Source organism: Lipophrys pholis (assembly GCF_963383615.2).
Source record: "Lipophrys pholis genome assembly, chromosome: 7".
Lineage (NCBI taxonomy): Eukaryota > Metazoa > Chordata > Actinopteri > Blenniiformes > Blenniidae > Lipophrys > Lipophrys pholis.
Genome location: NC_137638.1, coordinates 1021633 through 1163918, shown reverse-complemented (window position 1 = coordinate 1163918; position 142286 = coordinate 1021633). Strand labels below are relative to the sequence as shown.

Genomic DNA, 142286 nt, shown 5'->3' with positions numbered 1-142286 from the left:
CGGCGCTCCACCGAGGCCCGTTCTAGTACCAAGTGAAAGAGGAAAACCTCCACTGCATTCTGGGCAGGGTTAGTTAATACTTTTTAAAAAGACGAGTACAAACCTGCAGCTACTTCCCAATACTGAGTACTGATATGACCATCAAATACTAAGAAGTATCTACACGCAACCAATACATGAAGGCTCTGCTGTACTGTGAACCTGAGAACCTTAGAGCCTGCGTCAATACTGCAATACTGCAATCCTCCAAGAGCCTTCCAGCCTCTAGAATACTGCAGAGCGATACACATGGCTTTTATTATTTTATCTATTTAATCTTAGGCTTTGGGGATTTATTTTATTTCTTTACTTTTCAACCATGAAACACTTTGAGCTGAATTACAAGTGTCGTACAAATGTATTTTTAATATATTCAGTATTAATATGGTCAAACGCATTGTCTGGATGTTTGAATTAATAGTTACGCAATTCTTAAAATTCCTTTACACAGTACAGAGACCCACACTGGGCTGTGTTGGGGCCCGTTTCCACGGCAACGATTTCAAGTGAAAATGCAAAACTTTTGAAGCGTTTCAGTCGCTCCGTTTACACGACAACCGTAAACAGAGCGACTGAAAAGGGACGGACGTTTTGGAAAACGCTCGGGCTCCGTCTCCATGGAGACGGCTGGTGCACATGCTCAGTAGTGTCATGACTCCCTGTCCATATTCTCCTGGGACTTGTACTTTTATTTTGACAGTCACCGTAATAACAATCCAACTTGGTACTTTTATTTTGACAGTCACCGTGATAACAATCTAACTTGGTACTTTTATTTTGACAGTCACCATAGTAACGAACCAGAATGTCCGTGTTCCACATCGTTTTCAGTGTTTCCACTGTTTCCATGGAAACGGACATTGCTTTCAGGATGGAGCTGTGTAAAGGCGCAACTTCTGTGAGACGAAAAGGCAAAAAACGTTTTCATTTAAGACGTTGTCGTGTGAACACTGTCGGGAATAATAATGATAATATATCGCCTGGACATGATTCCATTTGTTTGGACTTCATTTCCTTTCCTCACGGCCGCCATCTATCATGTCAGAATCCACCACGTCTCCTCTCCAGTGAACGATTCTTCACTTTCAGCGGTGGTAGAGCAGAAACTCTCGCCAGTGTAAGAGTCAACGAGGAGCGACTTCCTTTGTGGAGCCGTCAGCAGCTACGCAGCATTAAAAGAACAAGCTTCCACACTGAGTCATCGCCTGCCTCCCCGATTCAAATCAAACACAAGCACTCGCTCCAAAATAAACATCGTTTCCAGCTGTGGATTCATATCTGAGCTGCGGCCTGTTAACTCTGGCAGCTCTGCTCCGGATCGGCGGAGAGGAGGACGGTATGCTGGCGGCGCCGTCGCCAGAAGAGCTACGGAAGCTCCGACGTTTGTTCTGCTCAACAGCATCGGAACCTTCACACTAGAAACCTGCTCAACATATTGACGACAAACATCTGGCTGCCGTCTGCAGAAATCGCTGGACCGGCTCTTCAAGGAGGAAACCAGCCGCCGCGTCTCCGCGGGCGACGAGCCTGTCAAAGTCAGGATTCCAGATAATTCATGAGCTTTAAACGCTGGCCTGTTTGCCTCCTCTTTACTACGCGAGGCCGATGTTTGGAGCGCTCCGCCGCCCCGGCTGCTCAGGCGCTGGATTTAATCTCACAAGAGGTTAATTACACGTCATTATGGAGTGAAATTAAAATCAACACAATTAAACAATGCAGGGTGGAAGTGGCGCAGAGCAGCGGCGGAATGTGTGAGATACAGCGAGAGCTGTGGAGGCGTCGGGCGCCAGCTGGAACACAGAGAGAGAGACGATGGTGGAACAGAGGCTTGGAGGAAGTTCAGCAGGAGTAGAGAGGAAGAGGCAGTGAGGAAGACTCATTGATATCTGGTCTGAAGACTAAATACCACGGTTGTTTGAGGCTACCCATTAGCCACGAGCTAACTAGCCTAGCCACCACGGGCCAAAGCGGCGGGACTTCCTCTTTCAGTCCGGACCAATCAATGAGCCGCGTTTCTTCTTTACTTCCTCTCTGGTCAGTGTTTGTTTCAGGCGACAGCGCCACCTAACCAGCAGCTGGTGTAACTGCAGGACGTTTTAAAGGAGGGTTGATCCGGTTTCTAAAGTGCTGCTTGAACGGCACTGGACCAAATGAAGGGGAGTGACGACACAGATGAGTGCGTCCTCATAGTCCCTCCTATTTCCTAACAGTCCCTCCTATCTCCTAACAGTCCCTCCTATCTCCTAACAGTCCATCCTATCTCCTAACAGTCCCTCCTGTCTCCTAACAGTCCCTCCTATCTCCTAACAGTCCCTCCTATCTCCTAACAGTCCCTCCTATCTCCTAACAGTCCATCCTATCTCCTAACAGTCCCTCCTATCTCCTAACAGTCCCTCCTGTCTCCTAACAGTCCCTCCAATCTGCTAACAGTCCCTCCAATCTGCTAACAGTCCCTCCTGTCTCCTAACAGTCCCTCCTATCTCCTAACAGTCCCTCCTGTCTCCTAACAGTCCCTCCTATCTCCTAACAGTCCATCCTAACAGTCCCTCCTATCTCTAACAGTCCCTCCTGTCTCCTAACAGTCCCTCCTGTCTCCTAACAGTCCCCCCTATCTCCTAACAGTCCATCCTAACACTCCCTCCTGTCTCCTAACAGTCCCTCCTGTCTCCTAACAGTCCCTCCTATCTCCTAACAGTCCCTCCTGTCTCCTAACAGTCCCTCCTATCTCCTAACAGTCCCTCCGAACAGTCCCTCCTATCTCCTAACAGTCCCTCCTGCCCTGTCCTATCCTATCCACTTTTCAACTGCTGGTGGAAAGGGACCCAAAGTTATCGTCTTCTTTTTCATCCCATCAGTGGGACTCGACCGTCTTTCGGGCCGGTCTGTGTCCTGCAGGACGTATGTTTGACGTCTCTGCTTTACATGTAAAGATTCACACAACATCGGAAAAATAACAAAAACTCTTTCCTTCAAAATTGGCGATTCAATTTGTTCAGTTTAAGGACTCCTCTCAGAGATTAATATAACATCAAAACTCTGAGCTGAAAAGATGAGTTTCCATTCATCGCCATGGCAACCTGCTCTTCAATATGGCGCTGGCGAGGAGCCGCGGCCTCATTATCCGCTCACGCGCTCCGCCGAAGGCCCCGACGGGCTTCCTGCTCGTTACGACTTCCTCCAAATTCCTGAACAGCACATTCATTACTGGACCTGTCGGCTGCACTCAGGTGTTTCAATGTCGGGGGGCGCCTGGAATGCAAACCTGCCCCACAACGGTGTCCAGAGCCCCACGTGGACAAACGGGATTTCAACCGACTCCCAATCACAGGCAGGAATCAGAAAGAAGTGACTGCTGGGATTCAACAATGCATATTTGAAAGAAAGAAGCTTCATATGGAGTCAGGATGGTTGTTGGGAAAGTTACTAAAATAGAAACTTTCCATTTGTGTTCAATGAGTTCTAAAGTCAGAATATCCACCTGACGCTCTTTTTTCATTTTATTGTTTTTTATTTTGCATTCTGTTTTTATACAGCGACGCCCCGTGGTCACAGATGGAATGTGGGTGTGTTGAGACTTTCTGCAGGTGTGTTGAGACTTTGTGTGGGTGTGTTGAGACTTTGTGCAGGTGTATTGAGACTTTGTGTGGGTGTGTTGAGACTTTGTGCAGGTGTGTTGAGACTTTGTGCGGGTGTGTTGAGACTTTGTGTGGGTGTGTTGAGACTTTGTGCAGGTGTATTGAGACTTTGTGTGGGTGTGTTGAGACTTTGTGCAGGTGTATTGAGACTTTGTGTGGGTGTGTTGAGACTTTGTGCAGGTGTATTGAGACTTTGTGTGGGTGTGTTGAGACTTTGTGCAGGTGTATTGAGACTTTGTGTGGGTGTGTTGAGACTTTGTGTGAGTGTGTTGAGACTTTGTGTGAGTGTGTTGAGACTTTGTGTGGGTGTGTTGTGACTTTGTGTGGGTGTGTTGAGACTTTGTGTGGGTGTGTTGAGACTTTGTGTGGGTGTGTTGAGACTTTGTGTGGGTGTGTTGAGACTTTGTGTGAGTGTGTTGAGACTTTGTGTGAGTGTGTTGAGACTTTGTGTGGGTGTGTTGAGACTTTGTGTGGGTGTGTTGAGACTTTGTGTGGGTGTGTTGAGACTTTGTGTGAGTGTGTTGAGACTTTGTGTGAGTGTGTTGAGACTTTGTGTGGGTGTGTTGAGACTTTGTGTGGGTGTGTTGAGACTTTGTGTGGGTGTGTTGAGACTTTGTGTGGGTGTGTTGAGACTTTGTGTGGGTGTGTTGAGACTTTGTGTGGGTGTGTTGAGACTTTCTGTGGGTGTATTGAGACTTTGTGTGGGTGTGTTGAGACTTTGTGTGGGTGTGTTGAGACTTTCTGCAGGTGTGTTGTGTCGTTGGCCCTCCTGGGCCACCGTAGACGACGCCTGTGGGACCAGGACTTTAAGAGAAACTCACAGCTCCAGGATGAGGATGACGTCGGCCTTGTTCTCGAACACCTCGTGCAGCGTGATGATGTTGGGATGCTGGATCTCCTTCAGGATGTTCACCTCGCGCTCGATGTCCTCCCTCGTCACGCCTCGCCGGCTCGACTTGCTGCGTCGCTTCTTGATGAACTTGGCAGCGTACTCCACGGCCGTACTCCTGTGCCGACATCTTCTGACCACCGCGAACTGCCCGCTGTCGACAGGACGGGAAGAGGACGTCCAATTAAACATCAACAGCGAACCAGAACTGGAACCGTCAACCTGTCAGAAACATCCGGTCCTGCTAGAAATAACCTCCTGACAGATACAACTAGAACTACGCTCGGTAGAGCGCAGACCTTCCCCAACGCCACATTTGTTGGCATGGAAACCAAGGGAGATCAAGGTTATTGATCCATCACTGCTTCAATCATTCGTCCTGGTCGTTTGAATCGCTTCATGTTTTCACTCTTTGACACTGATGTACACACATTTGACTATTTCTGTGTAACCCCCCCCCCACCCCCGACCTTTGACCCTGACCCGCTCACCAGGGTAATGACGTCACTGCATCATGAGGCATGTCAGAGGATAAGGGATTGACACCTGAACATTGTGGGGTTGGTGTGACATCAATCAGATTAAATGACAAAACTATATTTTTGACCATTTCGTGACCTCGACCTTTGACCTTTGACCCAATCGCTCTCAAAAACGTTACTCAGAAACTCTTGTGTAATTCGGGTGAACAGTTTTTGCGAAAGGTTGGTCAAATAAATAAATAATAAATACACAATAATAATAAATAAGTAAATAAATAAATAAAGAAATCAGCTCAAATCTTCAACGAGAAGCGGAGCAGGTAAGGAATGTAGGAGTGAAGGGAGTTCTGCCAGCATTTAGTGAGATTCTTCTTTTTTTTATTCCCAAATCAGAGGAAAAGGCAGAAAGCGTCTCTGCCGCCTGTTTTAGCAGCTGGAGGGGAAACATGTGGCGCCGAGGACTAGAGGTGCTGTTTTTACTGCATCGGAGAACAAACCAGGTTAAATATGATGAATAAAGCCGAGCGTTCGGCCGAGAGCTCATATCGAATCTAAACCGAGCCTGCCTGACATTTCAGAGGCGGTGCCGTCATGGAAACTCCCGCCTGCCCGGCGACACCACCTGAGAGGATAAAGCGCTGACTCGGCGGTGACTCGGCCCAAACGCCACCGGCAGCAGCAGCCGGGTCACACATGGCTGAGGACTGCAGTCATCGAGTACTCGGTGTACCAAGCACCCATGGGGGGGGGGGGGGTGGGGGGGGGGGGGGGTGGGGTGGGGGTGGGGGGGGGCACTGAAGACCGATCTGGCAAACGTCTCCTCGGCCTGGTGCCGCCGTCTGTTGGCCAGCCGTGTCGCCGTGTCGCCGTGCAGCATCCAGACGCCGACACGGCGAGCGGCAGAGGAAACCAGAAGGAAAGAAACGTCCTGACGATCTGAGACAGAAGACGAATCTGTGTCACGTCCACTTTATCATCTACCACCGATTTTTACTGCAACTAGATCAGCAGGTTTAGGTATTCTAGGCTCTTTTTCCCACCCTGATATACATACATACACATATAGATAGATAGATATAGATAAATCCAGATATATATATATAGCGTCTATCTGGGATGAAACCACAGTCGTGTTTATGATTTACTCGGCGCCGACATGCGCTGCTCTTCCTTTTTGCATCACAGACGGACTGAACACCATCAACTCTCCAGTAAAACTAAAAAAGATCTCATCTTTAGCAACTGGGATTAAAGACTCAGTCTGATAGATTAGGGTTCCGTTTACACAACATCGTTTGTGCATCCTGCACTCGTGTTCAAGAGAAACACAGAAAGACGACACTTCTTATTTCATCTCCGGGTCGCAGAGTTAAAAGAGTCTGCGAGTCTTTAAAATGGAGTTCAGGTGGAGGATCCGTCTGCTGGGGACGATAAACCACCTCTGGTTACTTGCGAGCAGGGAAATCCCCGTTATCCTCCAGGGACGAGCAGGAGCAGCTCAGACCGCTGCCATGGTGCTGAATCAGCACAGAGACGGAGTGGAAGTACACAGCAGGAGGAAACCCGGGTTTCTTTCCTCTGCAGGATCCAGTCGCCGAGCTCAGCAGAGGAGAACCACAGGAACAGGAAACACACCGAATCACGCAGTCCTGCTTCGTGTAAACTCATCACGCTTTTCCACTCAGTTTTGCGTTTCCACCTGAAGTTGTTTCCGTGTAAACAGGCCGCCGCCTCCACCTCCGTCACCGCCTCCGTCACCACTCTGACAAACTGAATCCTGTGACCGGGCGGCCAAACGGCACAAATATCATCCTGATTTTCTTTGTAATAAAATCGTGATTTTTTATTACAATCACATTAATTACATTGATTTTTGAGTTGTATGTTTCTGAACTGTGCAACGAAACCATTTCTGATATAAAACAAAGCCCGAACAGAATCACGTTTAAAAAATAGACAATTTAGGCCAAATAACCTTCTGAACATATTATTATTTATGGAATTTGTACAATTTTGCAAATATAGTAAATATACTATGAGGTAAATGTAAACCCTCTCCTCTACTCTTCTTATGTATTGGTATTTTGACACGAGCAGGAAATCTAATATTTACCTTTTAAATTCAAGGCTGCTGCTGGCGAGACGTTTAGATGAAACTTCACATGAGTCTAACTTTTGTTTTCATCCATCTAAACTGAACCACCAGCAGCTCCACACACACACACACACACACACAACCGAGGCAGACTGAGGTATCCCACAATCGCTAGTTCATCTACCGCCATGGAATCGTCTCTCCTTAATTAAAAGTGCCTCTTTTTTCAGTGTATAAAAGTGGAAGCGGGGTTGTGTTGCGGAGGAAGCTTCCTGGGTGAGAACGAGGTGAGAACGAGCTCCGTCTGAAGTTCAAGTCATCGACGCAGGGTGTCTGGCACAGGCTGGGCTGACAGCAGCTGAACATGACACACACACACACACACACACACACACACACACACACACACACACACACACACACACACACACACACACACACACACACACACACACACACACACACACACACACACACACACACACACACACACACACACACACACACACACACACACACACACACACTAAGTGGGAGTACAATGAGTGTGATCTCACCTCCAGTTCTTTGTGTAACAAACCGGCTTTTTAAAGGTTTTTTATGTTTTTACTTGCATGTTGTTCATTCCCAGTCAGGAGTGCGTCGAGCCGCGGGCCAAACAAAACACACATCATGTGACGTGCAGCTACTCTTGGAAGGCCGTTTAAACCTGATATTCTGGTTTTGTGTGGTTTTTTTTTCAGGTTTTTTTTGGCGCCTCGGGGGCAGAAACAAGCCGAGAAGACAACGGTGACACACGAGACGACAAACGAGTCGGAGAAGGAAGTGGAAGCAGTTTGGTTCAAACGGTATCAACATTTCAAAGTCTGAGACGGAGGTGGAGAGGGTGGCAGGATTTACCTGTCTTATTGGAATAGGACGGAAGGAGGGAGGAAAGGTAAGGGTAGGAGGAGAGAAGAAAGGAAGGAGGGAGGGACGGAGGGAAAGAGGGAAGGAGGGAAGGTGGAAAGGAAGGGAGGGAGGGAGGGTGGAAAAGGACAGAGGGAAGGAAGAAGGAAGGAAAGGGAAGGAAGGAAAGAGAAGGAAGGGAGGGGAAGGAAGAAGGAAGGAAAGGGAAGGAAGGAAGGAAAGAGGGAGGGAGGGAGGGTGGGAGGAAAAGAAGGGAGGGAGGGAGGGAGCAAAGGAAAGGGAAGGAAGGGAGGAAAGGGAAGGGTAGGAGGAGAGAAGAATGGAAGGAGGGAGGGAGGGACGGAAGGAAAGAGGGAAGGTGGAAAGGAAGGGAGGAAGGGAGGGAGGGAGGGTGGAAAAGGACAGAGGGAAGGAAAAAGGAAGGAAGGAAAGAGGGAGGGAGGGTGGGAGGAAAAGAACGGAGGGAGGGAGGGAGCAAAGGAAAGGGAAGGAAGGGAGGAATGGGACAGAGGGAAGGAAGAAGGAAGGCAGGAAAGGGAGGAAGGGAGGAAGGAAGGAAGGAAAAGAGGGAGGGAGGGAGGGTGGAAAAGGACAGAGGGAAGGAAGAAGGAAGGAAAGAGGGAGGGAGGGAGGGTGGGAGGAAAAGAAGGGAGGGAGGGAGGGAGCAAAATAAAGGGAAGGAAGGGAGGAAAAGGACAGAGGGAAGGAAGAAGGAAGGCAGGAAGGAAGGAAGGAAGGAAAAGAGGGAGGGAAGAAATGAAGGAAAGGAAATAGGAGCGAGGGAGGGAGGAAATGAAAGAGGGAGGGAGTAAAAGGACAAAAGGAAAATAAATGTGGTTTCATCACAAAAACAAACAGCAGCACCAACTAGTGGACCAACATGCTATTTCGTCTGTTTGTGCCGTTGCCATGGTAACGGACATCATTTTCAGAACGTTGCTGTGTAGAAGACGACGGTGTGAACGAGGCCTGACAGGAAGACAGAAGTGAGACATGGAGGTGTAACGTCTGATGATCTAATAGTCGTACTTCACCCACAGATTAGACGTTTATGTTTAATTTAACCACAGGAAGTGAAAAACAGCCGTACTGCAGTTTAATTATTCACTTTAGTTACCAGAGTGCCAGCCGGACCAGTAACTCCACCACTCTGTTCCTACGCCTCCCGTCAAAACTCAAGCCCGACCAGCTGAGCGATGGCGCCGTTAACTTTAACGATCCAATGATAAATATTTCATGGGGATTTCAAACGTTCAAAAGAAAACAAAACACCGCCTCGCTGGCAAACGGCACTTAAGAGAGTGAGAAGTGAAGATGAAGAGAAGGAATGTGAAGGTGAGTCAACGAGCCGCCCTCCAGAGAGCCTCGCTCCGGCAGGTTTCCATCAGCAGTGAGAGAGACCCGAGCCCTTTCTCTGTGACTGTCCCTTTAAGGCTGCGACTCTAGCCCCGCCCCTCTGCTCCGTTCCTCCAGGGTTCCTCTCCCAGCGGCAGAACCCGTCAGAACCACCAGCGACAGCTTCACGTTTGTCACCAACAGAGCCTCCAGTTCACTTGGTGACAAATTAAATTCACCCGCAGCTTCAAAACACCTTTCAAATTAAAGGTAACAAACACCACCAGGTTGTATAAATAGAAGTTTGGACCAAAATGTGTGTGTATTGCGTCTCATGTTTAGAATATTTGGTATTTTATTACATTTTTAGCTGTTTGTAATTATTTGGTGCCACTTTTAACAATTCTGGTCATTTTAGTCTTTCAACTATTCTTTAGCCATTTTTCAGATTAAGAGGTTTTAACCATTTCAATCACGTTGGCTTGATTACTTTCTTTTTTCTTTACCTTTTTCTAGTATTTTAATGTGTTTTCTTTAGTTTTAGCCATTTGAGCTAATTTAGCCACTTTAGCTAAAAATGCTATAATAATTTCAGGCCTTATGGAACCAAACGAGCCATTTTAACTTTTCTACCACTTTATTTATCACTTGTTTTTGTTTTCACCCACGTTTAGTTTAATATCTATATTCATATTTTAGGTATTTTGTTTAAGTTTTATCCTTTTCAGACCCCCCCCCCCCCCCACACACACACACACACACTATAAGATATCTTTATAGAATTTAACTTTTTTTTAATTAAAAACGTTTCCGCAGGAATGAAACCAAAAAGATCTTTCTTTTTCAGAAAGCTGCTATATAATTTTCAGGATTCTAAAGATGTGCAGTCGTGTTGTGAACGTGCTCTTCTCAGTAGGAAATTACAAAAATAGTGTTCAAATTTTACTTTTGAAGAATAACTGAAATATGTGAAATGGAAATGTCAGCAAATTTTTCAGATATTCAAAATGCAGTTTTAGCAGGATCAGCAGTTTTGACCTGAAGGCTGAATGATTCACACTACAAGCCGAGGGCCCGTTTCACGTGAAAACACAGAACCTTGGTGGTGTTTTGGGCGTCAGTTTTTCACAGTCACTGAAAATGAAACTTTTTGGAAGCGGCTCCCAAGGTGGAGCTTTTTGAAAACGCTCCGACGCCTCCATAGTGTGAATAGAAGAAAAGGAACATTTGTGGAATCGCCCGGTGCCGTCCCGAGTCGATGACCTGAAGCGCTGCGACCACGGCCGGAGTGGCGCCGGGGGTGTCGTGACTCCCAGGACATAACCTCCTGGGACTTGGTACTTTTATTTTGACAGTCTCCATAATAACAATCCAACTTGGTGGCCTGTCCACTAGGAGGTCCGTGTTCCATAACCGAGCCCGTTTGACCGGACTAATGTGTTTCTTAACTGAACCAATGGAACCATCGTATTCACGCCACAGCAGCTGGAAGAAACCATCAAACCCTGGAAGGACGCGGCGACGTTAGCTTCATGTCACACATCAACCCTCGTATCTGTACATCCTGATCAGACTCCCTGTTCACACCCACCCAGGATTATCCTCCACACTCTTCCTCCCTCTGCTCAGTCTCTGAGTCAGGTTGCCATGGTTACCTCTCTGCTGTACACAATGACACGGCGGTTGCGTAATGTTTTTTTTTTTTTTTATTCCCTTCTCCATGCCGGGTGCAGTTTGTGGCCCACAGCAGCGCTGAGTGGGCTCCGAGTCCCTCCCACACACAGCTTCATGCTAATGACCAGCTTTCACACCGTCCGACCGCCGGAGGAACCTGCAGGGGAACCTGGAGAGGAACCTGGAGAGGAACCTGCAGGGAACCTGCAGAGGAACCTGCAGAGGAACCTGCAGAGGAACCTCAGCACAACAGCACCCACCCACAGCCTGGGAACGCATGGTCTCTGTTTCAGGAAGGTTCTGCGTCGACACAGCAACATCCTGAAAATAATGTCGTTTCCATGTTGGGCAACTAGTTGGCGCTGTTGCTAGTGTGAATACCACACACACACACACACACACACACACACACACACAGCAGAGAACAATGAGCTCTAAACATGAACACTGGGAGAACGTTCTAGTGGACAGACCAAGTTGGATTGTTATTACGGTGACTGTCAAAATAAAAGTACCAAGTTGGATTGTTGTTACGGTGACTGTCAAAATAAAAGTACCAAGTTGAATTGTTATTACGGTGACTGTCAAAATAAAAGTACCGAGTTGGATTGTTGTTACGGTGACTATCAAAATAAAAGTACCAAGTTGGATTGTTATTACGGTCACTGTCAAAATAAAAGTACCAAGTTGGATTGTTATTACGGTCACTGTCAAAATAAAAGTACCAAGTCCAGGAGAACATGCACTGGGAGTCACGACACAATGGAGGAAGCATTATTCTGACTGGCTCTACTGAGCATGTGCAGAACCAGTAGATACCACTGCCATGGAGACCGGGAGCAGCGCTCCGTCAACTCAGGACGGAGCGCAGGCGTTTTCATAAAGTTCCATGTTGGGAGCAGTTTTCAAAAATTTGCGTTGTGTGAACCGACGCCCAAACCCCGATGAAGGTTATCGCCGTGTAAACTGGACCTTAATCCAGCGAGACGCTCCGGCTGAACCCGACGACCCTCGTCGAGTGTTCTCCAGGTGTCAGGACTTCTATCCAGGCAGATGTGCGCCGGGGGGGCGGGGCCTGCTGCAGATCCAGTTGCAGTGTCCACAGCGAGAGGCCATTCAGCGTGTCAGAGGAATGTCCTTCACCTCCCCCACCTCCTGGCTTTTAAAGGCGCCACTAACAAGGCACGCTTTGTGCTTAAAGGTACGGCGAGGTGAACGGGTTCTTTCTCCGCCGCCGTTACCATCCACCGCCACTGCCAGCGCCCAAACAGTCTCACCGTCACGACCAAACACACACCGGCCCGGGGATTATTGATCCGTGATTGGTCCAAACGAGGAGGTCATGACCTTACAGCGCCACCAGCAGGTCACCCGTGAATGTGGAGAACCCTGATGATTTGCGATGTTTCGTCTTGCCGTGTACCACACTGCTGGTAGTATTTCATGCTGCATCATATAACAACATTAAATATATCCTCATATATTAGAGGCGGGTGATGTTGATCCGAGATCACGATACGCACTGGAGAGGGCGTCCAAATCAAATGTCGTGGACTTTCAACGTCATTCGAGTCTAAAGAAAAAGTAAGAGTATCAGTACTCGGTATCGGCAAGCAGCTGAAGGCTATACTCGGATCGGTACTCGGTATCGGCCAGTAGCTAAAGGTTATACTGGTATCGGTACTCGGTATCAGCAACCAGCTGAAGGCTATACTCGTAGAAGTACTCGGTATCGGCAAGTAGCTAAAGGTTATGCTGGTATCGGTACTCGGTATCGGCAAGTAGCTAATGGTTATAGTCGTATCGGTACTCGGTATCGGCAAGTAGCTGAAGGCTATACTCGTAGAAGTACTCGGTATCGGCAAGTAGCTAAAGGTTAGTACTTGTAGTTGTACCTGTTCTTACAAAAGTAGTATCGGTGCATCCCTGGTCTGTAATTTGATGAAAAACAAAAAGAGAAACACAGAAGCTAAACTGGTGTCAGGCTGCACATACGAATGAAGACGGTTGTTTTGACAACCGAGACTGAGGAGGATGAGGAAGAGGAGGAGGAGGAGGAGGAGGATGAAGAGAGGGAGGAGGAGGAGGAGAAGAGTTCTGGTGCTTCAGCTGATCTGTGACATTTCTTCTCTCTACGTCTGTTGAAACTGACCTTCAGCAGGTTTCCAGGGATTCAAATCTCCTGTCACTCAGGAGAAAGTGGGCGTGGCCTCAGCTGGCCCCCCCCCCCCCCGACCCAACTACACCTTAACACACCAACATCCAGTGGATCCGCTCGGTCTTCATCCAGAACGTTCAGTTTGAGCCCAGACGCTGAGGTCCCGACACTATACAGACTAAACGGTCAACCTTTCTTCTTTCTGGTTGTTTCTGAATTTTATCAGGATCATAAATACTTGCTGAGTTATGAGTTTTTAAATTAAATGTGAGTGACAGGCTGGGATTAACAGCTTCACTAGAATATATATGTTCATGTTTGAGGTTCTGATTTCTGAAGTGTTGAGCTGAGCTCCTTAACGTCGAGGTAGTCACACAATAATTATATTAAAATACAAAAATAATCATATTAATAATGATAATGATGATATATTATAAATAAGTATTATTATTATTATTAGTATTATTAGTAGTAGTATTATTAACACACTTTAAAACAAAGTGCTACAGGAAGTTTAAAAGGTAAGTAAAAAGAATTGTATGTATTATATATAAAGGAACACGTACAAGACAATTAAGAGGTTTTTTCTTGTTTTTTTTTTAAAAGGTAAGTTTTTAGTTTTGGTTTAAAATCATTTGTAGTTCACTGTGTTCATCTGCCAGAATATTAGAGCATATTACTCTTTGTACTTTTACATTATTTATGGGCTTCGGACCGGGAGTGACAGCTCCATCCAGCTCCATCCAGCTCCATCCAGCTCCATCCCGTCTCCACGGAGCAGAACCAGAAACAACCACCACCTTGAAAGACGAACTCTGGGTCAAACTGAACTTTCCTCTGAGTCGGAACCAAACAACCGAGTGTTTTTAAAGGAGGAATACTGGTGAGCAGTAGAACCTCACCAGACCAGCTCCTCTAGTTGCAGCTTTTTGCATGTTCTTTACATATTATTCACCCTGACAGCGGCTTTACGCTCATTAATTCAGTCACTACTTTTCACTGCTGATCTCTCAGCTCGGGTCCGAGTGTTGTGCCGAGTCAGCTACAACAATAAAATCCCTCATTTCTCTCCAGTCACTTTCAGTCTTAACAACGTCCTCCTGAAGGCCGGATTAGACACTCCTGCTTGAAAGTAGCAACACATTCTAATCTGGTTTTATTCCCATTTCTCACGACGTACTAGCTTTATTTGAAACTGAACTCCTTCAGGAGCTGTGGTGGTTTATTGTGAAGGGACACAGTCAGTGTTGTCATTTCATCCACGGAAGAACTTCTAAAGCTGCAGCCAAGATTCCATTCCAAGTGAAAAGCAAAACTTTCACAGCATTTTGGGGGCGTCGGTTTACTCTTTCAAAACACTACGACTCCGTTGTACCCAGGCGAATAAAGACTTTCTGGAAACATTCAGGCTTCGATCCTTTGTTGACGGCAGTCACCATAATAACAATCTAACTTGGTACTTTTATTTTGACAGTCGCCATAATAACAATCTAACTTGGTACTTTTATTTTGACAGTCACCATAATAACAATCTAACTTGGTACTTTTATTTTGACAGTCACCATAATAACAATCTAACTTGGTACTTTTATTTTGACAGTCACCATAATAACAATCTAACTTGGTACTTTTATTTTGACAGTCACCATAATAACAATCTAACTTGGTACTTTTATTTTGTCAGTCACCATAATAACAACAATCTAACTTGGTACTTTTATTTTGACAGTCACCATAATAACAATCTAACTTGGTACTTTTATTTTGTCAGTCACCATAATAACAACAATCTAACTTGGTACTTTTATTTTGACAGTCACCATAATAACAATCTAACTTGGTACTTTTATTTTGACAGTCGCCATAATAACAATCTAACTTGGTACTTTTATTTTGACAGTCACCATAATAACAATCTAACTTGGTACTTTTATTTTGACAGTCACCATAATAACAATCTAACTTGGTACTTTTATTTTGACAGTCACCATAATAACAATCTAACTTGGTACTTTTATTTTGACAGTCACCATAATAACAATCTAACTTGGTACTTTTATTTTGTCAGTCACCATAATAACAACAATCTAACTTGGTACTTTTATTTTGACAGTCACCATAATAACAATCTAACTTGGTACTTTTATTTTGTCAGTCACCATAATAACAACAATCTAACTTGGTACTTTTATTTTGACAGTCACCATAATAACAATCTAACTTGGTACTTTTATTTTGACAGTCACCATAATAACAATCTAACTTGGTACTTTTATTTTGACAGTCACCATAATAACAATCTAACTTGGTACTTTTATTTTGACAGTCACCATAATAACAATCCAACTTGGTACTTTTATTTTGACAGTCACCGTAACAACAATCCAACTTGGTGGTTTTATTTTGACAGTCACTGTCACGACAATCCAACCCGGTGGTTTTATTTTGACAGTCACTGTAATAACTAATAACACATTTTTTTTATATTGTATTTTTATCTGCTTTTTTAGTTTCTGCTGTGTGCTTCTTTCTCTTACTATCCTGTTGTACCACTGCACATTTCTCCACATGAGATAAATAAAGGACATCTTATCTTATCTTAACAATCCATTGTTCATGTTTAGAGCTCGTTGTTGCACCTTTCAGCCAGAAACAGTCTAATTGTTTTATGTTCCTGTTTTTATAGATTTATACAAGATTTGTTTCATACTTTTTTTATACAACTTTTATCTTCTTTCTATTGATCTGCGGCTTGTTAAAGTCTGATTGCACCAACAAAGTTTCAATGTTTTATTATAATGACTGAAGTTTTCTGATTTCCAATTCCTCTACTGCATGTGTGTGTGTGTGTGTGTGCTTTCATTCATAAAACTAGAGCTACACTCGGTAGAGCGCAGATCTTCACCGACGCCACATTTGTTTATGTAACGGAGTTAGCGTCACAAGCATGATAGCCGTTAGCTCATGTTGATGCTAACTAGCCTGTCAGGAAGCTACGTCACTGTGAAACACTGAGCAGGGAGCGTCTCCACGGCAACAGACTATGATCTCCTTTGATCTCTGCTAGCTGCTAGCTGCTATCTGCGGGACATCTTTTCACAGTTTATTGGGATCTATTCAGAAACGTTTAGCCGTTAACGTCCCAACATCTAATGAACTGGTCCCTGGATTATAAATCATCCCTGAAGATTTCACACAATACAGGTGGCTGGTTGGTTACCTGGCAACCAATGTATAAATACAGGCAGACAAAAGCATGACCTTCTCGCCCAACATTCGGTGGTGAAGGCAACAACAGCACCTACTAGTGGCCTGACATGCCACGTACATCCATCTTAGTGTTTATTTATTTATTTATCTCTCTATGTGCAAAATAAAAAGAAAGAACAAATACGAGAAACAAACAGAATGAATAAAAACAAAAAAACGAGACACTCGTCCAAATGACTGATCAAGAGATCCCTCGACACACTCCGGTTTGACAATATGTACTGTTCCATGTTTTCCAGAAGGTTGTCGTGTAAACCTGAAACTTTTCCAAAACAAAACGATGCGTTTTTCACTTCAGGCGCCGCGCGGACCCACCGGGCCTCAGTCCGAACTGCTGCGGCCAATCAGGCGGGAGGTTTCCCTCCACACGCCCACGCCCACAGCAGTCATACTCCAGGCAGAACATTTCGACACTGAAATTTAATCCCCGCTGCAACGATGAGCTCTCACTCAGCGGCTCAACCGCTGTTGAGCAAACCTACGCAGGGAGGGAAGAGAACATCGCTCTGAAGTGTCGGGGATGAAAAGACACTTCTGACAGAGACGCGGCCTCGTGTGTCAAAACTGACGTCCTCTGGGTCCAAACTGCTCGGAGGATTTTAGTTCTATTTGTCCTGAATCACATCAGAAGGCAAAGAAAACTGAAGGTTTGAATTCAGAGCTCATTACGTTCTGAAATTTAGTGTCCAACCTTTATGTCCCCCCCCCCACTGGGCTCGGTCAGTAGAGCCTCTGAATCAGAAGGTTGCAAGTTCCATTCCCCATGTCCCCCATGTCCCCCTGTGGAAGTGTCCTTGAGCAAGGCACTGAACCCAGAATTGCTCCTAATGGATGGACTGAGGACCTTGCATTGCAGCCGCCTCCATGATTCGTGCTTGTTTGTTAGTTTTCGTACTGAAAGCTCACACACACACATTTAAAAATAAAATAGCGATAGACTATAAATGGTTCTAAAGTATTCTGGACTATAAATACTACATTGAGACATGTAGAATTTGGCTTCTTAACAGTAATATATTTACTTTTCTCCATCACATTCTTGTGAAAAGTGGATTTTTTTTTCTTTTCATTGGTGATGGTTTTCACTTGTCCCTGTCCCTGTCCCTGTCTCTGTCTCTGTCCCTGTCTCTGTCCCTGTCTCCCCTCACTCCAAGCTTCACTACATGTCCTTGTTTATTCCCCCTGTAGTTTCACGTTGCTTGTCTCTGCAGCCTAACCTGAGCAGCTGGAGACTCTGAACTGTGACGTAGTTTCTCTTCTCTCATTAGTTTTTAACAGAACATTAGATCTTATTGGTTCTCTGCAGTTCTCCTATAGCTCCGTCCAACACTTTAGAACGTCACAGTCACACTGAATTAAACTGGAGAGGGAACCAGCATGATCGTCAAGACTTACATCAAAATCAACATTTTATTCTTCAGTGAAAGCATGAATGATGTTCAGTTCTTCAAACATGTGTCAACATCTTGGAAATTAAAAATCAGATCATAGATCTATAGAATTAGTTGCGCCTGTGTGGATTCTGCAGATAGAATTCCTCTAAATTCCTGCATCTGAACACATCAGCATGAGTCAGAGAATTATGAACCAATCAGAAGCCTCCTTTCAAAACGTAGAAACCACATGGTATCAACTGACCAATCACGTTGCTCGTTCCTGGGCGGAATACAAACAGGAAGTCAGTCGTGAGTTGAGTACACCAGCTGATCATTCGCGATATTTAGGCAAAATTAGACGGTGACAAGTGGTGATGGACGTTCTAACATATCTTAGAGGCTTTAATCAACACGTCTGTTATTTTATCGTCCATCTCTTCTGAAACTGGAGCGTCTAAATGACGGCCGGACGGCTCGCTGCCTAAAACCACGGTGTCCGTAGACCCGCATGAACCCGCCGGCAGGAGGATCTGATTATTCTGCAATCCACTTCCATAACATACACCCACATGGACGGTGTGATGCATGCACACAAAGAGCCGCCTGCAGCACAACTCTCCTCGACAGAACACCGTGTTCAGTCTCCCGCTCACCTCAACGACCCCATGCAGCTTCAAGAGAGACGATCGCCAAAGCACCCGGGAGTATGAGAACCACGGAGACTCAGCCTGAACACCGCAGATACCGACCCGGGGGAACGTGTGTGTGTGTGTGTGTGTGTGTGTGTGTGTGTGTGTGTGTGTGTGTGTGTGTGTGTGTGTGTGTGTGTGTGTGTGTGTGTGTGTGTGTGTGTGTGTGTGTGTGTGTGTGTGTGTGTGTGTGTGTGTGTGTGTGTGTGTGTGTGTGTGTGTGAGATGAGAGAATAGATAGAAAAATACAAACACCCCAGAAGAAGTGTTGCATAACAAAACCAGCACTTTTAATTTGAAAACAGGAGTTTTCATTTAGTACAAAGACCTTCATTACAAAATGGGAGTCCCTGTGTAAAACAATGACTTTTATTTTGTAGCACTGATCCGACTAACTTGAAATACAGACTTTAAATTCAAAGAAAATACAGTTAATTTGGACAGCAGTTTTTCCATTTCGCAGCATAAGCTGCACGCATTGAAGAACATTAGGCTGTAACTTAGAGAACCTGGAGGAGGAACGTCACTCGTTGAGAAGGAACTCATTTTGTAATGAAGGTCTCACAAACGTCGTCTTCCTTCCAGGTTTTCACTGAACAAACACAAACGTTAAAGCCTTACTTCATGTTCATGTGGGAGGCTGTTGGAGCGTTTGGCTCAGCCTGAGCTGCACTCAACATTTCCCCAGAGCTTCTATCTGGACCAGAGGGACCAAACTGAGCCCCGTGGTGCCGGAGAACCCCGCAACACAACAGGAAACACCAAGCTGGGCCTTTCTGGACATTTATAGCTGCTACACGTCACGGCCTGTGGATCTCTTCTAATTGAGCACCCGAGCTCCCCCTCAAACACACACACACACACACACACACACACACACACACACACACACACACACACACACACACACACACACACACACACACACACACACACACACACACACACACACACACACACACACACACACACACACACACACACACACACACACACACACACACTCCGATTCAACCGCTGACACACTTGGCACCGATCCAATCATCGCGCTTTGACTGCAGAGATTAATTGACAGAAGGACAGAAACCTGTTTTCGTGGTGGGGGACATTCCCCATTAATCAGATTCCAACTTTGTCTCGTCTTCCGACCAGTTTACCGAGTCTGACCGGGGAACGGTTGTCCAGCCGGACTCGTCCAAACCACCAAAACACAAAAGAGACATTCTGACTTTTCACCTGGACTCGGAGGAAATCCTGCCCAGTGAGGCGAACACGGCTCCCACTCTTCTCGTCTTTCCTCTTTCCTACACATTTCATCTCTGCGATGATCTCAAGGTCACAGAAATCTTCTCATGTCTGTCTGACTCATAAACTCCTTTCTACTGCGAGATAACATTGGCAAGAGGCTGCAGCTCAGCCTGTTTCCTCACTGGCCTGTAGATCCAGCGTGTCGGCTAAATGGCTAAATGTTGACCAGGAAGGTGGACGGAGCGACATTGTCCTGTGATGTAATCCCACCACCAGGACACAGTTTTCTGTCTGACCTCTTGACCCCGGCCACAAAGGCCTTTGTTCAGTTCCTAGGCTACAGGCCCTCTGGTAATAACGCTGCAAACGGACTCAAACTGCACTGACTTTCTTTCCCTGCGTATCGCCCAGCTTTAGGTCTTTTCCTGTAGGGGGCCTTTCACATTGGGATAATCCAGGATTCAGTTCACCTGGAAGGGGGCGGAGCCCAGATCTTTCACCCCTTCAATTGGTTCAGTGGCGTTCACTTTGGAAACCAGATGAAACCTTGCCAGCAACTTATTTTCCAACTTTTTCTTTCTGCGTCTGCTTCTTCTGATTCGTGCGTTTATCTTTGTTTGTTTACTACCCAGAATGCATTGCGCTCTACGTCATGTCCTCTCACCCCGCCCACTAGAAAGATCGTGAGACTGGGGTTTTCAAGTGGACCTGAAGAGAACTTTGGTCCGGATCAAATGGGGAATGTGAACAAGCCCTAAAAGAAACACTGACGGGTCCAATTTGGTAAAGTAGCATCCTGCAGTACAAAATAAGTTCCCTGGGGGACCAAGTTCACCTGCAGGGAGATCGTCCTTTATTCTTTTTTTCTTCCTGCACTGACCGAATACAGCGGTGCAGCCACAGTATGGTGCTCCAGAAGCTGATAGGGGTCAAGGGTCTTGCTCAGGGGTTCGAACCTACGATCTCTCAATCCAGAGTCTGCTTCTCTAACCCCGACCAAGAGACGTGGCTGACATGCAACGCCCTCCAGCCATTCATGAGCAGTTTGGGGCTCAGTGTCTCGCTAAAGAAAACGTTGACATGTGGACAGCGGGAGACGGGGACTCAAACCCTCAACCTTCCTTGAGAAACAGCGGTTCTGAGGTATGCATATCTAGGAGAATCACAGTACAACTGAGAAGCAGTTAAAGGCTCATATGATACAAACTTCCCTTCCTGAAGGTTCTCCAGCAGTACTACTCGTCCCCATACCTGGACTGACTTCCCAGAAGTGAAGACAGTCTGTCCTCTCTGTCCCTGGCTTGTTTCAGGTTTTAAAAAGTGTGTTGCTCCAAGCAGCCAATCAGAAATCAAACCCTATATAGTGTCATCGGGGGTTTAGCCAATCCCAATCAAGGTAGGCCCTCCCTTTGACTCCTCCCACAATGAGGCAGCTCTGCTCTGGCACATGGCACCACGAGAGGAAGTACTTCCTCCTCTTCCCAAGATGGGCATGTGTGGGCGGAGCCAGTCCAGCTCACACAGACACAGCAGATTCTGAATGTAGCTCCTATGATCCAATATTCAAATGGAGGAAAATCAAGGAGGAGCTAGAACCTTAGAATACTGAAGGTTTCTGGACCGACCAGACCAGGAGGAGGAGGAGAACAGGAGGAGGAGGAGGTGAACAGGAGGAGGAGGAGGTGAACAGGAGGAGGAGGAGGTGAACAGGAGGAGGAGGAGAACAGGAGGAGGAGGAGGAGGAGAACAGGAGGAGGAGGAGGAGGAGAACAGGAGGAGGAGGAGAACAGGAGGAGGAGGAGGAGAACAGGAGGAGGAGGAGGTGAACAGGAGGAGGAGGAGGTGAACAGGAGGAGGAGGAGGAGGAGGAGGAGGAGGTGAACAGGAGGAGGTGAACAAGAGGAGGAGGAGGAGGTGAACAGGAGGAGGAGGAGGAGGTGAACAGGACGAGGAGGAGGAGGAGGAGGAGGAGGTGAACAGGAGGAGGTGAACAGGAGGAGGAGGAGAACAGGAGGAGGAGGAGGAGGTGAACAGGAGGAGGTGAACAGGAGGAGGTGAACAGGAGGAGGTGAACAGGAGGAGGAGGAGAACAGGAGGAGGAGGAGAACAGGAGGAACAGGAGGAGAAGTTTATGGTACTTTGCCCATGGGATTTAGCGCCCGTTTCCACAGCAACAACCTCAAGTGAAATATTGAAAATTTCGTTGCATTTTGGGTCTCCGTCTCCAGGACAGCGGAAACAAAACCCGTTTTGTAAATGGCTCCACAGGTGAAACTTTTCAACAACCCTCAGCAGAAGATCTGGAGGACGTTGTCGGGTGTCGGGGATGTCCGGGTTTCCTTTCTCACCGTCACAGAGTCCCGGTGGATCAAGATGTGAAGACGGTAGACGGTCGTGTTTCTACCAAACGTGTAGCTATGAAGTACAAGTCAATAATGTTCCTTTGTGTGTTGGCTTATGTGTTCTGCAGTTCTCTGTTGATAATGGGGGGGCTGATTTGTTTGTTGTTTTCTGTTGTGATGTTAATGCTTCCAACTTCACAATGGGAATTTCCCGAAGCAGCAACTTTGAGCTGCTTGAACAAAAGCAGATTCGTGAGAGAAGCTTTCATTAAACGTCCGCCAGTGAAAATCACTACTGCGCTCAATCAGCGGCGGCAAGCGAAGCCTCGATCGCAGATTTCAAAACAGGAAGTGATTTGCCACATTTCATACTGTGCCAACTCAGCATTTCCTCCTTTTGTCAACATTCACAGAGAGCTTAAATCAGAGTGGCGACACCTCAACGGCAGGATTTTATCACTGCAAAAAGGCTCAAAGGAGGAGCGTTAATATCAGGGCTGGGCTGGGGGGGGTCGAGGAGGAGGAGGAGGATGGGGGGGGTGCTTGAGTGACAGGGCTCATCAAGGCCAGACTGCCCCTCCACCCAATAATGTCACCCAGGGTGGTGGTGGTGAATGTAGGTCAGTCGCTGGGGCAGTGTCTGCACGGAGGCAAGGAGAGGCTGGGAAAAAACAAAGCGTGTCACACTTTGCTGAAGCGGATATTCTGAAGATGTATATTTAATGTCCGTTATGAAGGATTGTGGAGGAAGAGGGCCGTTCTAAATTGAGTCGCTGTTTAATTCAGGGAGCCGGGCGGATGCTGTTGCACATAATCCTATTTTGTATTCACCCAAACTTGTCTTTGGGGTTGTTGGGTTTTCTTCCTGCAGAGGAATAACCCAAATGCAGTCTCAGCTTACTGCTTTTTCAAACTCATTTGCATTGCACAATCTTTTCACAAACACACCCGCCCCCTCCTCCCACGCCACAAATGGCAGCCACACACACACACATCGCACAAAACAGAAAGGGAGGGCTGACTGGTGGGGAGCCACACCGCCGTCAGATTAATGCAGACTAAATGACAGAGGCAGAGCCCTGTGAAAATATGCAAAACGTGTTTAAAAAAATACACCCCAATGCTGTGGTCCAGATTAAAGAATTCACCACATGCCATTTCTCCCTCCGTCCTCACAAATCAGCAAGTAAGTGGCTGAGTCAGTGGCCCTCCAAACAAATGACAACATGGAAACAGCAGATTAGAGAAGAAAGAAGAAGAAGAAGAAAGAAAAGCCACATGACCCGACAGTAACTTCTGCTTCTCTGGTTTCCTCTCGCAGGCCTGGACGCTGCGCTTCACCCCTGCCGAGGTAATCCTGCATGAGAGCATGTCGCAGTCAGTCCGCCGCATGAAGAGCGTAGAGGATACTCCAAGCCGCACGCCGCCGGGCGAAAGACGAGACGCCAACCAGTCGGTGTGGTTTTCCACCGACGTGCCGGGGGGGGGTTCTCCGGTCGACGGTGAGGGAGAACGCTCCAGTTAGACCTGCTAGAACCCTTGAGCTGGACGCTGTGGACCGTTCAGGCTCCGTCTGCTGGGGTCAGTTCATCCCCCCCCCCACCCCCCCCCCCCCCCGAGTCACACGGAGTCACGGTGGATGGATTCTAACGTGATCAAGAGGTTGTTCCACATGCGACTCCAACCACACCAACGCTGCAAACGCTTCCGCCCACAGCCTTTAGAGTGAAAATTCATCGTTTTTATCTTTTCGTTGGAGAAAAGTTTCGCCTTTCCACTGCAGAGTTTGGAAAACGATGTCCGTTTCCATGGCAACGGCCAAGAAACACAGAAAACTATGTAGTGAGCATGCCGCGCCATGAGTTGGCGCTGTCGGTTGTTTTTGTAATGAAACCGCACACAGCAGAGAACCAGCAGCTCTAAAGCAGGGGTCTGCAACCCGTGGCTCCTCAGCTCCTGGGCAGTGGCTCCCTGAAGCTTTCAATACAAATCTAATGGAAATGAACATTTCTTCTCCTTCGTATTTTATTTGCAAACCGATTTTCAAAAATGGCCTAATGTCCAGGCTAAAAGCTGCTGAGTCAGCAAAGGTTTGAGGAAAAGAGGAAAAGAAGAGAAAAAAAAATAGAAAAAAGAAGAAAAGATAGGAAAAAAAGGAAAAGAAAGAAAAGGAAAAGAAATAAAGAACAAATAAGACAAAAAGAAAAACAGCTAGTATAGCTAAACCGTCCTGGAACGAAGAACAAAGCCCGACCGGTTTGAGCCGCAACCAACGATTCTACCAACGATTCTACCAACGATTCTACCACAGATTCTACCAACGATTCTACCAACGATTCTACCAACGATTCTACATACGATTCTACCAATGAAAATTCTACCAACGATTCTACCAATGATTCTACCAACAATTCTACATACGATTCTACATACGATTCTACCAACGAAAATTCTACCAACGATTCTACCAACGATTCTACCAACGATTCTACCAACGATTCTACCAACGATTCTCCAAAGATCCAATCTCTCGTCTCAGACGGCCGAAAATCTAAAGTCACCAACAGTTTATTTAATCCCAGTTTTCCTCCAGCGATGAAGACGAATTACAAACTGATGAAACGATAAACATCCAGTCAGATATTGAAAGAAGTCGATGTTTATTAGAGCTTCGCAATATATTGCAAATGTATTACTATATCAATATGTACAAGATAAATATCACAGGTTTGACTGAACGAATTATGTTTCTGAGCAAGGGAGAAGTTTTAAAAAACAGGGCGCAGTCACAGCTGGTGTCATTTAGGGGGCAAGAGAAAGAGCACTGATGTTGGAGCAACAAATATTTCAGTGTTTGTCTTTATTTTGCCGACGCTTCCATCTTGACATTTCACACATTCTGATTCTTTCTTTGGAGCGAGTGTTGCTCAGTAGTACTTGTTCAGATGTTCCAGTCGACCAGGAGACGTCTGAAATGTCTTTTTTCTCAAAGTGAATTATCCGCTTCATTCTAGAACATAGAAACGGTCTGCGGGAGAACCCTGCTGCTTCCTGAGGCCTCGTGCTCGTCCCCACCGTGCAACAGCAGCACACCTCATCACTATTAAACGGTTCCGCTCCGCTCGCCGCTGTCAGCGGACAGCCGAGGTGCCACTCGCTGGAATTCCCCGCTGATCGCGGGCGAAGAGCGAGGATTAACCGGTCGTCATGTGACCAGGAAGAGGGGAGGTCACAGATCTCCAGCCTTCCTATCAACAACCAGGACAGATCCGGAGGATCCAGTACCCAGGGAGACGCTGATCAAAAACCTTGTTTCCACTGAGCAGGATGTGCCGGTACGGTACGTTACAGTACGGTACGGTACGGTACAGTACATTACAGTACAGAGCGCTCCGGTACAGAACAGAATGGTACGGCACAGTACGATACAGGATGGTATGGTAGGGTAAAGTACTATATGGTACGGTACAATGCGATACAGTACAATACAATACAGTACGGTACAGTACAATACGGTATGGTATAGGATGGCATGGTACAGTAAAGTACCGTATGGTACGGTATAATATGATACAGTACAATACGGTACGGTATAGGATGGCATGGTACAGTAAAGTACCGTATGGTACGGTATAATATGATACAGTACAATACGGTACGGTATAGGATGGCATGGTACAGTAAAGTACCGTATGGTAGGGTATAATATGATACAGTACAATACGGTACGGTATAGGATGGCATGGTACAGTAAAGTACCGTATGGTACGGTATAATATGATACAGTACAGGATGGTATGGTAGGGTACTTGTTTTCGTGCGTTTCCACTCACAAAAGTTGCGGATGGGACTGAAAACACCGTACCCACCAACCGTCACCATCTTTGGGGTACCCGGTACTACAGAACGGTTCTGATGAAGAACAGCAAAGCTCATGGATTGGTCATGGATCCACGTCGCTCTCAACAAGCAGCAATATTTAAATATCTATATATACCCGGTCCGTATGAATCCTCTGTTGTTGTTTTCTATCTCCATGTTTTGGTCTTGTTTGTTCCTGCGTCGGTCCCGAGAGGGCCCAGACTACCGTTACTGCGTCATGACGTCACACAGCCCCGCCCACTTTTTAACGGGGCTCTGTGCGGTGGGGCGGAGCAGCGGGTCTGGTTCTGCTCTGCTTCCCCGTCCCGTCACATCCTGTTGGGTGGAAAGGAGGCCGAGCGGAGCGAGATCCAAACAGAAACAAGTCCAGGAACACATTCTGGTTCTTCCAGTTTCCTCCTCGTCTCTGTGCTGCTGGCTGAAGCTGAAGTCCCTGTGTGGGAGGTCTGGGTGGTTAACGTACAACAGGCCAGACGCTCACCAGCCTCCAGCGCCGACTAATGGGGAACTAATGATTAACTAATGATTAACTAATGATTAACTAATGATTAACTAATGATTAACTCCACCGCGGCGTGTTGGGATGCGACACAATCGGCTCCGTTTTGGTGGAGAGGAGATCCTCCACTGCCTCCAGGCTCTGGAGCGTCCAGCTCCTTCTTCAAATCTTTTAGCTGAACTCAGTGCAGAGGCTGCTTCATCCTCCTGCTTCATCCTCAGGCTGCTTCATCCTCCCGCCGCTTCATCCTCCCGCCGCTTCATCCTCCCGCCGCTTCATCCTCACGCCGCTTCATCCTCACGCCGCTTCATCCTCACGCCGCTTCATCCTCCCGCCGCTTCATCCTCCCGCCGCTTCATCCTCACGCCGCTTCATCCTCACGCCGCTTCATCCTCCTGCTTCATCCTCAGGCTGCTTCATCCTCCTGCTTCATCCTCCCGCTGCTTCATCCTCCCGCCGCTTCATCCTCCCGCCGCTTCATCCTCCCGCCGCTTCATCCTCACGCCGCTTCATCCTCCCGCCGCTTCATCCTCCCGCCGCTTCATCCTCACGCCGCTTCATCCTCACGCCGCTTCATCCTCCCGCCGCTTCATCCTCCCGCCGCTTCATCCTCCCGCCGCTTCATCCTCCCGCCGCTTCATCCTCCCGCCGCTTCATCCTCACGCCGCTTCATCCTCACGCCGCTTCATCCTCACGCCGCTTCATCCTCCCGCCGCTTCATCCTCCCGCCGCTTCATCCTCACGCCGCTTCATCCTCACGCCGCTTCATCCTCACGCTGCTTCATCCTCACGCTGCTTCATCCTCCCGCTTCATCCTCCCAGCCTGGATCCTTCTCCGTGCAGGTCAAGATAAAAGATTGACTGGATCTGAGCATCCAGCTCCCCCCGTCTCACAGAAAAGAGAAGCTTCATCCTCCCGCTTCACTCGGGCTGTACGGATAATCTGCTGAGGAGCCGTCTGAGAAGGTTAACCGCACTTTATAACACATGTGGCTCTTCAGCCAATCTGCAGTGGCTCCATGAAACCTTCAGAAGTCCAGTGTAAACAAACCTTGTGTTTGTTTCATTTCTATTTTATGTGTATGCCTCACTGTTTCTCAAAAACGGGGTAATATTCAGGCTTAAAACGGCTAAAATGATCGGAATTGCCAATGACGGATAAAATAGTTAAAACTGTCAAGAAAACCAAATTCAAAATAAAATAATTTAAATTAAATTCAAATGCTAATATGGGATAAAATTGTTACTATGAAAAGCGACAGAACTGTTAGAAACAGTTAAATCGATATTTAAAAAGACAAACCATCATGAAATGAACCTACAGAACAGACACGACACTTCATGAAGCCTTTTTCATTTTTTATATAATTAACATGTTTTTCAGAACCAAACCAATTGTATTTGTTCTGTTTGGGTCATTCAGAGTTGCACTCCTGTTCTGACGCTTATTTAGATTCTGTCTCTCCTGATGGAGCCGAAGCAGAACCGTCACACTCCCGTCTCTCTACCTGCAGATGGAAACTCAATCCATCACACAAGACGGCGCCGGACGTGTCCGTTACCGCGGCCTCAGGCGAAGCCCGACCGGACCGGGGAGCAGGAAGCACCCCGAGGGCCAGAAAACCCCACAGACCCGTTTCCTCTGGATCTCCAGCTTCAGCGTAACAAAACACCACCCTTCATCTGGTGGGAGAACGGACGCGTGTTTCGACACGGCGGTTTCATGTTAAAGAGGACGGAGTGATAAACGGTCACGTGACCGTCTGCTCCAACAACCGACCTCCACACGGATTAATAACTCAAACATCGGCGGGCAGACGGAGCAGGTCCAGGCGAGCTGGCCAGCTTCTTCAGCTACGTCACCACACGAACGTTTCTCCCTGTGAACGTGGACCCGAGGACCAGCTGGACTCTAGAGACACCGTCTGAAAGGTTTACGGCCAAAACACCAGCTCACGCAGCTTTCCACAAGACATGATGAAGCTCGAGGAAGAGGAGAAGACAGCTGCTTCATGGTTCTACAGAGTAGAAATACACAAGTTACACGTCTCAAGTATTTCTGACGTTTGATTACTGTCGAATAGAACGGAAGACAGTTTATTACATTTTCAGACAATTTTGGTCGTTTGAAGTGTCGGCCTTTTATCTTTTTACTTCATTTGCTATTTTTTGATGTTTTAGACAGATTTAACCATTTCACCCTGTCAATTATGTAATAACTGCAATATGTAATAATGTACGCCATTTCAACTAATTATGTAATAACTGCAATATGTAATAATGTACGCCATTTTCAACTAGTTATGTAATAACTGCAATATGTAATAATGTACGCCATTTTCAACTAGTTATGCAATAACTGCAATATGTAATAATGTACGCCATTTTCAACTAATTATGTAATAACTGCAATATGTAATAATGTAAGGCACTTTCAACTAATTATGCAATAACTGCAATATGTAATAATGTACGCCATTTTCAACTAATTATGCAATAACTGCAATATGTAATGTACGCCATTTTCAACTAATTATGTAATAACTGCAATATGTAATAATGTACGCCATTTTCAACTAATTAGTAATAACTGCAATATGTAATGTACGCCATTTTCAACTAATTATGTAAAAACTGCAATATGTAATAATGTACGCCATTTTCAACTAATTATGTAATAACTGCAATATGTAATAATGTACGCCATTTTCAACTAGTTATGCAATAACCGCAATATGTAATAATGTACGCTATTTTCAACTAATTATGTAATAACTGCAATATGTAATAATGTAAGGCACTTTCAACTAATTATGCAATAACTGCAATATGTAATAATGTACGCCATTTTCAACTAATTATGTAATAACTGCAATATGTAATAATGTAAGGCACTTTCAACTAATTATGTAATAACTGCATTTTGTAATAATCTACCACATTTTCAACTAATTATGTAATAACTGCAATATGTAATAATGTACGCCATTTTCAACTAATTATGCAGTAACTCCAATATGTAATAATGTAAGGCACTTTCAACTAATTATGTAATAACTGCAATATGTAATAATGTACGCCATTTTCAACTAATTACGCAATAACTGCAATATGTAATAATGTACGCCATTTTCAACTAATTATGCAATAACTGCAATATGTAATAATGTACGCCATTTTCAACTAATTATGCAATAACTGCAATATGTAATAATGTAAGGCACTTTCAACTAATTATGTAATAACTGCAATATGTAATAATGTACGCCATTTTCAACTAATTATGTAATAACTGCAATATGTAATAATGTAAGGCACTTTCAACTAATTAGGTAATAACTGCAATATGAAATAATGTACGCCATTTTCAACTAATTATGTAATAACAGCATTTTGTAATAATCTACCGCATTTTTTTTATGAACGTTGCATTTTATATGTTACATATTTCAACTGTATTTTTTTAAATTCTTTAGGAAAATGTAATAATTTGGTGCATTATGTAATAAATCATCAAAATGTTTGCCTTAATGAGAAAAGCCATGATACCATCAGAATAACATTAAGTTTTCCAGGTTAATTAGGATTTATTAAAAAATGTTGTTTAAAAATGGAGAATTTGTTCACAAGCTAGAAACTAAAGCTTCACTATTAATTATTAGTGACACCAGCGTTATGTTCACCTTATCAAAACCATTTTTAAACCAACTTTATCTATTTAAAGTTTATTAGTGTTTCTAACTTTCGCTCACCGTCTCTTGTGTTTTTACCTTTTAGGAGCAAATACCGTAAATCAAACATTCGCCATATTAATCGTTTAAAGTCTCGACTGTTTATCTTTTTACCTCATTTGCACTTTTAGCCGTTTTCAATAGAATTAGCCAATTTTCACCGTTTCACCTGTTTTAATGGGTTTTTATTATTTTAGCTGCTCGGACACGCGTGTTTCCTCCATCGCCGACACGCTGGAGCTCCGCTGTGAGCCGTCCGCCCTGCTAGCACACTACTAACTCCGCCCCCTTCTCCTCTCTCAGCCAATCACAGGCCAACTCACTCAAGCAACACAAAAGGACAAGAACCAACAGAACATTTAACCCGAACGTTGCAACGACAGGAAGCAGTTCAAACGACCACGTGGAGGATCAAATGACCTTGTAATCTACTGGTTTCCATGGTGACAAATGTGGCGTTGGCGAAGGTGTGCGCTCCACCGAGGCCCGTTCTAGTTGAAAACTAGTCTGATCTGTGAATAAAATGTAAATGTGGGTCCAGAGGCTGCTGGCCAGTCCCTGTGACATCCAATCAGAGCAGCAGTTTCCTGTTGTCAGAACCACAAAGGAGACTTAAAAAAAAAAAAATGCTTTCCATATTTTTCAAACTAAAAGCTGAGGTGATTCACAGCGGCGTGTTTTTTTGTCCAAAAGGCCGTCATGACGATGACGAGCCGGGAGCGGCGGATCGCTGGCGAGCCTCAGTGGATTGGCGGCTCAGCCTCTCTGGGTAAAGTCACTGTGATTTCAAGTCTGCACACAATCTGGCTCTGTTCATTTCGCCAGTTGGCTTTTTAGTTTCTTGTTGCCAAGATCCACTTGTACTGCGATCTTTAGTGGTCCATCCATCAGCGTGACGGCCTGCTGCTTCCTCCGCACAAAGAACACACAGGCAGGTTTTTTAGGCTTTTAAGACAGAACGATCAGCGGCGGCGGCGGCGCCAAGGATCCAGGAGGAAAAAGAAAAACACTCAAATGTCCAGAAACATCCATCAAACGGTGTCATCGTCACCTCCCTCACTCACACGGCCGAGCGACGGCATGGAAATCCTCGCTGCCGGTAGAACGACGCACGGCGACGTCGTCGACCAGCCGATAAATCTCCATGTAGAGACGGAATCCACACACACACACACACACACACACACACACACACACACACACACACACACACACACACACACACACACACACACACACACACACACACACACACACACACACACACACACACACACACACACACACACACACACACACACACACACACACACACACACCTCTTCATCATCCACAGCACTGCATTATCGGCTGCATTAATCAGAGCTCATCACACACACTCACGGTGTGTGTGTGTGTGTGTGTGTGTGTGTGTGTGTGTGTGTGTGTGTCCCTGCAGGTTTCTGAGTGCCGTGTGCCCGGAAAGATTTCAATAATAGATGGTTAACATGTTCCACGTGAAATAAATATTAACGACATAAATACTAAAGTAAGGGCTCGTTGCCAAGGCAACGATTTCAAGTGAAAACACACACACACACACACACACACACACACACACACACACACACACACACACACACACACACACACACACACACACACACACACACACACACACACACACACACACACCGTGGCGTCGTTGGGCGTCCGTTTACACGACAAGTGGCGCTCGGAGCCGACGACAATGCAACTTGTTTTGGGGAAAACGATTCCCAAGGTGCAACTTTTTTGAAAACACTAACAACCCTCCGTCACCATGGAGACGGGCGAGAACGCGCCATCCCGGAGACGCTTGGTTGCTACTGCATATGCTCAGTAACTCGTGGTTCTGCACATGCTCAGTAGATGGACATCAACAACAACGGCGGCCTCCAGAGTGTCATGGCTCCTGTCCAGCTTCTACTTTCATCGTCCATACTGGGAGTTTCAGCGTTGAGACGAACTCGTAATAACGTCAAATTCCTCATCCGTCCATACGAGTGTCGTGTACTCCGATACCGAGTGTTCACAGCGTGTAGACAGGAGTCGGTATGTGGCTCTTTAGCCCTCCTGTAGCGGCTCCCTGAAGCTTTCAGGAAATTATACGTGAAAGTATTTTATCTTATTCACTCTAAAACCAACTTAAAAGGGGAAAAAAATGCTAAAACAGGTTTTTAAAAAAACCAAAAAGACTAGAATGACTGAAATGCAGCTTAGAAATGAAGGAAAAATGACAAAAATGCCTCGAATGTAAAAAATGCCCACCAGAAAAAGCAAAAACTAAAATTTATAAAACTGTAATGAAATGCTTCAGATCCTAAATCCTCACTGAAAATGTCTGAACGCAGTTTTTTCTACGTATTTCAAAACTATACGTGAAACTTTTTACGCCTCATATCAAAGGCGAGCTGGTTCTGTGGCTCCACTTTAATCTAACTTGTTGAAAAATGACTTTGTGGTCCAGAAGGTTGGCGACACCTGGCACAGCGCCAACTGGTGGCCCGGCATGGTAACTACAACACGTTCAGCGTTTCAGACGTCGCCACGCAAACACAAAACCTCTCTGGAAGGAAAACACACCTCAGGCATGGTCATGGAAACAGGTCCCAAAACCAGAGGGTTGTTTTTTTTAAAACAGGAGTTCTTGTACCTGTGGGGGGGATTGTTTTAACCAATACATCCGTACAGTGTAATCACATTACTTTTGACTGCAATAGTAAGTGTCTCGTCAGTGTTCATGTTTGATCTGCAGCCGCCGAGTGGCTGAAAGAACAGCAGAGTTAAATAAAAAGCCACAGCGGCTCCAGAGGGACGTGAAAACTCTGCTCACCATCAAGTGTTCCCTCACCACAGTGTTTGTTCCCTAACATTAACGGTTCCTCTGCGACGCCGCTGCTTTGTGGTCATGCTACTTTTACATTCTTCCATAATATTTTTTTAGTTCCCTTTTTCATGATGCTTTATGATTCCTCAGATAAATTGTCTTGTTGACCTTTGCAGCCACTTTTAATGTTATGCTTCACTCGTTTTTTGGTTCCCTTACATTCACTCTTTAAGTTCCCTTGAACCTGGTGTTGCTGTCCCTCCTATGCTTTTTTTTTTTTGGGGGGGGGGGGGTTCCCCTACATTAATTTTTTTACATTTCTTTCTCAAACCTTTCACTGTTCCCTCACACTAGATCATTTAATCAGCCTTTATGTTCCCTCACATCTGCTCATGCTTTCCCTTCATTAAAAGTTTCAATGTTCCTGTTCCCTTAAATTATTGAGGTTACCTCACTAGAAGTTTTATACTCACTTGCAACACCTGAAGCCCAGGCAGAACCTGATCAATACTGACGGAAAACATCTTAGAGGATCTGGAGCAGAGTTTATTCCAGAGGGAACTCACCTCCCCAGCTCGTCTCCGATCAAGTACGAGTCCTCAACATTCTCCGGGTTGAACACGGTCATGTTGTCCAGGCCTTTCCTCCGCTCCGCGGTTCTTCCTCCTCCTCAGGCTCAGCTGACCATCCCCTCACCAGGCGCCGGTCTGGGCAGCACGGCGGCCGTCGAGCCTCCTCCACATGCCGCGGGATTCCGAACCGGGCCGGGCGGGCCGTCTACTAGGATTAGTGGAGGGAAAAATACTGACGTTAGTAGAGATACAGTCAAGACCACCTAACCTAGTCTGAATCAAGACCAGAGAATCCCAAAACCAAAACTTTAAAGGAGCCAAATCTTCCTCCTGTTCTCCTCCTCCTCCTGTTCCTCCTGTTCACCTCCTCCTCCTGTTCTCCTCCTCCTCCTGTTCTCCTCCTCCTCCTGTTCCTCCTGTTCACCTCCTCCTCCTGTTCTCCTCCTCCTCCTGGTCTCCTCCTCCTCCTGTTCTCCTCCTCCTCCTGTTCCTCCTGTTCACCTCCTCCTCCTGTTCTCCTCCTCCTCCTGGTCTCCTCCTCCTCCTGGTCTGGTCGGTCCAGAAACCTTCAGTATTCTAAGTTTCTAGCTCCTCCTTTATTTTCCTCATTTGAATATTGGATCATAGGAGCTACATTCAGAATCTGCTGTGTCTGTGTGAGCTGGACTGGCTCCGCCCACACATGCCCATCTTGGGAAGAGGAGGAAGTACTTCCTCTCGTGGTGCCATGTGCCAGAGCAGAGCTGCCTAATTGTGGGAGGAGTCAAAGGGAGGGCCTACCTTGATTGGGATTGGCTGAACCCCCGATGACACTATATAGGGTTTGATCTCTGATTGGTTGGTTGGAGCAACACACTTTTTAAAACCTGAAACAAGCCAGGGACAGAGAGGACAGACTGTCTTCACTTCTGGGACGTCAGTCCAGGTATGGGGACGATTAGTACTGCTGGAGAACCTTTAGGAAGTCAATTTTACATCAAATGAACCCTTTAAGAGCCGAGACCAAGACTTTAATGGACCAAGACCAGAGCATCCTACGGCCAAGATAAGCACAAGCTAAGACTATAAGACGTAAAGACCGAGCCAGGACCAAGACCAGAGCATCCCAAAGCCACCAGACCAGACCAGACCAGACCAGAACTTTAAGGGGCCAAAACTGAGTCAAAACCAACAAAATGTGGCCTCGAGCCCAGAACCAGTCTGGAGTCAGCCCAGACATTAGAAGCTCTTTCCCCCGGAGAGAAGCTCCCCCTCTCCGGTGTTTCCCCCGGTTCTGCTCGGTGCCGGTGAGGAATGCAAATAGAACCGAGGAGGAGCTCGGTGTATCCCCGGGAGACTCGCTCTCCTCCCCCCGGAGCCTCCCTCCCTCCCTCCCCGCCTCAGAATGACCCGGGCGGACCCGGACAGGTGTCTCACCCGGTCCTCACTGTGGAGGACCCGTCCCCCACCCCCCGCAGACTTTCACCCCGTCAGAAAGCCCGGTTGCTCCGGGTCCGGGACCCACCTTCCTCTCCGGTCGCGGGTCTTCCTCCGCAGGCGGACAGAATCCAACATGAGCCGGAGGAGCGCTCGCTGTCTCCGCCGCCTCCTCCCCCTCCGCTCCCTCCCGAAACTGACTGAAAAACGGATTGCGGAGGAAAGCGGTGTGTGTTGGGGGGGGTCCCCGCGGCCCCGGTGCTGCCCGGCGGGGGGTGCAGGCGGTCGGTGCGGGAGCCAGGTGACCCGGGCTCGGCTCGGCGGAGGCAGAAAGGCTCGCTGCTCCGACGGACGAAACCTCCGGTAACAATGTGAGGCAGTCTGGCTCCTGGCGCTGCGTTCACGGCGCGCCAAGAAAATCAGAGAATCGACTCTCGCGAGGGCGGAGGGCGGTGCGCAGTGTTTCTTTGACACGTATTTAACCCCTCAGAATGTAAACAAAACAACACCCCAGTAGAGGCAATTCATCACAATCAAATCACTCACACAGCTCCACCGCGTTTCTACCAGTAATGTAAACAGAATTTCATTTTCCGATGGCAAAGTGGTAATTACCGGGCTTTGGCGTGCCGTGAACGCAGCGTCGCTCCTTGTACTGGAGGAGCGGCTGCTGTCACACGAGGGCAGCAAACATTTACAACCTTTCACTTTTATCTGATTAAAATCTCTCTGATTGGCCTCTTTTATTATTATTATTATTTTATTTCTTTAAATAGGGACAGTACATATTAATGAACATATAACATATGTAAATATGTCAGATTATAGCCATAGGCTAAACATACTGTCACTTTTATTAATGTGTTTGTTCTAACATGGAAAGCGTCATATCAGCAAAACAAATCAATGGATATCAAAGCCTTCAATTACATTTTGTGAAGCATTGATCTCTCCATCGCTCAGTTAGACGCTTCTTCTTTAAGATATTTGCCAAGGCTTTATGTATAGTCTGCAAATGTCACAACAGTTTTATGGTTTTGGACTGAACTTCAGAACCTTCTTTATGTTGCCTTCCGTTTCTTCATTCTTGTTGCACTTTTTGTTTTTGAGCCGACGCATACGAAGCAGCACCTCCCGGATGAGTGTTAAAAATTCTCACTCAGGAAGGAAGGAAGGAAGGAAGGAAACCCTTTTCTGGATCCTTTCAGTCTCTACGGTCTTAGTGAGGTGGGGAGTGGGTGGATTGGATTGGTGGATGGGGGGTGTGGATGGGGGCTTCCCAGCATGCACTGGTGAAGACGACAGGTTGATCTACTGCGAAACAAACTTTACAAATTAGGGCAGGAGGCCCCGTTGACCTTTGTGCTCTCTGGGACCCGTCACCACTTTGATTTGTATTGTGGGGGCTCGGTGATGGTGAAGTGTTGATCTACAGCACCACCCCCCGCCCCAGACCCCCCAACACTGTAATGACATGAGCTTATTGACCCAGCCGTCACTTATGTCTGTGCTCGGGGGGAATTCCTCCTCCAGTGCCGGGAAAAGGTGGGAGAGCCGTGAAGAATAGTTCTGATGGATCTCAGCACGCTGCCTCACAAAATAATACAAGATTTGTGTTTATTATACCAGATGAAGCAACTGAACTTTGGTTAAGCCCCGCCCACAAACGCAAACGAACCAAAATTCACACAAAATTTAAATTAAAATATGTGGTTTGAGTAGGAGAAACATGAGGTTGAAACTACGAGACAGACGATCATAATGGTGGGAAGATCTACCTGTGGCTCGGACAAACGGGATTCTCTGGGATCGTACGAATAGTCAAAATAAAAAATGGGAAAAAGACATAACTGCCTTGTTTTTATGAATTTTCAAGAAAATACTTTGAGACCGGTTTACTAAGATTCTGCATAAAGTGTGTTAACTGTTTACTCTTCCACTTCCTGTGACCTGGTCTACATACAGACAACCTGTGCCTAACTACTGCCACCAAGTGTCCAAGTCATGCAACAACATTAACATATTTAAATAAACTAAATAAGTTGTCAACAATAAGTATAATTGACTCCTACATCTTCCATGTTTTCTATTTATGAAAGCAAAGAAGCATCACAAATAAAATGATCTTTCAGGCTCATTTACAAGTTTTGTTGACTTTATAGTCGGACTGATGCGTTGGTTCACATTAGATATTAAAGTGGTCAATGAGTTTTTAGATATAAATGACTAAATCCTCCAAGCCGAGGACCTGAAACTGGCCAACCTTTTCTTGTTTGGTAAATTATTAGCTTATCGGAACTGTTGCTCCGTAGCATTTCAGGAGGGGAGGTCATGATAAAGGTCCTGAACTGAGATAACTTCTACCTCCAACACACACTGGGCTCTCCAGCAGGCCGCCTCACACGGAGCACCGGCTACTCGCTATGATTGAAGAAGCTGAATTACATAATTTTACGTTCAGCAGAGGAAAGTGACAACTTGGCAGATCGCAGCTGAAGTGGAGGCAAATGAAGGGACTCTTTTTTATCACGTTTCACAGCCAGATGGGTTTTTGGTTGTTGTTTTTTGGATTTTTTTTTAATTTGTATAAATGTAGAGACCATCCAAAACCAGCTAAAAACAACAGTTGAAATGAAAAAGAAAAAGTGTGTTCACACTTTCTTTCTGTTTGGAAGATCTTCTTGTGAAATTTAATTTAAAAAAAAAACACCTGCAGACGAACAGGAAGTCGTTCAAATGCAGTTAAAATCACTACTTCTATGTACATCTGACCATAAGATATATTACAGGAGTGCATTCAGATTTCCTAGCAATTTCACAATTCTTATCCTTTATAATCGATCAGTTAAAGTACTACTTTATAGAAATTCCTTCTCCCGACGGTGTGAGTTTGGAGTGATGTGAGTTCAGGAGAGGCTCTGGTCTGCTTCTCTCTGACTGATCAGGGTTGAAGAGCAGCGGCGCTCTGAAGGAGGATTCCTCCATCTGCTGGTGATGAGCAGCACACACCTGCTTTTATTTCCCTGTTCTTGTTGTGCTTCTTGCAACCAGCAGAGTTTTGCAATCTTCAGACTCGATGTTGCCCAATTTTGATGTGACTGCTTGTTGTTTTGCACATTTAGTGTCGAGAGATTCACTTCCTGCAGACTGAGATCAGACCAGTTGGAGCAGCTCACTGTGTTTGCCTTATTGTTATATATATATTTTTTTTTTTATTTAATTTTTTCTTCCTTCCCTGAAAAGTGGAAGTAGAAATTGTACAGTAATGCACTTTCCATTTTCAAATCAGTGCCTCCATGATTGGAGGCACTGATGTGAACAAGGAGCAGGAAGAAGACAATATTTCTTATATTTACTTTTCCCTTAATTGAAAATGACAACAACAAAACAACAGATGGTCTTATATCACCTACGGTTGACTTCCAGTAGCCTGCACAATCAACATAATGATTATACAAACAAAACAAGGTGCTAGAGCTACACTCGGTAGAGCGCAGACCTTCACCAACGCCACATTTGTTTGTGGACCGTAGTTAGCATCGTTAGCATGTTAGCCATTAGCTCATATCAATGCTAACTAGCCTGTCAGGTAGCTACATCTCTGTGAAACACTCAGTAGGGCGCGTCTCCGTGGCAACAGACGCTGATCTCCTTTGATCTCCTCCATCAGGAGCCTTTCATCCACTTTGTATGGGAAAGTCTTTCACAGTTTTTGGGGATTTATTCAGAAAAAATTAGTCGTTAACGTCCCAAAATCTACTGGAGTGGTCCCTGGGTGATGACAAATTATCCTTGAAGATTTCATGCAATTTGGGTGAGTAATTTTTGCGAAAAGATGGTTAAAGACATACATACAAACCAAAAAATGAATAAATAATTAAATAAATAACTAAATTCACGCAGACGAAAACAAAACCTTCTCAGCCAACTTTCGTTGGCGAAGGTAAAAATACATGCAGTACAAATTTACCAGCTCAAAAACAATTGTTAAGGTTAAGTTTAATTTCCTTTTAAATCCTGCAGTTTGGAATTCTTTATTTTAACACCAACAACTGAAAAACACATTTGTTTCAAATGATTCATCTCCTGAAGTAAAAAACAAAAGAGTGAATGAAACATCCAGCAGAAGCGTTTTAGCGACAGTGTGGAGGCAGCAGAGCAAAGCAAAGTGAAACGTAAGGTACTGTTACTGTGAGGGAACGCAGCAGTACACATGAGATCAGGGAACAGGAAGAGTTACGTACACACTCATTCATGAAAGTATTATCATTAAACAATACAAAACAATATGATGTGAATAACGACAGGCAGAGGACAAACCTTTTAACCTCCAGGACCCGGCAGTGATCACCGATCACCAGCGCTCAACATGTCACAGGCTTATGATGTGGTTGGTCCCAAACTGTGGAATGAGCTTCCTCTGTTCATTAGACAGGCTGACTCCCTTCATGTTTTTAAATCACATCTTAAAACACGCATGTTCTCTTTGGCTTTTAACCAGTGTTGAAGTTGACTTTTACTGCTCAAAGTGTATTCTGTGCTGCCACTGTATTGTTGTATTTATAATTGTATTTTTATATTGTTGTACAGCACTTTGGTCAACTGAGTTGTTTTTAATAGTGCTTTATAAATACATTGGATTGGATTGGATGATCAGAGAATTATGAAAAACAATGTGAGAAAGACAAAATATTCAATTTCTAAAACTCCAATAATCAGTCAGAAACAAAGACACAGACTCTGAGTTTTACTTTAATGCGGTAAAAACTTTGCAAGGTACAAAACAATACAAAAGAAAAGTGCGATAAAATCACTCTTTGTTTTTCTGACAGCTTCAGTCTTCATGGCAGGACGTGTCCTGAAGTCACATGCAGAGAAATACTGAACCGCAGATTGTTCAGGAATGTACCAGAGACACACGTTGGAATCCAGAGTGGAGTTAAAGCTCAGAGTCACAACATTGATCTGCAGCGCAGCAGGAGAAACACATCAGGCTGCGGCGCGGCAGGAGAAACACATCAGGCTGCGGCGCAGCAGGAGAAGCACATCAGGCTGCGGCGCAGCAGGAGAAACACATCAGGCTGCAGCGCAGCAGGAGAAACACATCAGGCTGCAGCGCAGGAGGAGAAACACATCAGGCTGCAGCGCAGCAGGAGGAGAAACACATCAGGCTGCGGCGCATCAGGAGGAGAAACACATCAGGCTGCGGCGCAGCAGGAGAAACACATCAGGCTGCAGCGCAGCAGGAGAAACACATCAGGCTGCGGCGCAGCAGGAGAAACACATCAGGCTGCGCCGCAGCAGGAGAAACACATCAGGCTGCGCCGCAGCAGGAGAAACACATCAGGCTGCGGCGCAGCAGGAGAAACACATCAGGCTGCAGCGCAGGAGGAGAAACACATCAGGCTGCGGCGCAGCAGGAGGAGAAACACATCAGGCTGCACCGCAGGAGGAGAAACACATCAGGCTGCGGCGCAGCAGGAGAAACACATCAGGCTGCGGCGCATCAGGAGGAGAAACACATCAGGCTGCGGCGCAGCAGGAGAAACACATCAGGCTGCAGCGCAGCAGGAGAAACACATCAGGCTGCGGCGCAGCAGGAGAAACACATCAGGCTGCGGCGCAGGAGGAGAAACACATCAGGCTGCGCCGCAGCAGGAGAAACACATCAGGCTGCGCCGCAGCAGGAGAAACACATCAGGCTGCGCCGCAGCAGGAGAAACACATCAGGCTGCGGCGCAGCAGGAGAAACACATCAGGCTGCGGCGCAGCAGGAGAAACACATCAGGCTGCAGCGCAGGAGGAGAAACACATCAGGCTGCAGCGCAGGAGGAGAAACACATCAGGCTGCACCGCAGGAGGAGAAACACATCAGGCTGCAGCGCAGGAGGAGAAACACATCAGGCTGCACCGCAGGAGGAGAAACACATCAGGCTGCGGCGCAGCAGGAGAAACACATCAGGCTGCGCCGCAGCAGGAGAAACACATCAGGCTGCGCCGCAGGAGGAGAAACACATCAGGCTGCGGCGCAGCAGGAGAAACACATCAGGCTGCGGCGCAGCAGGAGAAACACATCAGGCTGCGCCGCAGCAGGAGAAACACATCAGGCTGCGCCGCAGCAGGAGCAGCAATCACCGGACACAAAGTGAAAATCCTCGGTGAAGGAAACTCTGAGATCAGAGCTGTTAGTGGGATGAACCGTCTCCACAGGTCTCGTTTCCTCCATTTACTAGAAACTAAAAAACTTTCTCAAAAATTATTATTTTTAAAAAAGTCTGAAAGTTTTTTATTCAAAATTCTGATATTCTGATGTTTTTTTTTCTTTTTAGAATTTTCACTTTAACATGCGGAAGAGTTCTAACCTGAACTCAGAACTTTAAGAGCCGGTTTACACGGAATGGAATCAGAATGTGTTTATTTCACTTTAAAATCTGAATTATTTTTTAGAAAAATCAAAAGTTTGACTCCAAATAAAATGAAAATGAGAAGTCAGATTTTTTTCCACTCTAAGAACTTTATCTGACTCTTTCTCTCAGTTTTCAGTTTTTCTCTCAAAATTCTGACTTTAAAACCAGAACTCAGATTTTAAAATACAAACGCTGACTTTTCCTTTGAATTCTACCTTTTATCTCAAAACTCAGTTTTTTCCTCAGAATTTGACTATAAAATCTGAATTCTAACTTTAATCTCAGAATTTTCATTGTGAAATCAGAATATTGACTCTAAAATCTTTTTTTTCAGAATTCAGATTGAAAATCAAAATTCTGACATTAAACTAATAAATACTTAAATACTCCCACGTTTAGAGTATTGTTCTCTGTTGGATGCGTGTGTGTGTGGTTTCATTGCAAAAACAAGCAAGAGCACCAACTAGTGGACCAACATGTTTTCTACATACTTTTCAGTGTTTCTGCTGTTTCCATGGAAACGGACATCATTTTCAGAAGGTTGCCCTGGAAACGTGAAACTTTCCTGAATTGAAAACATAAAAACTACGTGTTTCATCAGAGACGTTGTCGTGGAAACGAGTCCTTAATTTGTCAGTGGTTGAAAATAATCGGAAAAGTATGAAAACCTTTGCTGCGTGTATTAATGTAAAAGTACACAGAAAACGTATTTATAGGATTAACGAGGCCAAACAGGCTGATTGTCTAAAAGCTCGCAGCTGAAATAAATACATGACGACGAACGAACGGAGCAAAACCTGCGGCGACACGTCAAAGTTTGAGGTATAAATGATTGAACTTAAAGCAGAACTTGGAACGCTCTGGTCCTTCCTGCCGCTGTAACGAGCAGAACGAAAGATAATCTAACAAAAAAACACAAAAAACACGTTTCTGTAGGATTCTGCTTCTTAAACAAGATGTTTTGATCTGAATCACCACTTTTAGCAATTTACACCTTTTAAGTTGTTTCTGCTGTTTTAGCCGTTTCTTTCTTTATTCACTTTGAGCCATTTGAGCTTTTTGCAGATGCTTTCTCAGTTTCAGCACTTTTAGCTATTTTACCTGATTCATTTGGGAAAAGAATCAAGAAACTCCTCAAACTGCAGAAGCGTGGAGCGATGAACAAAACCCCAACCCAACAGAATCTGACTGACGTCTAAACCTGCAGCCTGAGATCCAGAAATCCAAAGAACAGACACGAAACTGAGAAACTGAGGCAGCAGAACATGTTGTCGTTTCAACACAAGGGGGCACCAACGAGTTTCAACTGCAGTTTGGTTTCTTTGATATGCTATGATAAATGTATCCAGTATTTAAAGGTCCCATATTATATAGTTTTTCAACAATCAGTCATTTGTTTTCAAAGTGATTTTTTCCCCCAAATCAGCCTTGGTCCTGAATTTCAGTGTAAAAGTCTGTCTTGAGAAGATCAGTGTTGCCAGGTTGGGCGGGCTCCCGCCAAACTAAACTTCTTGTTCCTCCTTTGTTCTGGTTTTCTGCTTTTGAACATGAGTTTGTCCAGAGGTTGAGATCTGGGCTGGTTCTCATTGAGGTGGGAGGTTTCACGTTGTGTTTGTGCTGGAACGGCCAGTCAGATCTGGCAACCCTGGAGTGAGTTTCACTACCAGAGGGAGGGGCTATTCCCCCTTGTGATGTCATCAAAGGAATCTCCTGTTTGAGTCCACATCCACCACAAAGTGGAGCAGGTGAGGGAGGTGACAGACACAGAATACTACTGAACCAGGAGAAAAAACTACTTTTCATAAAATGGGAACTTTAAATATCGTGGACAGAATCTAAAGTTGTGTTCTTGTTTGGATCCCAGCGTGTGACGGAGATGGTTGTTGATCCGGAGCTGCAGAAGGAGCAGGAAAGCCAAAGCTTCAGCTGAGGGTCTGGTTGTTCCCGCTGCTGCGGGTCTGGACTCCTCAGACCCGCGAGTCTGTAAACATGGCGACACTTTTCCAAACTGGAATGTGTTTCCGGCGCCTGAATGTTTCCCTTGGACACTCGCCGTGCCGAAGTTCACCACGATCTCGCTCGGAGAAAAGAAGTCTCTACCACGCCTCGTCCAATCAGATTGGAAGGATTTGAGGAAAAGCCCGAGCGTCTTCCTCCTGGTGACGAATGCTAGCGTGCTAGCATGTTAGCACGTGTGCAGGCGTTGATCAGAGGGCGGGGTCGGTGACCGTCCTGTACATCTGCAGCGAGGTCACCTGTACGTCCGGGACCTTGGCGTTCTGCGGGCGCCCCGTCGGGCTGTACCCGGCCGACCGGCCCATCGGGCTGAACCCGGTGGTGGCGCGGCCGGCGTGGGCGAGGCCCGACGACCGCGACACGGCCGGGCGCCGCAGGAAGCGGCCCGACGTCACCAGGTCGCCGTAGCCCTGCGCGTGCGAGAAGGCGTAGCCCGAGCGGCGGGAGCTGGTGCGACGCATGCGGGCTCGTCGAGTGGGAGGAGGGGGCGTGGCCTTGGCCTGTCGCACCTTCAGCATCACCTGCAGTGTTGGGAAAGTCATTTTTTAGTTAATTATTTTTTACAAATCTAATAAAAAATACATTTTACCTTTATTTAATTAAGTATTTTTCAACTTTCAAAATCACTGAAATTAAAATAAATGACTGGAATTTTAGACTAAAAGAAAATATTTTATACTGTATTTAATATTTGCAGTAAGAAAAGACATTAATCAATACTTTTGATCGTTAACGAGACTCTTGATTGTTCACGAGCCGGAACGAGACCTAGAATAGAAGCTAGATAGAACCCTTTTTAAGAACCTGAAAACCAACAAACATCCAGACGGTTCCTTGGAAAGTGTGAAGCCTGAACGAGCAGCTGTGCAGCAGCTGTTTGCTAAATTGACGTGCAGAAGAACCCTGCAGTGGAACCCTGCAGTGGAACCCTGCAGAAGAGCTCTGCAGAAGAACCCTGCAGTGGAACCCTGCAGTGGAACCCTGCAGAAGAGCTCTGCAGAAGAACCCTGCAGTGGAACCCTGCAGAAGAACCCTGCAGTGGAACCCTGCAGAAGAGCTCTGCAGAAGAACCCTGCAGTGGAACCCTGCAGAGGAACCCTGCAGAAGAGCTCTGCAGTGGAACCCTGCAGAGGAACCCTGCAGTGGAACCCTGCAGAAGAGCTCTGAAGTGGAACCCTGCAGAGGAACCCTGCAGAGGAACCCTGCAGTGGAACCCTGCAGAAGAGCTCTGCAGTGGAACCCTGCAGAGGAACCCTGCAGTGGAACCCTGCAGAAGAACCCTGCAGTGGAACCCTGCAGAAGAGCTCTGCAGTGGAACCCTGCAGAAGAGCTCTGAAGTGGAACCCTGCAGAGGAACCCTGCAGTGGAACCCTGCAGAAGAGCTCTGAAGTGGAACCCTGCAGAGGAACCCTGCAGAGGAACCCTGCAGTGGAACCCTGCAGAAGAACCCTGCAGTGGAACCCTGCAGAGGAACCCTGCAGTGGAAGCAGCTCCACCCTACCTTGTCGTTGATGGTGGGGCAGAGCTGCATGGACAGGAAGCGGTGGGTCACCACAGGAAGGAGACACAGGATGGAGGTGAGGAGGATCGTCAGCCACACGCTGGGCTGGTTCAGACAGTTTCGGCCTGTTCCTGGAGAGACACACACACACACACACACACACACACACACACACACACACACACACACACACACACACACACACACACACACACACACACACACACACACACACGAGGGATCTTTACTGTCGCCGGTTTACTCGGTGATGATTTCAAGTGAACAGACTAAACCTTGGTTGAGAGTTGTGTGTCTGTTTCCATGACGACGGTGCTCAGAGTCACTGAGAGGGAAACTTTTTTAAAACAGCTCTCAAGGTGGAACTCTTAGGAAACACTGGAGCTCCGTCGCTCGGTCCGGTGTGTGTGTGTGTGTGTGTGTGTGTGTGTGTGTGTGTGTGTGTGTGTGTGTGTGTGTGTGTGTGTGTGTGTGTGTGTGTGTGTGTGTGTGTGTGTGGCGAGCGGACTGACCTACGAAGGGGAAAGCGGAGGGCAGCGTGAGGAACAGCCCGTCGCTGTACATGGTGAAGGTGACGGCGAAGTACATGGCCAGACTGCCCACAACGAAGAACGTGTTCACCGCCGTCCAGAACGCCATCTCGAACCCCAGCTGCTCGCGCACACACACACACACACACACACACACACACACACACACACACACACACACACACACACACACATTGAGCTAGTGTTTCCAACATGGAGTCCGTGACGTCCATCAGATCAACAGAAAGGTCCAAATGACAAAGTCGGTTCTTCTAGCGTCAAACTAAATCCTGTTCAAAGACGTTGTGGACGAGACGCTTCAGGCACCTGGATGGTGACGGCGAACAGCAGGCACGTCTGCGTGAGCAGGGCGAAGGACTGGTAGTCGGCGGTGTCCTTCCCGTCGTGCCTGGCCGAGTCGTGCAAGGCGGCGTACGGCACGAAGAAGAGCACCAGCGAGCTGTAGCAGCTGTGCAGCGCGCACTTGAAGAAGGCCTTCTTACTGAAGTACAGGTTGAGCTGGCCGGGCGCGTAGAGCTGGGGGTGCTGGAAGCTCCACACGTCGTTCACATCCTGGCCAGCAGGGGGAGACATGGCACACACTCATTTACTATATACATACATACACATATACACATATATATATATAGATATATAGATAAACACACACACACACACACACACACACACACACACACACACACACACACACACACACACACACACACACACACACAGATATATATACATATATATATATTCCTCACCTGGTCAAACAGACTCATCCCCAGTACAGGCAGCGCCGTGTACACCAGGTTGTACAGTGTGATGAACCACTCGTCATAAACCGTCTGAAACAAACAGGAAACACTTATTCTCATGATCTCATGCAGAAACTAAACGGAGGTGTTGGATGTGGGGTTTTCCTGGAGGACCACAACAACATTCAGTGGACAAAAGTGACATTGGTTTTCCCTCCGCGAAGCTTTCACAATATGTGATGTGGGAAAAATAAAGGTCAAATCGAGGCTAAAACCAGCTAAATAGAGTTAAAGGGATAAGTCCAAAATAGATTTGAGGAAACTGAAAAGGAAAAATAGAAAAAGGAGATAAAAGAAAATGGAAAAATGCGAAATAATTTAAAGGAAAGAAAAATAAATATAAGGAAAAAAATATGAAAAAAATATGAAAAAAATATGAAAATTGCTTTAATTAAACGTACAGCAGCTGTAAGCAGCTAAATAACAAACCTTATTTAGTTTGGATACAAAGTTTTTTTTCTTTATTTCAGATAATCTACAGGTTTTGTGGCTCAAAACTATTTCATTGGGTGTGAAATGTTGAAAAAAACTCTTTTGGTTGGAGAGAAACGCTGTGAGATCAACAATCTCTATTCTGAACCTTTGATTAAACCGTGAGATCAATCAGCCCGATCGATCCATCGCTGCTCTGCCTCACCTGTGCCGAGAAGCCGCAGAAGAAGGCGAACCAGAAGTGGACGAAGGTGAAGGTGAAGTTCTTGTAGAAGAAGTAGCGCAGAAACTTGCACATGCGCAGGTACGACCAGCGGCCGTGGACCAGCAGGAGGCGCTGCAGGAAACGGAACTGGGCGAAGGAGAAGTCGCTGGACAACACGGCCTGCATCCCCTCCTGACCCGAGATCCCCACCCCGATGTGAGCCGCTGGGGGGGGGGGGGGGGGGGGGGGGGGGGGAGAGGAGGAGGAAGAAGAGGAGGAGGAAGAAGAGGAGGAGGAAGAAGAAGAGGACATGTTTGATGGTTTCAGTTACAGATTATTTTTTGGCCACTCGGGGCTCGATTACATGACGACGATGTTTCATTACTAAAGCAACCAACAGCGCCACCCTGTGGCCCAACATGCACAATACATCATTTGCAGTGTTTCTGCCTGAAGGGTTTGCTTTTCCACTTGTCGTCATGTAACCGAGGCCTTTTCCGCTGCAGTAACTAGTAACTAGTAACTAGTAACTGTTTGGAGGAGTACTGGGCTGGGTCTGGACCTCACCTTTGATCATGCTCACGTCGTTGGCTCCGTCCCCGATGGCCAGCGTCACCGCACGCTTGTACTTCTTCACCAGCTCCACCACCTGAGCCTTCTGCAGCGGCGTCACCCGGCAGCAGATCACCGCCTTGCACATGCACGCCGTGCGCAGGAAGTCCCGCTCCACGCCGCGCTCCAGGGCGTACGCCTGCAGGAAGAGCAGGACGTCACTGAGCCGGGCGGCGGCGCTACCTGCTGCAGGCCGGCGAGGGGCGGACCTCCTAACTGACCTTCACACACCCACGTCCTTCATCCCCACAGTTTGGTTGTTTCAGAAACGTTCACGTTTACACATTCTGGCTTGTTGGGCCACAAGTTGGCGCTGTTGTTTGTTTTTGTAATAAAACTACTCAGAAAGTGAAACGCTGTAACCATGGCAACGAGAGCAAATTGTCGTTTTCACTCGAAGGCAACGTTTCTGCCCGTTTCCACGGTAACGGAACCTGAGCATTTACAGAAACTGTGGTTTTTGCCCGTTTCCACAGAAACAGAACCTGAGTGTATCTGGAAAGTGTCGTTTCCCCCCGTTTCCATGGCGACAAAGCCAGAGTGTCTTTGGGAAGTCTCGATTTCGCCTGTTTCCAAGGTGACGGATGCCGAGCATTTTCAAAAAGTTCTACCATGAAATAGGTTTCCATGAAGTTGTGCTTTCAGTGTCTCCGAGCTCCGTTGTCGTGGAAACGGACCCAAAGTTTGGGGTTTTCTCTTGAACCCGTTTCCCAGGAGAACCTGAGGTTTGAGCGAGTCAGACGTACCAGACTGTGTCCGTTGATCACCAGGCCGTACTCTCCATCCACCGCCTCGTCTGTCATCACCTTCACGCTTTTACCCAGAATGCTCTCTGGCATGAGCGAGTCGACGGCGGCGGCGTCCGGCTTCATGGCGGTCCGTGCGTCTCTGCTCGGCCAGAGAACACAAACACTCAAACACTCGACATTCAGCAGCGCATGAAGGAATGGAGCGGTTTGTGAACCGACCTCAGCTCCTGGCGCACCTCCTCCAGAGAGTTCCCCGACACCACGAACACCTCCGCCATCTCCTCGCGCAGCAAGTTACACGAGTACCCGATGTTCTCCGCCGTTTCTGCAACCAGCACATCGAAAAAAGACCGAACAGTTGGCAGCACAATGACAAAGCTTAACGCCAGTAGTATTATTCAACTCAAAGCTCGCAGGGGTGAGACTTTACTTTCTCTGTATTTTAACACAAACATACTAAACTGGTTGTTCCATTGGTCTCTATCTATCTATTTATCTTTCTCTATCTATAAAACTCTGTTGTTACTCGAGAAGTTTGGATTTCATTTGCCGTCAAAGCTCACAGTGCTGAATCCTGCCGCCTGCCTCCTCTCGTTCAAATACATTGGAAAACCAAACACCACGGCCAGTAGGATTGTCGTAGGGAGATCAAACCAAAACTCACTTGTTCGTCTCATCAAGACCTAAAGATCACGCTCCGACACCCCTGACCTAAATCCAACAGGAAGTACACAATTTGCCTGACAACTCTTAGAAAAACTGTCCCATACAAAGTGGATGAGAGGCACCTCATGGAGGAGATCAAAGGAGATCAGCATCTGTTGCCATGGTGACGCTCCCTGCTCAGTGCTTCACAGTGATGGAGCTACCTGACAGGCTAGTTAGCATCGACATGAGCTAACGGCTAACATGCTAGTGATGCTAACATGGTTCAGCAAGCAAATGTGGTGTTGGTGAAGGTCTGCGCTCTACCGAGTGTAGCTCTAGTTAATTTTGTACTGAAACACACACACACACACACACACACACACACACACACACACACACACACACACACACACACAGCAGAGAACAATCCGCTCTAAACATTCATTAGAGACGCTACAATCAGTTCCACCTCCAAACCAAACTTTTTAACTTGACCACAAAGCTCACAGCCAATCAAAGGCGTTTCACTGCTGCACCTCCAGGTGAACCAGGACCTGATCCAGGTGAACCAGGACCTGATCCAGGTGAGTTTTCTTCTGTTTACAAACCTTGTTTATCACCAGTCAACACCCACATCTTGATGTCGGCTTTGGACAGCTGCTCGATCGTCTGGGGAACTCCGTCCTGTAACTTGTCTTCTATGGCTGTGGCTCCCAGCAGCTGGACACACACACACACACACACACACACACACACACACACACACACCGTCAGTCTGTACGTTTCACCCAAACTAAAACCCAGTGACGTTCCTCGTACCAGCAGGTCCTTCTCGATCTCCTCGTACAGCCGGTCCAGTCTGTTCTCCCGGTCGTCCAGGGCCGTGCTGGCCTCATGGTGGCGCTCTCTCCACTGGCTGAAGTACTCCTCGTCTAGATTCTTGTAGGCCAGGGCCAGAGTTCGCAGGCCCTCCCCAGCAAATTCCTGCACATCGTCACAGGCAGACTTAATGCAGACGAGCTCTACGGTTCAGGACCGAACAGAAAACACCTCCTGGAGTCACCAACATCCTGCGTCGCCAGAGCATGAGAACCGCGGCTCGCAGAGGTGAACCAAGAGGAACAAAAAGGCAAAACGGGAAGAGATTCGGACGAGATAAATGCAGACAGAAGGACAGAACTGTGACCAACGTTGAGGTGCTCCGTGGTGACGTCCATCATCTTGCTGCTGGACTGATGCAGCCTCTCGTAGACGATGGTGTCGGCTCCTTTACAGTAAAGACACAGTTTCCCCTCTGGACTCCGCACTGGAAACACACATTAACATTGAAGGCTCATATTAATAAAACTCCACTTCCTGAAGGTTCTCCAGCAGTACTACCCGTCCCCATTCCTGGACTGACGTCCCAGAAGTGAAGACAGTCTGTCCTCTCTGTCCCTGGCTTGTTTCAGGTTTTAAAAAGTGTGTTGCTCCAAGCAGCCAATCAGAAATCAAACCCTATATAGTGTCATCGGGGGTTTAGCCAATCCCAATCAAGGTAGGCCCTCCCTTTGACTCCTCCCACAATTAGGCAGCTCTGCTCTGGCACATGGCACCACGAGAGGAAGTACTTCCTCCTCTTCCCAAGATGGGCATGTGTGGGCGGAGCCAGTCCAGCTCACACAGACACAGCAGATTCTGAATGTAGCTCCTATGATCCAATATTCAAATGAGGAAAATCAAGGAGGAGCTAGAAACTTAGAATACTGAAGGTTTCTGGACCGACCAGACCAGGAGGAGAAGGAGAACAGGAGGAGGAGGAGAAGGAGGAGGAGGAGGAGAACAGGAGGAGGAGGAGGAGGAGGAGGAGAACAGGAGGAGGAGAACAGGAGGAGGAGGAGAACAGGAGGAGGAGGAGGAGGAGGTAAACAGGAGGAGGAGGAGAACAGGAGGAGGAGGTGAACAGGAGGAGGAGGTGAACAGGAGGAGAACGAGGAGGAGGAGGAGGAGAACAGGAGGAGGAGGAGGTGAACAGGAGGAGGAGGTGAACAGGAGGAGGAGGAGGAGAACAGGAGGAGGAGGTGAACAGGAGGAGGAGGAGGAGGAGGAGAACAGGAGGAGAACAGGAGGAGGAGGTGAACAGGAGGAGGAGGAGGAGGAGGAGAACAGGAGGAGGAGGAGGAGGAGGTGAACAGGAGGAGGAGGAGGAGGAGGAGAACAGGAGGAGGAGGAGGAGGAGGAGGAGGAGAACAGGAGGAGGAGGAGGTGAACAGGAGGAGGAGGAGAACAGGAGGAGGAGAACAGGAGGAGGAGGAGGAGGTGAACAGGAGGAGGAGGAGAACAGGAGGAGGAGAACAGGAGGAGGAGGAGGAGGAGGTGAACAGGAGGAGGAGGTAAACAGGAGGAACAGAAGGAGGAGGAGGAGAACAGGAGGAGGAGGAGGAGGAGAACAGGAGGAGGAGGAGAACAGGAGGAGGAGATGATATCTGGAGGATATGACCACTTTTATTATACCATAATTTCTGGACTATTTTTTTCACAAGCTTTGAACTGCGGCTGCAAAAATGATGCGGCTAATTTATGGATCTTTACAGATTAACGAGCTTCATGCCACCAATACATGGGTGATGCGTTCAGGTGCATCACGTAACTCCAACCTGCTGCCCTCCATGGCGGCACGTAACATTTCATATATTTGTTTTATTTGGTGGGTGCGGCTTATATTCAGGTGAGCTCAATAGTCCAGAACTTAGGATGAGTAAAGAATAGCAGTTCATGAAAGCAAGTCAGCGTACCGATGACCGACATCCTCTTGCGGACGTTGTTGAAGTCGAGGATGGCTAGGAGCTCGTAGCTGCGCTGCTTTCCCATTTCCACGATGGAAATGCTGTCCGGCGTGCGGGAGCGAAAAACAAACCCGAAGTTCCTGGCGGCCGTGACGAGAGCGCCCTCGTCTGGAGACTGGGCCTGGTAGAAGAGCTCACCTGAAAGACAAAGCGGCTCCTCGGTCAGGAAAGGTGAACAGTTTTACTTTGGCGAGTCGACAGAAGAAGATAAAGACTTGGTGACTTATACCTTCTTTTAACTTAGTCGGGATGAATGGATGCTCACCAACAGCAGAATATATCGGTCTATGACTCTTTAAAGCTCCCGCATTCTGCCAAATTGACTTTCTAATGGTTCTCGAACAGGAAGGTGTTCCCTGCAGCCGGTACGAGGGCCCTGAAGTGAAGAACGTCTGTCACCTCCGTCACCTGCTCCACTTTTTAGTGAACGTGTGCTCAAACAGGAGAATCTGAGATTTTCCCTTCAAGACATCACGAAGGGAATTAACCCCTTCCTCTGGCACTGGAGCTCTGCCTCACTGATATTCTGATAAAATCAGTATCATATGAAAAAACGTCACAGTTAGCAGGAGCTAGCTTTAGCTACTTGCTAGTAACGGTAACATAACGTTCGACCAAACTAAGTAAAATATTCAGACTCAATATCTTTTCTCCTTCTGGCTCAGATTCTACTTCAAACTGGTGGAACGACGGCGTTTATACGAGTTATAGAGATAAATCCACCGTAAACATTAGTGCATTGTACCGGTGTTTCGGATTAACTGGTTTCCCTGATGAATGGTGACAGAATTCCTTTAGCGTCCATCGTTGCTGCTGGTAACAGCAGAGATTAAAATAAGACTCACAAAACGTAACGAAACTTCACTGTAAATGTTTTTAAACGGCGTTTGTCAGGAACGACTACGGATTTCTGTCAGGTTTTATTAACGTCTGTTATCAGCAGCAACAAGGGACGCTAAATGCTCACCAGTTAACAGGGAAACCACTTAATCTATAACACTGGGAAGTTTTTCTCCCTTGAAAGGACCTGGAGTCACAAACAGCCTGTTCTCAGTAGAGCCACCAGAGGGACTTTTACACTGAAACTCTCATCCTGGGCTGATTTGGGGGAAAACATTTCGAATATGATGTTGTTGAACCTCTGACGCTGATTTCCTTCGCCATGGACGGTTGGGCAACCAATGAAAGTTGAGCAACTAACAAAACTTAGCAGAGAAGGTTATGTTTTCATCTGTGTATTTATTTATTTATTGGTTTGTATGTATGTATTTTAGCAACTTTTCGCAAATACTACTCACTCAAATTGTATGAAATCTTCAGGGATGATTTGTCATCAGCCAAGGACCAACTCATTCGATTTTGGGACGTTCGCGGCTAAACATTTCTGAATAAATCCCCCAAAACTGTGACAAAATGTTCCATACAAAGTGGATGAGAGAGGCACCTCGTGGAGGAGATCAATTGTTCCATTGGTCTCTATCTATCTATTTATCTTTCTCTATCTATAAAACTCTGTTGTTACTCGAGAAGTTTGGATTTCATTTGCCGTCAAAGCTCACAGTGCTGAATCCTGCCGCCTGCCTCCTCTCGTTCAAATACATTGGAAAACCAAACACCACGGCCAGTAGGATTGTCGTAGGGAGATCAAACCAAAACTCACTTGTTCGTGTCATCAAGACCTAAAGATCACGCTCTGACACCCCTGACCTAAATCCAACAGGAAGTACACAATTTGCCTAACAACTCTTAGAAAAACTGTCCCATACAAAGTGGATGAGAGGCACCTCATGGAGGAGATCAAAGGAGATCAGCATCTGTTGCCATGGTGACGCTCCCTGCTCAGTGTTTCACAGTGATGGAGCTACCTGACAGGCTAGTTAGCATCGATAGAGCTAACGGCTAACATGCTAGTGATGCTAACTCGGTTCCGCAAACAAATGTGGTGTTGGTGAAGGTCTGCGCTCTACCGAGTGTAGCTCTAGTTGTGAAAATTGTCGAAAAATTGCTATTGTACGGGACTTTGAAGTAATCTGCTAAAATGCACGGCTCCCCTCTCAGGTGAAGAGATTCTTCCGTCACGTCTGCGTCTCCTCACCTTCTCTCTTCTCCTCGGCCATGACGGTGTGGCAGAGCGCCAGCAGCCTGAAGAAAGAGTGGACCTCCGGGTTCTCCTGCTTCACCGCCTCCACCAGGGCGTGGTCGTGGAACAGGAAGCGTGGGTCGGCCAGTGGGTTGTAGGAGAAGTCCACCGTCTCCGTGTGCTGGAGTGTGTGTGTGTGTGTGTGTGTGGGGGGGTGGGGGTGGGGGGTTGGGGGCGAGGGACAGGAAGTGTCAAGGACCGAGGACACGGTGGCAGATCAAGTTCAACTCAAAACAAACTCTATTTCAGTCCAAATCTGTTGTAATTTGACATCAGCCTCATTTAGTTTAATATATGGTCCACATTGACACACGCCTCACTGACACAGACAGTGGGTGTAATTTCACACCAGCCTCATGAGCTTCAACATATTTTCTGAGTTGACACTAGTGTCATTGAGATATACCAAAGTTGTAATTTCACTCCAGCCTCATGGATATTTTCTTTCTTTGCGTGCTGTACTTTTGTTTCTCAGATTTATCAGATGTTGTAATTTGACACCAGCCTCATAGACGTTAGCTACATTAGCATCTTACCACAGCAGTTAAGCTGTCAGCTCGTGGTGAGTACTGAGGGCAGGAGGGGAAGTATTTGTTTCTGTGTGACTGACAGCCCAGCTGAACTTCTATCACTCACCTCTGTAATGTCCAGTCTTTGTCCCGTGTAGTCGTAGACGTCTCCTACGAAGAGATGATCAGACTCTCATACACAAAAACATCATTTACTTTAAAATAACAGTTTAAAAACCCTTCGAATGAGAAAACTGTGCGTATTCTAACTTAGGACACAACAACACCTTTTTATTAAAGTACCAGTACTAACCTTTAGCTACTTGCTGATACCGAGTACTGAAACGAGTACTTATTAAAGGCCATTAGGCCCAATTCATACTCCATATGCAAACGATAGACATACTGCAATACTCACGGAGTACGAGTACTCTGTGTCTGTGCAGTACCTAACCCGAGAGCAATACTGGGTATCGGTATTGATACTGGTATCGGTATCGATGCATCCCTAATTCTAACAGTGAGTTTAGCAGCTTTAGCAGCTTTAGCTGCATTACATTGATTGTAATTACCTTCGCCAATGAAGTTGGCTGAGAAGGTTATTTTTTTGTCTGCGTGTATTTATTTATTTTTTGATTATGTAGTTGACCAACTTTTCGCAAAAACTATTGACTCGAAATGCATGAAATCTTCAGTGATGATTTGTCATCATCAAGGACCGATCCATTAGATTTTGGGACGTTAACGGCTAATTGTTTCTGAATAAATCCTAAAAAACTGCAAAAAATGTCCCAGAGGAAGTGGATGAGAGAGGCACCTCATGGAGTAAATCAAAGGAGATCAGCCTCTGTTGCCATGGAGACGCTCCCCGCTCAGTGTTTCACAGTGACGTAGCTACCTGACAAGCTGGTTAGCATTAGTATGAGCAAAGTCATGCTAGTGATGCTAACTCAGTTCCATGGCGTTGGCGAAAATCTGCGCTCTACCGAGTGTAGCTCTAGGTGTAAACTGGGTTCATACTTTGTACACGAGGTGGACCAGGTATTCCGATACTGGCTGAAAGTTCCCAGACTGCGTACCGGCGGACTCTTACCGTAGGATTTGCCGTTGATGGAGCACTTGTTGAAGGTCATGATATTCTGGGTGAGCGTTCCGGTTTTGTCGCTGAAGACGTACTTGATCTGGCCCAGCTCCTCGTTCAGGGTGGTGGTTCGGGCCTCGGCGGGGGTGTCGTTACGACTGTAGTACATCTTCCGGTCCCAGTCGATGTAAAAACTGTTGCCCAGCCGAATGATCTCCACGCTGCCACGAGACGGAGTTTTGGTTACGGTCCTCGATGATTTGAATGTACTGACCACCGAGAGTCTTGATTGACTCACTACACCACCTTGTGGTATAAAGTGGGATTACATAACCTGAGGGGACTAAGCTCAGTTTGCTGGATAATGTCGACAGGGACGGAAACAGGAAGGAAGGATTGCAGCTGAAAGCTCTGGGACTCTTTGGAAGGTTTGAAGCTGAAGCTTTTTAAGCAACTTCACCCCATTTTGGAATGAATCTAACGTATTTACTGAAGTTCTACAGGCTTTCTGATATCTGCTGGACGGTCGCACTATGAAGGTTTAAAATAAGTCACTAACTTTCTTCATTAAGTCAGAACTTTCCCAATTCAACCTTCACCGTGACTTTCCACAGAAAATATCGCTCACAATCTTTAATCTGACAAGTCTATGTCAGACTAAGACTGAAATGAAACGGGCCAATCTGTTTTCTAGTTCTTTGTATAAGACACCGTTCATTTCCTGTTGTTAGCAAAACAAAAGAAGAACATTTGGCTCTGATATCTGAAATGTTCCACAAAGCGCCACATGTCTGACAGGTTACCTGACATAGAGCGAGATGGGCACCACCGTGTTGAGGATGATGACGTAGGACCAGAACGTGAGGAAGGCAGAGAAGCCGGCCTGGTTGCCGTTGAGCCTCGGCAGGAAGACGGTGAACTCCGACCCCTGGTTCAGCTCCCAGAAGAAGTTCCCGATGGCCAGGATGGTGCACATGAAGGCCAGGAAACCGAAAATCTGAAGAGGTCAAAGCCCCGTGTCAGAGTCACGAAGGTCAAAGGGGATCTTGAGGTCAAAACAACAGCGTCTTCAGGCACTGTAATTTGACATCAGCTTCACTGACATTTCTGTGTGTTGTGACGAGACACCAGCCTCATTCGCTTTTATTTTGCAGAAAGTTGTGATTTAAAACTAGTTTCATTGCTTTTTTTGAGTGGTGTAATTTGACACCAGCCTCACAGTCAGGAGATGGAAACTATTTTTCGGATACAGTATTTTAACACAGGCTTTTAATCTGAAATCACTGTCATTGATCTTCTTGTTTGCTGTAATTTGACCCCAGCTTCATCGGCTCTGCTATCGGCTGGGATTTGTTTACGGGTCATTTTTACATCGTAAACACAAACATCCACCATCGTACGGCCGATCAGAGATAATCCTTCCCTTCAAAACAAAAGAAGCAGATAATTAGCAGAACCTTAAAATTCGTAGATATTGTGTACTTATAAACATTGGAAATACTATTTAGAGTAAAAAATAAAAGTCCTCCCACAGGTATTCTTTTTTTTTTTTTTTTTTAATTAAGAGAAAATAATTATAATTTCAGGAGGACTGTGTGTATTTGAAAGAGGTAGAGCGAGTACCAAAGTTACTGTAGATACAGACGTGTTTCCTTTCTGGGACTCATATTATGGGATGGACTCGGTGACCACTTAAAATTGTGTAAATCTCTGTTGTGTTTCAAAAAACAACATTGAAAGTTAAAATCATTCATGGTTACGATGAAAAATGACTTCTGCTCTGTTTACTTTAGTTTTTCCTCTCGTATCACCGGCGTTCAGAGTAACTGAACTCAGCCGAGACCGTTTGGAAAAGAAAACAAAAGAACATGCGGGAACTTTTAAGAACCGTAAACTGAATGCACACAATTCTGCTTTTGCACTGAAACTGTAACCAAAATAAACCAAAATTCCTTCATTCATTCATTCATTCATTCACTCATTGATTCGTTCTGATTTGAATGTGGACGACTCACACAGAGGACGAGGACGTTCATCAGACGGTCGATACTCGTCCTCTTGAACGTGCTTTTCCCACAGTTCTGCATCAGCTTGGTCTCGGGTCCTGGAGGACAAGAGGAGGCCAGGTTAACCCGGGTCAGCGGGTCTCACTGAGACACTGGTCCATGAGGATGATGAGGATGAAGAGGATGAAGGGCGTGGCCGACCTGCGAACAGCACCAGACCGAAGCACCACTCGGTGTTCCTCAGGGTACAGCCCCGCAGCAGGATCTTCTCGTTGTCCAGCGAATACTTCTGCCCGCCGCAGCCCAGCGTTCCGGTGAAGCGGTCCAGCCGGTTGTTGGGCGGTTCGCAGCGCACCTCACCTCCACGGCGAACACACACGGCACAGTGTCAGTCCAGAGGCGCTTTACACTGGAGTCACTGAAGATGCAACTTTTTGAAAACGGCTCTGCGAGTGTTTCCCTTCGCCAGCCAGAGTCCGGCGAGGAGGTTCCGTGTTCGTCTGCATGTATGTATTTATGTGTTCAGGGATGATTTGTCGTCATCAAGGACCACGCCATTCGATTTAAGAACGTTAACGCTTCCAAATAAATCCCATAAAACTTTTAAAAAACCTCCCGTACATAGTGGATGAGAAGAGGCACCCCATGGAGGAGATCGAAGGAGATCAGCGTCTGTTGCCATGGAGACGCTCCCTGCTCAGTGTTTCACAGTAGTGTAGCTACCTGACAGGCTAGTTAGCATCGATATGAGCTAACGGCTATTATGCAAGCGATGCTAACTCGGTTCCGGCGTCAGAAGAACATGAAGCTCCAGGAACCAGGAGGAAGTTGGACCTCAGACCTCGGACCTCAGACCTCAGACCTCAGACCTCAGACTCACCATTAAAGTCCGCCAGCTTTTCAACGTCGTCGCCCAGATCTCCGGTTACGTTCAGCGCCTGTCGCACCTTCAGGTTCGTTTCCCTTGAAGTAACGTGATAAAACATAAATAAGGAGTGATGCATGTATAAATGTGTGTTTCTTGAATATAAACTACATTGTGCGGTTTTTGTGCGGTCAGCAGTTCAGACTAACCCGTCCAGCTCGGCCGTCTCGATGTAGACCAGGTTGAGAGGTTCACTGCTGGAGAGCAACAGGAGGTCAGCCTGAAATCACAAAGACTCTGTTACATGACTCCTCCCACTAGTTACATGACTCCTCCCACGAGTCACATGACTCCTCCTACTAGTTACAGGACTCCTCCCATGAGTCACATGACTCCTCCCACTAGTTACATGACTCATCCCATGAGTTACATGACCCCTCCCATGAGTTACATGACTCCTCCCACTAGTTACATGACTCCTCTAGAGTCACATGACTCCTCCCATGAGTCACGTGACTCCTCCCATGAGTTACATGACTCCTCCCACTAGTTACATGACCCCTCCCATGAGTTACATGACTCCTCCCACTAGTTACATGACCCCTCCCATGAGTTACATGACCCCTCCCATGAGTTACATGACTCCTCCCACTAGTTACATGATCCCTCCCTTGAGTTACATGACTCCTCCCACTAGTTACATGACCCCTCCCATGAGTTACATGACTCCTCCCACTAGTTACATGACTCCTCCCATGAGTTACATGACCCCTCCCATGAGTTACATGACCCCTCCCATGAGTTACATGATCCCTCCCTTGAGTTACATGACTCCTCCCACTAGTTACATGACCCCTCCCATGAGTTACATGACCCCTCCCATGAGTTACATGACTCCTCCCACTAGTTACATGACCCCTCCCATGAGTTACATGACTCCTCCCACTAGTTACATGACTCCTCCCATGAGTTACATGACCCCTCCCATGAGTTACATGACTCCTCCCATGAGTTACATGACCCCTCCCATGAGTTACATGACCCCTCCCACGACCAAACACCGAAGAAGGAACAACCCACTTGTGACCAAAGACACGGATTCAGTGACTTCCAGCAATCGGTGTATCGGTGCTAAATGCTACATGCTACATGCTAAAGAGTTTCAGGCTCACAGACCAGCAATGCTACATGCTACATGCTTAAAGTGACTCATCCCCAGCAGCTCGGTCTACAGTCTACATTAGCATAGCGCAGAGCGGAGAGAGACGCTATGCTCTGCGCTATGCTAATGTGGACTGAAGCTGGTGGAGGTGAAAAACTCAAAACACCACAAAATTGTTCTTTTTTGTCGTGTTTTGTGGATTTTTTTAATGTATTTTTCTCTTGTTTTAGCTACTGCGAATTCACTTTGTACACAAATTTAAAAAAAAAAAAGATTTAAATCTCTATAAAGATTAGTTGTAAAAATGAAGCTGAAACAACTGAAGGAATCAACTCTGACAAGTACAAAGACGGAGCTGATGACAGTATAATATCACTTCAGACTGCCGAGGAAAAGAAGAGGAAACGGTGGAATGAGTGTAAACAGTTCTGCGTTGACTCACGGTGACGAACTGGTTGTTCTCCAGCTTGATGATGTCTCCCACCTGGACGTCCATCCACTTCTCGCTGCGCAGCCTGAACACAGGAAACAGCTGGTGAGGGCCTGTTTGTGCAGCCCGCCCGGCAGGAGCTCTGAGAGACCAGGACCGACCCCGGGACCGACCCCGGGACCGACCCCGGGACCGAGCCCAGGACCGAGCCCAGGACCGACCCCAGGACCGACCCCAGAGGTCGTCCTCATACTGGCCACTTTCCCCACGGCGCCTTCCTGCCAGTTCCCTGGATTCCTTCCCCGGACAGCAGAGACCTGCAGCCTCCAGGACGGCGCAGGAACAGACGTAGTTCATCTTCTCCACCGTTCACATCTACATTCTGTGTAAACGGGCCTGTATCCTATCAGACAGTATGGTCTGGTACCTGTACTGCACCGTGGGGTCTCGTATCATACGTCGTACTATCGTAGTGTGTCTGATCGGTTCCCTCCAGCTGATCTAGAGAACAAACTGTCCTCCTGTCAGAACTCTCGCATAACAAACTGAAATCCTCCTAAATTCAAAGACAAAACTGAATCAGTGAAAATCCCACTTCTATAGACTCGCTTCTAATTGAAGCTTAGTTTTTGTTTTAACTTCTTTTTATAGTCCATTGATTGATTTTTACTCAAATTACTGCCACATTTATTTTATATATGTTTTCTCTTTTCCTACGCCTTTGGGGTTTGGTTGTTTGCTTTTCGTCTTTAATTTTCTACTGTAATCTTTGTCTATGATTGCACGTCTCCTCTGTGTCCCGACTATTTTGTAATGTTTGTGTTTTTACTGAAATTGCACTTTGTGAATCAAATGTTGTTAAAAAGTGCTATATAGATAAAGTTAGTATTATTATTATAATTATTATAATTATTATAATTATTATTATTATTATTATTATTAATTATTATTAATAATAATAATAAAAATAATAACAACAACAACAACAATCCCTACCTTAATATACGTCTACAGTCTTCCCTCTTAATAAAGAACATTTGAAAGATGTTTTAAAACATGAAAGTAAATTACTGAAGTATTATTGATCAGGTTTCTGTGACACATTAAAAAGCCAGCCCAGGAAAACACAGTTATTTTTTCAAATTCCTTCATTATTACCAAAAGGTTTCAGCAGATTTTTGAAGTATTAAACAACAGTATATTGACTACAAACACGTACTCTCGTGATAAATACACACAATATGGACTTTGCATTTAAATTCCAACTTTTCCACTGAGATAAATTCCCTGACGTTGGAAAGTAAAAGTTTGGATTCTCCCTCTGGAGATGCTTACATTTCTAAGGAAAGCATCACAAACAGGAAGTGAAGGTCTTCCTTCATCCAGTCAGGACTGGCCAGGAGCCAGAAGAACCAGCGGGAGGGGAGGCCCACAGACGTCCAAACATTTGGATCCAGTCCGTCTCTACACACCAGCGTCTCTGATCGTCAGGTGGAACAAGAGCGCAGCTGAGGCCCAGCATTCTGACCTCACTTCCTGTCAGTGTTATTCTGGGTTTCGAGGATATGGGGAGGGATTTGGATTCTATTTATGGGGTGTTTTCAAATACTCATTCACATATTTTTGGATTCAGGGCCAATGATTTCAAGAACAAACACAAAAACTTAAAATTGGGCAGAAATGACACTTTGTGAAACCGCTCAGGGTCTGTCTGCATGGAACTCAGGGAAAACGACACTTTCTGGTTTTAGGAATCAACTTACTGGGTAGTTACCCGAGTGATAAAGATTAACAGTTAGGACAGATACTTATTGATCATATTAGATATTAGGATCTGATATGCATCAGATGACCTCGGGGCACCACCCATAAAAGGGAAAACGAGATACAGATTAATTACTTTTGTACAACATTAGAGACACAGTATGTATATTTTCAACATTTCTGAAACGAAAACACAGAAACTATGGCTTTTTACTTGAAACGAGTCTCAGTCTGCCGGAGTTTTGCTTCAGGGTGAAATCTTCCAAATAAATTTAAAGAAACAGGTTTAGTGTACCATTAAATATTTTATACTGTATAATCATCTCACATAATTATTCTATTATTCTCTTTGTTGACAAACCTTATTATTATTATATACAAATTTTATTTTATTTTTTTTTTTAATTATTATAAAAAAAATTTTAAGCCCTGTATTTTCCCGGTGTGTTCGGTGGTTTGTCTCCAGCGCAGGAAGCAGCTGCAGGACAGTGGGCAGAACTTGTTTTGTATCCTGTTGATGTGATTCCTGCTATTTCAAGTATGTCAGGCAGGTTTGATTTGTACTCAGGATCTGGACTCTCGCAAGCCTGCAGAGTTGAAAACAACAGATATTCTCCCTTCAAAAACCACTTTCACAATAAAAGTGAAAGGGACCCTGAGATACAAAAGTCAGAAAAAAGTTTTTTAAATTTAAAACATGAGAGACTCAATACATCTCCTTGCGGAACCCCAACATGTATACAAAAGATAAACAACATTAATGCTGACCGTTATAATGACAGTAAAAGGGACCCAAGATGTTTCCCTGAGGAATACCCCCACTGTGAATAAAAACCGTGAACTTTTCTAAAGCGACGGTGAAGAGAACCTTGAGTTTCCTTGAGTTATTCCAACCTGAACAGAAAAGCTGGACATCGCTGAAGACGCCTCTACAAATACACAGAACAGGATGTAAAAAGCCCGATGCCAGGAGGTTCACATCAACAAATGTGTGGGAACTTACTTTCGGTCAATCAAGACCTGAACTTTCCGGTTGTTCACGTGATTGTCGCTGCGGTGGCGATTCTAGAAGAAAGACACATCATAGCGCCAATGAGTAACGAAAACTGCCAGAAGAGGAACTAAGCAACGGTGTTCTAAGTGTTTGCAGCATGTGGCAGAAGAAACGTTGAAGTGGTTAATGATTGAGCTTTTTAATAATCCCAGATGACAATCGGCACCACAGCGCTTATTGAGGAGCGTCTTTTTATCTGGTTTCACATCAAAATGTCTTTCTGCCGGAGAGAAAATAAGTCTGTGGTTCCTCCTTTTGGAACCATACTCGAACTCTAGACTCCACATTAGTGAAACCCATTCACATTAGTGTTTCATCACAGCGTTGACTTTGTGTTGGATCGTCTCACATATTGGGATTTCAGTTTTGGCCCAATTCAGATTCATTTCCAGTAAAACTGCAAGACGTGTGAAAACTTCTTCCACCAACTGCTTGGTGTGGTTTCTCTTTGTGCCTGTGGGGGCGCCGCGCCCTGTCCAAACAGTCCAGTCAATCAAACAAACAGGAAACAGGAAACAGGAAACAGGAAACAGGAGCATTTCCAGCCGATTGGATAAAAAAACCCTCATTTGAATATGTAAAGTATTTACTGTACACGACAACGTTTCATTACCAAAACTGAATTTTTGATAGATTGTGTCAGAAAAGTTTCGCGTTTTCACGCAAACGTTCTTGAAAGATGTCTGTTTCCATGGAAACGGCAGAAACACTGAAAATATTGTAGTGAGCATGTTGGTCCACTAGTTGGCATTAACCCTGGAGAACAGGGACATTCTAGTGGACAGACCATGAATCTCAACCAGAAAAGCTGCAACAGGGACAATAAGACCACTCTGGAGGCGCCATGTTTGTTATTGTCCATCAACTTGTGGATGAGCAGAAGAACTGGTTACTGCGACCATGATGGTCGTTCCCGCCGTCTACTCGGCATGGAGCCCTGGCATTTTTGAAAAGTTCCTCCTTGGGAGCAGTTTCCAAATAGTTGCTTTTTCAGTGAAAACGACCACTGACACCCCAAACACAAGGAAAATGTTTGTGTTCTTCCTCGTCGGGCCTTAATGTACTTCAAGTAGAATCTTAGAGATCCCACATTCTACCGAGTCAACGTGTCGGCCTCCAGCTCCAGCTGCAGACTCCGCCTCCGTTCACCCGAAGAGATCGAATGAAGCCTGAACCTCGCGACCTGGCCTCAGTAACAGACGTTCCCCGGCCCAGCAAACAAAAGGCTCTTGTTCCTCCTCCTGAGCTAATCTGGAACCGGTGGCATCAGTCACCTGGCGGCTGGGCGGCGGCGGCGGCGGCCTGAAGCTGCACACACTTTCACACGCACAGTTTTCAGGGAAGAACTGAAGCAACTGTTTTGAAATCGTGGGCTTGATGCCTTGCAGAGCGTTTGGGCAGGAAACTAGGAAGTGAAATCAGAAGCTTCAGCAAAACGTTTTGCATCAATAAAACCGGCGCTGCTCTTTGGAGGAGGAACAGCAAACAGAAAAGAGTCTTACAATGTCGTCGGTCGCATCTTTGGCGGCGGTGACGGAGAGCACGAGGACCAGAGGAACGACGGTGGTGAACCAGGACAGAGAGGAGATCTGGGGAATCACCTGGAGAACACGAGGACACAGAACACAGAACCTTGAATCCAAACCTTCAAACACACACAGGTCTGATGAAAAGCTCTTTGAGTCTGAGACACAGTTGTTCAGCCTGTAACTAAATATCATTTATTCATCCGTCCATCCATCCATCCATCCATCCATCCATCCATCCATCCATCCATCCATCCCACAGTTGACATGCATTTATTTATATATATATTTATTTATTTATTTATTGGTTTGTATGTATTTTACCAACTTTGTGCAAAACGACAAAACTAATTACATGAAATCTTCAGGGATGATTTGTTATCAAGGACCAATCATTTAGATTAATGACTAAACGTTTCTGAATAAATCCACAAAACTGTGGAAAAAAAGTCCCATTCAAAGTGGATGAGAGAGGCTCCTCATGGAGATCAAAGGAGATCAGCGTCTGTTGCCATGGAGACGCTCCTTGCTCAGTGTTTCACAGTGATGTAGCGACCTGACAGGCTAGTTAGCATAGATACATGCTAACGGCTAACACGCTAGCGATGCTAACTCAGTTCCACAAACGACGGTGGCGTTGACGAAGGTCTGCGCTCTACCGAGTGTAGCTCTAGTTGATCTCTTTGCCTGAAACTCTCCTTGTTTTTTTCCATTCAGCATGAACACGTTTCCTCTGGGATCCTCGTCTCGACGTTCCTGCTCACTTACAGCGTTGGTTAATAGACGACCAGGAGTGCCTCCCTGCCTCCTCAAGCGTTCAGTTCTTGTTACAAACTTATTGTCTTGAGAGTTTGAACTGAAACTGTGAGGACAGATGAGACACTGAAGCATGAAAATAGCGTTCAACCAGGTTTTGGTTTATCAGTTCTTTGTTCTTCGATACACTCGATTAGCCAAAAGCTCACGACCCTGTAATTCCACATTTTTAACAACCTGTGATCAGGTGTGCTCAGCGACGTTTAAAGATTGAAAAGGGTCCGTTTGGGACTGGGTCAATTGGACCATGAAGCCACTGGACAAAGGAGAAGTCATGATGGACCTGCAGCTCCGCCTTCGCCCAGTCGGCTGCGATCGGCTGCGATCGGCTCCTCGGGTGGAAAAAGCAAAGCAGGATGGAAGCTGATTGAACTCATCACAGTAACTGGTAAACTTGATGAATGTAGTAGTTTAGATTAGCAAAGCGTGTCAGTCTAATGTGTTGCCGTTCGGTGTGGGCGGAGCAGCAACTCTACACGACCTTGGTGATGCAACGCGATGAGGCAACTTCCTGTCCCGGACCCATGCTTCCTCTTTAAGACTGTCGCCGCATTCTGATTGGTTCTCACGCGGCCGCAGTGTGAGGAGGACGGACGTGTGAGATCAACATGCTGTGAAAGGTGCTGTTTGTTCTGAGAAAAGTCTGGTCATGAAGTATCCCACGGGTTAAAATGAGTTCTACTCTCCTGTGACTACGACCATGAAGTACTGGTCACATGTTTGAAGGTTCACAGTACGACGCAAAGAAAATTGTGTGACACCAAATGTAAACATAGTGAGGTGACCTGACATGAGTTCAACTGGTTGGTTGGTTTGTTCTTGGTTGGTTTGTTGGTTGGTTGGTTGGTTAGTTGGTTGACTGGTTGGTTGGTTGACCAATTTGTTGGATGGTTATGTTGTTAACAGGATGACTCAAATACCTTGTGCATGAATTTAGATTTTTTTTAATGCCAGCCTACCAGATAGATAGATAGATAGATAGATAGATAGATAGATAGATAGATAGATAGATAGATAGATAGATAGATAGATAGATAGATAGATAGATAGATAGATAGATAGATAGATAGATAGATAGATAGATAGATAGATAGAAACTCTGGTAATTGAAGCTGCATCAGATCCTCCTGAAGGTTTTACTTCACTGGATGAAGCTCCGCCTCCTTGGTTCTGTCTTACCTGGAGCACCAGCAGGAACAGGAAGTAGGCGTTAGCGATCCTCTGGAACTGCTCGAACAGGTTGAGAGGTAGGAAGGTGAAGAAGTTGTATTTGGAGGTGTTGATGGCGTTTGTCTGGAAAAGGAGCAGGTTAAAGGTTAAAGGTTGTAAATCTGTTCAAATCAACATCATGAATGAAACGTGCAGACATGAGGAGATCTTTGGACCAGCAGCAGCTTATTACCGTATTCTCTGTACTACGAGTCATACTTTTATTTGTTGTTGCCGTTTGTCAGGTCACGTGACTTACATTAGTCGCATCAAACTACAGTGGTACGTACCATCTGTGGCCACTAGATGTCACAGTGTGACAACAGAAAGTTGCTACAGCGCCACAAAAGATCTCTAGAACAAATTCACAGAAGTTTCTGGAGCAGCAGCTGCTGGACCAGGTTTAGAACCTGGGTAGTCAGGAGACGCAAAAAACAACCAAGAACCTGCATGTGTTTTTCCTCTTCATGATGCAAACTGGTAAACAATGTGACTTATCGACTTATGTACAACTTATAGTCCACAAAATACGGTATTAGTTGAAATTCCTCAAAATTAGACTTCCTGGCTTCATTTGAATGTAAAACTACGACATGTTAATTAAAATTCTAGATATTTCTGGGGGTTGAATTTAAAGCCATAATTCTCAGGAGTCCTTCAGGGAGACGTGTCCAGTCCCCGAGGTAGTGAGAAACAAAACTCAGGGTGATAAACGTGTCCCATCGCTGAGTTATTCACAACACAAGAGCGAGAGAACGTCTGGTGGGTCAGTTCAGGGTGAGTCTGGTGGGTCAGTTCAGGGTGAGTCCGGTGGGTCAGTTCAGGGTGAGTCCGGTGGGTCAGTTCAGGGTGAGTCCGGTGGGTCAGTTCAGGGTGAGTCCGGTGGGTCAGTTCAGGGTGAGTCTGGTGGGTCAGTGCAGGGTGAGTCTGGTACAGAGAACGTCTGGTGGGTCAGTTCAGGGTGAGTCTGGTACAGAGAACGTCTGGTGGGTCAGTTCAGGGTGAGTCTGGTGGGTCAGTTCAGGGTGAGTCCGGTGGGTCAGTTCAGGGTGAGTCTGGTACAGAGAACGTCTGGTGGGTCAGTTCAGGGTGAGGCTGGTGGGTCAAGTTCAGGGTAAGTCTGGTGCCGTGAACGTCTGGTGGGTCAGTTCAGGGTGAGTCTGGTGCCGTGAACGTCTGGTGGGTCAGTTCAGGGTGAGTCTGGTGGGTCAGTTCAGGGTGAGTCTGGTGCCGTGAACGTCTGGTGGGTCAGTTCAGGGTGAGTCTGGTGGGTCAGTTCAGGGTAAGTCTGGTGCAGAGAACGTCTGGTGGGTCAGTTCAGGGTGAGTCTGGTGCAGAGAACGTCTGGTGGGTCAGTTCAGGGTGAGTCTGGTGCAGAGAACGTCTGGTGGGTCAGTTCAGGGTGAGTCTGGTGCAGAGAACGTCTGGTGGGTCAGTTCAGGGTGAGTCTGGTGGGTCAGTTCAGGGTGAGTCTGGTGGGTCAGTTCAGGGTGAGTCTGGTGGGTCAGTTCAGGGTGAGTCTGGTACAGAGAACGTCTGGTGGGTCAGTTCAGGGTGAGTCTGGTACAGAGAACGTCTGGTGGGTCAGTTCAGGGTGAGTCTGGTGGGTCAGTGCAGGGTAAGTCTGGTGCAGAGAACGTCTGGTGGGTCAGTTCAGGGTGAGTCTGGTGGGTCAGTTCAGGGTGAGTCTGGTACAGAGAACGTCTGGTGGGTCAGTTCAGGGTGAGTCTGGTGGGTCAGTTCAGGGTGAGTCTGGTGGGTCAGTTCAGGGTGAGTCTGGTGGGTCAGTTCAGGGTGAGTCTGGTACAGAGAACGTCTGGTGGGTCAGTTCAGGGTGAGTCTGGTGGGTCAGTGCAGGGTAAGTCTGGTGCAGAGAACGTCTGGTGGGTCAGTTCAGGGTGAGTCTGGTACAGAGAACGTCTGGTGGGTCAGTTCAGGGTGAGTCTGGTGGGTCAGTTCAGGGTGAGTCCGGTGGGTCAGTTCAGGGTGAGTCCGGTGCAGTTTGTCTTCATATGAAGGAAGTGAAGCGCTGGGTTCTGTTTCATCCACGACGATAACACCGACACGCTGGGAGGCTGGCCACATTCACGGCTTGTCTAAATATTTGCCTGCATTCATGTTTGAATCTGGAAAATGAAAGACAGACTGATGGTAGATAATGTGGACAATGTGGACGAGGGGGGGGGGGGGGGACGGTCCACTCAAAACTGAAACTTCAAACACTGAGACGCGAAAAGAGACGCCTAAATACTGATGTGGGTGGAGGAAACTCGTACTGCTTTTGCTTCTCAATCTGTAGAAGTGGATGAATGAAAGAAATACCTGGCGACTATATTTTAAAGAGACGTTTGACTTCACTACAACTGGACAGTGAGATACAGAAAAAGTCTCAATACTGAAAGTTAATATACAGAATTCTGCCACAAATACAGAGAAGTAAATCTCCTTGTATCAACTAATTTTGTGGAGTTTGTAAAGTCACGGCACACCATGCCCTCGTTCTCTTCTCGTGTCGAAGTGTTTTTGTTTTCACGCTCCCATTGTCCCTGAAATCCGCTCTGACTGGACAAACTTTCAGTTTGTTGTGATTTTTGCAGAAACGGATTGCGACATCTTCCTCATGAGGTCCTCATCTTCATCCCTCCGGAGAACCACTGAGGATGAAGGAGAAGCATTGATTTGTTGAAGGTGTTGACCGTTCCTCAGCAGACGGACGGTCAGCCCTCGTTCACCCTGCAGAATGAAGGGAACCTCGGTTCTCCTCCGTCTGCTCGGGTCAGTCCGGGCTGGAATCCGTCTGAAGACACGATGACTCTTCAGCAGGTGGATCTGGTCGTCTTATCTCCACGTCTCTCCACTGACGTCACCGCCCGCTGACTTTGTTCTGCCGAGAAATGTTGAAACTGACCGGGAGGGGAAATGAGTGTTTACAGCCGTTAGCGTGTTTCTCAATAGACGCTTCCTCTTGGAGCAACAGAAGAAATGGGAGGACGGTTGTTTTCTTTAAAAAGTCAATGACTCAGTTTGATTGGATACTGAAACTGTGGACTGATATGGAGAGTGCAGTGTTTCAGAGAGGACACAGTGTTTCAGAGAGGACGCAGTGTTTCAGAGAGGACGCAGCGTTTCAGAGAGGACACAGTGTTTCAGAGAGGACACAGTGTTTCAGAGAGGACACAGTGTTTCAGAGAGGACGCAGTGTTTCAGAGAGGACGCAGCGTTTCAGAGAGGACGCAGTGTTTCAGAGAGGACCCAGCGGTCTGCAACCTTGATGGCCAAAGAGACATTTTGACGATTTTCAACAAAATAAAATTTGGCTGCAGCAACAAAACATGGAAATTATCTGAAATAAATAAAAGATTACTATATATACAGAAACTATGGTTCCATTGATGAAGTGTCACAAGTACAATTTAGATCAATGAGTCCTGAGCAGAGGAAGTTTCCTCGGCAGCAGCTTCAGCTCAAAGCTCTGGCTGACCTCCAGTCTGCTGGTGACTCCAGTCCAGTCTCGGATGACTCCAGTCCAGTCTCTGATGACTCCAGTCCAGTCCGCTGATGACTCCAGTCCAGTCCACTGATGACTCCAGTCCAGTCTGCTGGTGACTCCAGTCCAGTCTGTTGGTGACTCCAGTCCAGTCCACTGATGACTCCAGTCCAGTCCACTGATGACTCCAGTCCAGTCTGCTGATGACTCCAGTCCAGTCTCTGATGACTCCAGTCCAGTCTCTGATGACTCCAGTCCAGTACACTGATGACTCCAGTCCAGTCTGCTGATGACTCCAGTCCAGTCTCTTGGTGACTCCAGTCCAGTCCACTGATGACTCCAGTCCAGTCCACTGATGACTCCAGTCCAGTCTGTTGGTGACTCCAGTCCAGTCTGCTGATGACTCCAGTCCAGTCTCTTGGTGACTCCAGTCCAGTCCACTGATGACTCCAGTCCAGTCTCTGATGACTCCAGTCCAGTCTCTGATGACTCCAGTCCAGTCCACTGATGACTCCAGTCCAGTCTGTTGGTGACTCCAGTCCAGTCTGCTGATGACTCCAGTCCAGTCTCTTGGTGACTCCAGTCCAGTCCACTGATGACTCCAGTCCAGTCTCTGATGACTCCAGGGAGGATTTTCTTCTATAAAAAAGTCAGTTTCTCTTCAAACTGTGAGGGACGGAGTTTCCGTGTTTTCCAGATCAACCACAGTGGTTGTGTGTGTGACAAGTGGCCTTTTGACATTCGTCACTCGTTTAATGTTCCGTTGAATTGATGAAACTTGTAAATCGATGAAGGTTTGTTGATTCTTCATCAGTCTGCTTCACTTTTCTCATCCTCACTAATCTTAAAGACTCTCCAGACCCCAGACCGCCCTCACTGCACTGACCTCCCTGCAGGGGGCGCTGCTGACGGATGACATCACGTAGTAACCTTCCACCAGTACGAGTATTCCTGCAGTATGGGACCCGATACTGTCGGTGCATCCTCACATGTTGTGGTACTTTCTGGGTCGTAATTAATCTTTAAGAGAAATCCTGGGAGGGTTTTCTCCTTTGGAATCATTTTGTTTGTAGAAATGTTCAAAGATTGATAAAGTGTCATCATTGGTTCAGAATAAATAAAAACCAAAGAAAGACACACACACACACACACACACACACACACACACACACACACACACACACACACACACACACACACACACACACACACACACACACACAGGATAATACTTACTGCATATTTAAAGGAGAGGTTGTATTCACGGTCGTTCGCTCGGAGTTTCCTCTCGAGCTCTGATAAAAAAAAGAAGATTTCATTAGAGTGACTCCACCATATATATGGTATCTATATAGATATATATATCTATATCTATCTCCTGTCCTGAAAGCTGTGACGGTGGTGCAGGTCCGGGCTCACCTCTCTCTCTCTTCCTCACACAGTCCAGGCCGAAGAACGACATGTTGTCCTCGTCCTCCTCCTGCTATCTGTCCATCCCAGGGACCTGTGAGGAGAAGCGGAGCTGTGAAAGGAAGAAATACTCTTATTAAAACCAGTCCTCTTAAAGCAGACTCAAACTTCAAACACCTAACTAGTTTTTCAGACTTCTACTCATCCCTCCTTCTCTTCATCAGACTCAGATTCTTTAAGACGAACACGCTCCTTCTAGTCCACCAGTCTGAAAACCTTCATCACCACAAGAGCCGTTTCACAATTTTCTACCTGATAAAACTGAATTTCAGTCTATCTTATTACATTTTTAGCTCTTGTTGTCATTTTGACAGATTTTTCCTTTATTTAATGGATTTTTCCGCTTCAGCAGTTTTATTTGATCCATCTTGTTTATTTAAGTCTTTACAGCAGCCGTGTGTTTCCTCGTGTTGAGAGCAGTTTTAAATGTATAGAAATACTATAGATATTTTCTTTTTTCCTTTTCTTCTTTATCTCCTTTCCTTTCCTCTTCCCTACTTTTCCTGAAAAAGAAAACTTTGTTTCAGCTATTTCAATCATTTTAGTTGAACCACTGTACTTTTTTTTTTTTTAATTATATTTCAATTATTACTTAAGTAGTTTTAGCTATTTTTTCCATTCCTGACCAGCTCTTCTTCAGCACTCTTCCAAACACAACCAGAACTCTTTATTTATTTATTTATTTATTTATTTTTTAAATGAATTAATTAATTTATTTTGCTTTGCTTTGCCAGAACTCTTTATTTTTTATTTTTTTTTATTTTTTAAATTTATTTATTTATTTTTCTTTGCTTTGCCAGAACTCTTTATTTTTTTTATTTTTTTATTTTTTAAATTTATTTATTTATTTATTTCTTTCTTTCTTTTTCTTTGCTTTGCCAGAACTCTTTATTTATTTTTATTTTTTTATTTTTTAAATTTATTTATTTATTTTTCTTTGCTTTGCCAGAACTCTTTATTTTTTTTATTTTTTTATTTTTTAAATTTATTTATTTATTTATTTATTTCTTTTTCTTTGCTTTGCTTTGCCAGAACTCTTTATTTATTTTTTATTTTTATTTTTTTAAATTTATTTATTTCTTTTTCTTTGCTTTGCCAGAACTCTTTATTTTTTTTATTTTTTTTTTTTTTTATTTTTTAAATTTATTTATTTCTTTTTCTTTGCTTTGCCAGAACTCTTTATTTTTTTATTTTTTTATTTATTTATTTAATTGTATTCATTTATTTATTTATTTATTTATTTCTTTTTCTTTGCTTTGCCAGAACTCTTTAAAACAGAACTGGGTTTTATTTAAATGACGAGGATTACGAAGGTGGTTTTCATGGAATCAAGCCATGACTTTATTTAGGTCAAACTTCAGCAGCGAACCGTCAAAGTGTTGAAGCTTCGAGCAGCAACTCATCGAGACTTTCAGTTTCAGTGTTTCAGGATCTGAGGGCTGCTTCACCACAAACTGCTTGACAGACTGAAAAGACGGTTGGAAATCTGCTTTAACTGATTTAAATCTTACCTGTAAGGACTTTTCTGTGTTGACCAGTAATTCTGAATCTGAGTGAGTGAAAGTCACCTGGGGGGGGGTTCCTCAAGGCTCCATCCTGGGGCTTCTTTATTACAATCATTTGCTCAGACGTTTGAATTAAGAATGGATTTGACTTCTTTTATCGCCTCTCTCCTAAAGCTTTTATTTATTCTCCACTTTACTCTTATTCAGATCTTAGTTTCAGTCCCTTCCATTAAACGTTATGGGCAGGGGAAGATACCCAAACAAACTCAGCAAAGTAAAATATATAAATGTACAGGAACCTTCCTTTTCCCCTCCCCCAGCTGTTTTTCATAATCTTACTGGCTGAATGTATTTCTTCTATTTCTTTGTACAGCACCGTGAACTCCCTCGTGTCTGAACGCTGAAACACCGAGACTCTTTAGGATCCCAAATAACCTCCGACTGTCCAAAGGCTGTGGGCGTTTCAGAACAATCAGAGAACACAGAATTCACTCGAACAAGCTGCTTTCAGACACACGAGCACATCCTCCAAACATCTGGAACCAAACATCTGGAACCAAACATCTGGAACCAAACATCTGGAACCAAACATGGGCTTTCTGACGAGGATTCCTGTTGGCTCACGGCCGGGCTTTTTCCAGAACCTTCTCTCTCTGAGGTAACAGTCCTCCCTGAACCAAACCACAACCTTTTATTTCTGACTGGGAAAGAGAACGTTTCTATATTTAAACTCCAGTTTGTCGTCGACTCGGGGACATTGTGCTCTTATTGTGGAGAGAGCGGGATTGCTTCACTTCCTGTCGTTCCACAAAGTCCCACAACAGATTTACATCAGGTCACCATTGTTTCACCGTGTGGAGACATCCAACATCAACACATATATATATACAGTATATATATATATATATATATAGCGCCACATACAACACAGTTCTTTGTAGGTACTTTTAACAGAGAGAAAAACAACAAAGTCAATCAATCAATCTTATTTAGTATAAAATGTCAAAAATGACTCTTTTAGTCAGGAAGGTTACAAACTACAGTGAAGCAGAAAGTAGTGTGTGTGTGTGTGTGTGTGTGTGTGTGTGTGTGTGTGTGTGTGTGTGTGTGTGTGTGTGTGTGTGTGTGTGTGTGTGTGTGCTGCTAGTTGCCGAGGTGACGTCAGGTGACGTGTCGTGGCTATAAATAACAGGCGCATGAAATTAGTAAAGAATGTCTGTGTTTTAACAGGAATGTCTGGAAACACACACACACACACACACACACACACACACACACACACACACACACACACACACACACACACACACACACACACACACCTCCCGCCATTAAAAGCATCAAACCAAACAGTCCAGCCATTCATTCAGAGCGCCGCTCCTTTAAATGGCCCACATCGTTTCCTCCATGACGTCATGCTGCGGGCGGCGTCTCCGCCGTGATGAAACATTTCAGATCCAATAAGAAGTCTTCAATCTGCTGAATGTCAGCGAGGCGTTTCTCCACCCTCAGGCGTTTCTCCACCCTCAGGCGTTTCTCCACCCTCAGGTGTTTCTCCACCTTCAGGCGTTTCTCCACCCTCAGGTGTTTCTCCACCCTCAGGCGTTTCTCCACCCTCAGGCGTTTCTCCACCTTCAGGTGTTTCTCCACCCTCAGGAGTTTCTCCACCCTCAGGCGTTTCTCCACCTTCAGGCGTTTCTCCACCCTCAGGCGTTTCTCCACCTTCAGGCGTTTCTCCACCCTCAGGCGTTTCTCTACCTTCAGGTGTTTGTTTCTCCACCCTCAGGCGTTTCTCCACCCTCAGGTGTTTCTCCACCCTCAGGCGTTTCTCCACCTTCAGGCGTTTCTCCACCCTCAGGCGTTTCCCTACAGGGCAGCAGTCTGGCCGGGCGGCGCTGCTTCCACTGGCAGTCTGAACGTCCAGCTGCTCTTCACCTCTGGAAACTACTGAGGAAGAAGGATTCACTGACATCCCGTCTGCACATAACCTTCTCTTTTCTTTTCTTTTCCACCCTTTTTTCTTTCTTTTTTCCTTTTTACATTCTCCCCCCCATTTTTCCATTCCTTTATGTTTTCTCTACGTGTCTAAGTCTCCCTAAAGATCTGCGTCCACACGGCACCATGAAAACGACTCAAAACCATGTAGTACTCTGGCAGTCCTATAGGCGGCGCTGTAACACTGCAGCAGAAATACATTAAAAAACAAATAAGAAAAAGACAAATCTAACACGTGTCCTTATTAAAGCGACGAGCATGAGGAGCTGGTGCAGCGCCACCTGGAGGAGGTGGTCCGCCATGTCGGTAAGTGACGACGCAGGGTTATAGGTTGAGAGGCGGGACTATGACATCATCGTTTTCATGCCAATGAGCGTCTTGTCCGTCCACACGTCAAAGCCGAGCAGCGTTTTTCAAAACTCTCCGCTCTGGAACCCATTTTCAGGCTCCTAGAACTCGGCGCCGTGTGGACGACTGGACAGAAACCATGGTTACGTGAAACGGCGTTGCCGTGTGGGCGGAGCCTGAGATCCTGTGAAGAGTTTGGATGAGCTGGAATAACAGATAAAACCACCAGGGACATGAGCAGCGTATAACTCCTGGCGACGTGAGAACGACACGATGGTGACGGTTGTCAAACTGGTCGGAGTTTCTGCAAATTAGTCAAAATCTTGAAAAAAGCTGAAACCCGATCCTCGTGTTTCCACGGCAACGTTCTGAAAGCCAGGTCCGTTTCCACGGAAACAGCAGAAACGTTGTGAGCATGTTGGGCCACCGAGCACCGTTATTGATTAAACAAACACCCACAGGACTGTGGAAGTTTTGCCTCGCCGCTTGTTGCCGTGGAAACGGGCCCGGAGCTTTATTGATGTTGTATTTCATGATGTTTTGAAAAGCCTCGGTCGCACCGACTGCGACTGACGGCAAAAAATACGAGTGTGTATGTGACGATATGTGAAAAAGTGATTATGATGACGTCAGAACAAGTTTGACAAATCTCACTGATTTAACTAATTTAACTAATTTAACTAATTTAACTCATTTCAACTTGTTTCAACTGGTCACATCGTTGCTTTGTTTTGAAAAGAACCACTGAATAGAGAACAACAGCAGGTTAGGCTGAACAAAACGTGAGATGAAACAGGTTTGGATCATGTGTCAGACTATTAGAATAACTGGACCTGGACCTGCTGGACCTGCTGGACCTGCTGGACCTGCTGGACCTGCTGGACCTGCTGGACCTGCTGGACCTGCTGGACCTGGACCAGTTAAAAAAGCAGCAGTACCCCAGACTAGCTGTGTGACGGGTTAAAAAAAGGCCCTGAGTGTGAGTGGAGGTATTTTTAGCCGGAGGACTGATAAGATAAATACTTGTTCAGAAAGTTACAACTGATAGTTTCAGCTGGAGGATTTGAAGCTCAGAGGATCCTTGAAAACACAAACCAGGACCTGGTCTCTTCTTAATCCTTTGCAGATTTAAAGGGGCGGTCAGATTATGGCAAACACATTGAAGAAAGTTGCGTACATGACATTTTCATGATCTATGTGAAATATAAAATCAATGCAAGCCTTAAATTAAAGGGTATATTATGTAGTAATCACTTCCTAAAGGTTCTCCAGCAGTACTAACCGTCCCCATACCTGGACTGACGTCCCAGAAGTGAAGACAGTCTGTCCTCTCTGTCCCTGGCTTGTTTCAGGTTTAAAAAGTGTGTTGCTCCAACCAGCCAATCAGAGATCAAACCCTATATAGTGTCATCGGGGGTTTAGCCAATCCCAATCAAGGTAGGCCCTCCCTTTGACTCCTCCCACAATTAGGCAGCTCTGCTCTGGCACATGGCACCACGAGAGGAAGTACTTCCTCCTCTTCCCAAGATGGGCATGTGTGGGCGGAGCCAGTCCAGCTCACACAGACACAGCAGATTCTGAATGCAGCTCCTATGATCCAATATTCAAATGAGGAAAATCAAGGAGGAGCTAGAACCTTAGAATACTGAAGGTTTCTGGACCGACCAGACCAGGAGGAGGAGGAGAACAGGAGGAGGAGGAGGAGAACAGGAGGAGGAGGAGGAGAACAGGAGGAGGAGGAGAACAGGAGGAGGAGGAGGAGACCAGGAGGAGGAGGAGGAGAACAGGAGGAGGAGGAGGAGGAGGAGAACAGGAGGAGGAGACCAGGAGGAGGAGGACAGGTGGAGGAGGAGAACAGGAGGAGGAGGAGGAGGAGGAGAACAGGAGGAGGAGACCAGGAGGAGGAGGAGGAGAACAGGAGGAGGAGGAGGAGGAGGAGAACAGGAGGAGGAGGAGGAGAACAGGAGGAGGAGGAGGAGGACAGCTGGAGGATAAGAGAAGTTTAAGTTAACTCGGGAAGCACCGATACTTCTACCGATACCAGTATTATGTGACGTCAGCAGCAGGTCGACGAGAAGACGAGCGGTCTGGAGATTCTTTAATAAGACTGAGAATGACGTTCTGACACAATATCAAGAGGAGGAGGAAGATGGGTTAGTTAATTCACCTCCTCTGTAATTCTGACAACGGGATTAAAATCTGCAGGCATGAAGAGTCTCAAAGTATTATCCTCCAGCTCACTCCTTGTTTAAAGACCCTCCACCTCCTCCACCTCCTCCTCCTCCTCCTCCTCCTACCTGAAACTAAACTCCTTTATCATTGTCTCTGTCTGCTGTCAGATAAAAAACACACCCACACACACACACACACACACACACACACACACACACACACACACACACACACACACACACACACACACACACACACACTGAGGGAAACACAGCAGCTGTGCTCTTTGCTTATCTGCTCTGATTGGCCGAACGGTGGAAACTATTATACAACGTCTGGGTCTCATCAGTCAAAACTCAAACTCACTATTAGTTAAATAATCAACGATAAAAAGTAAGAAACTAACGTACAAAGCTTTTTTTTTTTTTTAAATTTATGATCAACACAGAAGAAAAGTGAAGCGGATATAGAATGAAGTTATTCTCTGGAGGCGCATTGTTAAAAGCTAAAAACCTTCAAGGACCTGGAATATTAAATATAATGTGAGGAACACAAACATGTCCATTGTTGAATTTATTAATAATAATAATAATAATAATAATAATAATAATAATAATAATAATAATAATAATAATAATAATAATAATACATTTTATTTGTATAGCGGGTTTTTTTAAAAGCTAAAAAGAAGATTGGCTAAAATTAATAATCGAGTGCAGTCAGAGAAGAAGACCCAAGATCTGACATCTGAATAAAAGTTAGTTTAGTGTGTGAGAGAACGGTTTTAACGCAGTTTAAAGGAGGAAACAGTGGCGTGAGTCATTTTGAGAGAAAATCCTGCGTTCAGCCTCAGACTGAACTCAGATCCGCGCCGCACCGCAACGCACCGCACCCCACCGTGCCACGCCGCGCCGCGCCGCGCTGCACCGCACCGTGCCGCGCCGCGTTGCACAACACCGCACCGCACCGTGCCGCGCTGCACCGCGCCGCGCCGCACCGCGCCGCGCCGCACCGCGCCGCACCGCTCTGGATAATAGAACACTGTTCACCGGAGAAACCAGAGATCACCGAACGGACAAGACGCTCATTCATGTGATCGACCTCTGACCCCCCCGCCCCCCCGAGTCCGTCACAGGTGAGTCCGACACCCGATCGGTTGCCTCAGAATGGCGAACGCAAAGATTCAGACAATCAGAGCTGATCTCAGTCCAGGTTTAGACTTTAGGGAACCATTTGCTGGATTTGGTTCATGAACCTCGTTTCTCTGAGAAAAACCTGAAACACATGAACACAATTATAAACCCAGTTTATTTACCAACAAACAGCAACAATGTATCTAGAATGTATTATTATTATTATTATTATTATTATTATTATTATTATGTTCCAGACATATCAAACATGAAACATAACACATAAAAAAAGAAAATATATATTATGTGGTTTTATATAAATAAATAATTTATAATTAAATTTCATTTCATTTTCTTAATTCTGCACGGAGCGGTTTGACTTCTCTGTACTGTTAACTATCACCGCTTCAGATTTAAGCTGAGAACAGTTTCTAAGTGCTTCTAACAGCTTCTAACTGCTTCTAACAGCTTCTAAGTGCTTCTAACAGCTTCTAACTGCTTCTAGCTGCATCTAACAGCTTCTAACAGCTTCTAACTGCTTCTAACAGCTTCTAACTGCTTCTAGCTGCATCTAACAGCTTCTAACAGCTTCTAACTGCTTCTAACAGCTTCTAACAGCTTCTAACGGCTTCTAACGGCTTCTAACTGCTTCTAACAGCTTCTAACAGCTTCTAACGGCTTCTAACTGCTTCTAACAGCTTCTAACTGCTTCTAACAGCTTCTAACTGCTTCTAGCTGCTTCTAACAGCTTCTAACTGCTTCTAACAGCTTCTAACTGCTTCTAGCTGCTTCTAACAGCTTCTAACGGCTTCTAACAGCTTCTAACAGCTTCTAACTGCTTCTAGCTGCTTCTAACAGCTTCTAAGTGCTTCTAGCTGGTTCTAACTGCTTCTAGCTGCTTCTAACTGCTTCTAGCTGGTTCTAACTGCTTCTAACGGCTTCTAACAGCTTCTAACAGCTTCTAACTGCTTCTAGCTGCTTCTAACAGCTTCTAAGTGCTTCTAGCTGGTTCTAACTGCTTCTAGCTGCATCTAACAGCTTCTAACTGCTTCTAACAGCTTCTAACTGCTTCTAGCTGCATCTAACAGCTTCTAACTGCTTCTAACAGCTTCTAACTGCTTCTAGCTGCATCTAACAGCTTCTAACAGCTTCTAACAGCTTCTAACTGCTTCTAACTGCTTCTAGCTGCTTCTAACAGCTTCTAACAGCTTCTAACAGCTTCTAACAGCTTCTAACTGCCACAAAAACTCTTCGTTTACATTTAAACCTGTTTTGTCCAGAAACTCCACGTCCAGCTGCTGATTCAAACACTAAAAACACTAAAAACAGGGCGTTTGTTCAACGTGTTGTTTTTTGGTCCAGAAATCGTAGAAACAATCGTAGGAAGTGGAGCTGACAGCACGTTCTCTCAAACGTGGAATTAAGAGAGGAAGTGAGTGCAGTCAGATTATTATCATCCAGATTAGAACGACACGGAACAAGAAGAAGTTGAGAATAAAAAGCTTTTATTTCAATTCTCTCCTGAGGTCAGTGGTTGGAGTTTAAGTTAAAGTGGGTCAGGTTCTATCTATATTGTCAGGAACTATCTTTGATCTTTTCTACATCTAAACACTTTGTGGTCCCGGAGGATCAAACACGAGGCCAGAACCGAACCGTGGAGCGGCTCCGATCCACCGGACCGCCCAGAAAACCCTCAGGATTCCATTTCTTCAGAATAGCGACGCCGCGAGCCGAGCTGAGACGTCAGAGACGCCACCATGAAAGCTTGCTAACTAGCATTAGCATCAAAGTCAGCTGTCAGGAGGAGTTTCTAAAAAAAAACTCCCAGAATGCAACAGCCAGAGGAGAAGTTCTGGACATTCCAATGAATTTTACACCAGAAGTTTTATTAAAACGGGCTTGACGTTGAGGTGGAGTCTTTATCTGTAGTAACGGTTTGGTTTAATGACGTCACCTGTACTCTGAGACACAACGCAGAAAAACTTTATATTCAAAGGTTATTATTATTCATTTTATACTATTTTACCAGGATGTAATTGGACCGTACGTGGACCCTGAACTGAACTGAGTTAGTTTCCTCCGGTCCAGGCGGGATGTTCAGAACATTGATGATTATTTCTCTGCTTTACATTTATTTCTGGGACATTTTCAGCTTTTCCAGTGACACAAATGTTAAAGTGTCACTTTACCCTGAAGTTTAGCACAGCAGAGTCGATCTACTGCTCTCTACAGACAGCTAATATCCATTATCATCATCATCATCATCATCATCATCATCATCATCATCATTATTATTATTATTACGGGAAGGAAAACTTAAGAACGCTGCAACTTTAAGAAAAACAGTCAACAAAATCTGACTCCTTTAATTCTCAACCACAAAACTCATAAAGGAAAAAAACCCTGAGGTTTCTCTCCGGAAGTGGGCGGAGCAAAGCAAAGAAAAGAGGAAGTGGATTTCCTCCAGTGAAGCTGCACCAGAAACCTTCCAGCTGATAGAACTCAGCCAGACGAGTTTCACAACTTCTTCTTAATGTCTGAAGACAAAAAGCTTTTTGAAAATATGAGATGAATATTTAGATGAGAATGTTGTGAAGAAAACACAGATTTTGGGGTTTATTACTGATTAAACTGGTTCAAATGAGAAGTGAGTCATTTGAGATGAGCTCCAGGCTCAGAACTGGATTCTTCACTGGTCAGAAACTTTGAAACTTTGGTGGAAGAAAACTAAAATAAAAGTGAAAACTTCCTCCGAGCTTCAGTTCCTGCAGATTGAAATATTAATGAAGTCGATCGAGAATCGATCAGGAAAGTTTTCACCAAGTTGGGACTTTTCCCAGTATAACAGGGAGACGCACCGATACCAGTACTCATAAAGAGTATCGGCTCCGATACTGCATGGAGTACTCGTACTTGTAAAGAGGTTCAGGGTCACACACCAGCGATGCTACACGCTACATGCTACATGCTAAAGAGCTTCAGGCTCACATTCCATCAATGCTCCCTGCTATATGCTAAAGAGCTTCAGGCTCACATTCCATCGATGCTACATGCTAAAGAGCTTCAGGCTCACATACCAGCGATGCTACATGCTAAAGAGCTTCAGGCTCAAACACCAGCGATGCTACATGCTACATGTTACATGCTAAAGGACTTCAGGCTCACACACCAGCGATGCTACACGCTACATGCTAAAGAGCTTCAGGCTCACATTCCATCAATGCTACATGCTAAAGAGCTTCAGGCTCACACACCAGCGATGCTACACGCTACATGCAACATGCTAAAGAGCTTCAGGCTCACATTCCATCGATGCTCCCTGCTATATGCTAAAGAGCTTCAGGCTCACATTCCATCGATGCTACATGCTAAAGAGCTTCAGGCTCACATACCAGCGATGCTACATGCTACATGCTAAAGAGCTTTAGGCTCAAACACCAGCCATGCTACATGTTACATGCTAAAGGACTTCAGGCTCACACACCAGCAATGCTACATGCTATATGCTAAAGAGCTTCTTGCTCACACACCAGCGATGCTACATGCTACATGCTAAAGAGCTTCAGGATCACACACCAGCGATGCTACATGCTAAAGAGCTTCAGGCTCACACACCAGCGATGCTACATGCTACATGCTAAAGAGCTTCAGGCTCACATTCCATCGATGCTACATGCTACATGCTAAAGAGCTTCAGGCTCACACACCAGCGATGCTACATGCTACATGCTAAAGAGCTTCAGGCTCACATTCCATCGATGCTACATGCTACATGCTAAAGCGCTTCAGGCTCACATTCCATCGACACTACACGCTACATGCTACATGCTAAAGAGCTTCAGGCTCACACACCAGTGATACTAGACTTTAAGGCATTTACTAAGTAAGGTTAGTACTTGTACTCGTCCTTTAGAAAAGTGTTATCAGGGACTCTGAGGTGACGATTTTCATTGTTTGAACTTCAACATTTTCACAGCCGACCTCAAAATCAGCTTCGGTTTCATGTGAAACTGGGTTCAACGGGCAGACGGTGGTTTAGTGGGTGTTTATAAAGATTCCTGTCGAGGTTACTGATTCACACCAGGACCTCAGCTTCCTCTCACCTCTTCTCGTTCACGTCAGTGAAAGTACAACAAATACTCTCTGACGAAGACAGACGATAGGTAACTCACACAACAACTATCATCATTATTTAGAAATTTTGTTTTAGAAAATAAAATGGAAATGTAGGAAAAAAGACAGAACAAAAACGATTTAAAAAAAGATAAAAGGAAAAACAAAGTTTAAAAAGAAGAATAAAACTGAAAAAAATTAAGAAATAAAGAAGAAAAATTAAAATAAATAAAAAGAAGAAGAAATAAAAAAAAAACAGCTCAAACAGCTAAATAGCTAAAGAGGCTAAAATAGCGAAGACGTATAAAACGACTAAAGCAGGAAAATTCATAGGAAAAAACAAAACTTTAAAAATGGTGATAAAGTTTCCAGAGCCCTGCCCTGAATATTTACAGTGTATTTTCAGTCACAGTTTATTCCCCTGCTGTTTAATAGATTTCATTCTTGCTTTTTTATTGGAAATTTCCACTACGTCTGAACTGTTGTGGCGGCGGGGCGTCCATCGGGAGGCGCCCTGACCTGGAAAAGCTCCTGAGCCCCGACGACAGGCGCCAACAAAGGCCGGGCGGCGTTATGACATCAGGACTCGACGCAGCAAAAGGCCCAAAACAAAAAGCCTCTGAATTATTCACCTGACCGACCAGGACACGAGGCCACGCCCCCTCTCATCTTACCTCATCAAAGTCACACCTTCAGATTGACCTCTGCAGCTTTTAATAGGGACGAGTAGGAGTCCAACCTTCGTCTACTGGCCGATACCGAGTCCCGATACCGAGTACTGATATGGAGTACCAGTACGACTACCAATATTGAGTACCAATACAGAGTACCGATACCGAGTACTGATATTGTGTGCCAATACGACAACCAATATTGAGTACCGAAATCGAGTACCAATAGTGAGGACCGATACCAACTACTAATATTGAGTACCAATACGACTACTAATATTGAGTACCAATACGACTACCAATATTGAGTACCGATACTGAGTACCAATAGTGAGGACCGATACCAACTACTAATATTGAGTAGCAATAAGACTACCAATATTGAGTACCGATATCGAGTACCAATAGTGAGGACCGATACCAACTACTAATACTGAGTACCAATACGACTACTAATATTGAGTACCAATATCGAGTACCGATGATGAGTACCAATACAGAGTAGCGATACCGAGTACTGATATTGAGTGCCAATACGACAACCAATATTGAGTACCGAAATCGAGTACCAATAGTGAGGACCGATACCAACTACTAATATTGAGTACCAATACGACTACCAATATTGAGTACCAATACAGAGTAGCGATACCGAGTACTGATATTGAGTGCCAATACGACAACCAATATTGAGTACCGATATCGAGTACCAATAGTGAGGACCGATACCAACTACTAATATTGAGTAGCAATAAGACTACCAATATTGAGTACTGATACTGAGTACTGATACCGAATACTGATATAATAGTGTTTGATTGACAATTGACCATTTGAAACATGCAAAGGAGGAAATCTTCTCCCGACCTGAGCAGAAGCTCCGCCCTCGTATTTCTACGGTAAACATTCATAACGATCACGTATTACGTAATCAATGAAGCCTCGTCAATCCATGAGCAGCTGGAAGGTCAGTCGATGGAACAGGAAGTGAAGTCAAGCTACGAATCCAGCACACCTGGCGAACGAGGAGGCTGAAGGAACCTCGACTCTGATTGGTTGTTGAGTCGACGAGTGTGAAACACTTTTCCTCTCTGCAGTCGTTCACTTTGAAATATTATCGTTTTTCTGTAACAAACAAAGGAACTGAGTCGCTCCTTTTCATGTTGTTCGTCTTCAATCATCAACTTCATGATGAGAATAACCAAGTCAGGGTCAACACACACACACACACACACACACACACACACACACACACACACACACACACACACACACACACACACACACACACACACACACACACACACACACACGTCAGATAACGATCAATAATTCTTTCATGATTCAGACTAAATGGAGAGAAAATTGTCTCTTAAAGGATCAACTGGTAGAACTCAGGGTTCAGTGGTACAACACTACAACACAACAACACAACATAATACACAATACACAATACACAACACAACACAACATAATACACAATACACAACACAACATAATACACAATACACAACACAACATAATACACAATACACAACACACAATACACAACACACATTAAACAACACAATATACAACAACACAACTAACACAACACAACACACAACATGACACAACACACAATACACAACACACAACACACATTAAACAACACAACACACATTAAACAACACAATACACAACACACATTAAACAACACAACACACAACACACATTAAACAACACAACACGACCAAACTTGTTATATTTCTCTCGTTTCATTTCATCTCTACAGGTTTGATCAGGTTTGAAGTTGTTTTGAAGTAATAATGTATAATCTCTCTCTTTGGTTGTTCCTCTGGATACATTCAGTCAGGTAGAAGCTGGGGGGTGAAGGGTGGAGAGGGGGTGAAGGGTGGAGAGGGGCTGTTTGCTGTTTTCAGATTCACTTAGTGGAACTCTGGAGATTTAAACTGCTGAAGATTGAAGGGAAACAAAGGAGAGGCGAGCAGCAGAGGCTCGAGCGTCAATCAACTCTTCTCTTCTCTTCTCTTCTCTTCTCTTCTCTTCTCTTCTCTTCTCTTCTCTTCTCTTCTCTTCTCTTCTCGCTCTCTCCTCCTCTCCTCTCCTCTCTCTCCTCCTCTCCTCTCTTCTCTCTCCAGCCCTCCGCTGCCTCCTCTTTCACTCTTTCCGTTACTTTCTCCTCGGACTCTCCCTGCGGGGCGGCGGACGCAGACCAGCGGGTCGCGCCGCTTCCTGATTCCAGCCGTCGGTTTTTCTTCTCTTTCTCCCCCCGAAACACATCATACCCCCCCCCCCCCCCCCCTCTCTCTCTCTCTCTCTCTCTCTCATCCCCCCCTCACACCCTCACGTCGATCCCCACCAGGTCGGCGGCGCTGCGGCTTCTTACCGTGCGTAAAGCGCGTCCTGTGCGTAAAGCGCGTCCGGCGCGTCGCGGCTTCTTCCTCCTCGTGAGGCTCAAACTCTCCAAACTGAGAGAAGAAACTAGAGCTAATGTTTTCCCTCTGTCCTCCCACTCAACGACCACCTCCCTCCACTCCTCCTCCTTTCACTCCCTCCTCTTCCTCCTGCTTCCTCTTCCTCCTCCTCCCTCCTCCTCTTCCTCCCCCTCCCTTGTTATAATTCAACTTTCAGTCAAAACAAGGAAACCCACGTTGATACGGATTTCAAGGCTGCCAGTGATCACGTGATCTGTAAACTAAAACAGTAGAGGTGAAATGTTGAGTTCCTGCTCCTCCTGCCAAGTCTCCTCCACCCTCCAACCTCCACCCTCCACCCTCCAACCTCAACCCTCCATCCTCAACCCTCAACCCTCCATCCTCAACCCTCAACCTTCCACCCTCCACCCTCCAACCTCAACCCTCCACCCTCCAACCTCAACCCTCCACCCTCCAACCTCAACCTCCACCCTTAACCCTCCAACCTCAACCCTCCATCCTCAACCCTCCAACCTCAACCTCCACCCTTAACCCTCCAACCTCCACCCTCAACCCTCCAACCTCAACCCTCCAACCTCAACCCTCCAACCTCAACCCTCCACCCTCCACCCTCCAACCTCAACCCTCCACCCTCCATCCTCAACCCTCCAACCTCAACCCTCCATCCTCAACCCCCCATCATCAACCCTCCAACCTCAACCCTTCATCCTCAACCCTCCAACCTCAACCCTCCAACCTCAACCCTCCATCCTCAACCCCCCATCCTCAACCCTCCAACCTCAACCCTCCACCCTCAATCCTCAACCCTCCACCCTCAACCCTCCAACCTCAACCCTTCATCCTCAACCCTCCAACCTCAACCCTCCAACCTCAACCCTCCAACCTCAAGCCTCCAACCTCAACCCTCCACCCTCCATCCTCAAGCCTCCACCCTCCACCCTCCATCCTCAAGCCTCCAACCTCAACCCTCCACCCTCCATCCTCAAGCCTCCAACCTCCATCCTCAACCCTCCAACCTCAACCCTCCAACCTCCATCCTCAACCCTCCATCCTCAAGCCTCCACCCTCCATCCTCAAGCCTCCACCCTCCATCCTCAAGCCTCCAACCTCCATCCTCAAGCCTCCAACCTCCATTCTCAACCCTCCAACCTCAACCCTCAACCCTCCATCCTCAACCCTTCAACCCTCCATCCTCAACCCTCCAACCTCAAGCCTCCAACCTCAACCCTCCACCCTCCATCCTCAAGCCTCCAACCTCCATCCTCAACCCTCCAACCTCAACCCTCAACCCTCCAACCTCAACCCTTCATCCTCAACCCTCCAACCTCAACCCTCCAACCTCAACCCTCCATCCTCAACCCTCCATCCTCAACCCTCCACCCTCCATCCTCAAGCCTCTAACCTCCATCCTCAACCCTCCATCCTCAACCCTCCACCCTCCATCCTCAACCCTCAACCCTCCGACCTGGCACCATCAAGTCCTTCCAAATAACTACTGTGTGTACAATGAGTCCGAGAGAGTGTATTAATATGTGTAATAATAACAGTAATAGTTCCAAAGTATGAATACATATCAATAAAACGTTATTAAAAGTAACGTGAAGAAAAGGATAAAATACCAATTAAAAATAAAAACTACTTTATCTCTTCACTGTTTTAGCTGTTTTTTTGTCATTTTAAATCAAATCGAATCAAACGTTATTTATATTCCACTTTTCATCCATTCTGCAGCACAACGTGTTTTACCGTCATTCAAAACGAAACAGGAACACCAGGGGGCAGAAAGATCAGGGGGCAGGAACATCAGGGGGCAGGAACACCAGGGGGCAGAAAGATCAGGGGGCAGGAACACCAGGGGGCAGAAAGATCAGGGGGCAGGAACATCAGGGGGCAGGAACACCAGGGGGCAGAAAGATCAGGGGGCAGGAACACCAGGGGGCAGAAAGATCAGGGGGCAGGAACACCAGGGGGCAGAAAGATCAGAAGGCTTAAGACATTTAAAAACAAATAATAAAACCTGGAATCAATCCTGAGACGCCCGGGGAGGAAGGTTAACGTCCCGTCTCCTCGTCTTCATCACTCCTACTGCTGAACTCTGAGCAGCTGAAGGCTGAAGTACTTTTCTTAGGCAGGGCGTTACAGTACTCTATTCTACAGTAATCTATTCTACAGTAGCCTATTCTACAGTACTCTATTCCATAGTACTCTATTCCATAGTAATCTATTCTACAGTAATATATTCTACAGTAGTCTATTCTACAGTACTCTATTTTATAGTAATCTATTCTACAGTACTCTATTCTACAGTAGTCTGTTCTACAGTACTCTATTTTATAGTAATCTATTCTACAGTACTCTATTCTACAGTAGTCTATTCTACAGTAATCTATTCTACAGTACTCTATTCTACAGTACTCTATTTTATAGTAATCTATTCTACAGTACTCTATTCTACAGTAGTCTATTCTACAGTAATCTATTCTACAGTACTCTATTTTATAGTACTCTATTCTACAGTACTCTGTTCTACAGTACTCTATTTTATAGTACTCTATTCTACAGTAGTCTATTCGAAACCACTAAAGATAAAAGCACCAGCTCCTCCTGTTTTGTCTGTTTTACCTGTTTTCTCTTTTTTCATTATTTTAGGCTTTTCTAAACATCTCACTGCTGCATTTATATACTTTCTATATACATATAAAAACATGTTTTTATTTATGAAAACTCATCAATTATATTTAGAATGGGAGACTTTGGTTTGTTGTCATGTCTTTTTAGATGTTTTATTGGATTGAGCTGGTTCCTGTTTCTTTTGTTTTTGAATGTTTAACTTTTTAAGCTTTTTTTTTTTCTTGTTGATTCAGGGTTTGAGTTTATTTTGGTTCATTTAAAAAAAAGAAAAGTAGTAATTCCCGCTGTCCAAACTACCTGGGTGCAGAAAGTCTCAATGAGAACATTTAACTTATTATTTCTTTTAGTTGCCTTCCTCAAAAACACATAAAAGAGGAACAAAACAAGTTTACATATCATATTGTGTAAATGTTTTTTTAATTTAGAAAAGTTATATTGAGCTACATATGTTGATGAAAATCTTATATCTAGAAATGACGATTTTTAAACTTGTTTTTATTTCTGTGTTTTTCACTATAAAGCCTTTCAATATTCACATCAGCCTCCGGCTGTGATAAAACTGTCAGAACAAAGGTTTTCTGAAAGATGTGCAAGTTTCATTGTGAATCTATTAATTTAACTTGAAGTTTTCGTCTTGAAATTTTCTGTTCCTGGATCCAAAGTTTCAGGAAAATTCATCTGAATCTCATCTTCTGATCAGGTTATGGATGTTAGTGTTTCTCTGGACCGCAGAAGATGGAGAAGATGAAGTTTGAGACGTTTTCACGTCATCATTTCTGGCTGCACTGACCACAGGGTGACCACTAGGTGGCGCTCCTCCCTCAATAAACGCCTTCACATTCAACGCGGACGCATTTAAAATAAAATCATTGGAATTAACGTCCTTTTGTTTCTCTCTCTTTCTCTATTTCTTGACTTTTCAGTCACAAGTTTCATTTATTTGTTAGAATAAAAGAAAAAAGTCAACATTTTATTCAAAATTCAGAACAATTCAGCTGAAACATCGTCTCAATGTCACGTTTTCATTGCCAGGCAGGAAAAATACAACATATTTATACAGACAATATGAAAATGTAGAAGAAATACATTTCCTCACATCCAAACAGTTCACGTCCAAACTAAATCTGTATTAATCACCAAGAGATTTGTACAACCATAATGTGTGTAGATTTGATGTATTAATGAATGATTAGGACCATTATGCACTCCACTATTGCTCGTTACTAAATTAATAAGTAAACTGCATGAATTTCCAAGAAATGCAGTCTTAGGTATGTATTATTACATTCTTCGCTGCAGTTATTAAAACTTTCACAAACAGTTTTAATTCTCCTTCAAAATTAACCATTAATGTACACATTATTTTACAAATGTATTAACAGGGCGACACAGATGTTTTATTATGACATGAGCAAGTAATTATTGACTTATTATATTTAAAATGGTCAAAATTGTGATCTTATAGGTTTAAATAACGCATAGTTATTGTGTTATTGGCCTTTTCAAGGTTGAAATGGGCCCCACTTATTATATTTTGGCTTCATTATATTTTAAATAGTCAAATTTATTTTGTTCTATTGGTCTTTTTAACATTTAAAATAATAACAATTGGAGCCTCTTGCGGACCTGGTTTGGCCCTGGATGGCCGAATGTTTGACACGCCTGATTTAAATAGACAATATAACAATATAAATACACATTGTAGTCAATGTTGTTTAATACGTAACTCATTTTCTATTTCAAAATTCGAATTAGAAAAATAAAACACAATTATTGGGAAATGAGTTAACGGAGGAAAAAGTCTTCCTTAAATTTAAAACTGTCGGTCTACCTTAAAAAATTAACCTGAAGGGGCTCGTTCCAAGTTTTGGCGTGACGTTCCGCTCTGTGATTGGCTGTGGCTGTGCATACTCATGAGGGGAGGGCTGATGGAAAGGAGTAGGTGACGTCAGTTCCCCTGCTTGCAGAAACAAACATGGCGGTGGAGTGGAGCGGACGGAGCTTCACGGGAACTTTACTCCTCTTTTCCTGCGTGTTCGTGGGCAGCCGCGCCGAGGCGGCGCTTCCAGAGCCGGTCAACGCCACCCGGATACTCGGCATGCGTCTGGAGAAGAGCGACAAGCCGTCCGCCACCACCGGGGAGGGAGTTATCCAGGTGACCGAGGGGAGCAACATCTTGCTCCGCTTCTATGGGCTGCGCCTGTTGCCGAACACCACGGAGCTCATCCGCTTCGCAGAGCTCTACTCCAGCGAGACGGAGGACGACGAGTCGGGCGCCGTCATCTACGTGAACAGGACTTGTCCCGAATACACCAAGGACATAACGGTGAAGGGGCTCATGGAGGTGAAGAACCAGAACACCGCCGGGGTGGTCAGCCTCACCATCAAGCAGCTCCGGAAGAGCGAGGTGGTCAAGGTGTTCGGGCTCTGCATCCTGGACCGCCGGGACCAGCGCTGGTACCTGCTGGACGACGAGGACGGCCGCCTGCGGGTGGTGGAGGTGAAGAAGTCCCTGCTGCCCATCTGGCTTCAGGTGATCCTCATCGCCTTCCTGCTGGTGCTGTCGGGCATGTTCAGCGGGCTCAACCTGGGGCTGATGGCCCTGGACCCCATGGAGCTGCGCATCGTGCAGAGCTGCGGCACCGAGAAGGAGAAGAAGTACGCCCGGAAGATCGAGCCCATCCGCCGGAAGGGCAACTACCTGCTGTGCTCGCTGCTGCTGGGGAACGTGCTGGTGAACACCACCCTCACCATCCTGCTGGACGACCTGATCGGCTCCGGGCTGGGCGCCGTGGTCGCCTCCACCATCGGCATCGTGATCTTCGGAGAGATCGTCCCCCAGGCGCTGTGCTCACGCCACGGGCTGGCCGTGGGCGCCAACACCATCATGGTCACCAAGCTGTTCATGCTGCTCACCTTCCCTCTCTCCTGGCCCATCAGCAAGCTGCTGGACTGCGTGCTGGGCCAGGAGATCGGCACCGTGTACAACCGGGAGAAGCTGGTGGAGATGCTGAAGGTCACCGAGCCCTACAACGACTTGGTGAAGGAGGAGCTCAACATGATCCAGGGCGCGCTGGAGCTCAGGACTAAAACTGTGGAGGACGTGATGACGGCCATCAGCAACTGCTTCATGATCCACAGCGACGCCGTGCTGGACTTCAACACCATGTCGGAGATCATGGAGAGCGGCTACACGCGGATCCCGGTGTACGAGGACGAGCGCTCCAACATCGTGGACATCCTGTACGTGAAGGACCTGGCCTTCGTGGACCCTGACGACTGCACCACCCTGAAGACCATCACCAAGTTCTACAACCACCCGGTTCACTTCGTCTTCCACGACACCAAGCTGGACTCCATGCTGGAGGAGTTCAAGAAAGGTTTGTGGGGAATCTCCTGGCCTTGTTGGGGAATTGTTCTGAATGGTTCTTGTTGGAGCTCATTCACTCAGTTTCATGAGTCCCCTCTACTTGAAAGACACACGTCACCTCAAACGTTGCCGTATTTTCTCAAAACACTGCGCACATGCTGCAAACTGTCTAAATGTCAAAGTCACGCTCCAAGCTGGACTCCAGTAAACACGCTCACAGCGGTGGAGTCGGTTCAGAACACTCCCATAAAGAGCTGTTATCACAATAAACTGGAGTCTAGTTTCTCTCCAGGACGGCCTCCTCGTCAACCAAACTTTATTTGTATCGCATGAATTATACAAATCTAATAACACAAAGGGCTTAAAGGGAATAAAATATAAACACAGGGACCAGGTGGTGTTTATTAAAACCAGTCCTTCTATCAAAGGGATTAATCAGTTAATCAATACCGATACCGAAGATTCAGAAATGCAGTTAAAATTAATGAAAGCTGTTACAAACGGAAGTTTTCTGCCAGAAGAGTCTTCTTGTTCATGATACAGAGAGCAGAGAGTCCATTAACCAACAAACCGCTCAATCAGCCAAATAATCCGCCGACTCATCAATTATCTGACAAACTAAATGTCCAGTTAATCAACCTGCCAACTGATAAATCAACATGTAAAATAATAAAACGACAGTGTGACAAACAACGGCTACGACGGAAAAACACGTCAAACCCTAGCTTCTATATTTTATTAAATTTTTTTAAGGATTTCTCTCCAAACACATAATAAGAGCCACGAGGACGAGGCTCACGTCTTATTGGTGCGCGATGGCGTGGAGCTGTGATTCAGCTTGTTTTCACCGTAACACTGTCTGTGGGTTGTTGTGCAGTGGAACCCCAATACTCATAAAGACTCCGTGGCTCCAGAGCCTCCGAGTTAAATCCTCTCAGGATGTGTGGAGGTGACGGAGGAGGACTGAGTGATGCAGACGCTTCAGACAACAGAGGGTCATTGTGTTTGCTGAGGATGAGACCTGACGTCTTTACCTCCGTCCTCCGTGTGGAGACGCAGTGGAAAAGATCCTCATTGGTTATCTGGACTTGAAGAGAACAGAGGAAACGCTGCAGCCTGTCTTGCTGGGAGATAAACCAACAGGGAATCTGTTGAGCTGCTTTAATCAATCTGGTCATTAACTCATTAACTCATATGACTGATTTCTTTTCTCACATTTAAAACACCAAACAATCGACCTTGTTTCAAACACGTGACGTTTCATGGAAAAGAAAGTTGCATTAAAAACCCCGTATTATTGCTTGAAGGCTGATGTCCAACCAAAGCTGCCTGATGTCGTCATGGTAACTGAAACTATCGACTTTTCTTTACTTTTCCTCCAACCTTTTGACGTCAGTAGCTGAGCTGCAGGGAAGCTGATTTCACACTCACTCACGTTTCCTCTTTCTCTTGTCACGTTCAACAACTTGCTGCACAGTTCATTGTATTTATTTGGCTAAGAAGTGGAAAAAGTTCACGGGAAAAGGAAAACGAGACGCGCGTGCTGGTAAACAACTCGTTTATCAAAGTTTCTCCCCGTGCGGCTCGACGGTCGTCATCAAACTGTCTGACGGACTGAAATCAGGCTGCTGTCCAGGCTTTGTGTGAATCAAAAACACTTCCCAGTTTCACTTCTTTGTTTTCACACACACACACACACACACACACACACACACACACACACACACACACACACACACACACACACACACACACACACACACACACACACACACACACACACACACACACACACACACACACACGCCTGCTTCCCCCCTGTTGTTGGAATATATTTTCTTTTTCTCAGGCGGCTTGTCTCAAGGTCACAGAGGAGCATGCTCTCTCTCTCTCTCTCTCTCTCACACACACACACACACACACACACACACACACACACACACACACACACACACACACACACACACACCCTGGCTTGCTGTGTCTGTCTGGCTGCGTGGCGAGGAGGCGTTGGCCTCCGTCGTAGTGCTGAGACGCAGTAGTAAACACTGGATCCGGCCTCGCCGGACTGTTTACTTCCCCTCACACTCCTCGTTCCGCCGCCGTCTGAGTCGCTGCAGTGATGCATGATGGGATTTTGTGTGACATTCGGCTGAGGAATTGCTCTGCCGCTTGTCGCCGTCGGGTCGGCTGGCTCGGCGGGAAGCTTTGACAACAAGCTCCACTGGCCACACGCAGTAAAGAAGGGATTTTAGCAACGTGCAGACTGAGCAGGTGTTCATTAAAGTTTCACACCGGACCTTCGAGGCCGGCGCCGTTTCTGTCCGTCTCACATGAAAGTTAACGATGTTTTATTCTGATGGAATCACGTCAACTCACGTACATCGTAAGCTGCGATTCAGCTTGTAACAGGCTGAAAAGTTTCATGTGTAGTATTGATATACGTAGAACAATTAGCATTCATGAAGCTTCAATAACAATTTAAGAAACATTTCCTTAATGTTTCAGCTGTTTGGACCCGACTCTGAGAGTTTCACTCTTTTTAAGCATCTTTGAGAACAATGGAGCTTTTTAAGTTTTTTGTTTCTTTTCATTTTGTAATTCTAGTTATTTCTGTTTTAGTTTTAGTTTTTAAGCATTTTTACCCAAATTTATGATGATTTTAATTATTTTTCATATTTTAGTTGTTGTGCCTTTTATTAAAGCCCAACAGTGTTCAGAGTCCTTATGAACATGACTGGTGTGTAAATAATCTAAAAAATCAAATCTTTGTGTATAATTTGTTGAAAGCTGCATCGAGCCGCTGCAGGACGGCTGAAGAGCCACAGGTTGGTTTCCCTGAAGCGCGTCGGGTCTGGCTGGGCTTCCTCCCCCCTGCCTCTCTGACCCGCCCCCCTGCCTGCCAGCCAGATTAGCTGAAGTTCCTCTGGTTTGTTTCCTGGCATCGGTTGCCATGGCGACGGCGTCCAGCGGTGTGGGTGTGGGTGTGTCCTCCTCGGCGTGTGCAGCCTGTGAGCCAGTCCACTGGGTCCAGTTGGCTGTAACGGTCAGTCCTTCGGCTCTGAGGTGGTATTAAGTAAGCGGACGGTGGTCACTAAGCAGTCCTTTCTCTTCCTGCCGCTGCTGGAGCGTTTTGAGTTGAGCAGCCATCGCTCCAGTCAGCGCAGCGTGACCTTTCCCAACCTCATTACAGGAGATGAAATTTTAATGATTTGCTGTCATCACAGGAAGTGGCCACAGCAGCCTTCAATAAAAAGGTAAAAATACATTTGTAAAGATGCTGTACAATGAAAGAAAGCGCTTATGTTCCTCTTTAAAATGACGCTCAATAGTTAAAAACAAAAAAAAACTAAAACTAAAAAAACTCCGAGCCTGATTGTGTCTCTTGTGTTGTCACATGATGGACACAACGTCCACGCTAAAATCAGGCAAGATATTTAAGAACACAAGTGAAGTATAACATCACGGAGGCTCCCAGCTCGCCATTGAGAGGCCGTCACATGACCGAGCCTTGGCTAGGGGTCATATTGGCTCACAGCTCAGCCTCTGGCGCTCCGTCGGCCTCTGAAGGTTCTGAGTGGTAAAGAAGTGAGAAGCAGAAAAAAGCTGACTTTGTTCCCATATTACACAAAAAACCCACTAGAACTAGATCACATGTGAACTTTCATGTCCTTGTCGGGGCGACCACGTGTCTCGTCCTGTCCGAGACGCGCGGCGTTTTAATCCCGTTTCCATCGTCCCGGAAGTTCGATGAAGGAATCGTTCAAAACCCGCGAGCTAGTTGGCTAGTGGCTACGCTAACGGCCGACCGACTGACGGAGTGGCCCGACGTCGGCTGGAGCAGGAAGGACTCGGTGAACCAGCTAACAGACGTGGTGGTCACTTCACTGATCGGTGACTCGCGGGTTTAGAACGATTCGTTCATACTCGCCACTTCCAGGACAGAAGGGGACAGCTGGTCACCTTTTACGTCTTGGTATAAATCCAGTCAAGATGACACAGGTGTACTTTAGCAAACGAGCTGCCGAGGTCAGTGTTTTAGTTGGTGAAGTTCTAAAAGGTAGGATTTAGTGATGGATGGATGCTACCAGGTACTCTTCTCTTTAGGTCCAACCGTCTGTACAGAAAGTGAGTCGAACCAACGGTCCTAAACATTCACAGCTGGACACTGAGCAGTTTGTTCTGATGACATGTCAGTTGTTTAATAGGAGAAACTAAACTTAATTGCTGTGTTGATTTGGTGATTTAATGAACAAACACTCAAATTTACAACTGCTGTCTTTAAATACGTACAAGCGAGTAAACAGGGCTCTCACCATTGGAAACAAACACCTCGAACTTTTGTTTCCTTTTATTGTCGTTTAAAAAGTTTAAAGAAACTCAGACATGTGGTTTTATGGACCAACTTCTTATTTAAATAAAGAAGAAGAAATGTTCTAAAATGGAAACCCCCCCCCCCAAAAGGAGAACATACAGAGAAAAGAGCAGTGGCCCTAAGATAGAGCCCTGAGGAACCCCATATTTCAGGGCAGCAGAAGAGGATTTAGAACCAGCAAAGCTTCTGCACAGACGTGTCAAGAAGAGTCCAGTCACCTTTGTGATGCTTGTAGACGGAGGAGTATTTCACTGGTCATGCTGCTGCTGCTGATTCTCAAAGGACGGATCACTGAACCAAGCGTCTGAGGAATCTTGTCCTATCTACCTAAATGTGTCATAATATTTGTACTTATGTATACTTTTGAATTAGTTCCTGTTCTGGCTGAGCTGATCTTTGTCCCTAAATTCTATATTTAGTGAAACTTCATGCAGTTATTGATTGAATGTGTGAGAGTGGGCAGGCTTTGTTCCAGCTTGTATTCCAGTCCAGCTTACTACACTGAAAGTTACTGTCGGTAGTTTTTTATCAGTGTTTTGCTGGTTACCTTTCCACCGCACCCAGACTGGAGGATCCCGAGACGTGTGCTGTGGTTTAATGGCCGTTTGGCTGTTAGACATGGTTTGGCATTAATGCTGATTGTGAACGATTCCCATTTCCTTTACATGTTGGTCCCCCCGGGGGACGGTGTCTTATAGTTGTAGAGGGACGCAGCTTTGAGATAAAGACCTGATTATGACTCTGAAGTATGCCCCGGAACACGTGATAGAGACCTGCTGTCAGCAGGAACAACTGCTGTGTTTTGTGAGCTTTTAAATGGAACCGGGTGAAGACTTGGTAAAGCAATACGTCCATCATACCTTCAGTCCGATGGTCAGTGAGCCTTGGCTTCACTTATCTGGCATTTGGTACATTTACTTTGCCCTTTGTTGTCTCAAACTTAGATTTTGTTTCATGAGCACTGCTGTATGAACCCCTTAAAGGAACCGCGTCTCTTTAATGGAGTTTTTTTTATTTTTAAACATTTTTATTTAAAATGCGCTTTGTCCCCCACGGACCGTCCTGATGTCCTTTAGCATTCGCGCTCTTTACCTTCAGTGAGACTCTAAGACATGGGGGTTCAGCACCGCAGCTTTTCTCTGAGAGTAACTGTACTTCATAGGACGAGTTTGATTCAGAGATATTGGTGAGACCTTGTTTAGCTGGTTGGTGGGCTGTTTAGTTGGTTGGTTGGTTGGCTGGTTAGTAGGTTGGCTGGTTGTTTGGTTGGTTGGTTGGTTTGTGCGCTAACAGATAACTCAAAAACTTGTGGAGGGATTATGATAAAAAGTGCCAGGCTAACATCTCATCACTTCCTTCTTGTCAGATTATCTATCTGGGTCGTACTCTCTCCAGCCCTCTGAGAGCCGCCGTCTTGTTGATAAAGGAAGTTGTGCTGTCGTGTCACTGCCGATACAGTCAGGATGTATGTGGCCCCTGAGTTAAGAAGAGTTTGACAGACTGTCTCTAAAACAGTCACGTTGTTGTGTGGGAAAACTACAGATATTTTGTGACCTTGCCTTGTTCCCAGAATGTGTTTTTGTGTGGTAACTCCTCCAGTCTCAGGCCAAAGTCAGGTTGTCTTCCCTCCCCGGTAGATTAGTTTATATCCTTCTGATCTTTATTGAAATCCGGAGTGAACTATACATTAACCCGAGATCCATTGGCTTCTCCACCTTGTATATTTCCACACATACAGTGACGCACATGTGTGACACTCCTTGCACCTACAGTACATTTACACAACTGTCCATCACCGAACATTTATTAAACACGTTTCCCCTCCTTGTTTGAGCTCGGCGGGTGTGTGCTCACTCTGCAGGCTTTGTTCACCATCTGATGGCGAAATGCCCCAAACTGGAAGAACCTGGTTTGATCTCTTCAGTCCTGAACTCAACAAGTGTCTGAATGACGGGAACAAACCCACCTTTAATCTAACGTGAACATAATCTCTGTTTCACACTGTGTGCCTTGAAGCTCCGGCCGAGGCTGGAGAGCAGCGGAGCTTTCTTTAAAGTATAGAGACACCGAGTTTTATGACTTTAGGTCAAAGATTACCTGAGCTCAGCCTGATAGGGCGGCCTCACAGCAGACCTGACTCTCCACTCCTTCTTTTGTCTGATGGGTGTGTCTCTCTCTCTCTCTCTCTCTCTCTCTCTCTCTCTCTCTCTCTCTCTCTCTCTCTCTCTCTCCTGTTGTGGCTGCCAAGGAAAGACGAGCTTCATTTGTCCTGCAGTGATTAAAGCAGCTCTGCTTCAGATGGTTTGATTGGATCAAGAGATGAATGCATGGAGGTTGTTATGTAACCACGGGTTCTGCAAAGCTGGAGCTGCTGTGGAGAGGAAGAGCGTTACACTGAGGCTCTTCCTGGATACACCGCCACACACTCCTGAAATATTCACCCAAAGCTGTTTTAGGAATCAATCTGAAGTGGGAAGTGGGACGAGCAGTTTCTGCTTCATGCTTTGTCTCACGAGTTTCCTCTTCACAGATTTACTGGTTACATACTGCAGCAAATATCATTGATTATTGTTTTGAAAAACAAACAACATATTTCTTAAAAGAATCCCATTTTCAGTCTCTCCCTGTAACTGGCTTCTCCTGGGATGTGATTGTGTGTTTGTTTACATCCCACATACTTTTATTTACGTGTTTTTCCATCGTCGCCTTGAAGCCCCATTCTGGGTTTATCGCCAGTGAGGCTCTGATCACTTCCTCACTTCATCCTGAGTTTCTATTGGTCAGTCAGTCGACGCCGGTCACGGCACATTTCTGACACCGTCAGGATTTTATCTCAGGTTTGTCTTATGTCGCCATGACAACGGCTGTCCTTGAACCGTCTCACAGCGACGTAGGACCAAAGATTTAGAGCCGAGACCGAAGACGTCCACATGGTTCTCTGAACATGGTCTTTATCTGGGACGGAGGAACGCCACAGTGGGGGGCGAGTATAAAGTATAACTGGGGTGTTTAACCTGGTACTTTTCAAAGCGTTGCTCCGAAACGCAAAACTTTTCTCACCTTGTCGTGTAAACAGGGTTTTATTTCCATCATGTCGTAAACTCAGATTCATCAGATGAGCTTCATCGGACGCACCCGTCGGGTTTCGTGGTTTTCTGATAAAGACGTCGATGAAGACTCTTGTACTTCTGCTTAAATTGCTTCATCGGTGCAATGTTGAGGTTTTCTCCTTTCTAGAGCAGCGTGTGAAACGTACACTTCATCCAATACTTTGACTGAATATCTTCCTGGAATCCACCTGCCCAAAGCCTCGTCCGCCACGCAGGTACTTTGTGTGTGATGGTTCTATTTTTAAGAGACGGCCCCTCAGGTGTTCTGCTGAGTCACACACACACACACACACACACACACACACACACACACACACACACACACACACACACACACACACACACACACACAGCTGACGAGCCTGTCAGACATTCAAACGGGGAAAACAAAAGCTGCGTGTTGGATTCAGGTTTAGTTTTTTGTCGGAGGTCAAAGTAGAGCAATCTCTTATCTCCAGACATCTGATCTGTTGGTTTTTTTCAAATCTGACAAACTAAATGAGGCCTGATCACGAGCCACTCACCTGATTCAGGTGACACAGGACCTAAACCCAGCTACGAAGGCAAAACATGTCAAGAAAAGTATGTGGGATGTAAAGAAATCTTATTTTAGGATTTCTCTCCAAACACATAAACGCTTCGACAGTGAGGCTCCGTTCGTGTTTCACCGTTTCTTTCTCGTGAATGGACGTCGCGTGTCTCATCATTACGCGATCGCATCAACTCGCTTACATCGTAGGCTGTGATTCAGCATGTTTTCATCGTACAATCTGCACACAACAAACTTCATGTCGTGACCAAAGTTTACGAGGTTGATGTGGTGGAGTGTAGCTCGCTGGGAACTAATAAGATTAAGATCTCACAGTGCGTAGCGAGCTTATGACGAAACGCTTCAGCCAATGTTCGGCTAAATATTCCTCCTACTGTTTTGTTCAACACACTTAATATACCATCTTGTGGTCAGAATTGGTATTGCAAGTTTAAACAGGCTAGGTCAATTAGGATAACTTGCACACGTTTGTCTGGAGTTGTATTTACTTTGAAATAGAACGACATATTCTACCTTGTGGATGGAGGCTGCCTGTAAGAACTGCAATGTATTATTAAATTACTCCTTGGAGGTAGGACTGGGCAATACGGCCTTAAATCAATATCTGGATATTCTTAGGCCATATCACGAGGGTTCAAGTCCCCCGGCCAGCTCAGCTGGTAGAGCATGAGACTCTCAGTCTCAAGGTAGAGGGTTCATGTCCCACGCCGGGCGCCACCTTCCTGTGGGCTCTCCACCTTCCTGTGGGCTCTCCACCTGCAGGAAGGTTCCTAATAGGTCCATGTGATCTGGGTGACGGTGCTCAGACTGACACCCGGAAACGGAGAAGATGGATGAATGAATGAATGAATGAGTATTGATTTTAAAAAGGAAGACACCAGACTCTATTGCGTTGGCGCCGGTTGCTTCGGCTTCTCAGTTGTGGGACCGGCAGGAGACGTGGACGTCGTAGCTTCAGACACTCTTCATTTTCTACGGTGAAATAAACGACATCGTTGTCAGTGTGTCCGCTGCTGCAGTGGAAACGCAACACCTTTTTTTTTTTAACGTATTAGGTGTTGTCACGTGAAACACTGTCATGCAATCAGTAGCATCTAGTGGCCGGTAGGATTTTTTCCTGGTTGTGTTTATCAGCCTCCTGCTGCCTCTGTGTGACTTCCTGTGCTGACGGCGCCGGCCTCGCCGCCCTGCAGCGCGGTGTACGTTTGGTGGATGTCACGTCAACACTTCCAACACGCGTGCCGCAACGATATCGGTCAGCGCGAACAAAGAAGCGACTCAGCAGAAACACACACACACGTCCGCGGCCGTGCGGCGGGATTGTGAAGACCCGGCGTGGTGTTGCGTAATGCTGGGAAAGAGAGTGGTGGGATTCCGCTCATGTTTGACTCTTTGTCTCGACACAAACGGCTTTGTGGGGGCTTCCATGAAGAATGCCGCACGACAAACAAACAAGGACAATGAAGTCGTTCGGGTTCTATCAGATCTGAAAATCTGTCCAAGCGTTCAGCGCAAGCTAGCAGTGCCCTGCGCTGTTCGTGCTGCGGTTCGAGTCCAGTGCCAAAACACAGACCTTCATTAGCAAGAGTTTTCATTTCAGAGACGAGCCAAAGAATTAGTGGAGAAGCCAAAATAGTGTAGTGAGCACTTTTGTTTGTCACGCAACAAAAATGAACAAAATCTATCGATTTTTGATTTTGACTTGTTGAATTGAATCGTTTTACAAATAAATAGATTTTCACATATTTAGCTTTTCCTTTTTCTGAGCCTCCCTGTACACCAGCGTAAAACTATCACTGTGGTGACTGCACACGACCTGGACCTGGACCTGGACCTGGACCTGGACCTGGACCTGAACCTGAACCTGAACCTGAACCTGAACCTGGACCTGAACCTGAACCTGAACCTGAACCTGAACCTGAACCTGAACCTGAACCTCCTCTGAAAGCACTGAGGAGGAAGACTCATCAGTAAGGAGTCCGTCTCCTTGGAATGTACCTGGAGTTTGAAGAGCTTCACCTGTTCCACACATCCAGCTCTTGTTTCCCCACTTTCTCCACACCATCGCACCACCAAGCGAGCATTTTGAAGTGTGTGTGGCATTCCTATCCCCATACCAACACCCTACCCCCCCCCCCCCCCCCCCCCCCTCATGTAGTCTTTTCTTCTGACTCATGCACTCCTGCCTGCCTTGTGGTTTGGAGATGAGATTGTTTTTAATTCGTCCTGAAGGGAAAAGTGTGCTTAGTGTCTATATCTGGGATTTAAAATACTTAGTTCAGCGGAGGGTGAGTGATGTGTGGCGGCCGTTAGTGTCTTTGTTTAAACGACGGCGGCGTTGTGAGTCTCTGGATCATCATAAGACACCAACGTTGAAGTGCAACTCAGGCCGGATGTTCTGAAAATGTTTCCGTCTGAACGTGAAACTTTCCTGAAAGAGAAACACCAAAGCTCTGCAGGGTCCCGTTGATCGCTGTCTTATAAATGGTCTGTAAGCAGCACGGCGGCCACATTGGAAATAAATCCGACACCAAGGACCAACCAGTAAAATCCATTTTTAAAAACCTTTGAACTACTATCTGTCATCCTGGAAGTGATGTACGGTCGATACCTTGCTTTGGAAGAGTTCCTGGCGACTAAACTAAATTTAGTTAAGACAAGTGTGTCTTCTAGCAACGAGCAGCAGCCGCGGGGTTGGGGCGGGCTCATGACCAAAGTGTTGAACCCTAAAGAATAAAGAAATATTTCTAACTATGTTGTCCAGTCTGGCGGCGGCCATGCAGGGTCCATGTATTTATGTCCAAGCGTCGGACTGTTGTTGTTTCAGCGTCCGTCAGTCCAACACCTCGCCAGGCCGCCACGCTGCCGCTGGTTGATGTCTCATGGGTTAAACCACTTTCTTTTTCATGTTGGCTGAATTCACCTTCCGTTAGTAAGCCAGAAAGACTTTGAGGATTATTGCCCAAACAGCTGCTTTGCAGACAGGAAGTCCTGGAGTGACTCGTGAGCCGCCCAGTCTAAATACTTTCTAAAGTCAAGGAGCTCCAGAGGCGTCCGGCGTCGCGTCAGCGCCCCGAGGAAAACCACCAGAGATGGAGGGATGAAACTGACAGCGGTGTGTGTTTCTGTGTGAGCCTGCGGTGAGCGCACACACACACACACACACACACACACACACACACACACACACACACACACACCTCACCTGAAAATCAGCAGGTACACACTCAAAGAGTGTGATTACAACGTGCGTTTGTGTATTTATTGGATGATAGTCCGGTGGTTGGCAGGTCAGACTGAACGCATAAAGCAGCTTCTATTTGGGTGTGTGTGTGTGTGTGTGTGTGTGTGTGTGTGTGTGTGTGTGTGTGTGTGTGTGTGTGTGTGTGTGTGTGTGTGTGTGTGTGTGTGTGTGTGTGTGTGTGTGTGTGTGTGTGTGTGTGTGTGTGTGTGTGTGTGTGTGTGTGTGTGTGTTGGACTCTCAAGTGACTGACTAACTGGGGCTAAATATGTCCCCCGGGGTCCTGCTTCCTCTGAAATATTGACTCAACACTGCAGGGAGAGGACACACACACACACACACACACACACACACACACACACACACACACACACACACACACACACAGAGTTTTGTACAGCGTTACTCGTGGGGCCCATTCATTGTCATCATGCGCTCCCTGTCCCTGTCTTAACTTTAACCATTGAAACATTTATAAATACTTGCTCAGCCCTAACCCTGGAGGTTCCTGGTGACTTCACGTCTGTCACCGAATCTTAATTAAAGCTTGTCGATGATTCTAAAGAGAAGAAAACGTTTAGAAAACTATCCTATTTGCATACTTTATCAAACATTGTCCCTGAAAGACATTAAGAGCCTTTAATCATAATTTTCAATGAGGACATGAGATTCCAGAAGCGGTTCAGGAATGAGACTTTTCGCTCTGCAGGTTAGCATTTAGCATCCCGACTGTGAGACGTAAAACACGAGCCGACTCATTTCTCTGGTGTCAAACACTAAGGCCTCGTTCACACTGCAGGCAAATGACACCCAATTCTGATTTATACTCCCCGTGGCTCATGTCCGACCTGTTTTGATTCTGTGTGGAACTCCAGTTCTGATGGTTCCTCCAGAACCAGGCCTCGTTCACATGTGGAACCAGTTCTGATATTTTTCTACATCGACCGCTTCGTCATCAAGGTGTGACTGACGTCACCGATAAGAGGAAGCGGCTCCGCCAGAATAAAAGCCGTGCTCTGTTTTCTCCTCATCCTCCTTCTTCCTCCTCATGTCGTCTAGATTCTGTCGCTCAGATTTAACAAACACTTGAAAATGACTCTACAGGCTGACCTGCGTTGCCAGATATGAAGGGTATCCTCCAGTTGTGGAGCCAAACTCTCTTACCTTTTAACTGATTCCTGCACTTGTGTGTTTATGTGGTGTTCTTTATTACACATTTGGTTTTAGAGTTTTAACACGATGCCTCCCTCTGCTAACGACTGCTGGTTTTCTTACTGCGGGACACGACTGAGGAATCCTCGCCATGCCGCATCAATTCACACCTCAAAGGTCCCAAACGCTCATTTACATGTTACAAGATGTCCTCCATCTTCCTCCCTGATATCAATTTAGGATCGATGAGCAGCTCCTCCAGTGAACAGAAGTTTAGTAAAATGGTAACAGAGCTGCTCTCACAGGTACTTCAGGTTCATGTTGCTAATGCTAACTGCTGGTTTAGAGCCAGAGTCTGCAGCTCTGCAGCTCTGCAGCTCCTCGGTACTGCCTCCATCACATTTCCAGAAAATAATTTGTAAATAAACATTTTGCTTTCATCTCTGTTTCATTTGCATACCACATTGACTAAAAACTGTTCAATCAGCATCAACATTTATTTCTAAAGTCCTTTACAACACTCAAGGTGACCAAAGTGCTTTCCAGTAAAATCAGACGGTAAAATGAGAAAGAAAAGAAACTAAACTATATCAAGAGTAAAATCAAATCGAATCCAAATAGAATAAGATAAAATGTCACCATATTGCTGAGTATTAAAAGCAGGTCTGAATAAATAGGTTCTGAGTCTGGATTTGAAGAGGACAAGGTTGGTTAAGGTGCGTATGTCAGTAAAACAGCCAGAGGAGCTGGAATTATTTATTTTTTTAAATAAAGTACCTAAAACTACTCAAATAATAATGAAAAAACACAGTGAACATAGTTGAACTAAAATGATTGAAATTGTTAGTACAGTTTGGTATTTTTAGGAATAAAAAGAAAAATGAAAGAAATAGGTCAAGGAAAGAGGGAAACCAAATTTTTAAAAAAAGACAAGAAAAAGGTGGAAAAGGAGGAAACATGAAACATGAAGAAATGCGGAGCGGCTAAAAATACTTAAATAGGTAAAGCGGCTGAAATAGCCCAGATGCATAAAACAGTTAAAGGAAGAAAAAATCTTTTACAGCTAAAATTCTAATAAAATATATCTACTTTTACACTTTATGAATGCAACCCAACGTCTTTCCTTCATTTCAGATCAGTGGCATGTTGTGTGGCTCCGGACAAATTTCATTTGGTTGGAAAATTGGGAAAATGTCTGTTGGTGATGAAGGTCTCCGACCCTTGGTGATGAAGGTCTCAGACCCTTGGTGATGAAGGTCTTAGACCCTTGGTGATGAAGGTCTCCGACCCTTGGTGATGAAGGTCTCAGACCCTTGGTGATGAAGGTCTCAGACCCTTGGTGATGAAGGTCTCCGACCCTTGGTGATGAAGGTCTCCGACCCTTGGTGATGAAGGTCTCAGACCCTTGGTGATGAAGGTCTCCGACCCTTGGTGATGAAGGTCTACGACCCTTGGTGATGAAGGTCTCAGACCCTTGGTGATGAAGGTCTACGACCCTTGGTGATGAAGGTCTCAGACCCTTGGTGATGAAGGTCTCCGACCCTTGGTGATGAAGGTCTCAGACCCTTGGTGATGAAGGTCTTCGACCCTTGGTGATGAAGGTCTATGACCCTTGGTGATGAAGGTCTCAGACCCTTGGTGATGAAGGTCTCAGACCCTTGGTGATGAAGGTCTTAGACCCTTGGTGATGAAGGTCTCCGACCCTTGGTGATGAAGGTCTTAGACCCTTGGTGATGAAGGTCTCCGACCCTTGGTGATGAAGGTCTCCGACCCTTGGTGATGAAGGTCTCCGACCCTTGGTGATGAAGGTCTCAGACCCTTGGTGATGAAGGTCTTAGACCCTTGGTGATGAAGGTCTCAGACCCTTGGTGATGAAGGTCTCCGACCCTTGGTGATGAAGGTCTTAGACCCTTGGTGATGAAGGTCTCAGACCCTTGGTGATGAAGGTCTTAGACCCTTGGTGATGAAGGTCTTAGACCCTTGGTGATGAAGGTCTTAGACCCTTGGTGATTGTCTCGGCTGATCTTCAGCTGCTTCCACTCGTCACAGACGAGCGCTGAAACTTGAGTCGCTGTAACTCCGACAGTAATGCGATTGTTGTAACCGGTTGCTAACGGCACAGAGCCACTGGTAGCGTCGGTTGAGATTCCTGCCTCAGCGCTGTGGGGGACGCACGAGGACATCAAGGACACTCACAAAGCAGAGGCACCCTGAGCCTTTGGTCCCGGTTTAATTGACGGTCATATGAGCTCTTTGTAAATCCCAGTGATCTGCTGCTCTTTGTGATGCTGCTCCTCTCATGTTCTCATGGTCGCTCCAGCTTTGAGTGGAGAATATGAATGAGTTGTGTTCCTGACGACTGACTGACAAACCCCCGACGCCTCTATCGCAAGATCCAGGTCCAATCGTGAGTCTCATGGTGACTGAGCGGGCGGATTCGTCCTCATTCTGAACCGACTCCCCGGACACCAGAGGTTCCAAACTCAGTTTTGACTTCATCAAAGAAAGTTGGGCGACCGACAGAGTTGGTCGAGAAGGTTATGTTTTTGTCTGCGCTCTACCGAGTGTCGCTCTAGTAGTTTGCCTTGTGCAGATCGTACGAAGAAAACAAGCTGGATCGCAGCTACGATGTTCGTGACTCAACATGATTGTGTGAGATTAAAACATCAAACATCAACGGAGCTTTTTCCATCGTCGCCTTGAAGCCTCTTGTCTGGGTTTGTCTCCAGCGAGGCTCGGATCACTTCCTCATTTCATCCTGAGATTCTATTGGTCAGTTGGTCGACGCCGGTCGCAGCAGCGTCTCCGTCGCCACACATTTCTGACACTGTTTTATCAGTTTGTCTTTGGCTGCCATGACAACGGGCGTCCTTCAACCGTCTCACAGCGACGTAGGACCAAAGACTTCGAGCCGAGACCGAAGACGTCTGTTTCCCCATCGACACCTTTGGTCGGGCGGAAATCGTAGAGTGTAGCGGGACTAAACGGCGTTGCTCACGGGCAGGACGAGCGCTTGCTGACCGACGTTCCTCGGTCGCCTCACGCTCACCCAGTCAGCGGCATTAAGAATTCAGCCGGCGTCCGCCTGCACGTGGAGGAGTTCAGCGGGGAGTTGGTGTGTGTTGCGTTGTACTGTCACACTCATGGCCAAAGTCCAGGCCCAGCCCCGGCTGTAATGACCCGTACACATTAACAGGCTGTCGGCGGCGGCGCGGCGTTACGATAGCAGCGCGAGTCGTGATGGATGGACTCTCACAGGGTTCGTGCTTCACACTAAAGCCACATGCAGGTTGTGTGACATGAGCAGATAAAGGTGGTGCAGTGGTCAGCACCGTCACCTCACAGGTTCCGGTTCACGTTTCCAGGCCACTCAGGCGTGTTAGCTTGCGGCTGGCCGCGCCAGCTTCGGCTGGAAAGCCCAAACAACCGTCATTGTCATGTATTACGATGAGCGGTGAGATTCTGCAGTCCCTCTCCTCCCTCGTTTTTTAACGTTTGATCATCTAATGGGGGTGTTGATGTTTGAAACCTGTAAAGTAAGAAGAGATGTTAAATCTAGACGTGTGTCAGTTTTGGGAGTGAAGTTCTGGAATGGACTGAATGAGGAACTGAACTGGAGTGTCAGGTGTCTGTGAACCGAAAAGGGATTTCTAACTCAATCTGTCATTTAGTTTTGTATTTAATTACTGATATTTGTTTGTAATCCTTTATGGTACAGGATCGGCAAAATAAGCCCTTCACTTTTTCTGTTGATTTAATTGGTTGATGGACGGGTCATGTTTTGTAATAAAGTTCTTGTTTTTCTGCTTTGAAACAACTGAAATAAAACAAAGTATATTCCATTACTTCACTGGAGGACTCGGCCTGCTTGTCAAGTGAAAACGCAAAACTTTCCTGCTCAGAGTCACGAAAAACACGTCGTCCTGAAAACGGCTCCCAAGGGGGAAGTTTTTGAAAACACTCAGGCAGGAAACGCTGCTACTGCACAAGCACACCATACCCATAGTAACTAGTGGTTCTGCACATGCTCAGTAGAGCCAATCAGAACAATGATTCCTCCGTGGTGTCATGACTCCCAATCCATGTTCTCCTGGACTTGGTACTTTTATTTTGACAGTCACCATAATAACAATCCAACTTGGTACTTTTATTTTGACAGTCACTGTAATAACAATCCAACATAGTACTTTTATTTTGACAGTCACCATAATAACAATCCAACTTGGTACTTTTATTTTGACAGTCACCGTAATAACAACACAACATAGTAGTTTTATTTTGACAGTCATCATAATAACAATCCAACTTGGTACTTTTATTTTGACAGTCACCGTAATAACAATCCAACGTAGTAGTTTTATTTTGACAGTCACCGTAATAACAATCCAACTTGGTACTTTTATTTTGACAGTCATCGTAATAACAATCCAACTTGGTACTTTTATTTTGACAGTCACCATAATAACAATCCAACATAGTAGTTTTATTTTGACAGTCACCATAATAACAATCCAACATAGTAGTTTTATTTTGACAGTCACCATAATAACAATCCAACATAGTAGTTTTATTTTGACAGTCATCGTAATAACAATCCAACATAGTACTTTTATTTTGACAGTCACCGTAATAACAATCCAACATAGTACTTTTATTTTGACAGTCATCGTAATAACAATCCAACATAGTACTTTTATTTTGACAGTTACCGTAATAATAATCCAACATAGTACTTTTATTTTGACAGTCACCATAAGAACAATCTGTCTGTGTTCTCCCGGTGTTCATGTTTAGAGCTCGTGGTTCTCTGATGCTTGTCGTGAGTTCGGAGCCTAATGGACTCATTTCAATCACAAGCAGTGTGATCAAACAAACGTGGCCACAAACTAAGGCCCCGCCCACAAAATGTCGAATTTGTTCACTCGGAGAAAAGATGGAGGTTGCTTCTGGTGGAAACTCTCCGCCTCTCCTTCAGCTGGTAACCATGCCAACCAACAGAACCAGCATGGTGGTGTTGGTGCTGCAGAAGCTACTGAGCTCGTTTTGGCTTTTCAGACTAAATCCACTCGGGAGTGGGATTAATAGAATTCCAGATTCCAGAATCTTGGTCCAATAAAATCTTTTTAATAAAATAAACAAGTCTGCAGTAAACTGTCTTCCTTTCCGTCTCCCACCTGGACGTCTTGTGGCCGTGGTCGGACGACCTTGTGGAAGAGACGGGCTGATGATGTGATAATCCAGCTATAATCTGTGTGTTTGTGCCACTCAGGAAAATCCCACCTGGCCATAGTCCAGAAGGTGAACAATGAGGGGGAGGGAGACCCGTTCTACGAGGTGGTGGGGCTGGTCACCCTGGAGGACGTCATCGAGGAGATCATCAAATCGGAGATCCTGGATGAGTCCGACCTTTACAGTAAGTTTGTCCTCCTGTTCTCAGCTTGGACGGTCTCCTTCTAATCACATTAACCTGCTGATCTGTCTTCTGTGTCTGTCTCTGTCTGTGTCTGTGTCTGTGTCTGTGTCTCTGTCTGTGTCTGTGTCTGTGTCTGTTGCTCCTCCCAGCTGATAACCGCACCAGGAAGAAGGTGGCACCCAATAAGAACAAGAGAGACTTCTCCGCCTTCAAACACGAGAGCGAATCAAAAGTGAAGGTTTCTCCTCAGCTGCTGCTGGCCGCTCATCGCTTCCTGGCCACAGGTGAGGACCAGAAGCCTCCTCTCTTCTTCCTCCTCTCTTCTTCCTCCTCTCTACTTCCTCCTCTCTTCTTCCTCCTCTCTACTTCCTCCTCTCTTCTTCCTCCTCTCTTCTTCCTCCTCTCTACTTCCTCCTCTCTACTTCCTCCTCTCTTCTTCCTCTTCTCTACTTCCTCCTCTCTTCTTCCTCCTCTCTACTTCCTCCTCTCTTCTTCCTCCTCTCTACTTCCTCCTCTCTACTTCCTCCTCTCTACTTCCTCCTCTCTACTTCCTCCTCTCTTCTTCCTCTTCTCTACTTCCTCCTCTCTACTTCCTCCTCTCTACTTCCTCCTCTCTACTTCCTCCTCTCTTCTTCCTCTTCTCTACTTCCTCCTCTCTTCTTCCTCCTCTCTACTTCCTCCTCTCTTCTTCCTCCTCTCTACTTCCTCCTCTCTTCTTCCTCCTCTCTTCTTCCTCCTCTCTTCTTCCTCCTCTCTACTTCCTCCTCTCTTCTTCCTCCTCTCTACTTCCTCCTCTCTACTTCCTCCTCTCTACTTCCTCCTCTCTTCTTCCTCTTCTCTACTTCCTCCTCTCTACAACCTCCTCTCTTCTTCCTCCTCTCTTCTTCCTCTTCTCTACTTCCTCTTCTCTATTTCCTCTTCTCTACTTCCTCCTCGCTACTTCCTCTTCTCTACTTCCTCTTCTCTACTTCCTCTTCTCTACTTCCTCCTCTCTTCTTCCTCCTCTCTACTTCCTCCTCTCTACTTCATCCTCTCTACTTCCTCCTCTCTACTTCATCCTCTCTACTTCCTCCTCTCTACTTCCTCCTCTCTTCTTCCTCCTCTCTACTTCCTCCTCTCTTCTTCCTCCTCTCTACTTCCTCCTCTCTTCTCCCTCCTCTCTTCTTCCTCCTCTCTACTTCCTCCTCTCTACAACCTCCTCTCTACTTCCTCCTCTCTACTTCCTCCTCTCTACTTCCTCCTCTCTACTTCCTCCTCTCTTCTTCCTCTTCTCTACTTCCTCCTCTCTACTTCCTCCTCTCTACAACCTCCTCTCTTCTTCCTCTTCTCTACTTCCTCTTCTCTATTTCCTCCTCTCTACTTCCTCTTCTCTAATTCCTCCTCTCTTCTTCCTCCTCTCTTCTTCCTCCTCTTCTTCCTCCTCTCTACTTCTTCCTCTCTACTTCCTCCTCTCTACTTCCTCTTCTCTACTTCCTCCTCTCTACTTCCTCCTCTCTACTTCCTCCTCTCTACTGATGGTTTTCCAGTGAGCCGATGTTTTCAGTGCAGCGAGCGGTGAACAGTCACAGTGTGTGTCTCCACAGCGACGTGCTGCAGCCCCTCAGTTAGAGGGCTGGTAGCTTCAAGGTGCTCCAGGTTTTATTTGTCTGGTCAAACAAACATCCTGACAAACACAACGGGGACTTTCTTTAGAACCTGAGTGACACTTGGCTAATAACCCGACAAAGGCAGGACCTTTTGACCCTGAGTGTGAAGCTGAATGAAGGGAGCTCGCTGGCCTTCCGCCTGCTGAATCCATCCTGGCCGCCAGCTCGTTCTCACTCTGGGCGGGAACCTGGACATTGATGGCGCTCCGACGGCGACGGCCTGACTCATAACGGTTGAGAAATTACTGCAAACAAAACATTACATAAGCTCTCTTTATTTACTTTTGATTTTGTCTTGAGAAATCCATTTCTACTGGTTTCAGAAGGACTGAAGACAAATTATTGAGCCAAACCTTTTTACCGGTTTAAAGTGCGAAGCAGCTTTCAGTGTGATCTGAGCGTGTTATACCAGATAAGACGCGGTTAATAAACATTTAACCATACATATGAACTTAAACCATCTTCGACCAGGTTTTTGTTCACAGGCTGTCTGGACTGACGCTGAACACATCTGCAGCAGTCACTCGTCTCTAAAAAATACTCCTCACTGTTTATCCAACTGTTCATTTCCTCACTATTTCACAATAAAGACGATTCATGTCGCTCAGAGGTCTGCGTCCGCCGGCTCTGGAGCCACATGTCGCTCTTTAACTTATTCTTTATTATATTTACACGCCAGAATCACTTTCATAATGACTCTTAACTCTTGGCTGAAAAGGGATTTAAAACAATCAGTTTTCTCTGCAGCTACAGCTCATTTTACACACCGTCACTTTACTCTGCACGTTTATTTTAATTTAATGTTTTACCTTTATTTTACCAGAGAAACCTTGTTATTTCAAGAGAGTCCTGGCCAAAACAGGCATTATTAGTTTTGATACTTTTCATATTTATCCATCCATCCATCCATCCATCCATCCATCCATCCATCCATCCATCCATCCATCCATCCATCCATCCATCCATCCATCATCCAAACAAAATAATATTTATTACCAAATTTTGATCAAATTTCTAATTTTACATCGAATTAAATTTTAACATATCTTTATGTGCTCGTCTTTGACAATTGTCTTTATTTTTAACCACCATTGTGGACGAGAATCGAGATTTTTAACGTATCTTATTTATCCTCATCTTGAAAAAAATACCTAAAACCACAAAAAATGGGGGAAAAGTGATGAAATGGCTTAAAAAAATATGAAATGACTAGAATTTTTAAAAGACAAAAATTTGAAAATGGAAGAAAAAAAAACTACTTCAGAAAGCCAAAATGATTAAAACAGCTGAAATGTCCAAAAAAAGAAAAGTGAAGTTGATCCAATCAGGTCCAAAAACGGCTCAAAAGTACTGAATTCTAATCAAAACTTCATGAACTCGACATAAGAAAGTTTTTGTAGTAAAACTATAGAAGAAAGTTTCCCTCCTCAGTTTAAAGGTTAAACATGTTTTGCGGCTCCAGTTGAACTTGATTTGGTGGAAAGTGACAGAATCAGTTGTTCTGGTCCAACCAGTGTCCTCTTCCTCCTCCTCTTCCTCTTCCTCCAGAGGTGAGCTTGTTCAGCCCGTCTCAGATCTCGGAGAAGGTGCTGCTGCGGATCCTGCGCCATCCTGACGTCATCCAGGAGATCAAGTTCAACGAGAACGACAAGCGCTCGTCACACCACTACATCTACCAGCGGGGCAAACCCGTGGACTACTTCATCCTCATCCTGCAGGTAGGTGGCGCTCCGGAGGCTTCACCCTTCACCACAAGCTTTCTGTGGATCACTGTTTCCTACGTCATCCTTGTGACGGCGAGCCGGGCCGATTCCTGCTCCAGCCCCCAGCCTCGAATTTTATCTTCATATCCCAAAGTTAATTCCAGTAATTTGGTCCAACAGAATCAAGAAATGGACTTTGTCCTGCTCTAGAAGCTGCTTTAGGGCCTGATAGGTTCACTCTGGGCTCCTTGTCCTGCTTCCTTCACATTGTCCTGCTTGTTCAGGGAAAAATCAAGGAAATATCATTTACATTATGTCTTACTTTTGTCATCATTTATATTAATGAGGTCATATTATCCTCCTGTTCTCCTCCTCCCGTTCTCCTGCTCCTCCTGTTCTCCTCCTCCTCCTGTTCTCCTCCTCCTCCTGTCCTCCTCCTCCTCCTGTTCTCCTCCTCCTGTTCTCCTCCTCCTCCTCCTCCTGTTCTTCTCCTCCTGTTCTCCTCCTCCTCCTCCTCCTGTTCTTCTCCTCCTGTTCTCCTCCTCCTCCTCCTCCTGTTCACCTCCTCCTCCTGTTCTCCTCCTCCTCCTGGTCTGGTCGGTCCAGAAACCTTCAGTATTCTAAGGTTCTAGCTCCTCCTTGATTTTCCTCATTTGAATATTGGATCATAGGAGCTACATTCAGAATCTGCTGTGTCTGTGTGAGCTGGACTGGCTCCGCCCACACATGCCCATCTTGGGAAGAGGAGGAAGTTCTTCCTCTCGTGGTGCCATGTGCCAGAGCAGGACTGCCTAATTGTGGGAGGAGGAGTCAAAGGGAGGGCCTACCTTGATTGGGATTGGCTAAACCCCCGATGACACTATATAGGGTTTGATTCCTGATTGGCTGCTTGGAGCAACACACTTTTTAAAACCTGAAACAAGCCAGGGACAGAGAGGACAGACTGTCTTCACTTCTGGGACGTCAGTCCAGGTATGGGGACGAGTAGTACTGCTGGAGAACCTTCAGGAAGTGAATTTAGCAGAATATGATCCAAACCATGAACATCGCTCACACTCTCTTGCGTATCTGTGGGTAATATTGCTGACGCATGACATCGCGTAATATTCGCTGGGTTGTATCAGGCATCTGTTAAAAGTACTCCATGCAGTATTGGACCAGATACTGGTATCGGCATCAGTATCGGTGCATCCCCAGTGAAGATGTTCCTGGTTCAGGTCTGACAATCTAACGTGTTGATTGTCAGACACCTTCGCCCTCTAAATGTCACGTTCCCACCGCCTCGGCTCAGATAAGAGAGGAACACCTCTTCCTCCCTCTCTTTGACCTCCTCTTCCTCCCTCCCCCTGCCGTGTCTCCCCAGCTGAAAGAGGGTGGGGTTATGTGAATGCTTGTGTAAGCTTCAGGCTGACAGACGGTGTCGGTGGGCGTCAGTCGGTCACTGCAGGACCAGAAACAAGAAAACTATCAATTTTACTTTTCTACGTTTCCTGAGCTGTGAGCAGCGTCACCGATCACATGTGAATAAATACTCGTGTCCAGGTCGTTATTCTGAGGGCGTGACGTGTCAGATAAACTTTTTATGTTGTGTTCTTTGGTCATTTCAATGTTCAAGTCTCTCATGTGTTTTCTGTGGATCGAGGTTATGTTGTTTCTGTCAACACACACACACACACACACACACACACACACACACACACACACACACACACACACACACACACACACACACACACACACACACACACACACACACACACACCTTCACACACCGTAAACACGCCAGACGATCTCGTCTGCTGCGCCGTGTAGCTCCGAGGCCGCGGCGGTGGGAAAATCACACGCTGTTGTCTTAGTCTCATCCTCTCACACATATTTATTTCCCTCACGTCATCGTCCCCAAACACTCATTACCCGGGTCCAAGTAATCCCGGGCTCTTGTTTCCAGCCCGCCTCTCGCTGAGATTCCTCCCAGTGGGAGGCCGAGCGCCGGGCGGCTGTGGACCCCACACGTGGAGTGATCCTCCCAAACCTTTGTGGAGCTGATTAATGTCTGCTCAGCTGGGAGAAGTTTCCATCTTTACTATTTCAAAACAGACGGTTAGAGATACAATCCTAGATCTTCGTCTCTTGCAGACTCTGTGAGGGTAGAGTCTAAATCTGACCGATGCCAACAGTCTGTACCAAACAAACTCCTCGGGTCCCTGTCATACATATCGACACCGTCTGAGAATAGTGAGGCTGTTTTTGTCGGATCCTCCGCTGATTAATATTTCATTGCACTAATTACTGATCAGATCGAACCATGAATAATTCATGGTTCAGCTTCTCTGAAGAGTCTTGCAGGAGCTCGCTGGGGAAAACTTAGAAAAGTTCCTGTGCTGTCTTTCCATTGTCTGTTTCTCTCACATGTCCATGGTATGAAGTTTGAAGCGGTGAAAGTGAAATCTTCCAGACTGTTTCAGAGCTTCATGCAGGCATCAAGGTTCCAACAGTATTTTTATATACATGTCAAGTCTTATCTCACGTAGAGCTTTTCTTGATGTGCATGTCTAAGACATGTTTTATTTTGGAGGGCTGTCTTGTGCTGTGTCTAGAATCATTGATATCGGTGTGTTGGCGTCTTCGTTCGAGTTTCCCTCCGTCTTTTAGTTCCATGTCTGTCTCGTCTCCATCCTCTCCTACCGTCCTCTTGTTGCTCCGCCCCCAGAGTGTCTCACCTTGGTTTCTTGTGAACGCCTCTCATGTGTTCATGTGCAGTTCTCAGTCAGTTTTGGTTCTTGTTCCTGCCTCTGGAAAGGCACAGAGATTACGATCTCAGACAGCCCTGTAATGTTGGGATTATTTTTCAGATTCTGTTTGTAGCTCATCGTCACTGTTAGGAACACGGACACAAAGAGCACTAAAGCACTTGGGACTATGTTACTAAGACTTTTCTTCACGATTCGGCAACCGTTTCCGAATAAATCACGAAAAACTGTGAATAAATGACACATACAAGGCAGGTGGGAGAGGCACCTCGTGAGGAGAAGAAAGGAGATCAAAGGTCTGGTTTGACCCACATGTCTTTGTTCTCGGGTCTTTGATTTCCCTCGTCTGTTTCCGGTGCCTCACTGATTCACTCCCTGTTTTCTAAATGTAAAACATCTGCCTGCCCTCCTCAGACCTGCTGTCAGCCCTCCTCCGCCTGCTTTGTATTCTGTCGTCACACAAAATGACATTTTATCCATGTTTTGTCGATCACTGCACACAAAACATTACAGGCACCTCCATTCACGCCACTTGGAGCTGCACACCCGTTAATCAGTTCTGGGATAAAGTCACACAATCACTCTCCACCTGAATGGGCTGCCATATCCCCCCATGCCCGTCTCTCTGTTTACTAGGTGACATATCAAACATAAACTGAAACCCAAAGCACAGTGAAATACTATTCACAGCCCATGCTTTCAGGCAGCCGGCCGTCATTTAGACCCTCAAGTTTTGGAAAAGACGGCTGAACAAATAGCAGACGTGTTTCTCAAAGCCTCTAAGATATGTTAGAACGTCCATCACTACTTCACCGTCTCATTTTCCTAAATTCATCTTTTTTCGCGAAAATAAAGCAAATTATTGTCTCAAGTGCTGAACTCACGACTGACTTCCTGTTTGTTCTCCGCCCAGTAACGAGCAACGTGATTGGTCAGTTGATACCATGTGGTTTCTACGTTTTGAAAGGAGGCTTCTGATTGGTTCATAATTCTCTGACTCATGCTGATGCGTTCAGATGCTGAAGCAGAGAGCAGGAATTTAGAGGAATTCTATCTGCAGAATCCACACAGGTGCAACTAATTCTATAGATCTATGATCTCATTTTTAATTTCCAAGATGTTGGCACATGTTTGAATAACTGAACATCATTCATGCTTTCACTGAAGAATAAAATGTTGATTTTGATGTAAGTCTTGACGATCATCACCAATGAAAAGAAGCTATTACCTTAAAAGAAAAAATACTTTTTAACAAAGGATATTCGAAGCATCAGCAATACTGAAGAGAAAAGGAAATATCTTACTGTTAAGATGCAAAAACTACATGTCACAATGTGATATTTAGTAATGCAGAATGTATTAGAATCCTTTTTTTTTTTTTTTTAATTGACTTTTGCCTGAAACCATGTCGCAGCCCTCGATATCGCCAAGAAAACTATTTTCATGAACTGGAAATCCAAAAAGTCCAAACACAGTGGAAGAAGCTTCTGTCAGACTACATAGCTCTGGAAATTGAAATACCCACACCCCTAAACCCTCTAAACCCTCTAAACCCTCTAAACCCCACCACTGCTCAACCCCCCACCTGGTCCTACGTACAGACTTTATTCACACCTAGTTCCCTTCTTATGCTCTCTTAGTCTGAGTACCTCACGGAGTAACCCAAACTTTGCAGAGCTTTTCTGGAGCTCTGGCCTTCACTGGCATGACCTTCATGGATCTGTGGCTGGAATTGGATCGATTGATCAGAGGCTAATGTAAACCATAGATTTGAGTGAGAGCTCTGCTTCCTCTGCCTGGTTCAGCTCTGGTTTTCCAGCAGCAGCAGCAGCAGCAGCAGCAGCAGCAGCAGCAGCAGCAGCAGCAGCAGCAGCAGCAGCAGCAGCAGCAGCAGCAGCAGCAGCAGCAGCAGCAGGCCTCTGGGCTGTCTGTGTACATTTGCATGTTTATTTGTATTTTTAGAATTATGTGTGTATGTGATGTTTCAGTCGAGTCATGAGAACCAAAAAAAGCCTTGAGATACAGATAAATCAGTGTTGTTGTTCCGCTCCTTTTATAGTGTGTGTGTGTGTGTGTGTGTGTGTGTGTGTGTGTGTGTGTGTGTGTGTGTGTGTGTGTGTGTGTGTGTGTGTGTGTGTGTGTGTGTGTGTGTGTGTGTGTGTGTGTGTGTGTGTGTGTGTGTGTGTGTGTGTGTGTGTGTGTGTGTGTGTGTGTGTGTGTGTGTGTGTGTGTGTGTGTGTGTGTGTGTGTGTGTGTGTTTATGAGCAGAGTGATTCACGAGGCAGTGGAGATGCTCCCTGAGTCTCAGTAAGTAGCTGCTCTACGCAGGCTGAGGTAATCTGCTCTTTTTCCGGCTTCCTAAATTGTTTTTCACCCGGAGCGTCGAAACACTTTTAGATCTCATGTTCATCATAAACAGGAAAAGCGCTGAAACACCGAGGACGGGTGATTTCACTGCCGTCCAGAAGCGTGAATCATTCCTCTCTTTCTGGACCATGTGAGCATCGGTACTTTAATTCTCTACAACAACCCTGGTCCGGCTGCGCCTCTGTCTTGTCTCCATATAGAGATTATGTCATCACTAAGCTTGTTTTTCTTTTAAATTATAGTTTGTGTTATATTTGGCAATGTAAGCAAGTGCCAAATAAAATAGAATAAACTTAATTCAGCATTTCCCTTTTTCTTCTTTTCCTCATTCGAAGCAAACAGCTGCCCACCTGACCTGTGACGGCACCGTGGTGCACGTTGTTACTGAGCCCACGTCAGTCCAGATACCTTATAAATACTGTACGTTTTACACAACAACTATTCCTCAGGAATATTCATCATAATCGAAGTGTAATGCAAGAACAGGCTGTACGAAGTGAAGGGAGTCTGTCTCCACCCTCACCTGCTCCACCTCTCAGTGAAGGTGTTGTCAAACAGGAGATTCTCTTTCTGGCTCAGATTCTGCTTCGTATTAGTAGAGTGATGGCGTTTATATCCATAAATCCACCGTAAACATTACTGCATAGTACCGGTGTTTCGGAGTAACTGGCTTCCCTGTTAAATGGTGACAGAGTTCCTTTAGTGTCCATCGTTGCTGTTGGTAACAGCAGAGATTAAAACAAGACACACTAAAGGTAACGACACTTACAGGCTTCATTCTAAATACTGTTTAACAGCGTTCGTCAGGACAAATACGGAGTGTTTAACGTCTGTTATCAGCAGCAACAAGAGACGCTCAGGGGTCACCAGTTAACAGGGAAACCACTTTGTCTGAAACACCGGGAAGTTCTTCTCCCCTCAAGGGACCTGGAGTCACAAACAGCCTGTTCTCAGTCGAGCCACCAGAGGGGCTTTTACACTGAAACTCACAACCAAGGCTGTATAGTGTTGTGGACGTCTGACAGCGAGGTGAAATTGTTGATAAACTGTGCATAATGGTGAATGAAAGCAGAAAGAACAGACGACTCAGGAGTGAAAGCAGCGTCTGTTAATGTCCAACACAGCAGCAGGAGATCAGAAATATACAACCAGGGTGCAAACCAAGGTCAGGACCAGACCAGACCAGACCAGACCAGACTGGGTGATGTAATGCAGACGAGGAGGAAACAAAACCTGACTGGGTTCAGGGACACGAGACAAAACAACCGGACAGAACTGCAGCATCCAGACTGCGCCCTGCAACCTTTAGGACCAAAAGAGACGTTTTCAGGGTTTTTCACCAAATAAATTTGTCTGAAGCGACGGAACATTCTAGTTACCGGAGATAAAGAAAAAGAAAATAGCTGTAATACAACAACGGAGGTTGTCGTGGTGAACTATCACAGCTACTATTCACATCAACTATATTACATTTTTAGCTTTTATAGCAAGTTCTTATAAATGTTTCCTCTTTTTTTGTTCACGGATGTTCCCACGTCAGATGAGATCAGATTTCTTACAGAAACTAAAACAGGAGACAAGGAAGCAGAGAATATAAAAGAATCCAGCCACTCTACTATAAACATAGTCAACTATACAGTAAAATGATTGAACTTGAGGTATTTCACAGCCACAGCATTTAGCTGTGTAGTTTGGGCTATACTAGACATCTGTTTTTCATTTCCCTCTTTTATTTCTTTTTTAATCATATTTATGTTTTTCCATTTTTTTTCTGTTTTCCTTTAAAAAAAAAAGTTGCCCAATATGAATAATGTTAGTTTAACCGTTCCTCCTGTATAATCCGTTTTACCTTCTCCTTCTTCTGATTTCATCCTGGAGACGAGACCAGTTTTGAAAATCAATCTGGGATGCAAATCAAATCTAGATTAAGTATGTATTTACATTAAATATGGTCTCTAGGGACCGTGTGTGTGTGTGTGTGTGTGTGTGTGTGTGTGCGCGTGCGTGCGTGCGCGCGTGTGCGTGTGTGTGTGTGTGTGTGTGTGTGTGTGTGTGTGTGTGTGTGTGTGTGTGTGTGTGTGTGTGTGTGTGTGTGTGTGTGTGTGTGTGTGTGTGTGTGTGTGTGTGTGTGTGTGTGTGTGTGTGTGTGTGTGTGTGTGTGTGTGTGTGTTTCCTCCCCCACTTTCTGCACCGTCACACTCCACTTGAGTCATTTGCTCAAACACACACTTCAGTGAGATGTGAGTCAGTGCAAACCTGCAGCAAGCAGAAACCACGGTGTGACCACACACACACACACACACACACACACACACACACACACACACACACACACACACACACACACTGGAGCAGGAATACATCTTATTCTCTCAGGACATTTTTCCAGCTCTGGGTCACAACAGGAAGAGCTTCTCTGAAAATGATGTAGTTCTGCTGGAATGTGCTGCTTCGGGAACGAGGCCGTTTACCGGACAGACGCAGAACAAGACTGTTGGTTCTTCTGAAAAATGTTTTCTATGTTTCTGTCGGGACCCTTTTGGCACACGAACCCAGGATGTCGTTTAATTTTTGTTTGACGATTTCAACCAATCCTGGATGGACGGAGGGATGGACGTACTGTATGGATGGATGGACAGATGGATGAACGAATGGACATACTGTATGGATGGATGGATGGATGGACAGATGGATGAACGATTGGACATACTGTATGGATGGATGGACAGATGGATGAACGAATGGACATACTGGATGGAGGGATGGATGTACTGTATGGATGGATGGACAGATGGATGAACGAATGGACATACTGTATGGATGGAAGGATGGATGGATGAACGAATGGACATACTGTATGGATGGAAGGATGGATGGATGAACGAATGGACATACTGTATGGAGGGATGGATGTACTGTATGGATGGATGGACAGATGGATGAACGAATGGACATACTGGATGGATGGATGGACATACTGGATGGATGGATGGACAGATGGATGAACGAATGGACATACTGGATGGATGGATGGACATACTGGATGAATGGATAGACAGATGGATGAACGAATGGACATACTGTATGGATGGATGGATGGATGGATGGATGAACGAATGGACATACTGTATGTATGTATGGATGGATGTACTGGATGGGTGGGTGGGTGGGTGGACGGACATACTCTATGGACGGAGGGATGGATGTACTGTATGGATGGATGGACAGATGGATGAACGAATGGACATACTGGATGGATGGATGGATGGATGGATGAACGAATGGACATACTGTATGGATGGATGGATGAACGAATGGACATACTGGATGGATGGATGAACGAATGGATGGATGTACTGGATGGGTGGGTGGGTGGGTGGACGGACATACTCTATGGACGGAGGGATGGATGTACTGTATGGATGGATGGACAGATGGATGAACGAATGGACATACTGTATGGATGGATGGATGGATGGATGAACGAATGGACATACTGTATGGATGGATGGATGGACGGATGGACATACTGGATGGATGGACGGACGGATGGATGGATGTACTGGATGGGTGGGTGGGTGGACGGACATACTGTATGGACGGACGGACGGACGGATGTATGAATGGATGGATGATGTGTAAGTGAATGATGGACGGACACAGATAAATATTCTTGCTTCGGGTGTTTTTTCCTCACGTTTACTTAAGTTACACCACAAATACTAATCAGCCCGATTTAAAAACTTCACCAAGTGTATTTTCTGGGCGTAGTGGTACCATGAACGTCCTTGTTTATGTGTTCGGAGAGGAATCTTCAAAACGGAGAAAGAGAAGAGTCGGACATTTATTTTTTTTCATGTGTTTTTCCGTCGGAGCCTGGAAGCCTCGTTGTTTATCTCCAGTGAGATCACTTCCTCATTTCATCCTGCGTTTCTATTGGTCAGTCAGTCGACGCCGGATTGAAGGTGGAAATGATCAAACGTCATCAACGTTCTCCCAGGAACTTTAATCTGCTGCCATCCAGTTTATTCAAACTCTCGTCCTTCAGGTGAAAGGTGTTCCAGTTTGGCCCCTCTGGTCTCCATGACGACCTGATCACCTGATGGTTACGTCTTCGCTTAGCGACCGAGCTCACTAACTCTGGTCTGCAGTTCCACTTTGTACCACCAGGTGGACTTGTAGCGCCAACAGAATGAGAAGCGACGCTGGTTTATGTGAAATATGGTGATTGTTGGAACTGTCGTTACTACAAATGGCGAACAACAGCGCCACCCAGTGCAGGTTTGGTGTTATGTTCAGAGTGAGTGGAAGGAGGACAGGACTCTTATTAACATGACGTTTAGTCATTAAAGTGAAGTGATGCCTTTTCCACGGTGATCGGTTAGTTATTATCTTAACCTAACATAACACATCAATGAGTAGAAACCGCTTGGACGGGTTTGGGAGGACGTCAACCTCCAGTCTTTGTGTCTGCATGTCCTCACTGGCCTGGACCTCTGAGCAACGCCCTCACACGTCTGTCCAGAGGTTTAATAAGGGTTTCTTTTTTCCCAGTCACATCACGTTTGAGTATTTTTAACTTTTTATTTATTCAATATAAACACAGCATATGAAGATGTAACAGAAATCCTATCTGGGGTGGAGGGGGGAGGGGGGAGGGTGGGGGGCGTGGCTTCAGTCAGGTGATCACCTGCTTTTAAGTTGTTCTGTTGGTTCTTTCCTTCCCAGAGTTTACCTCCATGTTTTACGAGCGAGCGGCCGTTTGCTCTGGTTGATATCAGCTGAAGGAGTTTATGAGTGAGAGACTTTGACCCGGTTGATCGGCTGTAATGCTGCGGCGGTGATTCGCCCTTCTGACAGGTTGTACCCAGATCCGGGAGAACTGGTCTGACCGGCGAGCTCTCCACCTCTCCACCCCTCCCTCCTGTCCTCCGCCTCCCTCTCGTTCTATTCTCTCCTCTCCTCCCTCCCCCACGCCTGGTTTGAAACTGAACCGCCTCCATGCGTTTGGCCGTTCAGCACGAGCCCAGAACTTTCACTGTCTCTCAGGTGAGATAAGTGACCCCGGCTCGAGCTCACCAGCAGAATGGACCTTCTGAAGGAGGGTACTTGTAGGAACGCAGTGCAGCGGAAGATGAAAACTACAATCCAATCCCTGGACAGAGAAAGTAGTTCCTCTGTCTGTCCTGCTGAGACCACAGAAGGTTCTGGTGTCGTCCGTCCAGTTTCCTGCAGGAGTGGAACAGTGAAGACAAACAGTCCCTCTTGTTCAGAGAACATCTGACTTCAGACTCTGTGACCTCATGTCGCTTCCATCTAGATGCTTCCGTCAATGCAGATGTTCTCCTCCTCCTCCTGTTCTCCTCCTCCTCCTCCTCCTGTTCACCTCCTCCTGTTCTCCTCCTCCTCCTCCTGTTCACCTCCTCCTGTTCTCCTCCTCCTCCTGTTCTCCTCCTCCTCCTGTTCACCTCCTCCTGTTCTCCTCCTCCTCCTCCTGTTCCTCCTGTTCTCCTCCTCCTCCTGTTTACCTCCTCCTCCTCCTCCTCCTGTTCTCCTCCTCCTCCTCCTCCTCCTCCTCCTGTTCTCCTCCTCCTCCTGGTCTGGTCGGTCCAGAAACCTTCAGTATTCTAAGGTTCTAGCTCCTCCTTGATTTTCCTCATTTGAATATTGGATCATAGGAGCTGCATTCAGAATCTGCTGTGTCTGTGTGAGCTGGACTGGCTCCGCCCACACATGCCCATCTTGGGAAGAGGAGGAAGTACTTCCTCTGGTGGTGCCATGTGCCAGAGCAGAGCTGCCTAATTGTGGGAGGAGTCAAAGGGAGGGCCTACCTTGATTGTGATTGGCTGAACCCCCGATGACACTATATAGGGTTTGATCTCTGATTGGCTGCTTGGAGCAACACACTTTTTAAAACCTGAAACAAGCCAGGGACAGAGAGGACAGACTGTCTTCACTTCTGGGACGTCAGTCCAGGTATGGGGACGAGTAGTACTGCTGGAGAACCTTCAGGAAGTGGATTTAGCAGAACATGTTACTGATGTACGACGGGGGAAAGCCCAGGTGACTCCGCCCACGCCGCGGTGGTACCATGTTTTAATGGACAACAGAGGCGAGAGGAGTCGGGCCGAGGAGGTTCTGGTGGAAAAAGGCCAGACCGGATTAGTGTTGATGGCCCCCCGTTGCCCCTCATGGTTACAGTTCGCTCACTAGTGGGTCCTTCCAGAGCAAATCCATGAGATTATGAGGATTATACAATTAGAAGTAGAAGAAAGTGTTTTGTGTGTAAATATTTGCTTCTGCATTGAAGCAGTGGTGAGAATTGTGAGGTGTGATCAGTGTTGACTGGTTCTGAGGAGCTCTTACTGTCGTGAGCTTAATTCAGACGAGTGTTTGTGGTGAAAGCAGCTTCGCTCCCCCCCTCCTCCTCCTCCTCCTCCCCCTCCTCCTCCTCCCCCTCCCCCCCTCCTCCTCATTCTACCCCCCCCCCTCCTCTTATAAACAAACTGGCTCTCTAAATTGCCACTCGCTCTAAAATAGCTCAGAGGGATGTGAGGCAGCTTATATCTGTCGGCTGTTTTGTCTTTCATCCGTCCGTCCTCGCTGGAGGACAAAGTGAGACGCAGTGTCTCGTTCCTCAGCGCAGATTCTTCGACCTCCGTCGGCTGTTTTGTTGAAAATTGTTTGATTTGACACTCAAATCTGTTTGCTTTTTTTTTTTTTTGACACCTGTTATGGTCTCGTGTGTGTGTGGGTGGGGGGGAGGGGGGGGGGGTGCGTGGGTGGAGGGGGGATGGGGGGGGGGGGGGGGGGGGATTAAGTGTGCTGTGTTGTTGCTGCAGTTCACACATTCCAGCGGTGTTGGTTGGGCCCGTCCCTCCCTACCAACACAGAGGCCTCCTCTCCCACCTTCTGTTAAATACTTCTTCTGCTCCAGTAAACCAACATGGCCGACCCCGAGTGGTTTGACCGGCGCTCGGATTCTACTTCTATCGTCCCGATCAGAAGTTCAATAGTTGAGACTCTCCCTGATAGGATCTGATTCCTCATCAGTCCACTAGTTGGGTTCTCTCCATTTTCTTCACGTTCATAGCGTTTTGTTCCCTGCACACAAACAAGCGACAGCGCCCCCCTGTGGCCCGGCAGACTAACTACACCGTTGGCAGAGTGCTGCAGTGGAAACGTAAAACTATAACGGATTAGGCGAAACGTCGTCGTGTAAACGGCGCCTTAGAGATTCCTGAAGTTCGAAGTTGGGACACACCGATACCACTTTTTATTGGACGAGCAGGAGAAATAACCTTTAGTTACTTTGTGATAGAGAGTACCGATACGAGTACTTATAACCTGCCATGAAGCCTAATTTATACTCTAAATGCAAACAATGCGTAAAGGCTTTGTGTTGCTGTGAACTACTTTCTATGTCAGTGGTTGGTAGAGTGGTTGTGGGTTCGATTCCCAATATCCTTTGTCCATATATAAAAAATGTCCTTGAGCGAGCAGGTTCCGCCCCCGCCACTGTGGGTTCCTGAACATGACCCTGGACCCCCGTCAGCTCCGGGAGCGCTGCAGTGTGGCGGAATCCTAGCAATGGGACGGGTCAGTGTGGAAAAGGAATTTCCACAAGAGGAGTAAGAACATGTGTTCAGTGATTTGAAGACGGCAGGTAAAACTATTAACCAACAAAAATGTAAAAAAAACAAACCGGCTCTTCGTCCGGAGCGTCGGCACCTTGACTGGACTCAAGCAAACGTCTGCGTGCTCGCTGTGTAGGGATAAAAAAGAGCTCCGTGTGGCGACTCTGAGGAATGACCTCCCATGTCTGTGTGTCTGTCAGGGCCGGGTGGAGGTGGAGGCGGGCAACGAGAACATGAAGTTTGAGACCGGACCGTTCTCCTTCTACGGCGTCATGGCGCTCAGCGCTCCCACACTGGGTGAGTCTCACACGTCTGCTGGAAACTCTGCCGGCAGGTTCGTCCACCGCCAGGGGAGGACGTCAAAGATAGTCAAACGTCTCCCTCTGGTGGACATCGTGGAGCATTACAGGGTCTGATAGTCTCACCTGGACCGACCTCTGGAGGCAGAACAAGGTCATCTGGGTCAGCTGAGTGTTGATGGGTCACTCTCTCATATTTATATCCTTTATTCTCCTGTTAGTTTGAGGTTTTAAATACAATATAGGTCTACTGTTGTTTCATTTAATGTTTTAAAAGCATAATTACACCAAGTTCAGCCTTATTATTGTCTGTTTCATTTTTACCCTCTAATTATTAGTTGATTCTCAGAAATTACAGTTTGAGTCCTGAGCTGGAGAAATAAATGTATTCAGAAATAATAAAGACCAAATGTCCACTGAAGAAGCTTAGCAGGCACATTTACGTCCTATTTGATCTCAATAAAACTTCAGATTAATCATCTTTGACTGCAAGTACATTATTAATATATCCAGATTTAGGCCACTTATTAAAGTTATTATGAACAATCTCAATTCTCTTTTAAAAATAAAAGATCAGGTTTTATCATGTTTTAAAAACTCATCCTCACGCCACTGATTTCATTTACTTCTGCGAATCATAATGAAGCTTCAGGCTGGATGTTCAGTTTGGGTCCAATTGTTCAGGAAATGTCTTATTTGTGACTGAAAGTCCTCCTGTGGTCCAGATCCAACACTTTCATCACCAGAATTCTATTTGTTTGAAGCCACAGATTCCCAAACTGTAGTCCATGAGCGCCCTCTAGTGGTACAAGGAGCAAAATAATTGTTTTCATAAAAGACGATCTAAAAAATATATTAATAAAAAAAAAAAAAATTAAATATACAAAAAAAGATGAAAATATCGATTAATTATTTATAATAAAATAAAATATTTTAAAAAAAATGAAAATTATCTAAAAATATCTAATAATCATTTTGATAGTGTTATTAAACAAATAAATTGTAAAACATGACATTCATATTTAAAGAAAGCATTATTTTACCTTTATTTGATGAAAAACACTAGTTAACACCAGTTCAATGATTTATTTAGATTTTATTTTTCAAGGATTTTAATGTCATATATTTGAACGTTTTGACATGTCCTGGTACCAAATGGTGTCTGAGGCCCAGTGAACGCCCCAAAACATGAATAGTGAATAATCCAATGGAAGTAAACAGAGTTCTGATCAGTTTGGTCGAGGGTAAGGAGCGTGTCAGGACGAGCTTCAGCAGGTCATCCCCACTGGGAAACGTCTCAGTCGTTCTCACCTCACCGGGTGCTCCACTGCATCTTTCTTCGAGGTTAATGACGAAGACTCCTGTTAAAAAGAGGAAGTCTGGACTTTTGATGTTTTTTCTGCTGATGAACTCGTCTCCGTCGCTTCTCTCACGCTCAGGCTCACTTCCTCAAAAACAAACAAAAAGAACACGTTTACACCGACAGAGTGACGTGACCCAATTTGGATTTTTTTGTTCTTCTGTGGCTCAGATCAGATCTGCTTTCTGACGTCGTCAGCGGGGGGGGGGGGAGGGGGGGGGGAGACATTCCAGTATTTAGAGACGGGAACTGGGTCTGTACCCAGGCTGAGTGGAGCTTCTTCATTTTCACCACATTGATTCCATATTACTGAAACTTTTCTGAAAAACACAAAAACAAAGTGTTTTTATTGAATCGTTGTTTAAACGGAGCCTCAGACTCACTGCGGTCCTCATGGGTCCAACTAGTTAATGATTAGAACATCAGATAAGTAAATAGAGTAAAAAAACAACAACATTTAAATAGAAAACAAATAACATTGAAAGGAAAATAATGGAAAGAAAGGACGTATAACAGGTCAAATACTAAAGTAGTGGAATTAGAGCAAATAACCAAAAGTATTCAAATGAAGATGTTTTTAATGTGGGTTCAGTACAAACCTTTACAGAGAATTCAAACGTGTCCTAAAAGTTATTAAAAGTCCTTGTTTGAACTAGAAATGCTTTAGCCTCAGGGACTCCGGAGAGTTTTCATCTCCCGGAGTTAAAGGTGATAAAAAGTGGAACAAAGGTGCTTCAGGTTAGTGACTGGCACAGCAGGTTAGTGACTGGCACAGCAGGTTAGTGACTGGCACAGCAGGTTAGTGACTGGCACAGCAGGTTAGTGACTGGCACAGCAGGTCAGTGACTGGCACAGCAGGTTAGTGACTGGCACAGCAGGTTAGTGACTGGCACAGCAGGTCAGTGACTGGCACAGCAGGTTAGTGACTGGCACAGCAGGTTAGTGACTGGCACAGCAGGTTAGTGACTGGCACAGCAGGTCAGTGACTGGCACAGCAGGTTAGTGACTGGCACAGCAGGTTAGTGACTGGCACAGCAGGTCAGTGACTGGCACAGCAGGTTAGTGACTGGCACAGCAGCAGGTTAGTGACTGGCACAGCAGGTTAGTGACTGGCACACCAGGTCAGTGACTGGCACAGCAGGTTAGTGACTGGCACACCAGGTTAGTGACTGGCACACCAGGTCAGTGACTGGCACAGCAGGTTAGTGACTGGCACACCAGGTCAGTGACTGGCACAGCAGGTTAGTGACTGGCACAGCAGGTCAGTGACTGGCACAGCAGGTCAGTGACTGGCACAGCAGGTCAGTGACTGGCACAGCAGGTTAGTGACTGGCACAGCAGGTTAGTGACTGGCACACCAGGTCAGTGACTGGCACAGCAGGTTAGTGACTGGCACACCAGGTCAGTGACTGGCACAGCAGGTTAGTGACTGGCACAGCAGGTCAGTGACTGGCACAGCAGGTTAGTGACTGGCACAGCAGGTTAGTGACTGGCACACCAGGTCAGTGACTGGCACAGCAGGTCAGTGACTGGCACAGCAGGTCAGTGACTGGCACAGCAGGTTAGTGACTGGCACAGCAGGTTAGTGACTGGCACACCAGGTCAGTGACTGGCACAGCAGGTCAGTGACTGGCACACCAGGTTAGTGACTGGCACAGCAGGTTAGTGACTGGCACACCAGGTTAGTGACTGGCACAGCAGGTTAGTGACTGGCACACCAGGTCTGGTGAGTATCTGATGACCCGGGAGGTGAAACACCTCGCGGCGCGTCGTCGTGGAAGAAAAGCGTTAATCCAGGATCCACTAGCAGAGAGGAACACGCAGGAAGTCACACATTCCATTGTTGTGTGTGTGAGACGTGTGAACAGGAAGTCCTCAGATGTTGATCTGTTGTTGTTGTTGTTTGTTTCCATCCTGACTCCACAGCTCCTCCTCCTGGTATTTCCCTCATTCTCCCTCCATTCATTCACACCTTTGTTTTGCTCCTTCATCCGTTCATCTGTTTACACAGCAGCCATTTCAAGTGGAAACACAAACCTCCGTTGTGTTTTCGCTGTCTGGTTTCCACGACAACGCCGCTCAGCGCCTCAGAAAACACAACGAAGTGCTGCTACTGACCCTGTGCACAGAACTAGTCGTTCTGCACATGCTCAGTAGACCGACAATAACAAACATGGCCGCCTACGTGGTGTCATGACTCCCAGTCCATATTCTCCTGGACTTGGTGCTTTTATTTTGACAGTCACTGTAATAACAATCCAACTTGGTACTTTTATTGTGACAGTCACCATAATAACAATCCAGCTTGGTACTTTTATTGTGACATTCACCACAATAACAATCCAGCTTGGTACTTTTATTTTGACAGTCACCACAATAACAATCCAGCTTGGTACTTTTATTTTGACAGTCACCATAATAACAATCCAGCTTGGTACTTTTATTGTGACATTCACCACAATAACAATCCAGCTTGGTACTTTTATTTTGACAGTCACCACAATAACAATCCAGCTTGGTACTTTTATTTTGACAGTCACCATAATAACAATCCAGCTTGGTACTTTTATTTTGACAGTCACCACAATAACAATCCAGCTTGGTACTTTTATTTTGACAGTCACCATAATAACAATCCAGTTTGGTACTTTTATTTTGACAGTCACCACAATAACAATCCAGCTTGGTACTTTTATTTTGACAGTCACCACAATAACAATCCAGTTTGGTACTTTTATTTTGACAGTCACCATAATAACAATCCAGTTTGGTACTTTTATTTTGACAGTCACCATAATAACAATCCAGCTTGGTACTTTTATTTTGACAGTCACCATAATAATAATCCAGCTTGGTACTTTTATTTTGACAGTCACCATAATAACAATCCAGTTTGGTACTTTTATTTTGACAGTCACAATAATAACAATCCAGCTTGGTACTTTTATTTTGACAGTCACAATAATAACAATCCAGCTTGGTACTTTTATTTTGACAGTCACCACAATAACAATCCAGCTTGGTACTTTTATTTTGACTACAATATATGAATGTATTTTCACTACAGTGGGGGAACCCCCATCATTGTCAGTGTTTCTGATGCGTTTGCACTTGAAACGTTGTCGTGGAAACGAGAAAAGATTCACTTCTCCTCCCATCATTGTGACGTTTGTCTATCTCCCTCGTCTCCCTGTCTCTCACTGACTCCCCCTCCCTCCCTCCCTCCTCCCTGCTCCCTCCTCCCTCCATCCCATGGATCACCTCCTCCTCCTCCTCCTCCTCCTCTTCCTCTCAGTGGCTGCTCCTCGTCCTCGCCTCCTCTCCTTTAAGAGGTTTTCTCTGTTCTCTCGGTTACCAGGTAAAACGTCGGCATGTCTGGGTCTGCTAACCTGGGGGGATAAATATTCTCCATGTTCCTGGAAATATTCTCCATGTTCCTGGAAATATTCTCCATGTTCCTGGAAATTAAACTCGCCGTTCCATAAAACCCTGTACCAGAAATTTATCTGAGAAAATAATATTTAAAAAGAACTTATCAGAATCACACGTTTAGTGATTCTGGGTTTAACCAAAGGTTTAACTTGGTGATATTTAACACGGTCGTTCATAAATGTCAAATTAAATCTTTGAGGAAAACGTGTCAGAACATTTCTAGTTTTCTCTCTGGAGCGGTGATTCACTCTGCTTCACATCTTAGTTCTTCTTCACAACAAATCTTCCTCAATTCAACGACCTTCATTTATTTTATGGGCACGAGGGCTAATTTTCTCTTTTTTCCTATTTCGTGAGAATTTCAAAATAAATGCTTTCAATAAATGAATAAAATGTTGATTTCCGAAGGCAAAGAGACAAAAAAACACCAATATTTCTGCGTCTGTGAGGTTCATGTCATGTTTTCTTATTATTGACACGAATATCTAATATCCTGCAGAAACGACTCACATTTAGTTGTTTTGGAATCAAAGAACCAGAAAGAAGGAAGTCGTCACAGTTTAAAGTATCGTGAATATTCTGGTGTTTAATGAGCCGGAACTTTAATGTGCTGCTGCTCGTCTCCGCCAAGAAGCTCTTGGAAAAGAGATTTTTAATCTGGACCAGGTGAGATTAAGGTAAAAGAAGAAGAAATAGATTTTTAATCTGGACCAGGTGAGATTAAGGTAAAAGAAGAAGAAAGAGATTTTTAATCTGGACGAGGTGAGATTAAGGTAAAAGAGGAAGAAATAGATCTTTAATCTGGACCAGGTGAGATTAAGGTAAAAGAGGAAGAAAGAGATTTTTAATCTGGACCAGGCGAGATTAAGGTAAAAGAGGAAGAAAGAGATTTTTAATCTGGACCAGGCGAGATTAAGGTAAAAGAGGAAGAAAGAGATTTTTAATCTGGACGAGGCGAGATTAAGGTAAAAGAGGAAGAAAGAGATTTTTAATCTGGACCAGGCGAGATTAAGGTAAAAGAGGAAGAAAGAGATTTTTAATCTGGACCAGGCGAGATTAAGGTAAAAGAGGAAGAAAGAGATTTTTAATCTGGACCAGGCGAGATTAAGGTAAAAGAGGAAGAAAGAGATTTTTAATCTGGACCAGGCGAGATTAAGGTAAAAGAGGAAGAAAGAGATTTTTAATCTGGACCAGGCGAGATTAAGGTAAAAGAAGAAGAAAGAGATTTTTAATCTGGACCAGGTGAGATTAAGGTAAAAGAAGAAGAAAGAGATTTTTAATCTGGACCAGGTGAGATTAAGGTAAAAGAAGAAGAAAGAGATTTTTAATCTGGACCAGGTGAGATTAAGGTAAAAGAAGAAGAAAGAGATTTGCACCGTACAAATTGCGAAACCAAAGAAGAAGCTTGAAAAAAGGAAAATGTTTTCGGGATTAATATTCACAATAATGAAATCAACGTAATCCACTTCCTGTTTCTGCAGCAGAAAACACCAAATTAAAGTGTTTTTGAAGGTAATGAAGAGCGAGGGTTTGTTTACATGGAGGGGGAAGAGATTACAAGATAATCAGATTAAATATTCTGATATTTGCCCGTTGAATTAGTGGATTTATCACAGTGAAGAGGAGCAGAGTTTAGGTGCTGAACACGAGCGTCGTTGGGGGTTTTTTTTTGGGGGGGGGCAGACGGAGGAGGAGGAGGAGGGGGAGGAGGGGGGGGGCAGACGGAGGAGGAGGAGGAGGGGGAGGAGGAGGAGGGGGGAGGAGGGGGGGGGGGGAGGAGGGGGAGGAGGGGGGGGGGCAGACGGAGGAGGACAGGAGGAGGGGGATGAGGAGGAGGGGGGGGGCTCCTTTAACCACAAAGCAGATTTTAATCCACTAAAGATTAAGTCAGACCTGGTGGATCCTGGACCGGGTCCCCCCTCCCTCAGTGAGAAGCACTAACCCCCCCCCACAGATCCGGGAGGAAGCTGCTCCGCTCAGGAAACACAAACACTTTCAGTTCAACGTTTCATCGTTTAAACTCAGAATAACGTTCAGACGTTTAGTTTCTTTCCTCAGGAGGAACTGAAAAGATAAAAGTGATCAAGAGAACTTCAGTATTATTCCTTTATTATTGTTCTTCTTCTTCTTCTTATTGTTGTTGTTATCATAATCACTATTATTATTTATTGTCATTGTAACATTGAAGTATTTGCACTTTCCCAACATGGAATCAAACCGACGTTCGAAGGTTAAAACTTTTTGAAAAAGATAAAAAAAACGTATCAAATAACATTTTAGTGTTTTGTCGTCTTGATTTGAGTGAAAACATTAAGTGAGTGTTTCCTCCTGGACCTTCAGTACTCACAGTACCCTTCTCAGTACTCACAGTACCCTTCTCAGTACTCACAGTACCCTTCTCAGTACTCACAGTACCCTTCTCAGTACTCACAGTACCCTTCTCAGTACTCACAGTACCCTTCGAGACAAATTTCATGTGTAGCCATTAGCTGTTAGCCACTAGCTGTTAGCCACTAGCTGTTAGCCACTAGCTGTTAGCCATTAGCTGTTAGCCATTAGCTGTTAGCTGGATGAATGGAAGCTAACCCAGCTGACCTGTCCAGGTAAAACTGTTTCCTATGACTCACTGAGGCCCCCTGCTGGACGACTCACATCCACCGGTAATAAAGACCGCCTGCTAGTGTGTGTGTGTGTGTGTGTGTGTGTGTGTGTGTGTGTGTGTGTGTGTGTGTGTGTGTGTGTGTGTGTGTGTGTGTGTGTGTGTGTGTGTGTGTGTGTGTGTGTGTGTGTGTGTGTGTGTGTGTGTGTGTGTGTGTGTGTGTGTGTGTGTGTGTGTGTGTGTGTGTGTGTGTGTGTAGCATGGTGTGTGTTCCCTGCAGAAGAGGACAATAACTTTCTTATTGACGTTTGTTTTGGATCGAATCACACGAACATGAATTATTTTATTTGCATCCGTTTGTCTTTTTTTCTTTTCTTTTTTTTGTAGTTTTTTCACTCGTGATTCGAGTTTTTAACATTTTATTTGAAGCTCTTTTCTCCAGAACCAGCGGTCCCCCACTGTCCCCCTCTGTCCTCCTCTGGCCCCCTCTGTCCCCCTCTGTCCCCCTCTGTCCTCCTCTGGCCCCCTCTGTCCCCCTCTGGCCCCCTCTGTCCTCCTCTGGCCCCCTCTGGCCCCCACTGTCCCCCTCTGTCCTCCTCTGGCCCCCTCTGTCCACCTCTGCCCCCCTCTGGCCCCCTCTGTCCACCTCTGGCCCCCTCTGTCCACCTCTGGGCCCCTCTGTCCCTCTCTGGGCCCCTCTGTCCTCCTCTGGCCCCCTCTGGCCCCCACTGTCCCCCTCTGTCCTCCTCTGGCCCCCTCTGTCCACCTCTGCCCCCCTCTGTCCCCTTGCTGCATCCCTCTGGCCCCCTCTGTCCACCTCTGGCCCCCTCTGTCCACCTCTGGGCCCCTCTGTCCACCTCTGCCCCCCTCTGTCCCCCTGCTGCATCCCTCTGGGCCCCTCTGTCCACCTCTGGGCCCCTCTGTCCCTCTCTGGGCCCCTCTGTCCACCTCTGTCCACCTCTGTCCACCTCTGGCCCCCTCTGTCCCCCTCTGTCCACCTCTGTCCCTCTCTGGGCCCCTCTGTCCACCTCTGGCCCCCTCTGTCCCTCTCTGGCCCCCTCTGTCCCTCTCTGGCCCCTCTGGGACCCTCTGGGCCCCTCTGGGCCCCTCTGTCCACCTCTGGCCCCCTCTGTCCCTCTCTGTCCCTCTCTGGCCCCTCTGGGACCCTCTGGCCCTCTCTGGCCCTCTCTGGCCCCTCTGCCCCCTCTGTCCCCCTCTGTCCCCCTGCTGCATCCCTCTAACATGGTCACTTTGGGTGTAAAGTTGAACTCTTCAGCTGCTGGAGGACAAACTCCTCCTGTCGCCTCCACTTCCTGTGTGTCACTAATGGTTCTGCTCGCCACTTCCTGTTTGGCTGTCCTGGTCAGTGGACGACTTTCTAACCGTTGTTTTGTTTGAACCCTGCAGAGTTCCGCTCGCCGTCGCACCTGAGCGGCCTGAACCGGACGTCCTCGCTGAGCGGCGCCGACCGCAGCGAGTCGCTGTCGGTGAGCGGCAGCAGCAGCCAGCTGAACAGCAGCCTGCCGGCGCAGCAGTACACCCCCGACTTCTACGTCCGCGCACTCGCCGACCTGCAGTTCGTCAAGGTGGGCGGAGCCTGGCGGCCGGCAGGAGACTTTTGATCTTAGAAATGTTTGAGATGAAATCTTCATCAGCTCTCTGCTCCTCCTCTTCCTCCTCAGATCACTCGAGCTCAGTACCAGAACGGTCTGATGGCGTCCCGCCTGGACAGCACGCCGCAGTCCCCCGAGAGCGGCCACAACAACGCCACATGTCTGGACCAGCCCCCCCCTCCCCCCGCCGCCAGCCCCGCCATCACCGAGCTGGCGGCTGAACCCGCCCCCACGGAAAACGGGCCCGACGAGACCACGCTGCTGCTCAACGAGCAGAACTCGCCGCACACGGCCAACCACCACAGCCAGCTGGAGAACAGCGTCTGACCCCCCCAGAACCCCCCCCCCCAAACCTACACACCTGCACTACTACGCCTGGATGTATGCAGAGGAGTGTGTGTGTGTGTATGTGTGTGTGTAAACAGAGACTCAGGGAGACCCCCCCCCCCCACCCACCCCACCCAAATAATGTACATACATACAAGTGTGGTTTGACCCCCCCCCCCCCCCCCCCCCCCCAATACAGCTAGAGGACAAAGACGACTCCAGCATGTCAGCGGAGCAACAAAGTAATATATGTTCCGTAGAGATTTAGAGCAACATATTTATTATGGGACCGTGGGGGGGCGTGGGGGGGGGGGGGGGTCTATAAATACATTTATATAAAGAGAAGACAGTCGTCTGCGGAGAGGAAGTGGATCAGTACTTTCAGGACCGTTAAAATGTTTCAAAGTTCATATGAAGCTGATCTGGATTCATTTGAAGAAAACGTCTCTGATGAAAAGTGGAATTTTGTGGTTCTGAACCGGCGCCGGTCCCAAAGACCCAGAACTCATTTGACAAGCAAGATGAAATTCCAGAAAACTTTTCTAAGCTCCAGAAAAACTCTAGATCTGCTCTGAAGTCCAGAAAAACCCGTTTAAAAGCTTTTTAAAAGTGAAACACTGCAAACTGTCTGAATTCCAAAGCAGCCACCAGACCAGACAGACCAGACAGACCAGACAGACCAGACAGACCAGACAGACCAGACCAGACCAGACCAGACAGACCAGACAGACCAGACCAGACAGACCAGACAGACCAGACCAGACAGACCAGACAGACCAGACAGACCAGACCAGACAGACCAGACCAGACCAGACCAGACAGACCAGACAGACCAGACCAGACAGACCAGACAGACCAGACCAGACAGACCAGACAGACCAGACCAGACCAGACCAGACAGACACGCGGCGCAAAGAGTTTTCTTAAAGGACAAGTTGAAGTTCTTCTGGAGAAGCTCTGGAAAGCATTGCTCCACTTGAGTTCTCGGCCGTTAGAAGCCGTTGCTCCGGTTTTACCTGCGGTGGAAACTTAAAGCTCTGCTGTGTGTTTCCATGGAAACGCCCTCCTGCAGCTCAGGTTGGAGCCAAACTCTCTGCTGCTGCTGACGTCTTCAAACTCCTCCAGCTTGTCGGCTTCATGGATCAATGAGGTCGTCAGAGAACCAAGTCCTGATGGTCCTGATGGTCCTGATGGTCCTGATGGTCCTGATGGTCCTGATGATCTTGATCGTCCTGATGGTCCTGATAGTCCTGATGGTCCTGATGGTCCTGATGGTCCTGATCGGCCCGATGGTCCCGATGGTCCCGATGGTCCCGATGGTCCCGATGGTCCCGATGGTCCCGATGGTCCTGATCGTCCTGATAGTCCTGATCGGCCCGATCGTCCCGATGGTCCCGATGGTCCCGATGGTCCCGATGGTCCCGATGGTCCCGATCGTCCCGATCGTCCTGATAGTCCTGATCGGCCCGATCGTCCCGATGGTCCCGATGGTCCTGACGGTCCTGATGGTCCTGACGGTCCTGATGGTCCTGATCCGCTTTCCTGCAGCGAAACTTTATGTTCCACAAGACTGTCGCTTCAATTCCAGTTTCCTGCCCAGAGCTGTAAAGAGATTCACTGCTGGTAGATGGTCTGTACTGTAGACTACTGTAAACAGTACTGCAGACAGTACTGCAGACAGTACTGTAGACGGTCTGTACTGTAGACTACTGTAAACAGTACTGCAGACAGTACTGCAGACGGTCTGTACTGTAGACTACTGTAAACAGTACTGCAGACGGTCTGTACTGTATTTAAGACAATCATTGACATGAATGTGTCTGGTACGTTAACGTTGTCGCCCCCTGCTGGACCTGAGCAGAGACGCAGGAAGGGATGGAGACACTTTTTAATAGTGTGTGTGTGTGTGTGTGTGTGTGTGTGTGTGTGTGTGTGTGTGTGTGTGTGTGTGTGTGTGTGTGTGTGTGTGTGTGTGTGTGTGTGTGTGTGTGTGTGTGTGTGTGTGTGTGTGTGTGTGTGTGTGACCAAAACTGTCTGTCATCTGATGGGAACAGAAAAAAAAAACCAAAAGAGGGAAGTTTGATCCTCCTGATGAGAAAATACTTTATGAGAATCAAAGACTTTATTTATTCACTTAAGTGTGTGTGTGTGTGTGTGTGTGTGTGGGGGGGCTAAACTCCCGGTCCAAAGTCCCGGTCCAAACACCATCCACAGTCCAGAGAAACCAGGTCCACACCAGGTTTACTTCAGATCAACAATCTGTATCTGGACTGACTTCTAGGGAACCAGCCTGGACCTCAAAGTCCAGAAGAAAAACTTCCCTTCCAAGTCGGAACTCCAGAACACCCGGTCCAAACTCCAGAACACCCGGTCCAAACTCCAGAACACCAATCTGAAACCCCTTAAGAACTCCAGAACACCCGGTCCAAACTCCAGAACACCCGGTCCAAACTCCAGAACACCAATCTGAAACCCCTTAAGAACTCCAGAACACCCGGCCCAAACTCCAGAACACCAATCTGAAACCCCTTAAGAACTCCAGAACACCCGGCCCAAACTCCAGAACACCAATCTGAAACCCCTTAAGAACTCCAGAAAACACATCGAAGTCCTCCTGAATCGGGTCTAAAGTCTAGAAAAGCAGAAGGTTCACTTCCTGTTTCGGCCCGCTGGAGTTCCTTTGCTTTCAAGACGCTCCAGTACTGTGACTCTGGGTTTTCTCCTCCTGAGGGTCCAGAGAAGATCAACATCCTCAGAGTGAGAAACTGGAAACTTCCAGCTTCTGTCACTTTTAGCCAAAACAGACGTCCTACTTCTTCTTCTTCTTCTTCTTCTTCTTCTTTTTTTTATATATTTCTGCCAAGACGTGTGTGTGTGTGTGTGTGTGTGTGTGTGTGTGTGTGTGTGTGTGTGTGTGTGTGTGTGTGTGTGTGTGCTCTGGATGAAATCCTGCCCACCTGGGGAACCAGCAGGATCTTCACCTGCGTGGGTCGTGAGCCGACTGAACACCGACGTGAGGAAGATGGACGCCGACGTGAGGAAGATGGACGCCGACGTGAGGAAGATGGACGCCGACGTGAGGAAGATGAACTCGTCTCGTATGAAGAAGTGACGAAGCCAAAAATCTGCCAAAGCTTTTGTGTCATAAACCTGGAGATTCTCCAGTTTGTCCCAGTTCAGCTTTTATTTCCTGTTTGTGGGGAGAAGCTGAAAGTTTTCGCTGACTCAGCGTTTTGTTGCCTTTTCTTTCTTAATGGGAAGGTTTTTCTTGGTACACACACACACACACACACACACACACACACACACACACACACACACACACACACACACACACACACACACACAAACAAACTTTAAAGAAGGGTTACTATTGGTTGTGTAGATTTTTCTGGCTGAAGTGAAATTGTGTTTGAGCCCCCCCCCACCCGTGTGTGTGTGTGTGTGTGTGTGTGTGTGTGTGTGTGTGTGTGTGTGTGTGTGTGTGTGTGTGTGTGTGTGTGTGTGTGTGTGTGTGTGTGTGTGTGTGTGTGTGTGTGTGTGTGTGTTTCTTTTTTTTGTACCTCAGAACACTGTCAGTAATTGTGATGAACAGTTGTTTTTTTATTTGTTAAATCGGGGAACAGAGCAAATGGATGGACTCTTGTTTGTTTGTTTGTTTGTTTGTTTGTTTGGGGAAATGAGATGATTGTTGTTTCTCTCTGGCATGCTTTAACTTAAGAGAACAGAGAAATAAAGTGTAAATACTGTTTTATAATTTCTGTCTTAATGAGTTTTGAAGATGAAGAACGTTATTAATAAAGCTGAGATATTTTTCTCTACGGAGCCTCGTGATCCTCCTGGTTTGTTGTTATTTATGGTCCGACGTCCCGACGGCGGGTCGAAGGAGAAAACTAAACATTTCAACAAATCTGCTTGAACATCAAGAAAACTACAGAAAAACACATAAAACTACAAAAAAAACCTGTTAAACTACGGAACACTATTGAAATCATGTCGCTGCAGTGGATTGAATGACTTATTACATGAAATTATTATTATTATTATTATCATCGTCATCGTTATTATTATTGTTATTGTTATTGTTATTGTTAGGGATGATCCGATCGGTAGATATCGGATCGGGGCCGATATTAGTGATCTGTGAGTGATCGGGGATCAGTAAATCCAGCCGATCACCCCGCCGATCTAAAAAACAACAAAATAAACGCGGTCTGCTACATCACCTAATAACCGCTACGTCACCTAGTAACCGCTACGTCACCTAATAACCGCTACGTCACCTAATAACCAGAACAATCAGGGACTAGAAGCTCGGGTGGAGCTGCAGAAGCTAGAAGCAGGCGGAGCGGGGCCATAGACCTATAAAACTAGAGTTATATATAGTAGTTCATGTGCAGAAGTCTACTTCTATATTTCTATGTGGTCTGTCTTCTTCTGCTTTTTTATTGTGTTTGGTGAGTCACAGCGCCCCTAAAGGCCTGGCAGGTGTACTACATGCCCTGAAGCCTGGTGTTGAGCCGTGTTCATAGTGAGGTGAGGACGGTTTGTTGGGAGAAGGACAGGGAGGACAAAGATGGTTTTATCGTCGTGTGGATGTTCCTCAGTTTACAACGACAACTAAAGAGAAAGAGAAGAATTTTGATTCAATAAGTGAGTTTTACAATAATTTCTAGGTAAACAAAGCTTCTGCCAATAATTGCTTTTAGCTTCAGACATCTTAGTTCCTCCAAAAATACACTATTGAGTATATTTGCAATAGTAATGTGAGTATCGGATCGGGAAAGTATCGGTATCGGCCGATACTCAATTCTGAAAAATCGGATCGGTATCGGGGGCCAAAAGTGTGATGGGGACGTCCCTAGTTATTATTATTATTATTATTATCATCATCATCATCATCATTATTATTATCATTGTTTTTATTATTGTTGTTATTGTTATTATTATTATTATTATTATTATTAAGCTGGTTTGTTCCTCTGAGAAAAATCTTTAAAGAAAAAAGTCAAATATGACGTAATCTAAGTCTGTGGCTGTTTCTGAGATTACGTAGTTTGTGTGTGTGTGTGTGTGTGTGTGTGTGTGTGTGTGTGTGTGTGTGTGTGTGTGTGTGTGCGTGCGATGATCCACTTGCTACTCTCCCCGCTTCCTTCTTTCCCTTGCTGCCGTCCCAACCTGACCTTTGACCCCGGGCGGTGACACTCCGCCCCTCCCCCCTCCGTTGTGTGACTCCCCTTCAGGACTTTCTGCCGGTGATTCATTATCGGTGAGGCAGAACCACCGCCCTTGGTCTGAGGACAACCACCGCCTCAGTCTGAGGACAACCACCGCCTCGGTCTGAGGACAACCACCGCCCTTGGTCTGAGGACAACCACCGCCTCAGTCTGAGGACAACCACCGCCTCGGTCTGAGGACAACCACCGCCCTTGGTCTGAAGACAACCACCACCTCGGTCTGAGGACAACCACCGCCCTTGGTCTGAGGACAACCACCGCCTCAGTCTGAGGACAACCACCGCCTCGGTCTGAGGACAACCACCGCCCTTGGTCTGAAGACAACCACCACCTCGGTCTGAGGACAACCACCGCCCTTGGTCTGAGGACAACCACCGCCTCAGTCTGAGGACAACCACCGCCTCGGTCTGAGGACAACCACCGCCCTTGGTCTGAAGACAACCACCACCTCGGTCTGAGGACAACCACCGCCCTTGGTCTGAGGACAACCACCGCCTCAGTCTGAGGACAACCACCGCCTCAGTCTGAGGACAACCACCACCTCAGTCTGAGGACAGCAAACCAGAGGAAATGGAAACAAACACTGAATTATAGAAAAATAGTCAAACAAACAAATCATAAGTTTTGTTTTTGTCGTGTTTCTTATAAAAGTATAAATATCACAGAGTTCAGAATGTCTCCTGGTCCCTACTGATTATTTCAGAAATAAAAACTGCAGAAACTATGGAAATCGACAGAAAACTATCAAACTATTGGAATTTTTTTTTAAAACCAAGGAAAACTATGGAAATCTCCTGGAAAACCTGCGGATCACTACAGAAACTACTGAAGGAAAACTACTGCAAACTATGAAAAACTGCAGGACAGAAAAACTTTGGTAGTTTTATTTTGACACTCACAGAAATAACAATCCAACTTGGTACTTTTATTTTGACAGTCACTGTAATAACACACTGTGTGTGTGTGTGTGTGTGTGTGTGTGTGTGTGTGTGTGTGTGTGTGTGTGTGTGTGTGTGTGTGTGTGTGTGTGTGTGTGTGTGTGTGTGTGTGTGTGTGTGTGTGTGTGTGTGTGTGTCAGTACTAAAACTAACAACAGCGCCAACTAGTGGACCAACACGGTAACTATATCGTTTTCAGGGTTTCGCCGTGGAAAAGGACCTGGTTTTTAAAACGTTGCGCAAAAATGACCATTTTCACCTAAAAGGTGTTCTGTCTGCCCCCCTCCTCTTCCTCCTCCTCCTCCTCCTCCTCCTCTTCCTCGCCCCCCTCTTCCTCTTCCTCCTCCACCTGGAAACCCTCGGGTTGAGAAAGATCAGATTAAGTTGCTGTTTTGTAACTTTCACCAACAATGAAAGTCTCGTTGCGACACGTCAAACCTTCATCACATGGCGCCGGAGACGAAGCTCCGCCTCTCGTCCTCCATGACGGCGTCAACATGTCCAGCCTCCAGTCGTCCGTCAACACGGCTGGAAAAAACCCAAAGTGCGAGCGAGAGCGGTGACTTCCTGCTGAGCGCGTCTCACTCTGATTCAAACACTCCCGTGTTCCTGTGCTGCTGCTCCGCCTGAGGCGGGATTCAACCGACAACCCTGTTTACACAGCGCCTCTGGAGGAAGACCAACGTTTTACTAAAGTTTTGCCTTCACACGTCTCAAGTGAAAACACATCGTTTTTGCCAATACTTTGAACTTCAGCAGAAACTTTATTGATTATTTTTGTTTATTTTT

At 46.0% G+C, this 142286-nt stretch overlaps 3 protein-coding genes across 3 annotated transcripts in view; 1 reads left to right on the top strand and 2 right to left on the bottom strand.

The window, feature by feature from the left end:
* Positions 1 to 35393, bottom strand: part of dapk1 (death-associated protein kinase 1) — a 65809-nt gene extending 30416 nt beyond the window's left edge. The window contains 3 exon segments of the mRNA XM_080467334.1: positions 4496 to 4717; positions 33668 to 33881; positions 35178 to 35393. Coding sequence (XP_080323460.1) covers positions 4496 to 4717; positions 33668 to 33729 — 284 coding nt within the window. The 5' untranslated portion in view covers positions 33730 to 33881; positions 35178 to 35393.
* A 6771-nt stretch (positions 35394 to 42164) lies between these two features.
* LOC308112176 (putative phospholipid-transporting ATPase IM) lies at positions 42165 to 85813 on the bottom strand. The gene is made up of 28 exons (XM_080467468.1): positions 85699 to 85813; positions 71322 to 71424; positions 71139 to 71197; positions 66386 to 66499; positions 64367 to 64465; positions 62814 to 62875; positions 60059 to 60131; positions 58664 to 58734; positions 58470 to 58552; positions 57791 to 57949; positions 57599 to 57687; positions 56387 to 56580; positions 55596 to 55804; positions 54630 to 54673; positions 53949 to 54114; positions 51803 to 51991; positions 50219 to 50334; positions 49848 to 50012; positions 49637 to 49748; positions 48600 to 48705; positions 48378 to 48519; positions 47587 to 47770; positions 47020 to 47243; positions 46329 to 46412; positions 45889 to 46134; positions 45544 to 45682; positions 45014 to 45144; positions 42165 to 44033 (listed from the first exon to the last, which is right to left on the bottom strand). The coding sequence occupies exons 2-28, from the start codon at positions 71362 to 71364 to the stop codon at positions 43704 to 43706; spliced, it is 3633 nt and encodes a 1210-aa protein (XP_080323594.1). The 5' UTR covers positions 71365 to 71424; positions 85699 to 85813; the 3' UTR covers positions 42165 to 43703.
* Positions 85814 to 90350: 4537 nt separating this feature from the next.
* On the top strand, positions 90351 to 135408 carry LOC308111645 (metal transporter CNNM4-like). The gene is made up of 7 exons (XM_080466611.1): positions 90351 to 91758; positions 109446 to 109589; positions 109739 to 109873; positions 112784 to 112953; positions 125893 to 125989; positions 134790 to 134968; positions 135065 to 135408. Exons 1-7 carry the CDS (start codon positions 90354 to 90356, stop codon positions 135320 to 135322), a joined length of 2388 nt encoding a protein of 795 aa, XP_080322737.1. The 5' UTR covers positions 90351 to 90353; the 3' UTR covers positions 135323 to 135408.
* The last annotated feature ends 6878 nt before the right edge of the window (positions 135409 to 142286 follow it).

What these genes read in the sequence shown, in the direction of transcription:
- LOC308111645 (XM_080466611.1), top strand. Translation starts at nt 90,354, where the DNA reads ATGGCGGTGGAGTGGAGCGGACGGAGCTTCACGGGAACTTTACTCCTC. An exon ending in GGATGAGTCCGACCTTTACA is followed by an intron (nt 109,590 to 109,738) that starts GTAAGTTTGTCC and finishes TGCTCCTCCCAG; the next exon opens with CTGATAACCGCACCAGGAAG. An exon ending in GCTCAGCGCTCCCACACTGG is followed by an intron (nt 125,990 to 134,789) that starts GTGAGTCTCACA and finishes TGAACCCTGCAG; the next exon opens with AGTTCCGCTCGCCGTCGCAC.
- LOC308112176 (XM_080467468.1), bottom strand. Translation starts at nt 71,364, where the DNA reads ATGTCGTTCTTCGGCCTGGACTGTGTGAGGAAGAGAGAGAGAG. An exon ending in ACCTCTCCTTTAAATATGCA is followed by an intron (nt 66,500 to 71,138) that starts GTAAGTATTATC and finishes CTCCTTTTCCAG; the next exon opens with ACAAACGCCATCAACACCTC. An exon ending in AAGATGCGACCGACGACATT is followed by an intron (nt 62,876 to 64,366) that starts GTAAGACTCTTT and finishes TCTTTCTTCTAG; the next exon opens with AATCGCCACCGCAGCGACAA.